This window comes from Eleginops maclovinus, chromosome 22 (genome assembly GCF_036324505.1).
Source record: "Eleginops maclovinus isolate JMC-PN-2008 ecotype Puerto Natales chromosome 22, JC_Emac_rtc_rv5, whole genome shotgun sequence".
NCBI classification, from domain to species: Eukaryota; Metazoa; Chordata; class Actinopteri; order Perciformes; family Eleginopidae; genus Eleginops; species Eleginops maclovinus.
The window spans coordinates 696,166-808,560 of record NC_086370.1 but is presented as its reverse complement, the minus strand read 5'-3'; the positions used below and the strand labels follow the sequence as shown (position 1 = coordinate 808,560).

The 112,395-nt window shown below is 43.0% G+C and overlaps 5 protein-coding genes across 7 annotated transcripts; 4 read left to right on the top strand and 1 right to left on the bottom strand.

Annotated features, from left to right (window-relative positions):
• The first annotated feature begins 6,323 nt into the window (after nucleotides 1-6,323).
• Nucleotides 6,324-32,590, top strand: si:dkey-191g9.5 (rap1 GTPase-GDP dissociation stimulator 1-B). 2 transcript variants are annotated; one of them, XM_063874510.1, is made up of 14 exons: nucleotides 6,324-6,487; nucleotides 8,484-8,588; nucleotides 10,357-10,479; nucleotides 16,760-16,885; nucleotides 17,458-17,586; nucleotides 18,272-18,397; nucleotides 21,068-21,211; nucleotides 21,447-21,578; nucleotides 22,542-22,676; nucleotides 22,747-22,872; nucleotides 26,671-26,810; nucleotides 26,912-27,038; nucleotides 27,696-27,824; nucleotides 29,666-32,590. In XM_063874510.1, the coding sequence occupies exons 1-14, from the start codon at nucleotides 6,475-6,477 to the stop codon at nucleotides 29,791-29,793; spliced, it is 1,683 nt and encodes a 560-aa protein (XP_063730580.1). In that variant the 5' UTR covers nucleotides 6,324-6,474; the 3' UTR covers nucleotides 29,794-32,590. The 2 variants fall into 2 exon arrangements, with proteins under 2 accessions (XP_063730580.1, XP_063730581.1); XM_063874511.1 differs by lacking the exons at nucleotides 26,671-26,810; nucleotides 26,912-27,038.
• Nucleotides 32,591-35,427: 2,837 nt separating this feature from the next.
• On the top strand, nucleotides 35,428-56,268 carry galm (galactose mutarotase). The gene is made up of 9 exons (XM_063874520.1): nucleotides 35,428-35,528; nucleotides 37,303-37,495; nucleotides 38,024-38,178; nucleotides 41,515-41,628; nucleotides 51,565-51,657; nucleotides 53,165-53,246; nucleotides 54,969-55,119; nucleotides 55,196-55,367; nucleotides 55,694-56,268. Exons 2-9 carry the CDS (start codon nucleotides 37,309-37,311, stop codon nucleotides 55,769-55,771), a joined length of 1,032 nt encoding a protein of 343 aa, XP_063730590.1. The 5' UTR covers nucleotides 35,428-35,528; nucleotides 37,303-37,308; the 3' UTR covers nucleotides 55,772-56,268.
• LOC134858554 (uncharacterized) lies at nucleotides 42,777-50,647 on the bottom strand. Its single transcript, XM_063874523.1, has 5 exons — nucleotides 50,101-50,647; nucleotides 49,862-50,011; nucleotides 45,815-45,931; nucleotides 44,396-44,623; nucleotides 42,777-43,244 (listed from the first exon to the last, which is right to left on the bottom strand). Exons 1-5 carry the CDS (start codon nucleotides 50,273-50,275, stop codon nucleotides 42,931-42,933), a joined length of 984 nt encoding a protein of 327 aa, XP_063730593.1. The 5' UTR covers nucleotides 50,276-50,647; the 3' UTR covers nucleotides 42,777-42,930.
• A 5,308-nt stretch (nucleotides 56,269-61,576) lies between the features above and the next one.
• Nucleotides 61,577-95,483, top strand: LOC134858543 (heterogeneous nuclear ribonucleoprotein L-like). The gene is made up of 14 exons (XM_063874509.1): nucleotides 61,577-62,013; nucleotides 71,127-71,245; nucleotides 72,834-72,943; nucleotides 73,040-73,167; nucleotides 73,652-73,737; nucleotides 73,839-73,935; nucleotides 75,415-75,487; nucleotides 87,966-88,037; nucleotides 89,728-89,945; nucleotides 90,137-90,258; nucleotides 90,519-90,720; nucleotides 91,452-91,509; nucleotides 91,655-91,753; nucleotides 92,399-95,483. The coding sequence occupies exons 1-14, from the start codon at nucleotides 61,759-61,761 to the stop codon at nucleotides 92,452-92,454; spliced, it is 1,695 nt and encodes a 564-aa protein (XP_063730579.1). The 5' UTR covers nucleotides 61,577-61,758; the 3' UTR covers nucleotides 92,455-95,483.
• Nucleotides 95,484-96,280: 797 nt separating this feature from the next.
• cdk1 (cyclin dependent kinase 1) lies at nucleotides 96,281-104,256 on the top strand. 2 transcript variants are annotated; one of them, XM_063874526.1, is made up of 8 exons: nucleotides 96,281-96,407; nucleotides 97,018-97,059; nucleotides 97,254-97,410; nucleotides 98,365-98,488; nucleotides 100,751-100,921; nucleotides 101,029-101,192; nucleotides 102,022-102,163; nucleotides 103,981-104,256. In XM_063874526.1, exons 2-8 carry the CDS (start codon nucleotides 97,023-97,025, stop codon nucleotides 104,095-104,097), a joined length of 912 nt encoding a protein of 303 aa, XP_063730596.1. In that variant the 5' UTR covers nucleotides 96,281-96,407; nucleotides 97,018-97,022; the 3' UTR covers nucleotides 104,098-104,256. The 2 variants fall into 2 exon arrangements, with proteins under 2 accessions (XP_063730596.1, XP_063730595.1); XM_063874525.1 differs by lacking the exon at nucleotides 96,281-96,407 and having other exon boundaries at nucleotides 96,978-97,059.
• The last annotated feature ends 8,139 nt before the right edge of the window (nucleotides 104,257-112,395 follow it).

The window sequence follows — 112,395 nt, the reverse complement described above, 5'->3', positions numbered from 1 at the left end:
AGAGAGAAAGGAGGTGAGAGATAACCAGAGTCAGGAGGCCAGGCTGCATCAGATGGAAACAGGGATGAATATAAATAACTCTTGTACAGAGCATTTAAATATTTATCATTCTCCATTGGCCCGGTTCATGCCCACCTCTCTGTTGCTTTCCAAAATCTAACCTAGATAGCAAATAACTGTGTTCTGATTCGTGTAGTTGGTCAGGAGCCCAGCTCTAACCTGTACTCACTCACTGACAGCTGTGTTTCAGTCCACACTTTTCTCCACTTTCCTATCTCCTGATAAGTGTCTTTGAGCGTCAACCCTAGGCCCAGTTCTCTCTCCCTCTGCCCTCTATTTTCTTTCTCATCATACACATTCTCCTTTACTAGCTTGTCTTCACTTGCTTCCAGTGCTATGTCAAATTGATTTCAAAATCTTACTGACTGTCCAAATGGTCCTTACATTGCAGAACTTAAAATCCCTAACGTCTACATCAGCTTGGTGTTACATTATTAATGCTTTGGGGACATTAGTCCAGACTGAACAATGGCATATATTGATAACTATCAAAAGCATCCCAGTACGAATATGTTTCAGTGCAAACATGAGTGAACACATCACCAGTCATACTGTGGGAAAAGCCTCCCTAACAGAATCCCAACCAACCACTCACTCTCTCTCATTAACATTTGTGGTTTTGAATTAAATATCTAAATAGTCATTATATGGATTGGCATTACATCTCTGATGCACATTCTTGTATGGCATAACCAGGTCAAAATGTCTCCAGTGTTTAGCTCTTTGACATACAGTAGGAACTAACCACAGATCCATGGGCCTCACTTTGACATGGTAACACCTTAATCTGAACGAGCATGCTAACTCTTCAGTGTGGTTTAACTTTGCATGGGTTAGAGTGGTAAATATTGAAAGCCACTTATTGGTGCCGCCTCATCAGTTGGGTCTGATTGCCTGGCTCCAGAGTTTGAATCAGCCCCCTGCACCTGCTCACAACCCCATGCTTTGTGCCTCTGTTGAAGGGTCAGCCCGCCAAGACAGTCAGGTAATGGTGGGAGGAGGCCTATGAGACATTTCAATGCTCTTTGGAAGTGACAGACTGGCATGCCCTCTGTGCCCCCCCTGCAGAGGACATTGGGAAACATTCACTCCAGTGTGGACCGCACCGGCCAACAAGAACTGTTCATTAGTGGATGCAGATTCTCATCTTCCACACCACAGCATGAGCTTAACATTCTGTCAGGCAGGTTGGTAGGCAACAAAAAGTGTAAACAACATATTACAAAACCATGGTTTACTGAATACATCATACAGTATAACCCAGGGGTGGCCAACCCGCGGCTCTCCAGCCACGTGCGGCTCTTTGCCCAGTCTCATGCGGCTCCTCAGTTCAATTTTAGTCGTGTAGTTTTTGTGTGTTGTTTTTTTTTGCACATATGTATCCAAGTTCACAAAGGGTTAACGACACACAAGTTCCAGGCCAATCGTTGCACAGAGTTTTCCACACAGAAGTGCCAATCAGAATGCAGATCCTGCAGTACAGGGGCCGGGTTCTACTGAACTCGCGATGTGACAGGGAAGGGAGGGATCTGCTTCTGAACGGAGAAAATAAAACTCAGATAAAACCGTAATTACTCAATACAAAGTTGTCAGATCAAAACGGTAACACTTTGCAGTTGTAGATGTGTGTGAGAGGGCCTGTTCACGGAAAGCTGGCCACCAACGAAGAAGGACTCCTGAGTTGCTGAATCGCGATAACGACATAAATGAGAGAAAGTGCATCTCTGTCAGCAGAGCTTCTGCCAGTCACAGGGTAAACGTTCAGATAGATATCATACGAGGATAATGAACTAAAATACACTTCATTTATTTTCATGAAGCAGTATTTGAACCAACCTTAGTCATGGGTTGTTTTAAATACAAACATTTAAATATCATTCAACATGCAGTACTATAAAAGTAGTTTTCACATGATGAAGTGAGAGTGTGTGTGAGTGCACACACTCTCAATGGCTGAAAATAACTGGCCTCTGGTCTTAATACTGATTTCTGTCAATATCATGGTGTGTGACATTTACAAGAAATCTGGCTGAGCAGAGGTATGTGTGTGTCAGGGTTTAGGGAAACAGGACCCAAGTGCAATAAACTGAACGGGAGGCAGGTATGGGTCCAAACAAACAGCGACCTTTATTTAAATTAAAGCTGTACTTTCAACCAAAAAGAACACTGGGGGGCGGAGACAGGGGCGAAGGCCGAGGCTAGGGAATTCTGGGGGGCAGAGACAGGGCCAGCGACGAAGACGGGGCCAAAGACGCGGCCAAAGACGACGAGACGCCTCTGGAGGACGGGCTGGAAGACGGCGAGACAGCTCCGGAGGACAGGCTGGAAGACGGCGAGACAGCTCCGGAGGACAGCCGGGAGGACGACCTGGAGGACAGTGGAATAGCTCCGGAGGGTGGCGAGACAGTTCCGGAGGACGGCCTGGAAGGTGGCGAGACAGCTCCGGAGGGTGGCCTGAAGGAGGAACAGGTGTTGGCGGGACCCCCATCTGAACAGGTGATGGCAGGTCCCCCAACGGAACCGGAACAGGTGATGGCGGGGCCCCCACGGAGCAGCTGTTGGTGGGACCCCCATCGGAACAGTCGACGAAAGGGCCCCCAACGGAGTAGGTGCAATTGTTGGCAGGACCCCCATCAGAACAGGTGAAGGCAGGATTCCCCAACAGAACAGATGCAGGTGTTGGCGGGACCCCCATCAGAACAGGTGTAGGTGTTGGCGGGACCCCTATCAGAACAGGTGACGGCGGGATCCCCAACGGGAACAGAGTAGGTGTGGCCGGAGACAACAGGACAGGCGGGGCTAGAGTCGACAGGTCAGGCGGGGCCAGAGTCGACTGGACAGGCCAGGCCGGAGTGGAGGCTGAGGTCACCTGGACAGGCGAGGCCAGAGTCGAGGCTGGAGTCGACTGGACAGGCGAGGCTGGAGTCGACTGGACAGGCCAGGCCGGAGTCGACTGGACAGGCCAGGCCGGAGTCGAGGCTGGAGTCGACTGGACAGGCCAGGCCGGAGTCGAGGCTGGAGTCGACTGGACAGGCGAGGCTGGAGTCGACTGGACAGGCCAGGCCGGAGACAACAGGACAGGCCGGGCCAGAGTCGACAGGACAGGCTGGGCCGGAGTCGACTGGAAAGGCCAGGCCAGAGTCGACTGGAAAGGCCAGGCCGGAGTCGACTGGACAGGCCAGGCCGGAGTCGAGGCTGGAGTCGACTGGACAGACGAGGCCAGAGTCGAGGCTGGAGTCGACTGGACAGGCCAGGCCAGAGTCGACTGGACAGGCCAGGCCAGAGACGACAGGACAGGAGAGGCTAGAGTCGGCTGGGCCACCGAAAGGACAGCAGGGGCTGGAGTCGGCCGGGCTGCTGACAGGACAGAAGTGGCTGGAGTGGGCCGGAATGCAACTGGAAACATGTCGGCTAGGGCCGAAACTCGAGCCAGAAGCTTGGCTGCAGGAGGCTTGGCTGCAGGAGGCTTGGCTGCAGGAGGCTTGGCTGCAGGAGGCTTGACTGCAAGAGGCTTGACTGCAAGAGGCTTGGCTGCAGGAGGCTTGGCTGCAGGATGCTTGGCTGCAGGAGGCTTGGCTGCAGGAGGCTTGGCTGCAGAAGGCTTGGCTACAGGAGGCTTGGCTGCAGGAGGCTTGGCTACAGGAGGCTTGACTGCAAGAGGCTTGGCTGCAGGAGGCTTGGCTGCAGGAGGCTTGACTGCAAGAGGCTTGGCTGCAGGAGGCTTGGCTGCAGGAGGCTTGGCTGCAGGAGGCTTGGCTGCAGGAGGCTTGGCTGCAGGAGGCTTGGCTGCAGCTTGAGCCGGAAGCGTCACTGCTGTGACCCGAGGTTTCAGGATAGGGTGCAGGCTTTCTTGGGGGAGTGACAAATGTCCTTAAATATTCCGGCAGTGAGCTCACGAACCATGGCTTTTCTGCCACTTCCCGGCATGCACGAAGGAGAGCTGCATCTTGAGCCTCTTTAGACACTGCTTTCCTCCATTCTCCCAAAATACACAAAATTTGGTATGAAAACTCCACCAGAACATTGTCCAAACAAACTGCTGGGTCCATATCTGGTTCGGTCATACTGTCAGGGTTTGGGGAAACAGGACCCAAGTGCAGTAAAATGAACGGGAGGCAGGTATGGGTCCAAACAAATGGCGAGCTTTATTTAAATTAAAGCTGTACTTTCAACCAAAAAATAACCACACCAACCCTAACCAGGGGATACAGGGACACTGGGAACAGGAGCAGACAGACGGACGGGCAGGAACAGGCAGGTAGCAGGTACAGGATCAGGTAGGGAACGACGACGACCGAACGAGAGACGAAAGGGGAACCAAGACTAAATAAGACAAGGCTAATCACCAAACAACACACAGCTGGAGAGGGGAGGAGAAACACAGGGGCAACAGGTGAACACAAGGACACAACCAGGGGAAGGAGGGAAACTAAAGACAGGGAGTGAAACTTAACATGAAACAAGAGGGGAAAACCTTTCAAAATAAAACACACAACACATGACAGACACGAAACCAGGATCATGACAGTGTGTGTGTCTGTGTGACAAAGTGTGTCTCTATTGGAGTGTGTGTCTTTGAGTGTGTGTGACTGTGTGTCAATTATTGGGCATTTTTAGATTTTCATTTTCTATGTGTGAGAGATAGAGAGGGGCACAGAGGAAGAGAGTGAGGGAGCACCCCAGTGGCGTAGCTATACCTATTTTAGGTGAACTTTAGCCCCTTTTTATGTCTCACATTAGTGTTGAGAGTTGTGCCCCCTCCCCTTACCAAGACCACACAGTTCTATTGTGTAGCCTCTTAATTTTGCTCTCGAAGTGCACCAGAAGCATGCAACTCACTTTAAAATGTTTTTAAAACTCTGCCCCCGGAGCCCGCTAGAGGATGTGAAGTCCACCCACCCAAACTTGAAAACCTATCTATGCCCCCTGGAGCACACAGAATGGGTGAGAGCAAAAGAGAGATTGTGAGAGAGAAGTGGGGGGGGGACAAACATCCAGCATGTGTGTATGATGTGGGTCTTTGCAGTATCAGAGTCAAAAATGTGCTCTTCATCTCTGACTGGTTGGCCACCCCTGGTATAACCAGTGTATGGGGTAGCGTGCTGCAAAGTAACGCGTTACAGTAATCAGATTGCAGTTGTCTGTAACAGTAATGTAACACGGTACTGCTGAAAACAGCAGTAATTACAGTACAGTTAATAAGCACAACATTACCTTGTTACTAGCGTTACTTTAAGCTCTTCAACAGGAGGACAGAAAAATAAATCAAACATCCGAGTCTCATAGCAGAGGTAATCCGGCTTGTCGCAGCGTACATCGTGGAGGAAATGCTGCCTGTTCTGACGGTGGAATCTTTCCTAATCATATCGAGCCTGATACAGGTAACGGGCCCCTGGACCAGAGTCATGATGGGAGCTGAGCTAAAGACATGGCTGATGTTCAAACAGAGAGCAGAACAGAGGTCTGTGTACAGGGTTAGATTAAGGCTGGGTGCTGATCTGGGCATACAAGAGGTTTAACGATCTATTATTTATGGTGCATCGCAGAGTCGTCCAGAAGTACTGTAACTAGTAATGTTACTAATTACTTTCAGCAGGGAGTCATTTAGTAAAGTGAGGCATTACTTAAAAAAAAGAAGCAACTAGTAATGTCTAATGCTGTACTTTTTTCACACACACACACACACACCTCACCTGCTCAGTGAAGGGGCACTATCAGTGTATGAATCAAAAACAAACCAACCGGTAAAAGCACTGGGTACCTGGTGGGTTTGAGTGATTACAATGAACCATTATTGTGTATTATTCTTATTACTTATTAGTGTTTTATTGTTATTAGTGTTTTATTCTTATTACTTATTATTCTTATTAGTGTTTTATTCTTATTAGTGTTTTATTCTTATTATTCTTATTAGTGTTTTATTCTTATTAGTGTTTTATTCTTATTAGTGTTTTATTCTTATTAGTGTTTTATTCTTATTAGTGTTTTATTCTTATTAGTTGATTGTCAATTATCATCACGTTGTATACAGCTGAGAGAGGAGAGAAACAGCTAGGTGGAAACAGAGAGCAAATGAGCAGAGAGAGAGAACGCAGGCGCAGTGTGTGCGGGGGGGGGGGGGGGGTAGTGTTGAGTGATAATGGGATTGAGGGAGCGAGAGCGAGGCAGAGAGAGAAACGACAGACAGAGTGGGAGACAGCATTGGGGGACACCTGACCTTAAGAAGGGAGTGTAGCTCCTCTGCTAGCCACACAATCTCTCTCACACACACACACACACACACACACACACACACACACACACACACACACACACACACACACACACACACACACACACACACACACACACACACACACACAGTGCTAACAGGCAGAGGCAGTGAGCCAGCAGAGAGCCTGTCGACCAGCAGCCATGACAGACATTGGTGAGTAGCTGCATATTGACATCCCCTAGTGTGTGTGTGTGTGTGTGTGTGTGTGTGTGTGTGTGTGTGTGTGTGTGTGTGTGTGTGTGTGTGTGTGTGTGTGTGTGTGTGTGTGTGTGTGTGTGTGTGGTGTTCCATATAGGAGATGACGTATGATACATCTGTGGTATGGCGTTGATGGCATCACAGTACCAGGCATGTGTGTGTGTGAATGTGTGTGTCAGGGTAAGGATGTACAAGGTAAAGATAGATAGATAGATAGATAGATAGATAGATAGATAGATAGATAGATAGATAGATAGATAGATAGATAGATAGATAGATAGATAGATAGATAGATAGATAGATAGATAGATAGATAGATAGATAGATAGATAGATAGATAGATAGATAGATAGATAGATGGATGGATGGATGGATGGATGGATGGATGGATGGATGGATGGATGGATGGATGGATGGATGGATGGATGGATGGATGGATGGATGGATGGATGGATGGATGGATGGATGGATGGATGGATGGATGGATGGATGGATGGATGGATGGATGGATGGATGGATGGATGGATGAATGGATGGATGATAATCAATGGCCAGACAGCTAGCCAGATTAGCTAGAAGCTATTCAGTCATGCATGCAGGCTGAGGACACAGCGTCGCACAGCACAGCCTCAGGTGATGCTATGCTGCTGTAGTGTGTCTCATAAAGTGCAGATCAGAGGCACTGCCCCCACAGGCAACGTCACAGACATACAGATATGACCTCACGGGGAATGTGGACCGTCAGATGACAGTCAGTGTCTAACCCTGTAAAGACACAACGTTGTATTTCTAACGTTGTGTCTGAGCCCTGCGAGTGTGTGTTAGTGTGAAGACACAGGCCTTTATGTTAGTACAGGAGGAAACATACAGAGTAATTGCAGCATTTGTAATAAGCACCCTAGGGACTCTCTCGCAGCTCTCTGTGGGACTGATTTGTAAATTGCCTAGTCTCTTGTCAAACCCACAAAGTAGCCCACACACACACACACACACACACACACACACACACACACACACACACACACACACACACACACACACACACTCACACAGAAGGAGATTGGGGTTGGATCTTGATGTACCAGGCTGCCTATCAGTCCCCTACACGCAGGCTATTTTCATTTGACTTAGTAGGGATTATCCTGGGTGATTACCATCTGTAGGTGCCTCCTCCTTTGGGTGTTTGTATGTGTGTGTGTGTGTGTGTGTTTGTTTGTTTGTTTTAATGTATTTAATGAATGTAAAGAATTGTATACTATGTGTATTGTTTAAGCTTTGTGCCTGAGCTTTATTCCATGCATTAGAGGAGATACTTTAGATATTGGATGGGGCTAAAGAAAATGGGATCAGTTTATTCAGGCCTTTCAACAGACAACAACAACAACAACAACAACAACAACAACCTTGTAAACAAGTACATACATTCTAAAAAACCCTGGATGGCCATCATTGAAAACATTAAACCATGTAAAGTCGAGCATTGTTGCCTGTCCAGCCGAAACATACAAACTGTTACAGCTGTGAAGATGTTCATTGAAATATACATTATCCATGGAGCGGATAGTCTCCAATGTGGATCTGTCAAGGAAAAATAGTTTGTACAGGATTTCGTATCCTTTCCTAATTTCCAGCGAAAACAAACATGAAGCACATCATGTTGACCGGTATACACAGACAGACTATAAAAGAATACATGTTTATGCTTTACATTTGAGCTTTAATACAGTCTTAGGATTCACAAATCATTTGAAATAAAGAAGTTGAACATAAAGCATGTCCGTCTGAGGGAGACATGCCTGTACAGTTCTCTTCCTACTGTCTTCAACGCTGTGATATTTCCAATCAAACTACTGTCTTATGTTCATGTGTTAGTTCAATAACGTGGCATAAAGAAGCATGACTGTGTGTGTGTGTGTGTGTGTGTGTGTGTGCATGTGTGTGTGTTTTGCAGACTCTCTGAGCGGGGCTCTACAGGCTCTCAGTGTGAGTACAGAGCTGATTGAGGAGGAGCTGAAGCCTCATCTGGACACATTGCTAACTGCTCTTTTGGAAAAGAGTAAGTCATGTAACACACCTGAACACACACACACGCACGCACGCACACACACACACACACACACACACACACACACACACACACACACACACACACACACACACACACACACACACACACACACACACACACACACTATCCATGAGTCTTGTGGGGATGTCCTGGTGCTAACTTGTGCTACATTAGAGCAGGTTGCGCACCATGTAGTTCCTACAGCTGTATTATTTGCGGGAGTAGGGGGGCTGTGCATACCTGAATGTGCCCAAATATAAAGATATATTAAATGGATAATATAATTTTCTTTGTCTTATTGCTCTATGCTGAGAAAACCTGCCAATAACGGCAGGGAAAGGATGCGTGTGTTCATTAAAATACAATTATTAATAGTTGTTATATGTGTTTGACTATTAGCCTATTATTGTTCTAAAGAGTCAAAATAACCGAGGGGGCAGGGGGCTAGTTAACCACTTGATATTCCTTAAGATTGAAGGTTGATTATACGGTCTGACTGAACTCATAGAGAGCTCAAAACGACAAACATGACTCTTGTCGTCGTCAACAATCCTGTCGTGCAGGTCTGTTAGTAGAGTCCAGAGTCTGTTAAACAAGATCAGGAGTCAGAGCGTTCAGCTACCAAGCGCCCTTGCTCTGGAATCAACAGAGAGTGTCCAAACTTTTAGAGTGCGTTGAAGACCTTCATTTCTAACAAAGCCTTCAGTTAGAGCTGGCATTTTATGGTGTTCATTTGATTTGATTTTGATGTTTTATGTATTTTTATTGTCTTTAACTTTTATCTTATTTTGTTTGTATTTCTAAGTGTATTACATACACTTTCTTGTCTTCTCATTTTGCTGTAATTCCATCATTTACAATGTTGTTCATTGTTTTTAATCTGTAAGCCCACTGAGACAAACCTGCTTTGTGATATTGGGCTATACAAATACATTTTGATTTGATTTGCTGTAAAGCGCTTCATTCTTGCGTGGATCTTATGAGCAAATCAGGGGTGTAGTGGGCGTTGGACGCGGGGGTACGCCGTCCACCCACTTCTCCCGACGTGATATATAAAAAAATAATAAATATAAAATAGCTTAGGCTACAACTAAAAAAAAAATAAAAAAAATAGCTTACAACTCAAATGTAAATCCGGAGATATTGGCAATGGTGAGAACAACCTACATAGGCTACATAAGACATCCCCAGTATCTGTCCGTGACCTATATTGGCTACGACATGAACATTCGATAATCGTCATCAACCTGACACTTAAAACAAGACAAAAAAAAAACAACGAGAACGTGGATGTGATGAAGCTGAATATATGTATGGCTTTTTGGGTGGGAGTGTGTGTGTGTGTGTGTGTGTGTGTGTGTGTGTGTGTGTGTGTGTGTGTGTGTGTGTGTGTGTGTGTGTGTGTGTGTGTGTGTGTGTGTGTGTGTGTGTGTGTGTGTGTGTTTGGGGGGTGACGTCACAAATAGCATACCCTCACTTAAAAAATCCCCACTACACCACTGGAGCAAATGTAATATTTGATGTAAGGGTGGTTGAATGTTCCTATCAGCCTGTCACCTAGAGTTCATAGTGAGAAAGTTAATAGTCAGAGAAACTCCGGGTGACCGTCACAAACCAGGAGTCCTCAGAGTCAGAGAGTCCTGTGGTCGAGGTCTGAACTGGGCTTAGCCAACACTGATTGCATGTGAACAGTAAATGCTGGGATGGGATATCCTGTCTTTGTTTTCACTCTAAACACATGACTGTGTGTCCACAGAGAAGGATGCTGCTGTGGAGATAGCCAGCAGTGGGGTCCTGCCCTCCCTGGCCCAGACCTTACGGAGCAGAAGCCCCCTGAGCTGCCAGGTGGCGCTGCTGGTGGCAGAGATGGCCAGAGAAGGTAGGACACTGCTACAGGTGTTAGCACGTCTTATTGTCTTGGATAAATAAAAGAGTATAACATTAGGGATGTTTCAGCTGCAACTCAAAGACAGGAAATCATTAGTTTATCATATTTGAGACGGCATTTATGGTACCACAGACCATTAGAGTGCACAATGTTGTAGACAAAAGGTTTATTCAGTATCTGTTCCAGAGACACATGATCTCCCTGAGCAGATTCAGTTTGCCCTGTTGTCATGTCATATGTGGCTCATTGAAACAGTGCGCTGGAAACAGGAAGCACAACTGGAGACAGACAGGTGGGGATCAAAGTTGGGCTGACTTGAATCAAAAGACCAAACAATCTGAACAAGTCAGCTGGTTTATACAGTGTAAGATTAATGAAGGAAATGGGGAGCAGGTGTGCAGTGGGGGAGTGCAGGGTCGGGGGTCAGGTGACTGCTCAGAGGGGATCTCTGAGGACAGGTACATAAATGGCCATAAAGGGGGCGGAGCCGAGGGGTGGGGAAATGCTAACATCCAGCATTGCACTAGCATGCAGGGTTGGGAGGGGTTACTTTAAAAATGTACTCCGTTTCAATTACTATCAGTTACCTGTAAATGATCCACCTAATGTTTGTATCAAAATATCAAAATATTGTAATATGATTACTTTCTGTTCCTTTTGGATAATCTCAATATCAAATGCAATGCCAGCCAATACAATGAAATTAATAAACGATAAGAAGTGTTTAATTATAATGCAAGACAACAGAAGAATGTGACCTTAAAAAAGAGAAAACAAGATGTTTCAGAGAAAAATAATTGTATTTACAGGAAAACTTGCCTTTCATATTCAGGCAGACGCATTTACACCAACAGTGAAAAACATGTGCACACACTACAGTAAGAAAAGGCAGGAATCAAATCTGAGCTGACACACAGTAATAGACACACTGTTTAATGGACACTAAGTACGTTATATGTTAGCTTACTCTGCTTTATTTCTACCTTTTCTTACCTGCTATGCCACTTTTGCTGTTACAAATGTAAATGTCCTCGCTGTGGGACTAATATAGGATTTCTGATTCTGATAGGTTCATCTGCCTCATTAAAAACAGAACAAATGAACCAAAGAAAGTGAAAATGTAAAATGTTATCATATATAATTGAATCGGTCTCTAGGAAAGAATCAATCATCGAATCAGGAGGTCAGCCTGGAAATTGTGGGTATTTCTTTTCCACAAAGTGCCTGATCTGAAAAAATCGGAACAAATGGGAACTTGGAAGATCAAATCTGCTGGCTAAATCCGCAAACGATGAGAAGAGACCACCAGCATAAAGATACTTAATAGACCGCAGGAGGCTTTTGTTTGACTAAGTCAGGAAGACTGGATCCGAGCATGACGGGAGGAAAAGGTGTTGCGATAGACTGGGGCTAGACCTGATGACGCATGTAAGCCACACTGCCTCCTAAACTGACCCCAAATCCTTAAGGTGCTAGTTACAATCGGGTTCTGGGCAACTCTTTTAATTGGGAAGGGTAATTGAGAACCTACCACCAACCAAAGTGAGAGACCCGAAGAGGATGCCTCTGTCTGGGCCCACCGAGGGCGTTCTCCCTGTGCCAAATTAATGTTCCAAAAATGAAGCCTATTAATATTACATGCCCAATAATATTGGTGGAGATTAGGCAGAGCCAGGCCCCCTTTAGACTTGGGGAGTTGAAGAACTACTCTTCTAATACGTGCCCTCTTGTTACACCATAAAAAGGAATTAATCTGCTGGTCAAGTGCCGAAAAAAAGGATTCATTTATAAATATTGGAATGTGTTGGAAGGAATATAAGAACCGAGGTAGCACCACCATTTTAATCAAATTGACGCGTCCCATTAAGGAGAGAGGCAAGGAGGACCATCTAGCTAAGTCTGCTTTAAGGCGATCTACTAATGGGCTTAAGGTCCTTCGCAAAAAGCTCCCTAAACGATTTAGTAATATTGATACCCAGGTATTTGAATCCCTCTGGGACCTGTTTAAAAGGAAAAGAGCCTGGGGAAGTTTTTCAGCGAGGGTGTTAACAGGGAAGTATTCGCTTTTCTGGAGGTTGAGTTTGTAGCCGGATAGCTTCTTAAATTGCTCTAAAATGCTTAGAATTATAGGAAGGGAGGACGGTGGGCCCGAAGTATACAGTAAAAGGTCATCTGCATACAAAGAGAGCTTATGCGAAAAACCAAAACCTGTGATGCCCCTAAATCCTTCCTCACTACGCAGCCATATAGCTAGAGGCTCGACGGCGAGCGCAAATAATGACGGAGATAGAGGGCAACCCTGTCTATTTCCGCGAGAGAGTGAGAACAAACCCGACCTAACACCGTTGATGTTGACTCAAGCTATGGGAGACATATGGAGGAGTTGAATCCATGAAACAAAGTCCTTGCTGAAACCAAATTTGTTAAGTATATAAAACAGATATCCTCACTCTACTCTGTCGAAAGCCTTTCCCGCATCCAGAGAGAGAACAACTTCAGGGGAATTAGTAGAGGGAGAATAAATAATGTTAAACAACCTCCTGGTATTAAAAAAATGACTGTCGTCCCAAGATAAAGCCTGTCTGGTTGGGATTGATCAGGCCTGGCATCACCCTCTGGAGAAGGCTAGATAGAACCTTAGACATGATCTTAAAGTCTACGTTTAAAAGGGATATCGGCCTGTAGCTGCCACACAAGAGTGGGTCCTTATCCTTCTTCAACAACAGAGTGATTGAGGCCTCCGACAAAGTAGGCGGTAACTGGCATTTCAGAAAGGCATTATTGAATACTCTCACCAGGATCGGGGCGTACAGAACAAAACGTTTTTAAAAACTCTGTGGTGTAGCCATCAGGACCAGGCGATGAACCACTCTGTAAAGATTTGATAGCCTCTGTAACTTCAGAGATGGTTAATGGAGATCCCAGATCACAGGAACCACTCCCATCGACTTGGGGATAAACTAGAATGTCTAAGGGGTTAGCGCTGTCCCAATCCTGTGAAGAACATCCTGAGGTGTATAATTCAGAATAGTAGTTTGAAAAGATATTACTGATTTCAGCAGGGTCTGTGGTAATATCACCTGCTGGTGATTTCACTCATGGGATCAACCTGGAGGCACCTGTCACTCACGATTGATATGCAAGCAGTTTGTCTGCCTTATCTCCCTGCTCAAAAAATCGTTGCCTGGTTTGCAGAAGTTGCCTCTCAATCTTTCCAGTTGACAACAGATCATATTGAGATTGAAGCTGAAGCCATTTTTTATACAAAATAGAGGTGGGATTAACCGAGTATTGGATGTCTAAATTGCGGACATCAGCTGAAATTTCTGTCAATTTGGATTGCTCTGATTTCCTGATCTGACTACAAAGATAAGCCTTAAAGGACTCCCAAAGTATATCACTGCCAATCTTCGGAGTATCGTTTATCTCGAAGAAAAATGTGTTTGTGTTGCAAGGAAAGCCTTAAATTTGGGTTCGGACAACAACTGAGGGCTAAATCTCCAGAATTTAGAGGGTGGTCTACCATGGGGAAATTTGATTACCACAGAAGTGGGCAGGCTTTTAGGTAGGTGGGCGTACTAAAATTGGACGCCCTACTTTTAGGCAAGACGCCCTAAAGACGCCCTCATTTTTTCCTCCGCTGTTTTCCCCGGTAACTTCGCTGAAAGTGATCAACATTGGCCGATTCAAGCCAAAATCGCGGCGAGTCGCGAGCCTCGCATTGCACTGGTCGATTTTCCGTGACGCGGCGTGGACGGGCGCTGTATTGGTGGAATATCTGATATCTCTTTAACCTTTTTCGCAGGAAGAAAGTGCAGTAAGCTTGAAACTTTTGACAATCTTTACAAACATGACAGAAAGCCTGATTACTGTAGGAGTGTTTCAGAGTTTTTCTGGCTTCTTTGGTGGCAATAACTGTCGATGAACCGGGAAAACAACAACAAAAACGTCAGGACGATGCGACCCGCGAGAGGGGGGCGCATGAGGAGATCAACATTTGTATGGTTCCTTTGAATAATAGGGAGCCTTTACTTTTAAAAGATCGATAAATGGATGTTGTTTGTGGAGAACAGTGTACTTAATTCCCACTATTGACATATTTACAGTTGATAATGTCCTTTATAATATTTGATGGTTTTGATTTGATATGAAGGCTAAATGAAAATTCTTTCTTCAAGTTACTGTGAAAGACGAGGAAAAGAGAAAGAACACAGACAACGATCTCCAGCTTCTTCCAGCAGAGTAGTCATGTAAGAATGGTTTTCTTGTGTGAATGTTCAAAGGTGTGAAAGGTCAGAAAACCATCACAAACACATAGCTAATACAACTGCATGCTAAGTGTCTTGCATAAATATATGATATAGATTAACAAAATTGAATAAGTAGACATACAAGATGTATGTGACAATTAAGCTGTACCTTTTAGTTTCAGTTACACTCACTGTTCTTTGTATTAGCTTATGAAACATATTATATTGTATATCAATCAGTGTAATTATAATTTTACCAAGCAATTATCTGGTCTTCCCCACCCCCCGACACACACACATACCTCCTCCCAGCCTCAGCACAAAAATAATGTTGTAACAAAGACAAAAACATGGCTGTATTCCACAAAATTTGCACCTCAAAATGCAGGAAATAGTGTTTCAGAGAGTTATGAATTTCAAAAAATGTCGGCCCCGTTACAATACTCGTGCGTTGCTAGACCACAGAATTTTTTTTTGACACCCTGTAAAAAAATCCTATCTAAAAGCCTGGAAGTGGGTGCATGGTCGGAGATAACTATGCTATGATACTCACAGGAGAGAGCGTTATGTAACAGTCTATTGTCAAGTAAAAAGAAGTCTATCTGTGAGTAAGTGTGGTGGTCCTCCACGGGTCCCTCAAGCCCAGCTGGTCGGCGTGAAACTTTAGGACTTTAGTCGATTTGGATAGAGTAGACTGCTTGGCGGATGACCTATCAAGTTCTATATCCTGGACCAGGTTAAAGTCACCTCCAATTATAATTTGATGGTCATTGAGATTAGGTATAGAAGTAAAGAATTTGGATATAAATTTGTCATCATCCCAAGTCGGTGCATATAGTGAGGCCAGGACCACAGGAGTATTTTGTAGTTTGCCAGATACTATAACGCATCGGCTGTTTGGATCAGATATAGTAGTGTTTAGTTCAAAGGCAATATCCCTGTGTATAATAATAGCAGCCCACTAGCCCTCTCGGAAAACCTCGAATGAAACAGGTGACCCATCCATGGCCTCTTGACGCAAGACATTTCCGCCGTACGGAGGTTTGTCTCCTGTAAAAAGCAGATGTCCCCTCTAAGGTGTTGCAAATGTGAAATGACCTTGTTGGCTTTAGTGATATTGTTCATCCCTTTAACGTTTCAAGAAATAAACCGGATATTTCTAACACTCATTGACCTAGTCCTTCAAGTTGTGCCTTTACCTGAGCAGAGACTAAAATAAAAGGGGAGGGGGAGAAAGAAAACAGGAAAAGGGGGGGGGGGACAAACAAACACACACACACACACTCAACCACAAACAACAAAACCCAGTCCCATTGGGGGCATCAAACATGTGTATCTCCTGGATACAAACCTTCCTGACATGAGCCACTCCTAACCTTCCAAGCTCGGACACGGTCGCATGTACCAGGTCAACTTCAGGCTCGAGTGCGGCGATAGCGGTGTTAAACTCTGCCGAAAGAGACACTTTATGGCTCTCCAACAAACTTGTTAGCGCCGCCATGCTGACGTCGCCCACAGCGAAGTCTTCCTTAGGCACAGAGTCTTTCTTGGAATGCTTTGTAGCTTTAGATGCCATGTCTTCTTAATGTATCAAGTTGCTCAGCTATTTTATATCGAGTTGCAAAGTTTCAAGTGAATAACAGGGTTTTTACATACCAAACAGTTGGAAACGAGGGAGCGGGAGGAAAACACGTCTACTCCTCACCCTTCATACCGGAAGTCCTCAACATCTGATCCTTTTACAACAACACTATATGTTCTCTTTAAATTTTAACATTTCAATCCTGCTAGTAATCCCCAATTTTTAGTAATGTATCAATAATTTGAGTGTTTTTATCTGAAAGGAATACAGCTACCTTTTTTCTGTATCCTGATAACATAATCCCGTTACATCTAATCTGTTACTCCCCAAGCCTGGTAGCATCCAATATCGCAGCTGGGAGATGTATCTCACTTACAGTCAGACGGATTCAGAGTGACAGAGGCGTGTCAGAGGTTAGCGTGTTCCTGGTGTGTTGCAGCTGCAGTCAGGGAGCCGTGCATCGAGGCCGACCTGGTGAAGGTGCTGCTGCCCCACCTCAGCAGCAACGACCAGGAGATGCTGCTGAACACCGGCAGGGCCATCGGACGCATCTGCTTCGACAACGGTGAGTCCTTTGTTTAGACAAAGTGATGTGTAAAGAAAGTTACTGATATTATGATTATTATTGTTATATCATCATGTTTTTATCAATGTAAGAGCATTTTATTGTAGTACTTTGTCAATGTGGACCAAATTTAGATACTAGAAATACTGTGTAGTACAGTACTGCATTTACCATATCAGCATATCCTGTGTTTTCATCTATGTTAGCAACTGTGAGTGTTAGCAGAAATGTAGTGAAGTAAAAAGTGTTTGCCTTGTATTAAGTGGCATCAAACGGAAATTACCTTAAAGATCCTTAAATAAAGTACAAATATGTCAAAAAAGTATAATACTTGAGCAAATGTACAAAGTTACTTTCCACCACTAGTGACTGTTAAGGTGAAGCTACTATTATACTTATGGCTTATGCTTTCAAAACGTGAAATGATCCTTAATTTGATATTTTATTCACAGTTATACTCAGTTATCATTTCCATATTAGTACGTTATTAAAATTACAGCCAGTCTTGAGACCATGAGATGAAATCAGAGCTTGGAGTTAAAGGGAAGTCTCCCTGCCTCTCTTTGGCCCAGCCTTCCAGCAGGACCAGCTGGTGCAGAGTGGGGTCATCCCCAGGCTGGTGTCCATCATCAGGCAGTATCCGGAGAACGACCCCCTGGTCAACGTCTGCCTGCTGGCCCTCTGTAACCTGGCAGACATGGGTGATTATTTAGTAACTATTTTTTGTCAGTCAGTTATTATTAGTTATAAATGATTTGTGATTTACCAACCAGTCAGAGCTGGTTGATGTGGCCAGGGAAAGGGAAGTTTCGGGCCCTCTACTGGAACTGCTCCCTAGGCAGTAGAAGATGGCTGGATTTTTATTCAGACATGTCCCTCACAGCTAAAGAGTCATTTCTGCGTTGAACTGAAAAATACACCAACAAGAGTACTTGTCAATATCACTTACATGACACAATAACAACACATAGCTAAACACAAGGACAGCACCATAAAAGATCAATGTCCTATAGGCTATATTGCATAAACAAACAACTACACAAATGTTGCGATAAATGGTCCCAACATTTTAAATATGAATGTGCAAACACAATATACGTCATTGCATCAGACTGAGATACAGTATGAATACTGAAAGTAAATGGCAACATGCATAGATGCTTGAACACGTGTAGGAAATTAATAATGGCACAGGGCGAACATCAGCTTCGCTGGAGCTCATTTCAGAATAACTCAAACTAACTTCCTGTCACACGGAACTAGAATTGAAGACGACGCCACAATAATAACCATTTGTAAAGCTGCAGATGTATGATGGCTATCAGTGGGAGTCCGGATGACCAGTCACCTGCACACTGTCATATCTGTAGAGCCGTGTGTTTGCAGACTCAGCGAGGGAGGCCCTGGCAGAGCAAGGTGTGGCAGATGTGCTGACCTTACAGTTGAAACGGGCGCCTGATGGTGAACGCCGACACGTCATCCTGGAAATACTGGGCGCTCTGGGCGAGAGTGGTAAGACCTCAAGATTGCGTCATGAAACATGCTAGGGAAAGATGGACCTGATATTTCTTTCTAGAACCTTTTCTAAACCTAAAGGTTTTAATAAAGTCAGGCCTGACCGTGAGCCATCAGAACTGAGGTGGGTGTGTCAGGCTGTTGTTGCAATAGGCATCATTCTTACTGGGATGCTGGGGACATGTCTCTACCACATTTAGAAATGGCAAATGTTGTCTCCCGCAAGTGAACATTTGTTTAAAATGTTCTGAAAATAGCACAAAGAATTGTACACTTTGAGAACTTTGAGTTTATTTGCCCAAGAGCACATGTAAACTCTGGAGGCCTGTTGTCTGTTCGGTATTTCTGGTGACCCAAGTGGTGCAGATTGGATCTGCAACACGTTTAATATAAGTAATAATTGAATAGAGAATGGTAGAGCAATTGTTGCTCCCACTTTGCAGCAGCGCAGCAGAGCCCAGTTCTCCAGTTTGTCCCGAACAGTGTTGCCACAGTTACCTCGAAAAAGTAATCTGATTACTGATTACTCCTTTAAAAAGTAACTTAGTTACTTTACTGATTACTCAATTTTAAAAGTAACTAAGTTAGATAACAAGTTACTTTATTAGTTACTTACACCCCCCTCAAAATAGTGACTGTATTTCCAGCTAGAAAAGGCGCATCTCTCTCCTCATGTTGTTTACGTTCGTGTCTCCGTGGTAATACACGTGAGGTGTCCTCATGCTGAAAAAGTGACTTAATTGTCGCATAGACGTCACTCCCCGAGACAAAAGAAGAAAGCAAACATCTCTTTTTACTAAGGAAAATGATAAAAATAGAAACGCACAGTGACTCGGATAAGTAACTTTAATCTGATTACTGGTTTGGAAATAGTAACGCGTTACATGACTCATTTCTGAAAAAAGTGGTCAGATTAGAGTAACCGACATCACTGGTCCCGAACACTTTTTCTAACAAAGTGACGCATGGCTATTGCAACCAATCAGTCAGACTGCTCCAACAGACTGCTCCAGCTCCGCTGTCACAAGGATAGATACAGGAGAACATTCCTGCAATAACACTGTACAATAATTCCCTCCTGGCTGGCAGACAACTCACTGCTCCATAGCCTCTGTTAACTGGACTTAACATGCACACTTTACGCTTACACAGTTTACACTATACACTTATATTCAGGGTGCGATTTGACAAAAAAACAGAGGGGGGGATGTTTTTTTTAATTTATTCATAGACAAGAACATTGGACTTTTAACTTGCATAACTAGGGAGAAAAAAACGCAAAAAGTAGACAGGCCCTTTTTTCGGGTCCGTGGATTAGTCCCCATCACAACATGGCAAAACTTTTAATAACCCATACATGGATTTCTATTCAACGTCACAAAAACATGCGTACGCACTAACAGGCAGAAAGCACCATAGAACAGCATCAATGCTCTCCATGAAAAGACCCTCCAATTAAATTAAATCAAACACTCAAAATAATTCACTAAATAGCACAACGTGCTGTCAACACTCAGGGACAGGTCTGGAAAACTAGACAAAGTAAACAGTCGGCTCTGGTGACAAATTTGTGGTGGCTTTTTCGTTTTTCCTATCGGGGCATTGTCTGCAGCATTTCGGCCCTCTTCTATCCACAATTCTGCAAATGGGTCCTGTAAAGTAAGATGATATGCTGCTCTGAACGCGTTTCATGTTTGGTTCAGCGCTGTTTTTCCTGCGAAGTTCCCGCACAAAAATGTTACAATGTTTTTGTGTTCGATGACGTTCAGAAATATGCACCGTCTGCCAGAAGGCTGCTGAATAGCCTACTCTGATGTAAAGACACTGAAGATCGTTAGATTTCAAGAGTTTAAGTAGGCTAGCAGTTAAGTTGCATTCATCGCTATCAAGGGGGGGAAATCCTTGTCCCCACTGGAGATAAAAATAATTTAGCAGAGGTAGGGATAGGAAAACCAGAGGGGGGGAAATCCTCACCATCCCCCCCTACAAATCGCACCCTGCTTATATTATATTTTCATTTAATATTCCATTTCATTGAACTATTCACTATCGGTATATTTCACATTTTTATTTCAAATGTTTTGCTATGTTTCATATTGTATTGTAGTATGCTGCGGTAACGAAAAATGTTCCCAATTTGGGATAAATACAGTATTTCTGATTCTGATTGCAGAGGTCACATTGTCAAAGTCAAAGTCCACTTTATTGTCAAAGTTTCCACCTGTGTTATACATACAGAAAATTGAAATACTGTTTCTGGCAGTCCCACAGTGCAAATATAAAAGAACATCTAACATAAAAAGACAAGAGCCTAGAAAAAAGGGGGGGGGGTAAAAAGGGGTATACAAAACAAAACCTAAGTAATATATACACATGTTCCACACAATCAACACAGTTTGACGGTAGTGCAAGTAGTGCTTTTAGTCCCCCTTTGAGGAGATTAGTTCCACAGAATCTACAATCAGATCTCAAATTCATCCTCCCCAGTGAGGCATTAGCATGGTTGCTAATTTAAGTCCAGGGTTGTGTGTTTAATAATGTCCAGGTTTCCATCAGAAGGTAATGCTGAGGACCATCTGCCACCTGCTGGTGTCTTCTGTAGTGATGCTGTAGATATTTTGGAGGAAAATGTAAGCTGTTAGTAATCATCAATATGCTGACCCCCAGATACACTGAAGCTGCAGTTTGCAGAGTCAGGAGTACCAGAGGCTTTATCAGAGATGATTCGGAGTCTGCAGGGAGGTTCGGACCCCCACGACCTCTGCAGCATCAAGATCGCCTCCAACCTCATCGTGTCTCTGCTGTTAGGAGGTGAGCGATGTGACACCTGAACGTGTGTGTAGCAACCACTGTCTCAGATTAGACACCAGTAGCGTCTCTCTGCTGATCTAGGTTTTGAGATGATGTAATATTGGCTAACTGTGTGTGTGTGTGTGTGTGTGTGTGTGTGTGTGTGTGTGTGTGTGTGTGTGTGTGTGTGTGTGTGTGTGTGTGTGTGTGTGTGTGTGTGTGTGTGTGTGTGTGTGTGTGTGTGTGTGTGTCTCAGATGAGTCCATGCAGAAGTGTTTTGGTGAGGGCTCTGGGGTGGTGTATCAGGATGTTCTGTCCTGGCTGCAGAGCTCCAACACACAGCTGCAGCTGTCGGGGGCCCTGGCCATTGCCAACTTTGCCAGAAACGGTGAGACATTTTTCTGGAATTACCCATGTGGTTTTGGGTTTTCACTGCAAAAGAACACCACCAGCTCAACAGCAGACGAAGGTTGTGGAGCTTTCAGTAGCTAAAGAGACAGAATGAACTCAGGATTACGCAGAGAGCAAAACGGCTCAGGAAGAGAGAGTGTGTGAACACAGACACAGACAGTCCCAGTGATTGATCTGAACCTGCTTGATGTAAAAAGTGCAGCAAAACAACGTTTGACGTATAACGCAGGGGTGTCCAAACTAAAAGTATAATGGAATGTGTCCGACACCTGAAACGTGTGCTTTATTACAATTGTACTTGTTAAATAAACATGTATTAATGTGTTAATAATGTCAACTCAATTCAGTCAATTAAAGTGGAAAATGTTTTCTTACAAATCTTAGTTGATAAAAAAAAGGCCAATAACTTATTTACATTGTAAGCTTGAAATATACCCTTCATATTTCCCCTTATAATAAGCTATTTGAGGCTTCTGTTTTAAGGGATGAGCTCCCAACACTATTTTTAACTAAATAAATGAAACCCTACGGAGAGCTGTGATGTAGGCTGTTTTTTTCTTAAAGCATATTCAATTATCAAGAATAATGAACCTACATTTGATGGATTTTGCTAACTTTTAACATAATTTAAGAGGCAATATACCTCACCTCTAGTGAGGGAGCAGCCCTTCGTATATTTTAGCATGTGGCCCTCAGTGAAAACACTTACACCCCTGGTATAACGGCTTATGTTGTTTCAGAGTTTTGTTTATTGCTAGTTTTTGCTGCAACAAAATAGTTGTTGTAGATGTAGGATCTAATAACTTCTTGGAAAAAATGTCTTAGTTATAGTTATTGTAATACGATAATAATACTGTGTGTGTGTGTGAGGGTTGTGGATTTGGAAATGGAAATGTGCTGTAATACAGAAAGTGTGTGTTGGCCTGCTGTGTTTTGTCAGATAGTAACTGTGTGAAGATGCTGGACCTCGGGGTGGTTCCTCACATCCTGACCTTGTTGGAGCAACACGTGGACGAAGGAGACGTCTCTGTTCAACACGCCGGACTGAGCGCGCTCAGAAACCTGGCCATTCCTGGTACTGATCAAAGGAAACAGTATGTATGCTGCTGTGACATTTCAACTGACAGCGTGCTCTGTGTCTGCAGCCACGAACAAAGTGCGGATGCTGGAGGACGGTGTGACGGAGAGGATAAAGAGTCTGCTGCGCTCCGACATGCCGCCGGTGCAGTTCAAACTGCTGGGGACACTGCGCATGATGGTGGACGGACACGGTGAGCACGGCACTGTTAGCTCTGCACTCTATAGTTAAAGGTCCCCTATTATGCAAAATGCACTTTTTGATGTCTTTTATAGATAAATGTGTCCCCGGTGTGTAAGGAGACTCACAAAATGTCCTGTCCTTGTGGTAAACCGAGAGAGAAACGTTTGAGCTCCAGACTGTTTCAGAGATAGGCTAATGCTGGATGTGGTTTGAACATAATATGGCGTTTAATCACTGCAGCGTTTAGCTGAGTTTCTCAATCCGTGTATCATTCGTTCATTTGTTTTTCCGATTTCAAAACCAAAACCAGAAATCGGATAACGGTTCGTTTTCTCGTTTTTCCGATTTCAATACCAAAACCAGAAATCGGATAACGGTTCGTTTTCTCGTTTTTCCGATTTCAAAACCAAAACCAGAAATCGGATTACGGTTCGTTTTCTCGTTTTTTCGATTATGCACCCCCAAACGGAAAATGGAAAATGAAACATTCGGATAACAAATCCTGGGAATGTTAGTTGTCAGGGAAACCGATCGCGAGCCAACAACTGACTCATGCCACAACTGATCTGTAAGGAAACATGGCTAATTTGGAGTCTCACTACGAGATGATAAATCAACTCTTTCTGTCGGGGAAAACTCACGCCGAAATGTCTGAGACATTGAAGAGTATGGGAATTAAGGGGTCCTCGGAGATGTCGGTGAGGAGATTCTGTGGCGACGTTGGGCTGAGACGGAAGGGGCACATCACAGACCAAGAGCTGGAAGAAGCTGTCCTGACATCTATTCAAAAGGTGAGTAAGCCTAGATCTAGAACTAGGCATTTGTTTGAATATTATTGCCATAGCCTTATGAATACCGAAAACGATTCAGGGCCAGATGAGCCCCAGATAGGAAATAGATCGGGCCAAACATATTTTGCCGTCTGGGCTAAACCGTAGCCGAAATAGCCTAGCCTCGGCCTAATAATTGAATGTAGGCTAGGCTACACACTTGTAATCCTTTATGACTTTATTATTAGGGTATTTGTTTGTTTGTTTAGTTGTGTGTTTATTTACTGTCCATAGACCGGTCCAACGTACGGACGTAAATTTATGACAGGGTACCTGTCATCTGTGGGGGTGAAAGTGGGTGAAATAATAAATTTGACTGTACACAACATAGGCATACTAGTATTCTGTTGTCCAACGGTGCAACAAAATGTCCTGTGGTGCGACAAATTGAATTGTGAGGGGAAAAGGTATTTTAATGAAAAATGTATGTAAAAAGTGTTGGATAGTATAACAATGATATCATCACTATGCAGCTTTAAGGATGAAATGAAGATTCCTTGAGTTTTATACAAATTATAATGAATGTAACCCAGACATTTGGGTTAAGTCTCTATGTGTACATCTTATAGTATATAAATAACATAATTCTGAATTTGTTGGGGGTATGTTTGATGTGGAAATATAATTGGGACAAACTAATATGCCTTGTGCTTATCTATCTTACCTGTCCAACATTCTCTGAATTAAATAATGGCATTCTTTATGTCGTTGCACCGGTGGACACATTTTAGGACTACCACACCAAAAAGTGAATAATATGCAAAATATATGAAGAATTAGAAATGGACACATTCAGTTTTGAATTATTCACATATAAGGGAATATAATTATATGTCATTGGACATATATTTTTGAATTATTATTTTTTTCACTTTGGATTTGAGTTCACGTCAACCACCCATATACTCATACCTGGTTTTTTTCTGTCTTCTTCCACAGCAATGTGATGTTCCTGATTTGGGATCTGCTTCTCTTGCGTCTGTTTCCGAAGAGTCTTACTTTGTTATCCCACCGGACAGTGTCCTTCAAGTTCCATTGGATAGGCCACAGTTCTCCAAGACTTCATCTTTATTCCTCAACATTATTCTCTGCAGTCTATGACATCACTCCTGCTTAAGCTTCTCTACGCTGACTACCATAAGAATTAAGATTTATGATAGAGGACCCTCTCATCCCCTTCATCAACTCCCACCAGACAGGAGATTCAATCTACTACCACCAACTACAAGAACTCCTCAGCAGAAAGCTTTCTTAACGGACAATAAAGTTTATTTATCTATCTTATCGTATTGTTGTATTTTGTTGATATCACCCACGTGATAAGCAGTGTTGGGAATAAAGCATTACAAAAGTATGTAATTACTGTAATGCATTATTTATTTATTTCCTGTAACTAATGTAAGGCATTGCAGAGGGGGGAACTGTAATATATACTAGTTACAATGCTAGTAACTTAAGTTACAATACGTTTTACTGTAACCTGGATTTTAATGGTGTTCAGTGTGGTGGGTCAGAAAGCTATTCCTGAACCTGCAATTTTTTTAGTCTGTTAAAGTTACTTAAGTAATGCAAAAGTAATGCCTTAGGCCTACATTTTAAATAGTAATAGGCCTATGGTAGTGTAAGGGTTGAAAAGACAGTAGGCCTATGCCTATTGGGTAGGCCTGATCAGTAGGCTGCTTTACAGTTTTTGAGTAACTTGCCCAACAGTGGTGATAAGGTGATTTCCTAGGTCTACTCTTGTATGCCTATATGGACTTTCATGGGTTTTTCATAGTAAGCTAGCCTGATATCAGCCAACAACAACAATGCACATAACAATGACAGACCTACGCGACGATGGAGATTGCTAAGGTAAGGATTAAACATATGACGTATTTATTTAGATCAAATGCTCAAAACCCCCATGTTACAAGCTGCTTCATACAGTAGGCACCGATGATCTTTTACCCTGTGGCTCGCGATTGTTTGGTTTCCCTGACAACCAAACGAGCCCTGCCAGCCCTGCGCAAGAATCCGTGTATCATTCGTTCATTTGTTATCCGATTGTTTCATTTTCCATTTTTGGGGGTGCATAATCGAAAAAACGAGAAAACGAAAAACGAGAAAACGAACCGTAATCCGATTTCTGGTTTTGGTATTGAAATCGGAAAAACAAATGAACGAATGATACACGGATTTTTCTCCCGGTAGAAAACTCTCTTCAGAGGAGAGATCGTAATGCTCCAAAGGGGCGTGGCCAGCAGCAGCTCCAAAGGGGCGTGGCCAGCAGCTCAAAGGGGCGTGGTCAGCAGCAGCTAGTTCATTTAAAGCTACAGTCACAGAATCAGCACTTCAGGAACAGGGCTGAGATAGAGGGGGATGAGGCATGCTACAATGGGGGATCTGTTTGGGATTTTGAGCAAAACACTTCAGAGACATGTTTTGTACAGATATTGCCCTATAGTATATTGTTCAAATATAGCGTAATAGGAGACCTTCAAATATTTCATTGTAACAGACGTAATGCATGACTGCCATGTTCCTCAGAATGAACCCTGATATATTCCTCAGGTGTCTAACAGACACATTTCTACAATAGACAAATAGTGAGACAATTACAGTCACACAACAACGAGTAGGGCTTGATCCGTCCCAGGAGAAAACTAGACTGAAAGGAAGAAGAATGTAAAAGATTATGATTTGTCCTTTATTCCCCATGTGAGCCATATGCCCCCCCCCCAGAACAGAATAACCTTTCCAGTTTTTACTATTTTAGCCAGTTTTCCCTGGATTTATTTACATTTTCCCTTATCCCTCTTTCCAGTCTTGACTGTTGATCACATTCATGTCTGTTGATCATTCAGTTCAATAAAATATGAATCCTCTAGCCCCCCTCTTAATAAAACTGGACATGTTTCCGCCCTGCTGTCTCTGATCTGACACATTCCCTCCCGAAGTCTTCAATCCTCATTTCTCTTTTCTGTGCTGCACTGCAGAGGAGGCAGCTCTGGTGCTGGGGAGGGACGCTGTGCTGCTGGCTCGGGTCATGGAGTGGTGTGAAGCCAAAGACCATGCAGGGGTCCGGGGGGAGTCCAGTCGCCTCCTGGCGGCCCTCATCAGACACAGCCGCAGCGCAGTGAGACATCTTTCTGACCACACACTGTCCAACTTGTCTTCCTGTCTGTCTGTTCCTCATGAACGTACAGCATTGAACATACCATGTCTTCTGTCTGAAAGGAAGTGGTCCATGCTGTTGCCAAAGCAGATGGGGTTCGGCACCTTATCTCCATGGCAACAAGTGAACATGTCATCATGCAGAATGAGGCCCTGGTTTCCCTGGCAATAGCATCTGCCATTGACATTGGTAAAGCATTTTGAGACACTTTAAGTCAACAAAAAACGTTCATTGCATACCTTTGCAGTATATAGTTGTGTGTATTGTTGCAAAAATAGGAACAAAATATCACAGCCATAAAGAACATTGTAAATACATAGATATTGTGAGTGTAATTAGGATGATGTGGTGTACACGGTTTGATGCAGGTGTAGTCACTCTGCTCCTCCACCTGGTCTGTGTTGGTGAAGCTGAACCCTAAACATGAAGTCAGTCAGATTCTTTCAGTTGTTTGATTCCAGCTCAGGGACATGGGGGGGAATAATGCTGCACCGCTGTGTGTGAGTCATGATCAGCAGCAGGCTGGACAGCTAACCTCTGGCTATCCAGGGTTTATTATCAGCCCAGAACTAAAGATAACACCATGAAATCATGTCTAAAGCTGCACAGCCTGTATATCCCACTACTGGAATGTATTATTCAGAAGCACAAGAGATACAAATGATTGAGCTACAAAATGAGAAAAGAAAAACCCTGAGAGCAGCTGTTGCTTATACTTTATAAAACACTGTGTGTGTGTGTGTGTGTGTGTGTGTGTGTGTGTGTGTGTGTGTGTGTGTGTGTGTGTGTGTGTGTGTGTGTGTGTGTGTGTGTGTGTGTGTGTGTGTGTGTGTGTGTGTGTCACAGAGTGTATGAAGGAAGTGTTCAGGGACTCGGAGCTGCTCACCATGCTTAAGGAGATGTTGGAGGATCCTGTCGGGGCGATCGAAGTCAAGTTCAGTGCTTTAGGTCTGATCTGCAGCCTGGCTAACTCCAGTAAGTGGTACACCTCACAGACCGCATGAGGATTTATCTTATAGCAATATCTCTGCAACATGCAGTATTTTGCATCAAGCTCTTGTACTGTTCCATTCCCACCTTTCGGTCACACATCATCAAAACACATCTGTAGTCACTCCGCAGGCAGGGGACATTCAGAACGATTTGTGGACACCAGCGGGGTGCAATGCAGATGTTTTATCTTGTTGAATACTTGGACTCGAAGACCCTTCTTGGGTCATCAGCATTTTTTTTGATAATCAATCCCTTTTTAACAGCATTTAGTTTTTAAATCAATGTGTTTTTTACACATTGTTGTTTTTTATATTTGTTATTCCACACCACAGTTATGTATTTGTTATGACAATAAACCTTTCAATCTTGAATCTAGCAACCGCCCGTAAAACTACCAAAACCATCTTCAGCATCTTCATGAATAACTGTAGAAAACAATTCTGCTTTAGCCAAGGTGGGGCGGATCAGAGGAGCAAGGGAGCACCGGCTGAATCCCACGATGACCCCCACTGCAGTCAGCATGTCGCTGAGTACTTGGAACAGTACTAAAACAATTACCATGGATTATTATTATTATTATCATAAGGTGTAAACCTAGCCTGTAAACCTTGAGAGGTGGTCCCCAAACACAATGCTTTAAAGCTGCAGTTTGTCCAGTGCCCACTGGGGCAGAGGTACCAAACAACTGTGTCGGTGATACAAGCTTAAGAAAAAGAAAAGTGCCTAAAACAAACAGGAGTCATATAATCATCCTTTTTTCATCCCTTAAGAATGAATATGTTACACAAGTTTCCAGTCAAAGCTAAGCTATGTTGAAAATCGCTGTGAAACCAGAGACCATGTTTAGATGGGATCACTCCAGGTACACTATATAGACAAAAGTATTGGGACACCTACACATTACACTTACAGGCGCTTTCATGATGTCCCATTCCAACTTCTTAGGCATTAATATGAAGTTGGTCCCCCTTTGCAGCTTTAACAGCTTCCACTCTTCTGGGAAGGCTTTCTACAAGATGTTGGAGTGTGTCTGTGGGAATTTTTGCCCATTCATCCAGAAGAGAATTGGTGAGGTCAGACCCTGATGTTGGACAAGAGGGCCTGGTTCTCCATTCTAGTTCATCCCAAAGGTGTTCACTGGGGTTGAGGCCAGGGCTCTGTGTGGGCCAGCCCAGTTCTTCCACACCAAACTCATCCAGCCATGCCTTTATGGACCTTGCTTTGTGCACTGGGGCACAGTAATGCTGGAACAGAAAAGGGCCTTCCTCAAACAGTTTCCACAAAGTTGGAAGCATAGGATTGTCCAGAATGACTTGGTAAGATGAAGCATTAAGAATCCCCTTCACTGGACCTAAGGGGCCTAGGCCAACCCCAGCAAAAACATCCCATAGCATTATCCCTCCTCCACCACATTTTACAATTGGCACAATGCAGTCAGGCAGGTAACGTCCTCCTGGCATTTGTCAAACCCAGACTCGTCCATCAGACTGTCAGATAGAGAAGCGTGATTGGTCCCTCCACAGAACACGTTTCCACTGCTCCAGAGTCCAGTGGCGATTGATTTTATACACCTGTGGTCATGGGACTGAATGAAACACCTGAATTCAGTGATGAAGAGGAGTTTCCCAATAATTGTGTCTATATAGTGTACTTCCTTTTATGGTTGTGTCTACAGGAGCACGTTTTGTCATGATGATGCTGAAATCCATGGAGAAAAAGTTGTCCTCACCCAGGTCCACCAAAGTGAGCGCCAGAGGACTTCTACAACAGTAATCCCTCTCACCATGATTTCTCTCCTCTCCCTCCCATCCTCTCTGCTGTAGGTGTGATGAAGGAGGATCTGCACTCTGTGAATATGAAGGAAAGCCTCAGTAAATTGACAGAGCACAGCAGCAGTAAACTCGCCTCGCAGGCCAGCTCCATCCTGGCCTCTCTGGGTGACAGCAGCTAAAGCAGCACACGATCTGTCCGGCTTATTCAAATGTATTCAAATGATCTTACTGCTACCTATTGAGATGGCTTGACAAAATGTATCCTGTTGTATGGCAATAATTACTTATTTCAGACAAGCAAGACTTAAAACTAAAGGGGTGCATCAACCAGGAGCATGAATGTGTGTCAATCTCGCAAATAGATTATCAGAAACATGTGCAAAGTTGACACCTTGGACTGAGGGTGGAGTTGGGGGAAGGTTGTCAGTGTCCACATGTGACCTGTCCATTGTTTTGACATTTCTTGTAGGCCTAGAAAGGACAGGGTGTCTGCAAAGTCAGATAGAAATGACTTCCCATGAGACAATGAAACTAAAAGGGAAGTTCAAGAAGGAAACCAAAACCTGGTCTTCACATTATTCTGTCTGTAATCTGACCTGTAGTTGTTGTGGTTTCCTGCTCTGGACCAAAGTGGTTGGTGGATAGATGAACTGAGCTCATCTTCTTTAGGATTCACTTGTATATTATTTAGGACAAAGTATGTAGTCGTGATGCAAGCCCATGTTGATATATACTGTATACAGAAATGTCATACTATCAAACGTTTAAGGTTGACTTTAATTAAATGTAATATGTCAGCAGATTTCACATAGCTGTAGTAGGTGAGTTGAAAGCAATAATAATATTAAGTTGAACCGAATATTTTTTATGTAACTTCGAACTAACGTAATACAGTTATGTGAAATCAGTCACATTTCAGTTTTTTCCGTGTAAATACTGGCCAAATATATTGCATGAAGAGCCCCACACATTTCTGAAATGGACCACAATGTATTGGTGTGTGGAAGTGTACCCAAATCACAAATAGAGACAACCAAAAGGTGACAAGAAAATGATTTTCATAGGCTCAATCAGTGGGCAGGGTTTGACATGAAACCTATGAACGTTTAAAATAATCTGTGCAGCAATATTGTTTGGAATGAATAAGAATTTGAATGACTTCAGATACAAATAAAATGAGTGGCTAATATTGTTGATATCAGATATCAACTGCAAGAAATTGACTGAGCTATTTTTTACAGGCTTAAACTTGGTCGAGATGACCACACACTTTGTAATTCACCACTGTCCTTCAGAATAACAGAGTAATTATTAATGTAGCCATACTAACAAACAACACATCTGCAGGTGCTCGAGTAATAAACACTGACTTTTTGTAATGGGGAAACATCATGACTTGAGTTTTACAAACACTTGGGTAAGCTTACAGAGCTGCTGTTGTCATCTGGTTAAAGTAAACAAGTAGTTATGAATCGTTGGTCATGGTTAAACAGATTTTGTTGCTGTTTGTGTTTCAAATGTACTAGAAGAATCTGTCTGTATGTATATACAGGATTATTGAGAAGAGGGCAGATGCACACCACACACAATAACAGAGACAGGAGTTTTTCAGGGATAATGGGAATAGATTTTGGTATGCTGTGTGAGTGGAGGGGGGTGGGGGAGTGGGTGGGTTGGGCTAAGAAACTGCAGCACATTAGAATAAAAATCCTCATTAGAACTATGACACATGACAGAACTGAAAGGTGCATGGACATCTTTGTTGCAACTGTGCAACTTCCATCAGTTGAAGGGTGGTCTAACCCAAAAGCATAACTTATTACACTGCCTGACAGTGTTGTAGTACTCGAGTCCGACTCGTGAGCTCAATTTAGAGACTCGTGACTTGACTTGGACTTGAGCACTAATGACTTGAACTCGGACTTGGACTCGTGCATTCGGACTCGCGATGACTCGAAAGGACTCGACTTTGTCATTAAAACCCTGAGGTCGACGAACACGCCGGCGCGTTTTCGCCACTCTTTTCATATGTTTCTATTAATATTTATGCCATAATACGGCTAGAAATGTTGCCGGAATCGGTACTCTCTTCTTTCCGATGCATTCTCTCGCGAGATCCTACGTGATCAGCCGGAGCTAGGGGGCCAATAATAGAGCTTGATGCATACATCTTTGTGAATGATGTGTGTGTCAAGCTCTCTTATTCGCCCTTTCAATGCATATGAAAGTTCATAGCACCCGCCATTAGGACACGCCTATGAGCTGCGGGAACACGGTTATGTTTTCTGGAAGTTTAACAACACATGGTTTCCCACACATAGACTTTACGTGGGCGGGTCACCCAGGTATATTAACGGCAGCCCAAGTGTATTTCGCGACCCATTTAAAAAAAAAACGCTTCCTGTACCTGTTCACTGTGCTATCGTGTGTGTCCCCCGGACTTGATCAATAGGGACTCGACTTGGACTTGACTTTGAAATTTCTTTAATGACTTGGACTTGAAGCTGAACTTGGACTCGAGGCATAGTGACTTGACTACAACCCTGCTGCATGATCACATGGCTGCAGTGTGACAGCAAAATCCACGGCTAACAAACACTCTAAACAAAGCTTCCTGTTGATGATATATCGCAAACATAACTTTTTCATTCCTTTCGGATCCTAGAAGCACAATGTGAAGGAGTCACATGCACAACATATCTGAGCTGCAGCCATTATCATAGAACATAACAGTGCTACAGTGCAATAAGCAATGCAGTGTTCGGTAGCCAGAGGAAATGATGAGTGTGTGTTCTATTCAATCACGCAGCGCACAAGAGTTTTACCGTAATGTTTTATGTTATATCTGTATCAAGAGTCTGTATAAATAACTGTTCCAAATTTGTGAAAAAAATCGGTATATTTAGTAAGTAATGGAATATTTGCCATTTTTTAAGCTTTGTTCTAGAAACAGCAGAATAAAGATATGCAATGTCTTCCCCCACATGATGTGTGTCCATCAGTTTTTCTCTTTCATTTGCCTCAATATATTGATATTGTCAGGGTTGTAGTAAAGGACCCAAAATGTAGCAAAACAGGGGGAATCAGGTATTGGGGTTTAACAAAAGGCAAGCTTTATTTCACAAAATCTGTAACAACAAAACTCAAAAAACGGCGCGAGCAGGCACGATCATCAAAAGTAAAAGTAGCAAACAAAAACTCAATCAAACCAGAAAGACAGGAGGGCAGCCGAGAGGAATCCAGACAGACAGGACTGGGAAACAAACAGAACTGGACCACGAGACCCAGGGACATACATGGGAATGACGACGACCGAACAAGAGACAAAAGGGGAACCAAGACTAAATACACAAGGCTAATCAGAAGACCACACACAGCTGGTGGAGGGGAGGAGAAACACAGGGGCAACAGGTGAACACAATCAGGGAAAGGAGGGAAACTAAAGACAGGGAGTGAAATTTAACATGACACAAGAGGGGAAACATTTCAAAATCAGTGGTGGGCCGTCAGGGCCAGCAAGGCCTTCTCTGCTGGCCTAAACATCATCAGAATATAAATTTAATTTTTATATATTTTTTCCACAAATATGTATTAAATTATTCCCCATAGTCTATTCTCTTGATTTCATAGCTTTCCTCTTGGCTGCGCCGCTCCCAGCCTCAGAACGAGATTTGGAGGGCTGGCCTTTATGTTAGAGCTTTTATCCAATCATATTTCAGCCATAATGTGTTGCTAGGGTCAAAGAAATCTGCCCTTAGGCCTTCAGAATCAACAGTGCGGGCAGCTGTAGCTTAAAGTGAACGCAAACAAAATTGTGGCGTTAACCAATCAGATTTCGAGGTGGCGACAACGGGCCAGCTAGCAGGCGTATGCTAACGTTAGCACGTGCACATATTCTGATTGGATACGCACTATTGAGAGGCAGAGCTAGGCAGTAGGCAGAGCCATACAGTCTATGGGCAGAGCTAGCAAACAGAACTAGAACTTGAGCGAGCTAATTTGTGTAGATTTCTACAAGCTATTTTTTTCAACCCACAATGGCTGAAGGAGGAGAAGAGATCAATTTGGTAGAAGATATAATTACAACGCCATTTTCAAAACGAACTTTTCAAGTAAAGCTACACATCTTGAAAAGGGAACGACCAACTCCAACGCTAGCGAGCCTAGCACAGCAGGGAAACTACGAGCGGTACCCCTGGCTCACAGCCTCCAAGAGGCACTGCAAATTGTACTCCTGGGAATGCCTGGTATTTGCAACTGATCGATTTGGTGTTTGGAGACACACTAAATTTGCAAACTTGAGTTGTCTAACCAAGGCAGCAACGAGACACCAAAGCACAGCTGGGCACTTGGAAGCACTGGTGCTTTTGAAAACCTTTGGGGACACCCGAGTGGATCTACAGCTCAACGAACAAGTGCGCAGGGAAACGGAGCTCCACAACGAAAGGGTGAACAAAAATAGGGAAATATTGAAAGACTGATTGATTGTGTCCTGTTTTTGGGTAAACAGGAACTTTCATTTAGGGGACACGATGAAAGCGCCGAGTCCAGAAACAGAGGAAACTACGTGGAGCTTCTTTCTGTTCTTGCTGAGAACAACACAGATTTGCATTACCACCTGTACACAAACAACATGTTTACTGGGACGTCAGGCAAAATACAAAACGACCTGATTTATGCTATTGCTGAAGTGATGGGAGGAGAGATCAAAATGAAGATTAAAAAAGCACCCTTTGTCGCTGTTATGGTGGACGAGACGTCAGATGTGGGTAATGTAGCACAGCTGGCACTTGTCCTGCGTTATGTGACAGACACAGGTGTCAAGGAGCGGTTTGTCAGATAATCTGATTAATGAAGTTAACTGTAAATGCTGATGTATTGATTATAAATGCTTCGGAAATATTAATATAACTCTGTTGTACTTGACTATGTTAAGGTGATGCAACGCCCGGTTATACTGCGTTTCTGTCTAAATGTATAGTTTCTAGAGCCGTGGCGTCATTATGATGGCATTAAGAGGTGGAATAATTCAGGTAGGACTGTGTAGGACATCACTGAAGGCCTAGGTGTGAAATGCACGGCCCGCCACTGTTCAAAATAAAACACACAACACAAAGACATGACAGACACGAAAACAGGGTCATGATAGGAGAATGGCTTTCTGCACAAACCCCATTTTACTACACCGCATATTAGACGTGATGAGTCTTTTGGTTTTCATCACAGGTAAAATTCAATCCATTCATTTAATTTCACTTGGAATGTGGCCAAAAATTACATTGATTTCCCCGTATCCTTCATTAGGGACCAGTGTCCGACATAAATCCAATTTTTCAACATTTAGTGAATGGTTTAACTTTGCTGCTTCAAGTTTATAGTTTAAGAAGTGTGTAGCGTGCAGTGATAAGTCAGAAATACACAGAGGCACTAATTAGTGTTTTATTATCAGTGCTGGTATCATTACCATGTCATCTGGGAACAGAGCAGACACTGAAATCTATGAATCATCATACATTTTCTAGAGGTAGGAGGCTGGTAAGGAAACAAAACACACTGCACTTGATGGAAAAGCATCCATCAGGATTATTAGTGTGCATCTTGTCACTGTCGGATGACAGGACACACACTTTAGAATATTAAGAATGTATTTAGTATTGAGGAAGGTAAATAACAAGGATAAGGCTCTAGCTGTGTTAGTGAAAGCTACTGGCAGATTGTTTTTCTGTTTACATAGAGTAAATATAGCAACAGAGGTCTCTGGTCCGCACTCCAGTTCAGTAGGCGGCGCTAATGCGCCTAAAACCATACGTGTACTGCCGCTAATAGAGCAGAAGAAGAAGAAGGAGAAGCCGGATGTAAACAAGTCCGGTCCGAAGTCTCTTCAAGAGCGAGGAGACTTTATAAAGAGAGACAGGTGAGCGAAACCTCAGAGAACTCTAACTTATTCTCTCCTCTTTGTAATGAAGGTTTTAAATGTATTTAAAGTTATTTAATAATGATCTCTGAATTATTCATGTTTTACTTTTTTTGTGAAGCTCTTTGATTTTAATTTGTGGAAAAGTGCTATATAAATAAAGCTGTATTATTATTATTATTATTATTATTATTATTATTATTATTATTATTATTATTATTATATAAGTATACAGTGGAGGAAATAAGTATTTGATCCCCTGCCAATTTAGTTCGTTTACCCACTTACAAACACATGAACACTCTGTCATTTTTATGGTAGGTTTAGTTTAACAGTGAGAGACAGAATATCAAAAACAAAATCCAGAAATGTAGATTAAAAAAAAGATATAAATAAATATGCATTTAATTGGGGGAAATAAGTATTTGATCCCCTTGCAAAACATGCTTTAGTTCTTGGTGGAGAAAGCCTTGTTGGACAGCACAGAGGTCAGGTGGTTCTTGTAGTTGGTCACCAGGTTTGCTCACATCTCAGGAGGGATTTTGGTCCTCTCCTCTCTGCAGATCCTCTAAAAATCCTTAAGGTTTGGAGGCTGATGCTGGGCAGCTTGCAGCTTCAGCTCCCTCCAGTTTTTTTTTTTTTGGGATGGAGGTCCGGAGAGTGACTCCTCCATTACCTTAATGGGCTTCTTCTTTAGCCACTCCATAGTTGCCTTGGCCGTATGTTTTGGGTCATTGTCCTGCTGGAAGACCTATCCATGTCCCATTTCCAAGGTCCTGGCTGAGGGAAGGAGGTTATCAGCCAATATTTTATGGTACATGTCCCCCTCCATCACCCCCTCGATGCGGTGAATCGCCCTGTCCCCTTAGCAGAGAAACTGCTTGACGCTGGGGATGGTGTTCTTGGGGTCATAGTCAGCATTTCTCTTCCTCCAAACACGACATGTGGAGTTGATGCCTAAGATCTTGATGTTGGTCTCATCTGACCACATCACCTTCTCATAAGCCTTCTCTGAATCCTTCAGAGGATCACTGGCAGACTTCAGACGGCCTGTACATGTGCCTTCTTGAACAGGGGGCCCTTGCGGCGCTGCAGGATTGTAATCCATTACGGCGCAGTGTGTTACCAACAGTTTTCTTGGTGACTGTGGTCCCAGCTGCCTTCAGATCCTTAAAGAGTCCCTCCTGTGTAGTTCTTGGCTGACCCCTCACCTTTCTCATGTTCACTGATGCCCCAAGAGGCCAGATCTTAGATGTTGGAGCCCCAGATTGATGGCGATTGATGGTCATTGTGTGCTTCTTCCATTTTATAATCATCAAACCAGTTGTCTCCTTCTCACCAAGCTGCTTGCTGGTGGTCTTGTCTTCTATTCCAGTCTTGTGCCGGTCTACAATCTTGTTCCACCATGATCACAGACCTGTCTCTGGTCTGGCCCTCGGTGGAGAGGTTGTAATCTGATTTATTGACTGTGGACAGGTGTCTTTTATCCAGGTAAAGAGTTGACATCAGGAGTACTTTCTTAAAGTGAGAGGACTTATTTAACCGGTCCGTGGGAGCCAGAAGTCTTGTTGGTTGCAAGAGGATCAAATACTTATTTCCCCCAATTAAACACAAATCACTTTATATCTTTTCTTAATCTACATTTCTGGATTTCTTTTTTATATTCTGTCTCTCACTGTTCAAATAAACCTACCATAACAATTACAGACTGTGTGTGTGTGTGTGTGTGTGTGTGTGTGTGTGTGTGTGTGTGTGTGTGTGTGTGTGTGTGAAGCCCATCATGACTGAGGTGAGTGTGCAGCAGTGGGGGGAGCCGGGGGGCCTGGGCCCCATAGACCTGTGGGTGCTGCAGTCGGCCCAGGTGCGTGTGGAGGTCCTCAGCCTGGGGGCCAGCATCAGGTCTGTGTGCAGCAAAGGGAGGGAGGGCCAAATGGAGGACGTGGTGCTCGGCTTTGATCACCTGGAAGGTGAGGAGAAACCTGTTCAGGTCAGGCTCTCTCAGGCAGGTCACTAGTCCACCCCACGAATTAAGAAATGACCTGCAGTGTGGAGATGTAGCTTTTGGAATATGAAATATCAATATTGGGGCTATAAGTGAGATCACAGTTTCAGAACGAGGCAGAGGCTTCAGGCTGAGGTTGTTTCTACAGTGTATTTATTTTTTGCCTATAATTTGTTTTGATGATCAAATTCAAATTACATTGATACGGTTTAGCTTATGGTGGGGGGTAGTGCATTTCTGGTCAATCATTTTGTAGTCTAAAAACAATGAATTTAAACACATTGATTGGATATCTTAGGTATACACATATGCAGATACACAAATACTCCACACTACACACTGGCAGACTGTGTACATTGTATTTTATGTTATCTGAACGTGCATGTGACAGAAGCAGTGGGTGATGTTTCTAGGTGGAGCTCAGAGGGAGTCAGGCAGGTGAGTGTCAGCATGTCTGTGGTGAGGTTGAAGCAAAATCTGTGTTGTGTCTCAGGTTATGTGTCGGATCAGCGCTACCTGGGAGCTACAGTGGGCCGCGTGGCCAACCGGATCGCACAGGGGCGTTTTGTGGTGGATGGGAAGGAGTACAGCCTAGATATCAATAACGGATCAAATGCACTGCATGGAGGGCTGCGGGGCTTCAATAAGGTAAGACAGGAAGGGAATGAGCATCTGTGTAGACAGGGAGCTTCTTGATCATCTGTTTTAGCTGTACTGTAATACCACATGTTATTACTGAGAAGGTTTCAAGGTTTTATTGGTCATATGCACAGCATATACAACGTATATGTTGGCAATGAAAATCTTATGTCCCATGCTCCTCCAACAACTCAACATACATGGTGCAAATAAGATAAATAAAATAGTGAAAAAGAGAGAAGAATATTTAGAATAACAACAATAAAGATTTGAGGATGTGAAATATATACATATGTGGAATACATTGAGAGTATTTAAACACTTTACACTGTGGAATGAGGAGGTATGGACAGATGCATATATTATGTATAGCAGATGTATATGGCAGATATGTATAATATATAGATATGTGTACTATAAACAGATGTGTATGGCAGATGTGTATAATATATATATATATATATGTGTGTGTGTACTATAAACAGATGTGAGTACACATTCACAGAGCTCAGGAGTTCAGCAGTCTTATAGCCTGTGGTATAAAACTGTCTCTGAGTCTGGTGGTCTTGGTCCGGATGCTGCGGTACCGTCTGCCAGACGGCAGCAGACAGAACAGATTGTTGCTGGGGTGATGGGGGTCCTTTAATATCCTACCGGCCTTCTTCCTACACCGCTGGGTGTAGAGGTCCTCCATGGATGGCAGCTCCATCCTGGTGATGTGCTGAGCAGTTTTCACCACCCTCTGTAGAGTCTTACGGTTGAGGGCGGTGCAACTGCCATACCAGGCGGTGATGCAGCCAGTCAGGATACTCTCGATGGTGCACCTGTAGAAGTTGCAGAGTATCCTGGAGTCCATGTTGAACTTCCGCAGCCTGCGGAGGAAGAAGAGCCGCTGTCGAGCCGTCTTGGATATGACCCTGGTGTGATGTGTCCATGTCAGGTCCTCACTGATGTTTACCCCGAGGAACCTGAAGCTGCTGACTCTCTCCACAGGAGTCCGGTCGATGGTGATGGGTGTGTGTGCCTCTCTCTGCCTCTTCCTGTAGTCCACAATCAGCTCCTTTGTTTTGCTGACGTTGAGATGGAGGTTGTTGTCCTGGCACCAAGATGTCAGGGCTCTGACCTCCTCTCTGTACGCCGTCTCATCCCCATCTGTGATCAGGCCGATGACGGTCGTGTCGTCAGCAAACTTGATGATGGTGTTGGAGCTGTGTGTGGCCACGCAGTCGTGCGTGAACAGGGAGTAGAGGAGAGGGCTGAGCACACAACCCTGAGGGGCTCCGGTGTTGAGGGTCAAGGTGGAAGATGTGATGTTCCCCATCCGCACTGCCTGGGATCTGCCCGTCAGGAAGCTCAGGATCCAGTCACAGAGGGCGCTGTTGAGCCCAAGGTCCCTGAGCTTAATGATGAGCTTGGAGGGCACAATGGTGTTGAATGCTGAACTGTAGTCAATGAACAGCATTCTCACATAAGTGTTCCTCTGGTCCAGGTGGAACACATCTGCTAGCTGAACTGCACACACCTTGAGAGCACGGCCAGGGATGCCATCAGGTCCAGGAGCCCTGTGTGTGTTGATCCTTTTCAGAGATCTACACACATCTGCACTGGTTAAAACCAGTGAGCAGGGATCCTGGGCCTTCTGTGCCTCCACAGCCGGGGGCCTCTCAAAGCGTGCATAAAATGTGTTCAGTTCATCTGGGAGAGATGCAGACACTTCCTCAGCACCACTCGTTGTCCTTTTGTAGTCTGTTATTGTTTTTAGTCCAGACCACATGTTTCTGGCGTTGGAGCCCTTGTAGTTCGACTCCACCTTGTCCCTGTATTGTGTTTTCGCACTGCTAATAGCTCTCCGGAGTGCATACCTGGAATACCTGTACTCATCCAAATCACCGCCGCTGTGCGCGATGGCCCGTGCTTTAAGTTTAGCTCGGACCTCGCCGTTTATCCAGGGCTTCTCATTTGGGAATGTCCGTACAGTAATCCGCGGCACGACGTCATCGATGCATTTGCCGATGTAGCAAATGACCGCGTCAGTGTGTGTGTTTATATCGTCCTCCTCAAACACACACCACTCCGTGATGCCAAAGCAGTGGCGGAGAGCAGAGTCAGACTGCTCCGACCAACGCTGCACTGTCCTCGTCACAGGTCGGTCCCTCTTCAGTCTCTGCCGGTAAACGGGGAGCAGAAGAAGAGATATGTGGTCTGACTTGCCGAAGGGGGGGGCGGGGGAGGGCTTCGTATCCATACCGGAAAGGAGTGTAAACATGGTCCAGTGTATTTCCACCGCGCGTGGGGCAGCTGACGTGCTGATAGTATTTCAGCAGGACTTTCTTCATGTTGGCTCTGTTAAAATCCCCGGCCACAATAAATGCGGCCTCTGGTCGAGAAGTCTCTGTCCTGTCGATAATCCCATACAGCTCCTCCAGCGCTGTGTTGTTGTCAGCGTGCGGCGGAACACACACTGCTGTTAGAACAACCGATGTGAACTCCCTCGGCAGATAAAAAGGCCGGCATCCGATCATGATGTGCTCTAGGCTGGGAGAACAGTCCGAAGAAATGATCTCCACATCTGAGCACCACTTGTTGTTAATCATGAAGCACACACCTCCTCCCTTGCTCTTCCCTGAGTTTATTGTCCGGTCCTGGCGATGAATGGAGAATCCGTGTGGAGCAATGGCGGCATCCGGTATCGTGGGGTCGAGCCAAGTCTCCGTGACCAAACATTACAGGTCTTAACGTCCCGTTGAAATGCCACCCTGCTACGGAGTTCGTCCAGCTTATTATCCAGGGATTGGACATTTGCCAGAAGTAAACTCGGTAGAGGAGGCCTGTTTTCACGTTTCCTCAGCCTGACCAGGACCCCGGCCCGGGAACCTCGTGGTCTCTTCCTCCTGCGCTCCACAGGTAGAGCTCCAGCAGGTAAACACGGAGACTCTCCATTGTTTGCAGGTCGTGGTGGATTATTGCTGTCCACCAGCGACCTGATGTGTAAAAGTTGTTCTCTATCATATTGGATGATAGGGCTCGCTTGGGCGGTTTGCATGTTGCAAAAAAAGTTAAAAACAACCAACAAAGTAAAACAATAAAAACACTAAGATGTGGAGTTGGTGAGGAGCTCGAGACACGGCAGCCATCCTCGGCGCCATCTTGCTTACGTTCAACACTACTTACACACTACTTACTTGATCCCAGTCACTGCAGTCAACATACCCAAGTGTGTTTGGGCAGGACACTGAACCCCAAATGGTTCCTGTAGGCATGTCTGCGGTATTGAGTGTATGTAAGATGCTTGTGTAATAATAATAACTTCACTTCATAACGCTGTGTGTGTCTGTATCTCTTCAGGCGATCTGGCTTGCTACAGCAATGGAAGGCGGAGTACAGCTGAGTCTGACCAGTCCAGATGGAGACCAGGGTTATCCTGGAGAGGTACAGGTCACTGTCTCTTACACACTGCAGGTGAGCACATCTGTTCCCCCCCCCCCCCCCCCCCACACACACAGACCATGCCCAACACTTCTCTACTTTTCAACCCAGTGTGCAAACAACTTTAGATTAACAGGATGTTGAGGAATGATAGTATTTGGGTAACACTCCATAATAAGGGTCCATAATAAATAGCATACTAGTCATTACTTAACCCTTTATTAACATTTAAAAATTGTTACTACAGTATCTATTTGCCATTACTTAACATTTTTTTCATCATTCATTAAATATTAGTTATTTGCATACAATCTGTCTGTTAATGTTTTAACAAATAGAAAACAATCTATTAACTAATATTGTATTAATAGTGAACTAAATGTCTTTTTGGCACTAATTAACAGTTATTTCTTACATTATTAAAATGTTAAATGTTTATATACAAACTATATGTTAATATAAAAGTTATTGACATATTATTATTTAACTAACTGTTATTAAACTGTTTCTGCCTATCCCAATATGAACCACTCCTTATAAGACCCTTATAATAAAGTTGGTTAAGCTTAATTAATATATCAGTAATATATAGCTATCAGCGTGGGGCCCCTTATAATAAAGTTGGTTAAGGGTTATTAATATATTAGTAATATATAACTATCAGTATTGGGGACCCTTATAATAAAGTTGGTTAAGGGTTATTAATATATTAGTAATATATAACTATCAGTATTGGGGACCCTTATAATAAAGTTGGTTAAGGGTTATTAATATATTAGTAATATATAACTATCAGTATTGGGGACCCTTATAATAAAGTTGGTTAAGGTTATTAATATATTAGTAATATATAACTATTAGTATTGGGGACCCTTATAATAAAGTTGGTTAAGCTTAATTAATATATTAGCAATATATAACTATCAGTATTGGGGACCCTTATAATAAAGTTGGTTAAGCTTAATTAATATATTAGTAATATATAACTATTAGTATTGGGGACCCTTATAATAAAGTTGGTTAAGCTTAATTAATATATTAGCAATATATAACTATCAGTATGGGGGACCCTTATAATAAAGTTGGAACAGTAATTATTAATTATTTACAAATATTTAAAGACAACAAATATTTTACACTGGGTCTCTCACACTGGAAATGATTGATCACAGCACACACAGTTGGGAAGGGGGATGAAAACACTTTATTTATAAAGTGGAAAACTGGAACACCGACCACTTAAACAGAATGAATGACACAGGCCATCTACATTCTGTATAACAGTACCACACCACACACAAAAAAAACCCACAAACTGGGGTAAAAAAAAAACAATTATGCTCTCTTTCCATATGGAATTAATTGGCATTGACTTTTTAAGTCTCCTACTTTGGTTTGAATCTGGACATCACCTTTTATGTAATTTTCGCAAACAACTGCCACATCTTTGAGCTTTGCTTGTTTGGCTTGCTCAAGGAGCTTCGTGAATTCGGCCGGGGACGCTGTTGCAAGCTCGGCAATGCTCGCCGTTGACCTGACTGTCAGTTCATTCACCCCGGCATATGCGCAAGCAGCTGACAGTTTCAAACCTCGGTTGTAAGCCTTTAGGACCTTCTTATATCTTCGAATGACTTCAAAAGGGCCACGGGCTGCAAGGAGCAAATCATAAAGAAAACCTACATTATGGACGGTACATAAAAATGTGTGTTCACAACAGAGTTGAAATGCTTATTGTATTATTATGTGGCAGCATACAAGACAATACAGAATTCCACCTAGCTCCTTTAAATAGTTTGTCCACTTTATGTTAGGGTAGAATTAAAGGGATACGTCACCATTTGGGGAATTACACCAATTTTCCACTTTCCCTCGAGTTAAGTAATTGAGATTTATCCTTCTCCTGTTCATCCAGCCATTCTGAGTCTGACGGTAGCATTTTTGGCTCCAGCCAAGCATAGATTTAAGCAATAAGCCCCGAAAGCCGTCGTTTGCACTGATTTTACAACGCGCAAGCGGAGTGCCTAAAACCCCCCTTATCTGTTCTGAAATCAGTGCAAACGACGGACTCGAGTGGTTTATTGCTTTTCTAAAACTGTAACTACGTCTATTCGGCAAGATTTCATGAAATGGCACAGCAACGAAAAATGTAACGATGTATTCATATCTAATCATTCTTCCGCCAAGAAATATATTTCCTGTATCAGAATGGCTGCCATGCAACATCAAAGCGCAGCTAAACTCACTTTGTGTTAGCACATTACTATTGAACCAAAAGCGGTCAAGGTGTATGTTTGTGATGGGTTTTACACCGGCATCGAACGCAATTCAGCCAATCATGATCAAGAACCGGACCTATCAGTTTTAGAACATTGAATCAGATTAGATGATCTATGCTAGGCTACAGCTAGTCAGACCAAAGTTACAGACCAAGGTAGAGCAACATAATACATTATAATGGGAGCAAACGTGAATAGTTCCAGTCTGCATAAGTGGGAGTGTCACATAATGTCACTTTTCAATGAACTTCTGTATCAGCGTGTGAGGGCTCAACTCTAGGATTTCCCACCCTCACCCTTCTGAAAACAGAACACAGAACTTAACGGACATGTGTGCTTCTCGTTTCGCTTTAACCTCTCAGGTCAAACTCAGAGAAAGGCTGAATGACCTGGAGAAAGCTAGATCTCTTGTTCAAGATAAGGGGAGGTGAGAAATTTGTGTATTTCCCCAAATGGTGGCGTATCCCTTTAAACATTTAATTTGCTTCATAAAGGATGGATTCAACATTTTACTAGATCTTTACCTCTTTTGCGGACATCGGCTTTGTGGTGCTTCTTCATCTTCTTTTTGTTCTTCGTAAGTCTGAGTTTGGCCTTGCCCTTGCCCTTTCGTCTCATCTTATCATCATCATCATCATCTGAGGAGGAGGAGGAGGAAGAGCAGGAGGAGGACTGGCTCATTGAAGAACTGTTGGATGAGCAGGAGGCTGTGTCTTCCTCTGAAGAGTCTTCTTTGGCAGCTTTAGACAGGTCTACACATTGCAAAACAACAATAACAAAAAGATTAAACTGATGTTGCTGACGCCTTACACAGAATACCATTCTTCCTTTTTGTTCCAACAAAGGTAATATTTTGTGGAAAGTCAAAACATAGATAACCATAGACCTGGGATGTGTTACTATTAGGTGGTTAAGTGTCAAACCAGGTAAATGAAGCTAGAGTGTCAGGGTTCGGCAGGTAAGGACCCAATTGCAGACCAGATACCGGGAAAAAACTTAAGACTTATTTTCAAAAACGTTTAAACAAAGAATCCAAAAGGGTTAACGCACAGAAGATAAACAGCCGAAACAAAACACAGAAGAAAGGCAGAGAAAGGAACCGAAAACAGAATCTCACCAATCCAAAGGCACCCTAACAAGACACGCTGACAAGACTACTGGGGAAAAACCACTGAAACAACATGACGACACGACAGGGAACAAAGGACAGACTGAACTTAAATAGTAACACAGGGAGACAGACAACAAGACACAGGTGGACTAAACAAGGGGAATTAACAAGACACAGGAGAAAGTAATCAGGGAAACGAACAGGGTGACTAACGAGGCAGGTGTGTTGGGTGAAGGAGAAAACCAGGAAGTGACAGATGACAGGTGGGGGCGGAGCTCAGAATGAAAACAAAGGAACACATGGAAAAAATAAACAAACACTAGGAAACATGTCAAAACACAAACACAGGAAGCACAAGTACAAAGACAAACACAAGGAGAACATGGAGGGAACAACAAAACATAAAGCAAAGACAGAACACAATCCTAACATAGAGGTAGTGGTAAATATGATGGTCTCCATTCTCTTAACTACAGAAAGCAAGCAGGTTACTATAAGGAGGTTTACCACTTCCTCTAACTTAACTAACCAGGGGGGTATTCCTCGTACGTGGTTTAGTGTTTAACCTGATAAAGTTAACTCAGAGTAAGTGGTAAACCTTCTAATAGAAGTGCCCTATAGCTTTATTCTCCTAGAAAAACACAGCCATCAGGTTTTTCTGTTAGGAGGTTTACCACTTACTCTGAGTTAACTTTATCCGGTTAAACACTAAACCACGTACAAGGAATACCCCCCAGGTGTACCACTTAACCTCCTACTTGGAATACCACGTTTGACTGACTGTATACATTTTTGTGTCATACACTGAAAATGTAGGCTTGATGAACCTTACATGCCAGTTGTTTGCGAAGAGCATCTCTCTCCTTTATCACTTTCTGGAGTTTCTTATTTTGAGACCGTTCTCTCATCTTGGCCTTTTGGAGGAGATTCTTCACCGTTGGTGACCTGTCTAAAAAGAAAAGGTCATTTCAGCATGGTTTTACAGCTAACACACAGCAATTGACTGTTTATATTATATAGCAAATCCGGTAACAAATACCACCAACATTGGCCGGGTTTCCCAGATGGGGGGCAAGCGCTATTCCGACATACCGCTATTACGACATACCACTGTAACGACATGCCGCTATTCCGACATAACGCTATTCCGACACCTTCATCCCTAGCGCATCATTGCTTCATGATCATTGCTTCATGATGACTAATTCACACTGATGGAAGAGCATGAACTATTTTTAATTGCAGCAGAGAATATGCATGAAAATAGAGTCTCCACACCAACAAGGCTCCCAACGGCAACTGCGCTGGAGGTAGCTTACACGCAGCAATTTATTTTTTAAATATAATTTGAGCGGATTTTCACGATGGTATGTGAGCTGGGTGCCATTTAGGCCCCAACTGTCTATTAGTGTAGCCTATTTAATGTGGAAGCCTATTTAATGTGGACTATGTCAACCACTTAAAAATGTATGAGAAAATAAGAACACCAAATAGCCTATTTGTCTTGTTTTTTTCCTCCTGCGCTGCTCCGATATCCCGCTGGCAAACTGCCAACGCAAGCTGGTAACAATGTTTCCGACAGGCTACAGCGCTGGTTTAATGCACACAGAACTAGACTTTTAGGTTAGGCCTACTTATTACACCTAATTTAATAATGATAAATAATAAATAATTTAATTGTCCCAGCACGTCAGACTGTGGCAGAAAGTCATCCATTCAACTTACAAAGCTCTGAAATGATCACACGCGCCCGTCAAGACTGTAAATGCGACATGAAGTTGGTGCTTTTTGTATGAGAAAGTCTCAGGATTTAAGTCTGTTTATTTAAAACCTGAGTGTTGAAATAAATCCACTGCACCTGCCTTCAGTCCTGAAGTGCCGCTGAGAGTCGGGTTCTCTCCGTGGAACCGGCGGTGGACGAACAAGCCATTTAAATGATGGATTGAATGTAAGAGGCCTGTGCAAAACGGGGAAGAGGCGGTACTACTTCAGATTAATAGGCCTATTGTAAATTTGTGTCTGGGTTTGTAAGACTTGCCTTTTGGAATTCCTCACAGTTTTTTTTTTTTTTTTTTGCCCCGAAACAACCAACCTTTTGGACTCGACAACAGCTCTTCTGTAAGAGGTGAAATTTAGACCATACAGGTTCTACTGGACACTTAGTGACACTATTCAGGAAAGACAGACCCAAGGAGTAAAGGTTATGGTAGTTTTATTTTTACAATTTCATATTAAAATACAATTCAGAAGAAAAATAAAATAAAACACAGTGCCCATGCAGCCAGCAGCGTAGTAGTGCTATGTGCGTCTTAATTCAACACTAACACGCGCAATACCCAAATGCAACTTACCCACAGTTCCCAAAGCGACCGTCCGCACGCAATGGATATACGTACAGCCCACGTCCCGGCACGACAGCTTGTGGCAGACTCAGCAGCCCTGCTCTGACCCTACTCTCTCGAACAATGAGCTAAACACCATTTAAAAACACACCTTGCTCATCCGCCGCCGACCACCACAGGTGCACCTGCCAATTGCAAACAGGTTCATGTGCGCCTGTGCCCCACCCCCAGCGCTTAGCGCACCAGCCTACACTTCGCTCTGGAACTAAAAAAACAAACAAAACAAAAAGACAAGGGTCGTGTGCTCCAACATGTCGCTGCATGTTTTGATAACATTATTGCGAGATAATTCTGTTGGGTGACTCGGCATGTAGGCTACAAAGTGTATCCCTTCAAAGCAGTAACGTGGGAAAGTGTCTTACGTCGCTGATTTCAGAACCACACGCATGGACAGCTCCTTTTTAGATTTAACAGATATGAAGGGATATGAAGAACAGAAATGGTATATATATATAGCCTATATATATTAAAAAAATGAAGGCAATGCAACAAAAGCATATTGCATCAATGTCGGAATAGCGACATGTCGGAATAGCGGCGGACGGTGAAAAAGGTGCCGGTATTACGACAATAGAGATCAACGTCGGAATAGCGGCATGTCGGAATAGCGCCATGTAACCTCCCAGATTCGTTAAGAAGCTCTTAACGCTAAGAGCGTCTTAGGAGCGCTCTACGAGAGCTGTGATTCGTTGAGAGCGCTCCTTAAGACGGTCTTAGCGCTAAGAGCGTCTTAACAAATCTGGGAAATGCGGCCATTGTCTATCAAGCCATCATTTCAGAGATTTTGAAAGTTTTTTGCATGAAAGATACTGTTTGGAGCAAAATATTGCTATTCTCATGAATAGCTTAGAGTATTTTGGAAATGTAAGTAGTAACTCAGTTGGAAAGTAGCCACTAAACTGTAATGTAATTCATGCAGAAAACTAAAACACATTTTTATACACTATGACAAGACCAGGTTATTTGCATAGGCCCAGGCTTTAATGGGCCTAGGGCCAGATTACACCCCCTGCCCACCTCTCAATGAAACCAAATCCTTGGCCATGCCAAATGTGAATTTGAATGTTAAAATTGAACATTTTGGGATAGACTACCTGTTTCACCCCACGGATGTGTGTCCCATAAAAATCATTGCGTTTTAAAGCCATTTAATACAACTGAAATACAGTAGAAAACTATGCACAATCTATGATGGATGGAGGAAGTTGTGACACGTCTAGAGATCACATCTAGAGATCATACACTTTCAGAAAATATGTAGTTTAACTTAAAGCTGCTGTCGGCAGGTCTTCAAAATTCCGAGGCTAAAGTCAGAAAATTCGAACTGATACAACTTTCAGGTCCCTCCCCCAACCTCTACCAAGCTCCAAACTCAACTGCCCCCTAAACCCCTCCCCCTCTGGAGACGAGCGTAGCAGCTTGTGCACAAGCTGTGATTGACAGGTAGCGATTCCTTCCCCCTAACGTGATTGGTTTAAAACAGCCGGGAGTGCTCGATTTTTGCAAGCACGATTACAGGCTTGTAGAGGGAGGTAGAGAATTCGGGATTTTTCCTAAACAGCCTATTTAATATTCTACTTCCAGAATCCCATGACAATTCTAGCTAATATGAATAAAAAAAATGCTGCCGACAGCACCTTTAAGTATTGTACTCTTGGTTCATTTGGGATTTACAAATCTTTCACATAGGCCCTATGTGGACAGATGAGATAACCAAATTAGCATTTCCCCCTTATACCCTTAATACAAGAGAACATGCTAAACAACCAAAACATGCCTTTTCTAAAAGATCCTGAAGATGTGACTTGCATTGATATGTAGCCTATTGGGATGCATTAAATGTTCGTTTTAAACTGTAAACAGCAATGGCGAACCAAAAAAATACTCTTAAATTGTGGTCGTCCACTGTAATTGCACCTTCAAGTCACATTTGCGCGCACATATTCTCTTGCAGTCCGACGACAGAACCAGCTGCTACAGTGCCTCCCCTGACCGTTCGCCTTCATTGCTAATGTTAGTCAAAAACCTCCAAGTAAATAAAAACTGTTACATTCGCCTGCATTAGCGAATTTGAACGCACACACGTTGTTCTGTTTCACTCATTTTAATTTCAATTAAGCATAAATAAAAAAAATAAGTTGTTTCTCCCCTTTGCAACTGCTTTTGAAAGTAGGACTGTGAAGATAAACATCACCTGGCAAATCAGCAATGCTACATGACTTTGGTAACGTTAGCTAACAAATTTCAGGACTGGTAGACTTAGCTAACATCCACAGTTAACTAAGCCATTTTAGAAAATGATATTTGAAAATCAACAAGGATGTGTAAAAGTCTTGTTTTAACTTTTAAGGACATATGTTATTACACTTAACATAAAATGACATTGGTAGGTTGCTAGTGTTAGTGCTAACCATAACCAGTTAGCATAGCCTATTTTCATGAACGTAATGCTAGGTCATATCCGTGCTCGAATTTACCTTTCTTCGGATTAGAGACATGGGGGGTATCTGTAGAGTCATCCCCACTGTCAAGGTTGATGTCAAATGTTTGAGTGGAGGTGGCTGGTACCGTTTTGTCCTTCTTCGCTGCTGTTTGGTTCTTTCTAGGAACTTTCCCTGATCTGTTGCCTGTCGACATTTTAAGCAGGTTGCCAGTGTTAATGCTAACCAGTTAGCTTATTTTTTATGAACTGATAAGTCATGGTATTCGAACTTACCGTCCTTAGAAGATTTAGAGACGTTGGGGATGTCTGTGGAGTCATCACCACCGCTTTCAAGGTTGATGACAGACGACAGATGGTTGATGACAGCGGAGGCGGAGGGGAGCATTTTGTTCTTCAATGCTGTTGTGTTCTTTCTTAAGCCTTTCCCAGATCTGGTGCCTGCCGACATATTTACCTACACTTTCAAATAAACTTTCCAGCCTGGCTTGCGCAATCAAGAGAGCATCAATGTGAACTTCAGCCAAGTGTCTTGTCTTGTGCTTGTTACTAACTTGAGCTCTGTGAAGTGAGTGACTGACTGACTGTGACTTCCAACAGGAGTAGTCAGATGTAGCCTATGCAGACCAAACTGTGATTGGCGCATTTGAAAAAAAATAATATATATAGACTCTATATATATTTATGCATATTTATTTGGTTGTTTATAAAAGTTTTAAGAATTACATAATGCCTGGTCAAAAATAACCACATATGTACTCCGACTGTGTAATAAATATGTATTGATAAAAAAAAATCTAGGTCTCGCTAACCTATAACCCCGAGGAAGAATTGGCGCTAATAGCGCTCTCAGTCAAGCCTACTGTAGCATACACAATGACAGGCTTAGCTAGAACATTTAGAATGCTTATTGAGGGTCGCCGATCAACTAAAACAAATTTAAAACTAATTAAGTGGCTACTTAACCAACTTTATTATAAGGGTCCCCAATACTGATAGTTATATATTACTAATATATTAATAACCCTTAACCAACTTTATTATAAGGGGCCCCACGCTGATAGCTATATATTACTCTAATTAAGCTTATCTCCCTCTGGAACGAAATGCTGTTCTCGGCGGCCGTTATCCCTTACTTAACCAACTTTATTATAAGGGTCCTATGAGGAGTGGTTCATATTGGGATAGGCAGAAACAGTTTAATAACAATTAGTTAAATAATAATATGTCAATAACTTTTATATTAACATATAGTTTGAATATACACATTTAACATTTTAATAATGTAAGAAATAACTGTTAATTAGTGCCAAAATACATTTAGTTAACTATTAACAAATATAAAATACAATATTAGTTAATAGATTGTTTTCTATTTGTTAAAACATTAACATACAGATTTTATGCAGATAACTAATATTTAATTAATGATGACAAAAACAGTAAGTAATGGCAAATAGATATTTTAGTAACAATTTGCAAATGTTAATTAAAGGGTTAAGTAATGACTAGTATGCTATTTATTATGGACCCTTATTATGGAGTGTTACCAGTATTTGTTATAAAATGAGGAGGAGGTCTTTAATTTCTTCAATACATTTATCTTAAACATGGCAGAAACCATCTCCTTTGTCAGACTCTATATTTAAAAAGATGTTTTAACCCAGACATGAAATCGGTTTTAAATGTTAGCCGTGTTTTGCAGAGGCCAGCTGAGTAACATGTGTGTTGTATGTTCAGGGGGAAACTCTAACCGCTGAATACCAAGCCCGCTCTACCAAGACCACACCCATCAACCTCACCAACCACTCCTACTTCAACCTGGCGGGACAGGTGAGACCCAGTATCAGCTGTATGCCATCCCTCATACATCACCAATCATCTTTTAGACTGAGGAAAGGGAAGCTAGAGGAAGGCAACAGTAAAGGAGGGAGGCTGGGAGAGATGAGTCAGCAGGTGGTTCAGATCCAGGTCTCCTGAGAGAGAGAAACCGGAGGAGAAACAACACACCAGATCATATGTAGACAACCCAAACACACAACTACAGCTACATTTGACTAACAAAGAGAAGTGAGCTAGACTTAAGGAATCCTCTATCCAAACTATTCTTAATATATTATAACATTCTATGTTTTTATAACTTCATCGATCCTGCAAAAGAGGATCAGCACTGAGTTCAAACCCAAACCAATGTATGGGTCATCAATCCACCAATCAAATACTTTATCAATCCCAGGCAGGAATTAGGGTTTGTGACACTGGCCCCATATTAGAATAAAACAAATTCAATATTTATATAAACATAAATTGAAGTAAATATCTGCAATAAAAATCCTTGTAGCCACAGGGACTCGAGCTCATGATGAAGACTCAGGCTCATGATGAAGACATGATGAAGCTGCCTATGCAATCCTTGTCATCTCGAACCATTCTGAAGCCATGGATGGAGAGGTTGCATCAGATATATATATGCTGCAGCCATGTTTCTGTAAAGCACATGAAGCTACACTCCAGATACTCCGACTCCTGGCTAACTGCATTAGCTCATCCATTATTAGCCAGTGATCTTAGGCTGCCCGTAATGAGAGGGGGAGACACAGCTTTTATCTCCTTTTCCCCATAAATCTGGACTCAACGTCCGTCATGCATCTGAGACTTTGTTTTCTGACCTGTTTGTCAGAAGTTCTCTCGGGCACACATGTGTCTACCTCTATGCATCAGACAATACTCAATAGCACTGTCATTATCTACAAATTCAAAAAAGTATTAATGCACCCTAGATAGACTTGACCATGACGGAGCGATAAAGCTGAATTACAGATGCCACATACTGACATCTGTAATTCTACTGAATCCTGCTGACCCGCAGAGGGTCCACAGGGCCTCTATCCAGAATAAATTGGTAGATTATATGAAGAAAGCTCACAGGTCAAATGTTAAACCCTGAATATTGATTTCAAACAATCCCTTATCATTTGAACAATTCACAATCAAAACACTTTAAAGGTTCAATTAATAACATTCGGCCACTAAGGGGCGCACTGTCGCTGCCCACAACCCTCAAAGTTCACCCCCCCTGCTCACGCTGTGTCTCCCAGGGTGGCTGAGTGAAGACGTTTTCAGTTCCCTCACTAACTAACCACAACTAACCCGGTTGATGGCTGACGACCAACAGTAACCATGTGACCCAAATCCTTTTACTATTGGGTATCGCTGGTGATTAGTGTGTGTGTGTGTGTGTGTGTGTGTGTGTGTGTGTGTGTGTGTGTGTGTGTGTGTGTGTGTGTGTGTGTGTGTGTGTGTGTGTGTGGTGTGCGGTGTGCGGTGTGTGCGTGCTTAGGCTGCAGCAGATATCTACGACCACCAGGTGTCCATCAGGGCTCAGTCCTACCTTCCTGTGGATGACTCATCGATTCCTACTGGTAAAAGACTTCACACTGAATGAACTCAGCGATGACTAAGGGATTTATTGAGATGAAGTGTGATTTATGTAATAACTACACAGCAGCACCTTTTAAAGGTACGTATAATACTTTATCTACAATGATCTTAACTTCCACAATTCGTTCATATTTTGCCAGAGTTAAATAAAGTTTTAGAACAACATGACTCCTCCTCACAAACTACTACAGCGAGGTGCAACTAGCCAATAAAACTGGCTGATAGTGATAGATCTGAGCTTTACAGTAGACCAAGATGTTATATCAAATAAATGATACATTTTGTACAGACTGTGTTGATGTAGATGAAGACACTTGGACACATGGTCTTTTTTTATTTTTTTAAAGTCCAGCAGTGGCTCAGTCAGTAGGGGCTTGGACTGGGAATCGTAGGGTCGCCGGTTCAAGTCCCCGAACAGACTTGAAATATGGAAAGTGGACTGCTGGCTGGAGAGGTCCCAGTTCACCTCCTAGGCCCTGCTGTGGTGTCCTTGAGCAAGGCACCGGACACCTCCAATCCCCCCTCCCCATTGCCCCCCGGGCGCTGCACAATAGCTGCCCACTGCTCCTAGTACTAGGATGGGTTAAATGCAGAGGACCAATTTCACTGTGTGCATGTATGTGACTAATAAAGAGGGTTTCATCCTCCCATTGTATTGGACGTGTGCTTGGTGGCTGGACTGTGGGCAGTTTCTCAGTGTTTATTAGAGTCTAAAGTAAACTCTTGCATCATGTGTATATAGTGGTTCCCTCAATGCTAGTTTTTTGAAGTATCCAGCACATGGATCGTTCAGGTCTTTTTGTTTCTGAAGAGCAGCGGCCAATGCGTGAACAGTAAACTCGACGGGTCACTTCCTTACTCCTGAGGCGGTGCGTGGGGCTGGCCGTGCTTTGCTGTGTTCCAACAACTGCAGCCACATCTATCAGTTTCCCCTTCTCCACCGAACACTAACTGCTTCCACTCCATATTTACTTTTCTCCATCCAACAACCAGCTCTCATCCTCCTTAACCCAGCCCTTATACCCTGCTCTGTACAAACTAATTACGGTGTTTGTGCCACTGTTGGTGCTGTACTGTGGAATCACTTGTTCTTTTGTGTGGGATGGTGTTCCTTCATGCTCTGTCAGACAAACATTCTCATTACCCTGCAATTAGTTCTGGTTTCCCTTGGAGACCGAGGAGCTAATGACTGTTTATCTTTGTCACAGAATCTGTGTAAGAATGGAGATCCACCTCCAGGGCTGAATAAGAACAGGATTTAAAGATATGAAAGCAATTGTGTGCAATGCAGAGGTAAAGTAGTGGCCTGCCTACTTCTCTGCGCTCTCTGTCTGATAAGCGGGAGGATGGTTTGAGGATGAGAGAGTTTCCTTTCTCTCACCCAAAAAGGGAACTTCTCTAAAGCAGTCAATCTAATAATGCTGGCCTGATGTCATTCAGTGTCTTATTTTGCAAATCAATGAGGTTGCCTCCCCACTGAAGCTCTGTGTGGCAGGGAAGGTACCTGTCAGTCAGGACCGTCAGGACCAGTACCCAGCAGAGCTCTCAAAGGGATCCTAATACCCTGAAGCTCCCGCTGCAGCAGCAGGGCGTGTGAATAACCAATGAACCCTGTGAGAGTTCTTCCCTTCAGAGAACAGAAGGGTCCTGTCGGCTTTTCTCCAGCGATACACACTCGCAAACCATATGTCCTTTCTCTGCAGGAGAGATCCGCCGGGTGAAAGGCACACCCTTTGACCTTACAACGCCTGTTCTGATTGGCCCTCGCCTAAAGGAAGTTCCAGGTCCTGGGTTTGACCATAACTTCTGCCTGTCGTTCCCTGGAGACAGCTGGACAGAGAGACATGCTGCCAGGTATGATACACACTGACACACACTACACACACACACCTTTGTCTTTAATAAAGGAATACTTCTTTCCTCTTCTCAGAGTGTGTCACCCTGCTAGTGGGCGGGTCCTGGAGGTTTCTACAAGCCAACCAGGAGTCCAGTTCTACACTGCCAACTTCCTGGATGGTCTGACAGGAAAGGGGGGGGTGAAGTACGGGAAGCACAGCTCCTTCTGTCTGGAGACGCAGAACTGGCCTGATGCCGTGAACCAGGTGAGAGCATGAGACCGAGAGGGTCCTGTTTATCTGTGACTTTACTCATTATTCTGTGTGAGAGATTTTAAAACTGTAATGACCGTTAATTAGAGAGATTGGTGGTTCAGGGATGTGTTCCAGTCATACAGGTGGAACAGGGTTGACCGAATAGATCTACCTTGGTTTCCACAGAATCATAATGTTGTGTCTGTGTCTGTGTGTGTGTGTGTGTGTGTGTGTGTGTGTGTGTGTGTGTGTGTGTGTGTGTGTGTGTGTGTGTGTGTGTGTGTGTGTGTGTGTGTGTGTGTGTGTGTGTGTGTGTGTGTGTCTCTCTCTCTCTTCAGGCTTCCTTTCCTTCCTGTCTCTTGCGTCCCGGTGAAGACTACCATCACGTGACTCGCTTCACCTTCACCACTGTGTGACCTCCAGCAGCAGCAGGACAGACAGGAAGAGGTCTATAGAAGGACCTCCAGTTGTTGATTGAACATATAATTGTTTGCAGTACGATCAGGTGCCTTCTCACTTCCCCTCTGTGGAACTGTGTCTGATGCAGATGTTTTGAATGTGGAGGATTTCCCTGCAGAGAGGCCTCTCAGCTTGGTCTCAGCTTGACTCGACTCTGTTAGTTATAATGATTTATCGTCCTGTAGCTGGAATGATTACTGTCATGGCTTACTTCCCTTGTTTTTCATCAAGCCACTAGATGCCTTAAACAGACATTGCTAACGCGTTTTCTTATATTTGTTTTACTCACATCATTGTTGACTTGCCTGGCCTCAGATGGTGTGATGGTATTGCGCAATGGTTTGCTCAAAATAAAATAACACTTTTTCACACAGGTCACAAAGAAAACAGGCCTTTACAATATTCAAAACAAATCGAACTAAAGAGGCAAAACTCAAATAAAATATGAAACAACTCAGCTGGTCCTTTCTTTCTTTCTATTTGTAGACCTATATAACTTAGAAACTCAAACGGTTAAAAAACTGCCTCTAAAGTGACAGCTTGCCCATCTGTCACTTTAGAGGCTGGCGCCGTGGGAATTGTAGTCCTCTATACTGTGTGCCTGAAGAAGTCCCAATTAGCTGCCCTTTTTTATAAAACGAAATACAGGCTGTAACAAAGAATACATAAAGAGCCCTCTAAACCCAGCTGCTAGTTGATGCTATTGGTTGTCATGTGTTCTTTGCAGCAACAGATTGGTCCATGTCTATGAATATATTGTTATCCAGTATTAAAAATTAGAGGGCTCTCATTTCTGTTACCTGTGTTCAACATCATCCACAGGTTGAGCTACTGCTATAACATCAAGTGAGGAGGCGTGTGAGAGGGTATCTTACACTGAGAGAGACATGCTGTGTTGCTATGGCAACATGTAATCTATCCAAAAGGCTTTTAAATAAAATGTATTGATAGATGTGAGCATCACTGCCACAGAGCTGATCCAACCAGGGAGCAGAGACCCTGCCGCTGACCCCGCTGCCACCTACTGCACTACTCCAAGGACACTGTTACTCCGTATTCAGCACAAAGTTTGGAATATAAACATTATCTCTCTTACCATGTCAGTTTTCATTGTGAGTAGTAAGATTTGACAATTGAAAAAAAATATCTCAAGCTTTTGCAGCTTTGATTTGACCCTTCTTTTTAAAAAAATCCTTACTTTACTTTCCTGACACTGCCAAAATCCCCCCATCTGCTCCTCAGTGTGTCACACTCTTAAATCATACAGGATTATTGATTGACAGTGCTTTAACACTGCTAGTTGCTTTAAAAGGATCTGTTTATCAACACTAATCAGTACCCAAAATGTGAGCACAAATCATACAGAATAACACGTGCAATACCAACGAATGTGGAGAAGATGGGAGGATGTGAGAGGAGAGAGTGCAGCAGGAGCAGCGCTGCTGAGGAGGGAGTGGGAGGGGAAACCTGCTTTTAGCCGGACAGCAGAGGAAGAGCCGTGCTGTGCATGAATCATGTAACACTGCAAGAGCTGTATGCACAATCCAGCATTTCTATTTTATTTCAAATTATGGTGGAGAGAAATACATGTTACTGGACTTTTCAGTTTCAAGATTCAAAGGTTTACTGTCATAACTTACACACACTTTTTATTGAGTTGAACCAACTTATATCTATAAGTTCATAATAATTGAGTCAAACTAACTTTTTAAGACATTAATAAAATGTAATATTTAATTTTGAAATCTTTTCTTGCATATTTGTGACGTACTTTAGCAGCTTATTTATCTGAAATTACATTTCAAAGATTGAAACTCTGGGATTCATTTATTCATATGAATAAACACTAAAAAATGTACTGCGATATTAAAAATATGAACTTTTGAAGTTGTTTCTTGCTCTTCTTGTGTAGCATAAAACTGACAAAGCCCCAACTGCATGTTACCTCCCTGTGTTGCAGAACATCAACAAATGATCTTTGAATCCTTTTACCTTGTGAGATTTGTTTTCCCAGTGACGGCTGCTCCGGAGGATGAGCCCCTGAAACAATGTGAAGCAAACGTCCTCCGTTTTCATTCTCTGCTGCAGCAGTCCCAAACGCTGGAACACATAACGGAGTGCGAGCTTCACCTGGTGGTTCAAAGAGCCTCGCTGAGTGATCCGACAAATCAGAATCAGAAATACTTTATTAGTCCCAAACTGGGACATTTGTTTCATTGCAGCAGCGAAATACAAAAAGAAGAAGCATAACAAATAGAACTAAAAATACAAATGAGAAATATACAACGTATGTCATTAACTTGAAACCAAACATTGTAATTTCCCTTTATATCATGTCATCAAAGAGCTCATGTTAGAATGATGTACCTTTGCGTTTGTGATTGTAACACTTTATGAGTTTAGTGATGTCTTTTCAGAGCCTGCAGTGGAGCTGCAGCGGCTTGCAACAAGCTGGGATTTACCATGATGCAGCCAAAAGAATAGGTCTTTAATTATTACACAACTCCTACTAACTATTTTCTGTAAGCGTTACAAAGGTCGTTAAGTTGCACAAACTGATTTTGTATTGATTTTGTAATAGTGATTTTATTTTTTATTCAGTGTGGTTTCTTGCATATTGTTGACATACTATACCACACCATGTAATTCTTTATGATATTTTCGAGCTACTATACTGTCTGTTTTTGGATTCTGTACAATGTCATTTTTATTTTTATAGTTCACAGAACACAAACCTAAAAAGTCGATATTTGCTATAAACATTGCCTGCTTACTCTTTTCAATTAGTTCACAGAATTTGATTGAGTTGTACTAACCTTTTTTCACTCATTTACATAGATCTTTAATTGTTACATCTTAACAACGCTCAACTGCAGCTCCGGAGAACAACCTTCGTTAGCTGATGCAGCATCTGGAATTGCAGTCAGTGCGAGTGCAGAGCGAGCTGCAAATGGTTACAGCAGCCTTGGGAAAGTAGTGTAACAAAGTACTCATGTACAAACGTGATGAAAGAAACACAAAGTTGTTATGCTACAGTTTGTCATTCTTCTTAAAACCATAGTTGACCAATATTACAATATGAATTAACATTTGCTCAGCCCTGCAAATCCTTGATCATCAGTCATATTTAAAAAGCACAATTTTCATCACTCTGTTTTTTTTATTTGGCGGGAGGAAAACGCTCTGATGCTGCATGGATACTTTGGTCATGCAGAAGTGGCTGTGGGTGAATCTAAATTGGAATTGATTAGTGTTGAACTGTTTTCCTATACAATCTGGGTTCATACTTTGGTTCTCGATAGTGGCTTAAAAACATCAACTTGCTGCCAGGTGACTCACAAACGAAAAATCAAACCTCTACTGTAAGTGCTGTATATATATGCTGATATAATTACTGACATTGTGATCCTCTCCTCTTCCCACCCACAATGTGTGTGTGTGTGTGTGTGTGTCACACTCTTTTGAATGTGCCTGAAAGCTGATCTGAATCCCGGCGTCAGTGTGAAAGCAGGCTGCGTGGGAAAGACAGGACACAGAGGAAGATTAAGTGTGTCTGCAGGCTTAGACAGGCAGGGAATATTACTTTATTCACTCTCAGGCCACACACACACACACACACACACACACACACACACACACACACACACACACACACACACACACACACACACACACACACACATGTATAAACATGCATGCATGGGGTTGGATCGAATGCTGCAACCCTGCAACAGACCAGTGAACATATGTTAAAGGAACCACAATTTGTGCAAGGGTTGCAGCTGAGCTCTGTTTGACCAGCATGAATCCAAAGTTTCCTTCTGTCCAAATGTTTAGGAAATTGTATATTTAAAAAGTATTCCAGGGTGTTTCCTCACGAGGATATAGGAGAAACGCTGTGTTTCTAACAAGCTGTGTTATAACAGCGACATGAGGGAGGAGGAGGTTACAGAGTTGAGGAGCAAACAGTACATGCAAACCTCTTTAGAAAGAGTTACACCTTCACCTACAGAGCTGTGCAGCAACGAGTCTTTGACCGGAAAATGAGTTTTCAGTTCCAAGGACTTCTAACTTTTCTTGTTGCTAATTGATCCTACTGTTAAATGTCTCTCTACTCACTCCCCAATGTCCCATTCATTCAAGAATAAGAAAAATAAAATAAAGTTCCATTCAGTCATTGAACACTTTTCTGATGACGAAATGGGATTAAATGGGGGGGGGGGGGGGACAGATTTCATAGAAATGTAAACATAAACAACAATAAAAAAAGAATCTGAGAAAAATGAATTTCATAGGAACCTACAAATCCTACAAAACATGTAAGAAATAATGTGAGACTGGTCGTGCATGAGTTTGATTTGGAAACCCCCTCAATAGCATACTTTTCGACCAACTCTCTTCCAAAGAAATAACCCAAATTAAAATAGTTGAGAGTCTAATCCAATAAGAGGTAAAGCAGAAAAAGACATTGCTTTCAACATGATGAGCAACACACGTGAAGTTATATTCACTTCCACTTTGTTGCAGTGGATTCTGAAACGAAAACCCAAACAAATAAAATGAATGAAGTGAGAATCCACTAGAGGGAAGTGAGAGCATCTGTGCTGCAGCTCAGGTGAACTGACACCCTAAAAGTGCATTGCTCAATTACAGAGATTTGACATGCATGATTTGTTGTGCTTGCAGTAACACACATATTCCTTAAAGTCTGTTTGATTGATACATGCTACCATGTGACTCACTGGCACTTTTGCACAAAGACTTTTACCCGTATCAATCAATATGAATATATTTCAATCTACAAAATGTATATGTGTTCACTGAAGTCCTTCCTTCCGTTTGATGTCTTAGCAGATACCTACCTGCACATCATTTGAATCTTTTATTGTTGTTTCATTACCCTGTGCGAACCACACTGTCCTGTTTTTCACTCGTATTCTGTTGCTGCTTTAACTACTGAATTTCCCCACGGGGATTAATAAAGGCACATCTGATCTTATCTGATACGTTGCAGAGGAAAAGTTAAACAGATGTATGTTTAACTTTTAGATGTCCTTTTTATTAAATGTTGTTTAAATATGACTTTACATTTAGTTTTGGCAGGTTAAAGTGGACCTTTTCTGAACACTAAAACCACTTCACTTTGTTTCCTGTGTTCTGTTTAAATGTGGCATGGATCATTCAAAACCCAATGAAAAGCAATTCATTCGCCCTTTAAAGAGAAAAAGCTATATAAATACATTTTCTTCACATGTGTTTTATTACAAATGCATATATGTAAATATGTATTGTAGTAGTGAATTGGTTTGATTGAACTGTATTTCAATTTTGCATTTGAAATCTGCCATGTCTCCCCCAAATGTATGTGTAAGTCTTAAGAGAGTGGGGTCTGTGATCAATACACCATGGTACCTTTGTCACTCACTTGGCTTGACCTTTGTTGGGGACGTTGTGGCCTACTTACTGTAGAAGAATGTTCAAAGAGCTTTTTTTAGCGGGATGATAATAGACTATATGTACAAAGGAAAGGTAATGATGCAGCAGATACTCTCTGCCACTGTCTCTCTCTCTCTTTTCCTAAGCTCTGCTGTTTGAGTGTGCCTCCTCGGTTTTTATCCAGCCCACCATTCCGCTCTCTGCTCCTCTCTGCGCACTCCTCTGCAGAGCATGGAGAGCTGTCTGTTGACGCATCGAAACTGGCCAATCAGGCGCCATATCTCCAAGGTGCAGGACAGAACGGACCAATACAAGAACAGCACGGGGAGGGATGTGTCCAGTCCACTCACACCTCCACACAGAAAATCAGTGGGGCTTTAGAGAGACAGACAGGGAGCCAGCGGAGCAGCGGCACGGGGACATACAAGGACACAGAGACAGAGACACAGCGGGATAACGGCTGCCATGCCCGGGTCCGTGTGAGCAGCTCTTACAGGTCCACCGCAGCATGGCGACGGTAGAAGGAGCCGATCCGCGCGAGGAAGGGGAGTACGGAAGGGCGGCAAAACGGCAGAAAACGGAGGAGAGGGAGGCGGAGGCGGAGGAGAGAGATGAGAGAGAGGAAAGAGAGCAGAGAGAGGAGGGGGAGGAGGAGCTGGAGGAGGGGGAGGATTCGGACTCCGGCTCGCTGGCCGGTAACGTAGAGTCAGCGGGGGAGAACCCGGCCCGCTGGAGCGGCAGCCAACACGGAGCAGGACGGAAGGTAAGGTCCCCGTTACCGCTCCCTGCAGCGATCACACGTGAGGGTGCGCGCGCGCCCATGTGTCATTGTGTCAGGAGAGCATCCGCACCTGTCAGTCACAGGTCTCCTCACACTGCTGCAGGCTGCACACATTCAAACTTGTGTATCCTTTATTCAAATATCATGCAAATCAATATCATATAAAATACACATTTGGTTTTGATTGCTTTATTTTTTTTTAATAGTGGTGCCATATTGTTATAATTCAAAGCAGAAATGTTCAAAATTCAGTTTGTGAATATGACATTTTCCCAAAAATAAAATGATTTGTGGAAAAAAAAACTATATTTTTGATCAAATCCAGCACCTTTAAAGTTCATAAAAATGTCCTCATCCTGAAGTCGTATCATTTGTCGCATTTTGTATTTTTGGAAAATACTCAACATCAGCCCAAACCTTGTAGTCCAAACACTGATAGAATAAATGGGTTCATTCTAACCTCTGATGTGAGACTGAGGTCTGATTGCAGTAGCTATTCTGTGGCTCTGCTCGATGTTATCCTTTCAAAATGTATTATTATTTTCTTCAAGTAAAATACACATATAACATCTACTAAGTCCAGTTGTGGCTCAGTTAGAGGACTCTCCCTGGTTCTGTCTCTCTGCAGTTACCTGTCTGGTTGTCACTGGGAGCCGGGACCTCTTACTGTAGCGCAGGGGTGCCCAACCTTTTTTGAACCAAGGTCTACTTTTAAAGTTAATAGTGTGTCGAGATCTACCAAGCCATAGCGTAGCCACAATTAATTGTGCACCTATATAATAACAACATTTTCGGACACAAAGAAGTTTGAACAATATTAATACATGTATTGAAGTAAAAGTACGTCGTGCAAAGAATAAGCACAAGTAGGCCTACGACTGGCCCGTAACAACACAACATACAACCCAATTAATACAATGCCTAATTCAAGTTGGAAAAGTGGTTCTCTACCTTAGTGGGACTTCTGGCACTGAGAGGAGGAAGCTAGTCTCTCATAGTCTGGACAGTAGGAGCTGAGTGCCAGCCGTAAGCAGGCCGCAAGGTGGTCATCAGTCCTGGTGGATCTGTATTTTGACTTAATGATTTTCATATGTGAAAAGGCAGACTCACACAAATATGTTGATCCAACTTCTTGGCAGTTTGTCTGAGGTTGGGGTACTTCTCTTTCTGCATTAGATTCCAGAATTGGACATTTGTGTCAGGTCTCTTGATTTGAGCTCAATGTCATTATTTAGTGTGAGGATCTCATTCTCAATAGCACCGCTATCCAGGTTGAAGAGTGATGCCACTTTGGACGTTATACAATCCACATCTAGATTCTCCCCAAATGGAAAACTGAGAAAACTGACAACAGGCTCAATGGATGCAAAGTCAGTAAAGCGTCTGTCAAATTCTGACAAGAGGCTTTGCACTTGATCATCATAACGTGCACTCTCAAGCTCCGCACAGTCTTTGCCCTGACGCTTAAGTTCTGTGTCCATGTGTGGAAAGTTCTGCAGATCTCACTGTTGCAGCCTGCTTGATAGCAGCTGTAACTTGCTTTTAAAGGTGTTCACGGAGCTGATCATGTTGATGATGTGTTTGTTCTTACCCTGCAACTCTAGATTCAAGTTATTGAGCTCGTCAGTCAGATCAGTAAGAAAGGCTAAATCCAAGAGCCACTGACTGTCTTCTGGCTGTGCATATTCAGCATGGTTTGAATGTTTCAGAAATTCTTTAATTTCGGGCAACAACTCAGAAAACTGTTCCAGAAATGTACCTCTGCTGAGCCACCTTACGTCTGTGAGCAGCAGCAGATCTGTGTGTTCTGCACCGGTCTCCTCCAGTTGCGCACGGAATAATCGCCTCTGCAGACTCCTGGCCCGAACAGAACAGGCAATCTTGTTAGCCACATCCATCACGTCTTTCATATTTAAAATCTTGCTGGTGAATTATACAATGGTAATTCAGGAAATCCAGGAAAGATTCTGACTGTTTGCACAATCCATCGAACCCAGCAGTACATCCAGTCATTGCTGGAGCCCCATCGGTTGTAATGGAGATGAGTTTGAAGAGGGGCAACTTGCTCTTACGAACGAATTCCATAAAAACCTGAAAAATATCTGTACCTCTTGTGTGCCCTTTCAGAGGCAAAATGGTCAGCAGCTCTTCTTTTACACTCATAATGTCGAAAACCATTCTAATGAACACACATAGCTGAGCCACATCCACAGCATCAGTGGATTCATCGAATTGCAGAGAAAAACACTCACATGTGTCAACATCATTCCTCAATTGCTGTTCAACATCCTCCACCATTCCCTCGCATCGCTGTGTAACAGAATTTCTTGATAGCTTGCACATCCTGAATAGCAGACACAATCTCCTTTCGATTTTTTAAATCGACAAAAAGCGCATCTGCGGCTTCCATGAACGCTTCTTTCACCATCTCACCATCCTTGAAAGATTTCTTTCCTTTTCAAGAACACGACAGACACGATAAGAAGCTATGGTTGCAGCCTTACTCATGGTATTGTGCCTGGTAAAAATGGACTGTTGTGCTGCTAGCTGACTTTTCAATTCCTTGACTTTTCGGGCGTGCAGTGGTGATTTCGCTGGGAAGTTTGTATCGTAGCTCTTGTGGACCGTTTTGAAATGCCGCTCCAAATTCCCTTTCTTTGGTAAAGCCACATTTGCATTGCAGATAAGACAGATGGACTTGGCATTCGAATACACGAAAAAAGAATCCTCCTCCCACTCTGAATGAAAATGATCAGTTTTAGATTTTTAGCTTCTGCCTCCATGGTAGTATCCACTCGCTCTAGTCAAGCTTCTCGCGCCCTTCCGAGTCCTTAGTTAGAACATAGCAACCATACCATGCGCGCGCAGATAGAAAGAAGCATGTGAGATTTTTTCTGTGATTGTGCCTGATCTACCTTACTACAGCTGTACACATCTACACACTGCTTCACGGGACCAGCAGTTCATTGTGCCTATTTAAGATGTTTGAAGTTGGAAGAAATTACGCTTTTTGGGAACCTCTCATGCCTGCACCTGACATAAGTAGACTCCAGAAATTATATCCACCTTACATTTTCTAAAATCACTTAACTGACAGCCGAAGGCAGCTGGTATCAATACTTTATTTCGGATGGTAACTCATGATGTGACATCATGTCAAATGTAAATTTACAAAATCTTTTTAGAAACAAAATACTTCTACTTCTAAAGACTACACTGTAGGGATCGCTATCAGCAGGATTTAATCGATACTAATGTTGCTTATTGATACCGGTATTTATGGAAACAGTTTCCCATACTTTAATCCATAGTTTTGTGGAAAAATGAAGACTTTACATGAAAATATGTGAAAAGATTCAATAAAAGACATTAATGGCTGTGTGTTGGGTTATTTTCAGGGCACAGCAAATGTACACTGTTATACAAGCTGACTACTTTACCTTGTATCAAAGTGTCATATCTTCAGTGGTGTCCCATGAAGAGATATAACATATTTACAAAACTGTGAGGTGGGTGCTCACTTTTGTGAGACACTGTATATAAAAACATATATATTGAGGTTTCCTGGTAGAAGCCACGATCTCTCCTCACTGACTCACTCTCACCGTGGACACACTCTTCCAGCAGGTGCTGAGCAGGCCGGTTTCTCTGACTGTAGTGACCTCTGACAGGATGCTCATACCATCGTATGATTCTGTGGTGACACCCACCGCAGCAACAAACCAACTACTTTCCATGCCATCATCATACCGGTATCACTGCTGATGTTTTTAATTTCGTAGAACAAAACGTGATCCGTCTCTTCAATTTGTGTCAGCCACAGACCTTACTTCCAGCTGTCGTGGAAATTCCACACTTAATCACCTTCTAGTAGGAAAAGAACAAATCTACAAACTTCAACTCAAAGTTTGGTTACTTAATAAAAGTAGAGCATTCAACAGAATCAAGTTCCAGCTGGAGGCCAGATAACCTGCACCACCAAAGTAGTACAGGATCTGACCCCGATCAAGCATTAGACCAGATTCTTAAAGGGAAAGAAGAAGGGGAACAGCCAATCAAATGATACATTACAGGGTTTTGGAAAATATGTGGTCAGAGGGACAAACTGCATACAACAAGGCAATTTACACTACAGTGGTGTAAATGTTGGCTTGTTGCATAATGGTAATTATAAGCTAAACATCAAAGTTAAGCGAGGTTAAAGAGAGACAGCCATTTGTCTTTCTCAGGAAGTCAATACTTTAACAGCTGGATGTGGATTGAAACTGTGGGAAAGTCGAACTGCAGAAGAAACTTACAGTGACATAGATATAATTAAATGGGACTATTGTACATTTATACGATACCAGCTACCAGCTTTGTCCAGCAGTGGCCCAGTCAGTAGGGACTTGGACTGGGAATCGTAGGGTTGCCGGTTCAAGTCCCCGAACAGACTTGAAATATGGAAAGTGGACTGCTACTTGGAGAGGTCCCAGTTCACCTCCTAGGCCCTGCTGTGGTGCCCTTGAGCAAGGCACCGGACACCTTCAATCCCCCCTCCCCATTGCTCCCTGGGCGCTGCACAATAGCTGCCCACTGCTCCTAGAACTAGGATGGGTTAAATGCAGAGGACCAATTTCACTGTGTGTGCTCTGCTGTCTGCATGTATGTGACTAATAAAGAGGGTTTCATCCTCCAATTCTATTTTCCGAAATCCCACTGACTCTGAGACGAGGGAACCGGAAGAGGTAAAATGCTAACTCTCTTCTGGGTTTTAGGACTCGTTCCTGCACTACTCTATTGAGCCAGGCTGAGCGATGTGGTGCAAGCCCCGCCCCTCTCTCACTGTCAAAATGAACGTGTGCTGTGAAAACTACACTTCGTATGCTCAGAGTATTTCTTTATTCAATGTGTGCGTCAATAAAGTAATCACAGGTGGGGCAAAGCGCTCGCAGCCCCACTGAATCGTCATCTCATAATTCAGAGCTGATTGACTGTAGGTGTGTGTGCTGCGAAAAAGTGTAGTTATGGAGAGGAGACGAGAGGGCTTAGAGTACATCACCAGCTGTGAATAACACAAGCAGAAAATGAAAGAAGTTGACCATCTACTGGAGCTTTGGTGAGTGAGAGTATAGTTTATGTTGATGTCTGTGTTTAGCCTTGAGGCTATCCATCTGCTGGATCGCTTGCTATTGTAACCACGGTGACGAGTGTCTGTGTTTTCCTACAGTCTGATGTGTTCATGCTGAGGCATCACGGTTGTTGTTATTGTTAAGTTTTGCTTTGTGATAGAGCTCTTTACTCCATGTATTCAGGTACATTACATTATCTCTTCCCCACGCTGTGTGCACTGACAGTGTTGCTCTGTGTGGTTAGTTCACTGCTCCTTCTCCCTCTCTCACACAATCACACACCCCTCTCTCTCTCTTTGTCTGTGATGATCAGCTAGCAGTTGCCTCAGAACCATGGATCACCTACAGCTATTTGATGACGTGTTAAAAAAGTACAAGAAGCCTATAAGTATCTGAATTGTTCGTGCCCCAGCAGCTCTGTATATAGAAACACGCCACAGGTTGCTTTTGACAACAGCAGGTCACGAGACCTCTGGCCAACCTGCCGCTGTGTGAACTTCATTCTATAGCTGCTCAGCTTCTGGGTCAGGGTTAACATGTGCTCTGAGTCTTGGGTAAAAAAGTAGATAGTGTATCAATGTAGAGGTCTCGAGTGTTTTGGGTTAAACTAGGGGTAGGCCTGTGAGGAAAGGTCTCAAAAGTCTCAAAGATGCATCAGTGTTTTGGAATGATTTGATTAATTGATTGATAATTGGATTTCGTTGTCATTTATCATCACTTTCGCTTTCCGCATTTCCATTTCAACTTAGACTGCAGTTCATCACAATTAGTAATGTTCACCTAGCTGAGCAGCTGCTTTCACTGGGTACACTTCAGCTGATGTTACAAATCCTCACAGTGCTGTTACTGACATTAAACTGTGCTTGAATTTTCTTGACTTGTGAAGACTTTTTGAAAAATTATCATTTTTGGGGGCTTTTTGCCTTTAATCGGATAGGACAGTGGAGAGTGACAGGAAAGTGGGAGAGAGAGTCGGGGTGGGATCCGGAAAGGACCACGGGTCGGGAATCGAACAAGGGTCGACGGCATACGGTGCACGTGCCCCAGCCAGTTGCGCCACGGTCGGGGCCAACTTGTGAAGACTTTAATACAGTTTCAACTAAGGATTCCACCTGCACAATGTAAACAGCACAGGTTCCAGCTGTTGTGTAACTACAGGTGGATTTAACACCTGACCCTGTCGACTCCTACAGGAGAGCAGATGGACAAACCAGAGCCTCGTGGCTATCCATATTTCCCCAAGGCAGTGCATACCAGTACAGACACTCTATGTATCAAACTCCAAAAGTGTTACACATCAGTTGTTCTTCATTGAATAACAAATGAAGTGTGGTTGTTGCTCCAGTGGAAGGATGTGCTGTAACATATACGTGCGGGTATCACTGTCAACCAAAGTGTCTTACTTCACTGTGTTTCCTTTCTCACTGTCTCACCATTACAGGATACAGAGGGACTAGATTGGCACACACACACACACACACACACACACACACACACACACACACACACACACACACACACACACACACACACACCACACACACACACACACACACACACACACACACACACACCACACACACACACACACACACACACACACACACACACACACCACACACACACACACACACACACACACACACACACACACACACACACACACACACACACAGTTCATTTATATTTTAGTCAGTTATATATAACAGTCAGTTTCATGAATACATCTTTGAATACATCAAGATGCAATATTTACCACCCGTTAGTTATCAAGAGACAGGGACAGCAGTGAATTCCTGCATTGGATGATGTTTCAGGTTGTCCGTCTGTCCGTTCCCTTCGTCCATCCGTAATTCTGTTTGTCAGTTATAGTCCCCGAAACGAGATGTCTCTATGCAACCTATATCATATATGTATATGCTAATAATTACAGTTTCACGTAAATGTCTCATATTATAAATTGTGTTGACATTTGGAGAAATATGCAAACTTAAAGTTGACTGGTAGTCAGCTGCAATATGTTTTGACCCCAAAACATTGCAACAAACGGTTTTTCAACGGTTTATTGTACTACCAGATGTTCTTAATAGTATATCCAAAGTCTACCAAAATCTGACCACAGGAAAGGTCTAATTTTGGCCGAGATGACAAGGTGGATGTTGCCAGTTCCCTATAATGACCTTACTCCTTCATTATTCATCCCAGAAGCAATTTCGGTGCCTAACCCCGTGCTTTTGTGATCTAGAAATCCAATTGGCACTTCTTCTGAAGTTTTTAAGTTAAGTTCACTCAAGTTTTCATTCAAGCCCTTACATAACGTGATTACTTTTAACAGTAGAATCAGCTTCTCCGGGCTTACAGTGTACTGCCCATATTCCCTGCAACCAGCTTCTTAATTTCTGAAAATGGTGAAAATAATTATGTTTGTGTTTAAACGTTTTCATGAAGCTTGCTACAGCAGAAAGAAACTAAACGGTGTTTATGAAATATTAAGAACTCAAGTGTACTTGAAACGGGAGCTCTTTCAGAGGTTTTAATAGAGTCACACATCCAAATGATTGGATTTCAGACTCATGTAATCATATTATTGCCATTTTGTCTTGATGCGCCAATGAGAAGCCCTCATAGGAATGAACGAGGTCCCGCCTCCAGCGCTGTATCCAGTTCTTGTTATACAGCCATGGTGTGAACGCAACCCGCACCTTCTGAAAAACGAAACAATGTAACAAACTTGCGTCCGGTGAGCACCAAAGAAGTTCGGTACCTTTCTCCATGTGTCTGTCCCAGTAAGTTCTTCTCTGTTTCGGTTCATGTGAGCACTGCAGCAGTCTCAGTGCCACCCCAAATGCTCTCATTGGTTGAGACGCGTGATGACGTCCATCCTAAGCCAATACTGACCAACATCCCGCCCCTCCTGTGACCCACGGTTTGTCTGTATGTGTATTCACAGCCAGGGAGAAACAGACTTTACAAATAATTTAAATATAGACACATATTCACATTAAGTCACTTTTCAGTTTGGCAACTTTCTACTCTTCACAGTACTCACCATGAACTGTTATTAATCTGGCCCCAGCCTCTGCCGTAAGCCTCTGCCATGCAGGCTCTTGGAAATAGGTGGAGTTATCCAAGGGTTTGATCGTTGAAGAAAAATAATAAGGATATATTAAGAAGAACTCAAATATTATCATGTTATATATATCACATCCACAAATTGTACCAGAGGATTTACATTAAAACGTTTGGGATAATAAAGAGAACACACTGATACACAAATGTGTATGCATGGACGTGCCGTGTGTGAACAGGAATATGTACCCTGTCTGAAGCAGAGCAGCTATCAGCCTGGACCATAGACACAAAAGTTAGTGTCATGCCACTTTCCTCTCCGAAAACTATAAATAGACTAAAAGGAATGCCAGCGTGAGTTAGAAAGGGAAAAAGAGGGAGGATGGGGGAGGGATGGATAGTGTAAGAATGAGACAACAGTTTAGGAGACTCAATATACAGTCTGTCTCTCTACCTTGTCCAGATTCTGATCCTCAGCAGTCCTTCATAACTGACGGTCCAAAAACGTCTTGTCGTGTTGCAACGTGAGCTTTTTCCACCACTGATTCCCTGCCGGTGACAATGTCTGATATTTAGGAGAGCTGTTACTTTGGGAGATTTGGAAACACTTCAGCTGGTTCGTTTTCTGACAGACAGAAGTCTTTTGTTCTGCTCAGTGCTCAGCGTTCTCAGCTGACTGGCAAAACCAATTTCACGATATGCTCTCCACCCGCTGCAGTGTCCAGGAAAGGTGTGGTCCGGCCTGGTGGTCCACTGCAGCTGTATCCACACTTCATATATACTAGAGGCCCCTCTATCAGGAACTCCTTTCCAATACTGGGTTGCCCCCCCATTGCCCCCCTAATAAACCCTGACAGGTTGCAGTTTCTGATCGCCTACAGTGTGTGTAACCGTGTTTGAATGTGTGTGTTGCAGGATAATGGTGAGGAGTCCCATCGCATCTCTCCCAGCCCCGTGGTCCACGTGAGGGGGCTTTGTGAGGCCGTGGTGGAAGCAGACCTGATAGATGCCCTGGAGAAGTTTGGATCCATATGGTGTGTGCGTGCGTGCGTATATTGGGTTGGGGGGGGGGGGCGTCAGAGGGCTCAAGACGCACAAACATGCAAGCGTGTGATTCTTAAAGCAGTTCCCCGTGTGGGCTGTCGTCATTAAGCTGTCCTCCCCTTTTTCATTTCTTTCTGCACCATCATCCTGGCACCAGCACCTGCCTCTAGTAGCATAATGCACATGTTTACGTAACATTTGTTTTAAGTCAGGTTTGTTTTTCTAGGAGATTTGAGATATATCGGTATATCATTGGAAGTTCGGCCAAACTCAAAATAGGAATCAAAGGTTCTCTATGAACTTAATATAATCTCATGCCAAAACTTCAGAAAAGATAGAAACATATCAACAACAGGATGGATCATAACTGTGAGGCTGAGCGTGTGCTCCACGTTAAGATTCAACATTTGACACATGCGCTGGCAGCTTAGTCTTTAGTAAATACTGACACTCGTGTAAGGGGGCCTTGTCTTTTGTGACCCTTTTGATCCCCATTTATGTATGTCTATGAGTGTGTTATAATAACTATTTCATTGTGTCTTTCTTTTCCCGTTAGATGTGCAGTCTTTGCTTTTAGTTTAGTTCATTGATCAATTATTCAAGCCCTGAACGACGCCACTCACGTTTTTCTCCCACCTTTCCACACAAGGGGGGTTCGAATTCTTGTCATCCCATCGAATTCCAAAGTTTATCTTTTACGCATGTCACATGAATAATAACTTAAGTTCATCCACTCAATTATTCCACAAATATATCAAGGATGACACAATCAATTCAAATGGTTACCATTCCGCTGCACGATAGCTGCCCACTGCTCCTAGTACTTGGATGGGTTAGGACTAATTTCACTGTGTGCGCTCTGCTGTGTGCATGTATGTGACTAATAAAGAGGGTTTCATCCTCCGATTCTATCTATCTATCTTGCTTTCCGTCTTGGTTCAGCAGGTGTATACATCAACAACATCAAGGTAAACGTCCCAAACTACATAAAAAACTACATATACTTGGACAATTAAATTCTAGTTTTCCACGAGCATTAGTTTATCCTTGTATTTATAGCTTTCCTCATGTTTTCTGAACTACAAGCTTTTTTTAAAGAGCAAATAGTACAACATGTGCATTCAATCATGAACCATATTCATTGGGGCCACATGAAGTGAAAAAAGTGTGCTTCAGGAACTTCAGTGTGAAGATAGTTAAACATTGGGAATAATTAAAGGAAACATTGTGTGATAGTGCAGTTCCCACTCCAAACCACTACGTCTTCATTATTTACACTCCCTGCATGTTGCAGTATTCATTAACTGCTCAATCACCTGAACAGGGCTGCAGTAAAGCTCATACTGTGAAAGACACACATCATTACACAGATAGGACATTATTGCTTCATTCATTCATTAAAAAAGCTGCACCGTCTGTACTGTTAACAGACCTCCACCTGTGAGGACAGACACACAGAGATGTTGCCGAAGAGTGGAGGACATGAATACTGGCTAGCGGAGGGGTGGAGGTAGTCAGTGAAACTAAAGCACTAATGTGTGTGTGTGTGTGTGTGTGTGTGTGTGTGTGTGTTTTCAGTTATGTGATGATGATGCCGTTCAAGCGCCAGGCCCTGGTGGAGTTCTCTGCCGTGGAGAGCGCGGACCGCTGTGTGTCCTGTGGAGCCAAGGAGCCAGTGTACATCGCAGGTGGGACTGCTCAGACGTCCTGATGTCTCTGGTCGGCTGCACATGCTTGTCTGTATCACGTTCTTTGTACAATACTTCCCTCCATGTGTTCCTCAGGTCAGCAGGCGTACTTTAATTACTCCACATCCAAGAGAATCACCAGGCCCACCAACGCTGACAACCCCAACAGTGGCAACAAGGTCCTGCTGCTGTCCATCCAGAACCCCCTGTACCCCATCACCACGGTAACCACACACACACATACACACAGAGTCACAAACATACACATACTCACAGACAGCGAACACACACACTGTCACAAACATGCACACAGCCAGATATGAACACACTGTCACAAACATGCACACACACTGATATTTCTACCGTGCTTCTGAAATTCTTCACAAGTAAACTGATATAACAAATGATGCTGCATGTTTACAGATACTGTTTGATATTACAGATACTTTCTGACCGAAGAACGGTCACTATATGATGACACTTACACCAACAAAATAGACTTTGAGATTTAGAGGTACCACTAGATTCTAAGTGACCTGGAGACGTGTTATATGGAGTTCTATTTCTGTCTCACTCGGCACAGTACCGTTATGGCATTCAGGAAACGAGGCCTGAGGCACTTCCTGCAGGCTCAGACACACTGCAGCAGTGGGAATGTGTAGATTGTGTGAAATGTTGAATTTATTTTCTTTTTTCCATTTGGTCCAGGATGTTCTGTACACGGTGTGTAACCCCATCGGCAGTGTGCTGAGGATCGTCATCTTCAAACGAAATGGAATCCAGGCCATGGTGGAGTATCCTTGCTGCTGCATGTGTGGACGAGTGTGTGTCTACATGCTGTGCGTATCTGTGTGTTAAAATGCACCATGTTCTCTCCTTAACACCACTCCTTCAGGTTTGAGTCTGTTCAGTGTGCTCAGAAGGCCAAAGCTGCTCTGAACGGAGCTGACATCTATGCTGGCTGCTGTACACTCAAGATCGAATATGCAAGGGTAAGAGACACATCAGGTCGTCCTGCGTGGTCCAGGCACTGTTTGCTGCTCTTCAAAGCCACTCAGGAATACATGAAATGAGATTCTTAAGAAAATGATTGGAGTCAGCAACCTGAGGCTCAGGATGGATTTCAAGTAGAACCAACATTAGCTGCATTACAACTGTTTGGGAAAGGGTGGGTACTCCCGGAAGAAACCTTTGTAGATGATTGGTTGAATCATCTGTTAATCATACTCTGACTGAAGACAAAACATCTTATTATGTAGAACGCCTTTTATTTAATAGCAGACAGAAGTGAGTCTGTTATCCAGCCACATGCTGCACACAGATAGATTTCACATATTTATGTTTGATACTGTGAAACACTTTATGTTGTTTCCAAAGGATGTTAAAGGTCCCCTATTATGCAAAATGCACTTTTTGATGTCTTTTATACATAAATATGTGTCCCGGTGTTTAAGGAGAATCACAAAGTGTCAGAGAATACAACCCTCCCTCGTTACCTCCTTCTCCATATCTCTAAAAACGGGGGTACAAACGAGCTGATCCAGATTTGCTGCCAATATGACGTCATAACCGAAATGTGGGCTGGCTTTACGTTGAACTCCTGGCAACGTCCCACCCACATGACACGTCTCCACCTATCGTCCCCCATATACAGTCGTGAGCTGAATCCCCCTCCGCAGCTCCTCTGTGTGTTCAGCAGGATGTCTGCAGGAGGGACTTAGAGTTGTTGTGTATATAATACATATAATGTCTCTGTTCTGGTGGTAACCTCTGAGAAGGGTTTCAGAGATAATGCTGGATGTGGTTTGAACATAATATGGCGTTTAATCACGGCAGCGTTTAGCTGAGTTTCCGCGTTAGAAACTTCTCTCTTCAGAGGAGAGATCATGACGCTCCAAAGGGGCGGGGCCAGCAGCAGCTCCAAAGGGGCGTGGCCAGCAGCAGCTCCAAAGGGGCGTGGCCAGCAGCAGCTCCAAAGGGGCGTGGTCAGCAGCAGCTCCAAAGGGGCGTGGCCAGCAGCAGCTCCAAAGGGGCGTGGCCAGCAGCAGCTCCAAAGGGGCGTGGTCAGCAGCAGCTCCAAAGGGGCGTGGCCAGCAGCAGCTAGTTCATTTAAAGCTACAGTCACAGAATCAGCACTTCAGGAACAGGGCTGAGATAGAGGGGGATGAGGCATGCTACAATGGGGGATCTGTTTGGGATTTTGAGCAAAACACTTCAGAGACATGTTTTGTACAGATTTGGCCCTATAGTATATTGTCAAAGATAGCATAATAGGAGACCTTTAAAGCAAGTATCAGTTGATAAGATTGGTCTGAAATACAAACAGCAGCAACATTAAGTGTCATCGCATCAAATACTAACATGGAGAGAGGACATCATTTATGTGGAAGAAGTGGACCAAGAATGCATCTCTGTAAATGTGTGATCCTTTAAAGTGGATCCTGAAGAATCTTTCCTCTTTGTGTCGACAGCCAACACGTCTGAACGTGATTAAGAATGACAACGAGAGCTGGGACTACACCAAACCATACCTGGTCAGACGAGGTAAGACAAACATTGTCTCTCTCTTTTCCTTTTCTCTATTTCATACTTACACTTAGGTCAGCCTGTGACCACGTTTGGGATCACTCTACTTTCACAACATGGCAGATCCTGAGACGTAGTGGCACTGCAGCCTTCCTCCATTCCTGTTACACCAGTAGATAAGAGGGGTCAGTCATTTGTGAAACCATGTCAAGATCTTCAGTCATTCTGGGTTAAGAAGGTAGTCATAAACAATTTTGACCGTAGACCTCCATCACACCAAGACTCCTCCGCCTCTCGTCTCTTCATCTCCAATCTAATCACTCTCACACCAGCCAATCACAAGCCTGCACCTCCGCTTACAATGAAGACAGAGAGCAAAAGAAACATTGAGGGAGAGAGAGAACAGAGAAAGAGGGATGGACGTCAGGCTGACCATGCACTGCAGCTTTCTTCCATCTTCACCTCTGCAACCCCGCAAAAAGAGAGGGAACTGGATCTCACTCCTGCTGACCGCCATGCAGCTGCTGCTTCAACATGCCCAGGACCCTGAGCCTCCCCTCTGTCTCCAGGACCTCCACCTGTCTGCTCCACACACTGTGTTCTAACACTGCTGTGTCTGGGGAGGTAGCCTCGCATGGCCTGCTGTCTGATCCATTCAGTGAGAATCTAAATTTGACTTTTGTTAGTGACCATCATGCACCTCTTCTAGCTAACAGAGGAACATTTAATGTCTCCTTGAAAGTCCCTTTTGGAAATGTTTTCACTGTGAAATGTGATTGAAAGATCTTTCTGAAAGCTCTCCGATGTGGGCCAGACATGTTGATATTCCAAAGTGTGGCCATGCCAGGCTCCAGTGTGAAGGGCTGATCTCTGCGCTCTTTACCTCCTCTGGTCATCAGGGATGTCACCATATCAAGTTTCCTACAGAGCCTTATTGTAGCACAAATAACAACCATGATAACATATCCAGACTATTAATACATTAAGGGGCATCATTAGATGTTATTTAAACTGAACTTTGAAACAAGGACAACCTACTTGTTTGATGTAGTATTCATATGTACTGCCCAGCCCAGCTGTGTGTGTGCCATTTAATAACACTTCAACTGTAACTGGCTGCTCAATAAAATATAATATAGTTTTGTAAGTTCATTTTGATTGATTGATGCATTTACAAACCACCATTCCAACCATCCTTTCCAACACAGCCATTAACCCTGTAAGGCCCAAATATAGAAAAACAGTAGCAAGGTTCTTTTTGACCTTTCAGATGTTGTTGGTAGGAAACCTCTGGTGCAGAATTGAAAGAGTTTTCACAAGTTTTTTGAGAAACGTTGCAATGAAAAATCAAATAAATCTAAATGAAATGTGATGAATGTATTCCATAATAACTAAATACTTACATGTTCTAGACATGGTAATATCAAAAAGATATATATATATTTGGCCAGACGGCGGGACCTATAAACACATTTACCACTTAATAGCACTGTGAAGCTGAACAAAAGGACCTCTGACTGTGTACATCTATTCTTTTAAAAACCCAAACATTTACTGACTTTTTTAGAATAACTTAAAGTGATGTTGTAAAATTACAACCGGGGGTCTTACAGGGTTAACACCTATCCTTGAATGAATCGATACCATTTTAAAAGCAAAACTTCCTCAGTGCCTCCCAAGCTAAATGTAATTCATTTGTACTCTTGTAAGATCTGAAAACAATGAAGAGTATTAATATCTTGCTCAGGTCTTTGTGTGCGAGCTGGGTGGAGGGATTTAGCTTGAACACTTTGAAAACTTTTGAATACACCCTGTACTGTGTCCTGTTTGACTTTAAAACATGGTCTTCATATTTCAGAAATAATGTGAGGAAATTAAAAACCAGTATATGGTGACACTCCTGACTCCTATGATCACAGTAGCTGCACATTCAGACGTGTGCATGGATAAGCCTTTCACATGATGTAGCTCTTATGTTTTTGGATCAACGTTGATTGGAATGCATCAGGCCTTTCAAAACATCAGGACTGTAAAATGGAAATAAAGTTATCACTGCACGTTCCTCTGTACAGCAGCAGGCTCTGCACTCAGCTGTGAGATGAGATTAATGTCACAGATCAAATGTTCCCTGAATAAATGCATATATACTCTGTCTGTGTTTTCATTGGAGGCACATTGCAAGGACACAGACGGGGGAGTCGTCAATGAACATTGTCTCTGAAGGGGAATCACTGGTCACACAGAGAGTGTTACCCAGGTACTTTATGGTATGTTCCCCTTAGTGGATTATTGACTGGAATCAGATTCATTATTCAGACAAGGGGTCTCACCGTGATACCTTTCTGTAAACCGCCTCAAGCTCACCTTTAGATCAAAGATGCAGCGGTTCAATCCCACCTTGACACCCACTGCAGTCAGCATGTATCTGTTTCCCTTGGAAAGACACTTCACTCCAAACTGCTCCTGTGGGGATTGCCCACAATAATGAGTGTATTTAAATCCCTTTGGATAAAAGTGTCTAACAAGTGACATGTAATGCATCACACAGTGTTGTGCTTTAGTGGAGAATTCCTCTGATTCAGGAAGGTGTACTGCATGTGTACAAAGTGGTTCAGAGCCTTAGTGTCCCCAGAGTCTGTTAACGTGCTCATGATGTCACGTGAGTCAGCACTCGGGACTGATCAACTCCACGCGTAGGCTACACAGCTCCACCCCCCTCTTAAAGTTCATTATAAATAATTCAGGTGTTACTACACATCACTGTCAGGACACAGAGTGGTGTCAGTTGAATGGGCTTAGAAACTACCTTCAATGATCCCAGAGTGAGGGCCTGGTCCCCCTTAGTGAGGGCCTGGTCCCTCTTAGTGAGGGCCTGGTACCCCTTAGTTAGAGCCTGTTCCTGCTTAGTGAGGGCCTGGTCCCCCTTAGTGAGGGCCTGGTCCTCTTAGTTAGAGCCTGTTCCCGCTTAGTGAGGGCCTGGTCCCCCTTAGTGAGGGCTTGGTCCCCATAGTGAAGGCCTGGTCCTCTTAGTTAGAGCCTGTTCCCGCTTAGTGAGGGCCTGGTCCCCCTTAGTGAGGGCTTGGTCTCCATAGTTTAGGCCTGGTTCACTTAGTTAGGGCCTGGTCCCCTAATGCTGCTTTTCCACCAACCTGGAGCTGGAGCCGATAAAGATCTGGTTTTTCGTGTTTCAAACTCAGCGGCGCCGGCTTTGGGCCCTGATAAACCGGATCTTTCTGGCCTCACTCGGTTGCCCGGCAACATCCAAGATCCAATACGAACCAACACGTCACGCTTACTTCGGAGGGGGGGGATTAACCTGAGCAATAACAGTTCCTGGCGACTACAAGTTGTAACAAGCAGTAGCGCTGTGCAAAGTGACTACAACGCGACCACACTGATGAGCCTTTCTAGATGTTGAGGGGAGGGTGGACTGGGTTCTGTTTAAATGTCTCACCACGTGAGCCCCCTGAACACCAAGAGACCCTACTGGAGGGCCTCTCACACACCACCAGGCAGAGAGAGGGTTACAGTTCTGCAGCTTCTTTGTACATTGTTCTGCTCCTTCAATAACCATGCACAATGTTCACATCGCTGAACTACCTAGTTCATAATCAAATAGAAACTGCACCCCTTACTCTCTTAATGTGTTAGTGTGCTCATCCTCTGTTACGACGTAGTTGTAGTAGTTTGGCATGTTAAAGTGATTATTTTTATTAGATCAAATATCTTTCTGTAGTGTTGGTATGTACAGGATATATTCACAGTGTGGTTTTGACTCCTGTAATGACCTGATGACCTGCTGCTGCTGTCATCCCTTCTCTGTCTGAGGCTGCTTGTGTTGGGGCCAGAAGGGCTCATTAGAATTGTTTAATGCATTGCTGGTACCACAGATGAACCAAAGCAGAGCCACATCCCTTATGCCAGCATATTTTTTCAGATGTGAATGTTGTTAATTATCAGAGTGGAGTCAAATTTGAAGAGAAAATAGCAACAGTTGGTAAAATATCCGGACTAACCAGAAAGATTGCTTTAAAGAGCAGGAGTGAATCTAGAATGGCAAGGGCCGGTTGAGCCTTCCAGGGTCCGCCCAGACCTCACTGAAGGCTTCATGGTCGACAGGAGTCCCCATAAAGCCTTGTGCAGTCTGAATCTGCACTGTTCTCTCTGGGAGGGATTCAGCTGGTCCCAGGGTCCATGCTTTGCACTCTGTCCATGGATCAGCTGTGAGAGGAGGCCTTGCTCCTTTGACTGCACAATAAGTAGAGAAGATAAACACTGTTGTTTCTGCTCGGCCTTCCTACCTATCTTTTTCCTTTTTTGTTACTTTATTCAACCAACGTGAAGAGGAACACAATTTGTTTCTTTATTTCTCACAGGAGCATCTTAAATATTGTGCAAGAGCCGAAAACACTGACTCCAGGCAGAGTCTTGCAGGTTTCACTGTACTAAGAAACGTACAGTAAGAGGAAGTAAAAGCTGAACACTCCCTCAACAAGCCATTTATTCTCTCTTTATGGATCATTTCTCCTTCTCTTATTCGGGGTTAGTGCCGTTTTTTTCCTCGGGGCATCTTCTTTTTAAACCGATTCATGTAACTCCTCCGTTTGGCTTCCTCAGCGTCCTTGTCTTTATTCTTGAATCAAATCCTTCTCTAGCTTTTGCTGTTATTTCCTTTCTTTCCTTTGTGTACTCCTCTCCTCTCTCATTGACTTTCTCTTCCTCTTTTCCCTCCCTCCCTGTCCCTCGCCTGTCCTTCACTCTTCTTTTCTGTTGGGTTCAGTATGACAGTTTGGACAGTCACTCACATTAAGCCTGTGTGATCCACAATGTGAGCTGCTGAATGGCTGATATTGCTTCACATCAGCCCCCCCCCCCCCCCCCCCCCCCCCCCCCGCCTATTTCATGATCGGCAAAAGCATTCACATATTTTCAATGCACACACAAATGTGTTCCGTTTCACATACATGTAAATAAAATCCAAATACAGAAAATAGTTGTACGTGTGTATTTTTGATCCACACATATTTGTTTTCCGTTTCAAACGTGTGAGGGCGATCAAGAAAAGAGATCGAGCGGCGCGTGCGAGTTTACCGAGCAGATGAATAGAAACAGAACGGCAGAAGTAAATATATATTTATTTGTCCTTTTGCTTTGTAAGTTAACGACAGTTTCAAGAAAAAGTAAGGCCCCTTAGAATTGGGGGAAGTAATCATTTATAGTTATTTAAAAATGGTGACATATTTTGTACTTTTTGATGGATTTGAATAATTTGAGCAGGAAACTTTGGATTCATTCTTTCTAAGCTGTCCCTAAAAAAGAAAGTAAGAGAATGAAAGAAGTTAAAGACGTTTATGGCTAATGTTAGCTATTTAAGGCAATAATCCTAGGTAGTCTATTAGCACTGTATAGCTAATTTGCCAGCAAAAGCTAGCATTACATGCCACCCATACTACTTCCATGCTAACAGTAACACATCACTAACGTGTCAAGCATTCATAGCTAAGGCATATTGAATCATTCACGCAGAGACACTTATCACTTACACTTGTGCTAGCCGCTATGTTGCAGTTGACCTGTCAGCTCCGGACAGCGCAAAATGTGTATATGAGGCGCCACGTCACGTACGCAAGAAATCATACCCCTCGTGGGGGCGCGCCCATGTGATTGACTTAGAATGGAGGAGACATCTGATTGGCTAAAGATGGAAAAAATTACAAGTACGAATTGGGTGAGCATCAGGGGAGTCTCAAAAAACCCACACAAGAATGCACAGCGATCCGTGCTCAGAAAGCGGTGTGTGTATGCAGGTTCAGCGGTTTGACACGGAAAACAAAATGTGTGGATCAAAAATACACGTGTAAAACTTTTTTCTGTATTTGGATTTTATTTACATGTATGTGAAACGGAACACACTTGTGTGTGCATTGAAAATATGTGAATGCTTTTGCGGATCATTAAATACAAGTGTGAATCCTTCTGTGTGCATTTGTGTATTATGAGACTGATCTGACCCCATACCGCCCCACTGACTCTTACACGTGTAACCAGGCCTTGCTGGAGTTGCCTGGAGACTGCAGGCTGCTTCTTGTCTGATGCGCTGCTGGTAATCACCTTAGTGGAGCGTCTGGTTGCTAATAAAACTTCCAGCAGATTGAAGATTTGCTTTTGTTTGTTTTCTGGTTCTTTGAGAACCCTTTGTGAGAGGTCTCAATATTTTTGAATATACTAAATCCAAGAGTATAAAAGCATATAACCTTGTATGAGTTTGAAGTGTTTCTGCAAACAAAGTGCTTACAGTGCACTGTGAAAAGCTGTTGTCCTCACTGCGCGGTGGCTGACTCCCTGTCTCTCCACTGACACCGTGTAACCTCTTACAGTGGGGAGAAACAGAAAAGGAAATGATACAGGATGTGTGTCAACACACTGCTTAATATGTTGTTAGGGTAGGCTGATTCATAGAGACTCTCACAGGGTTGACCTATAATCTTTGAGCAGATTTTCAACTGGTGGAGCAGCTTTGACTTCACACTGGAGGACAAACACTTGTACCGATGGTATTGCAGAACTGTAGAACACTCTGAGTTGGTCTACTTGCCCTGAAAGAACTAAGGTGCTGGAGAAAGTAAACTCTTTGTTTTGTCCTTTTGCAGACTATATTATGGTCTTTCCAGGATAGCAGATGGTCTTTCACTACACCTTTATTTATAAGAAAGTATCTGCAATATTTTTCAGTATGGATGGTATTGTTAGTTTTGTCTGCATCACCTTTGTCCAGTGTGAGCGCATTGCAATCTCCAGACATGGCTAGAATTAGTATAGAGCAGGGGTAACCAACAGGTTGATCGCGATGGACTGGTCGATCTTCAAAGCCTTCACTGTCGATCCCGAGCATTTTCACATTTTCTAAAAATAAATAAATGTTCATGCTCTGGTTGGTTGGTTGTTTTAACAAGCTTTTTAGACCTAGCTCTGGCTTGTTGATTTGAATCACGCATAGGTCATTTTACAAACTCCAATTGATTATTTGATATGCTGAGGTCTATGCTGAGGCTGCATGCAATTGTGGGCGGGGTTAAAAAAAATCGTATCCTGACGGACATCTTGAGAAAGTAGTAACTTTAAACTGTGCCAAGTTCTGCCACCCTTAACTAACAGTTAACATCGATATGGCTGAGGGTCCGGCAAAAAAGAAATCAAACACGTATTATTTCCACTTGGAATGGGAGCATGAATATCTTTTCACATCAGCAAAAGAGAAGACTATATGCCTCATATGCCAACAGGCGGTAGCCTTGCCAAAACTTGGCAACCTGGAGCGCCATCATGCTAGCACCCGTGCTAAATTCAAAGACTGTACAACTGTACAAAATCGGTTAGACACAACATGTGAATTAAACAATTGATGAACTGAAAAGAGGACTAAAAGCACAGCAGTCACTTTTACAAACTACACTACAGCAAAGAGCAAGGCAGCTACAGAAACGTCCTTCCGAGTTCGCCATATTTTGGCTAAGCACAAAAAACCATTTACGATGGTGAGTTGATCAAAGAAGCAATGAGCGTAACAGCTGACGTCTTGTTTGCTGATTTTAAAAACAAAGAAGACATAAAAGCAAGGATAAGAAGTGTACCACTTGGTGCACCAACTGTAGCCAGACGAGTCGAGTCATTGTCCGAAGATGTATCCCAGCAAGCATTAAAAGACTGATCTTTCTCGGAATACTTTTCAATTCAATTTGACGAGTCTACCGACGCCACAGACACAGCCCAGCTAAGTGTGTTTGTCCGAATGGTTTCACGGATTTTACTGTCAAGGAGGACTTTCTGGCCCTTATCCCATTGAAAGAAAGAACCAGGGGTGAGGACGTGTACAGGGCATTCAAGGACTTTGTGCGTGAGTACAAGATTCCCATTCATAAAATAGTGTGTTTCACAACCGATGGGGCACAGGCAATGATCGGTGTTCGTTCAGGATTCGTCACGTTGTGCAGAAAAGACCCAGACTTTCCACCATTTGTAAACTATCGCTGTGTGATACATCAACAGGCATTGGCAGCTAAAGCAATTGACATGTCACATGTTATGAAGGTTGTTGTTAAAATAGTCAATTGAATTCGCGCAAAAGCGCTTCAGCACCGTCTATTTAAGTCTTCATTGGATGAACTCGACTCTGCATATGGAGATTTGATCTTTCACGCAGATGTAAGGTGGCTCAGTCGGGGCAAGCTGCTCCAGCGTTTTCTGGATTTGCTGCCAGAGATCATCAGTTTTCTGAAGTCGAGGAACAGGAGTATGAGCAGCTGTCCGACGATACTTGGTTATTGGACTTGGGGTTCCTTACTGATCTGACCGCAAAACTCAATGACCTTCAATGAGAATTGCAAGGGAAAGACCGAGAGCTTGGTCACATGATGAGCGCAGTGGAGGCATTCAAAGTGAAGCTCAGTTTGTGGACCACTCAGTTAAGACATGAGAGGCTGACACACTTCCCAAATCTTGAAAAGGTGTCACAAAACCTCACAGACAAAACCGCTTTTCATCCTGAACAATTCTGCGCCCATTTGAACAAACTGACATCAGAATTTGGCGCTCGATTTGTGGAGGTACAAGACATGGGGCAAGCAGTTGGTTTTGTATCAAACCCTTTCCTCAGCATTGACATTGAACAGCTGTCAGTTAAAATGCAGGAGGTGTTTACATTACCTATGGGCGTGGACATGGAGATTATTGAAATGCAAAGCGACATAGAATTGAAGGCCAGAGCAAGAGACCAGGACTTTTGGTCTCTCGTGAGTAGAGAGCGGTATCCACTGATTGTGTCATGCACGCTTAAACTGAGGGCCTACTTTGGCTCCACATACTTATGTGAAATGGCCTTTTCACAAATGAAAATAATAAAAGCCAAGTATAGAACTCGTATGACTGACCGCACATCTTACTGACTGCCTCAGACTGGCAATCACTTACTTTCAACCAGATTTCAAAACACTTACAGATAATGTGCAGTCAGGCTGATAGAGCAACTTGAGCATTGACAGATATTGTGCATTGAACAGAGAAACTTAATATGGATTGTGTTCACTGAACTGTAGGCTAGTATCTGTAAGTGTGAATATTATTAACTGAACTGAGAAACTAAATATTGTGCATTGAACAGATAACTGTGAACAGTTTGTACTGAACAGATATGCCTTCTGTAAATATGGATATTGCGCATTGAACAGATAACTGTGCATAGCTGTGTTTTTCTTTGTGTGTATGTATGCACGTACATTCAGCCTGTTGTAACAGAAATTGATTGCAAAAATAAATATGAGAGGAACAGTCTTACTCCTAAGTGGGTTTTTTGGAAGATATTGGATTGGTAGATCTCAGTTTACAATTTGGAATAAAAAGCGATCTTGGGCTTGAAAAGGTTGGTTACCACTGGTATAGAGTAACTACTTTATTAACCGGGACAGACTTATGATGACAGTAACTTGTAGGCAGAGTTTGGCTAACAAAGCAACAGCAACTATCAAGGATGAGGTGGAGCAAGTTGTATGATTGTATTCGTGTAGCTAGCGCTGATGAGGCCAAGTGATGAAGATTACACTGGTGGTTAGCCAGCTGAGGTGGTGTGTGAGGGCAGATCTGTGATGGAGGGTTCATACTGAGGACACCAGATAAAATCCAGATGGTTTGATGGCGTAATTGTGGAATCAGTGTGGAGGAGCTCACCAGGGTGAAGCAGACTGTTAGTGCTAGGCTTTACTAACTCCTAAACACATCCACGCTGTTTCTTCTAGCTGAGGGTAAATGACAGACTGCATGTGCATTGCTAATGCTGCTGAAGAGAATGTACCCAAGTTATCAGAGTGAAAGAGGAAGATGTCAAAGTGTGTGAAATGCTCTTCCTCTGTCAACAAGCCACATATGGAACTGTGTGTGTGTGTGTGTGTGTGTGTGTGTGTGTGTGTGTGTGTGTGTGTGTGTGTGTGTGTGTGTGTGTGTGTGTGTGTGTGTGTGTGTGTGTGTGTGTGTGTGTGTGTGTGTGCGTTCCATCAGTGAATCTACATGGGGGGTTCTTCTCTTTTCCTGTAAATGAATAGTCAGTGTGTTTTCAGTGTGCCTCCAATGCAGTGTAAAGCTACTGTGTGATGCTTGCCACGGTGATGATGTTCTGTTGTCATGGTGATGATGTAATGCAGGTTCTTTGGTGCTGCAGGAGAAAAAGACAGATCTTGATGCCTGACAGGTACTGTCTCTTTCACACTCTGTTCACATGACCTTCTCTGTATCATGACTGCCTCTCTCAATAAAGCCACCTTAAAGCTGTTTATTTCTTTTGTACCCACTTCCGTCAGTACCATAAAGCGTATGAGAGTTTACACTTTCTAGGGTGTTAGGGTTTTTAGAAATTAACATATTTTGAAATCATCCAACAAACAAAAACAAAAACTCAAAAATGAAACACCACTGAAAAACAGAAACGTTGACTTTAATGAAATGTATTATATCAACAGACTTCACATGACTGCATTAGGTTAGTTGAAAGCAATCATATTAAGTTAACCCAAATATTTTTTATTTCAACTTAATATGATTTATTTCCACTGACTTCAGTTATTAGGTTGGTTTATTTAAGAAATCTGTTGGCATAATACTTTTACTTAAAGTCAACGCTTCAGTTTCTTCAGTGAACATGCTCTGCATTATGTCATGTTCTCTATGTCAGGTGTTAGCACAGTGGCAGAAATGAAAACATTTGAAGAGTATCTTTTCTTTGCCTATCATGTAAGTTATTAAATATGCCCTCTCAGCAATCAACTTCATTGTGTGTGTATCATTCCTTCCACCAAAATATTCAAAGGAAATGCATGACCCTAGAAACGTGTCTGAAATTGTCATTTTCTCCACCGCAGAGAATGCTGGCTGGGATCAGGAGTTATAATTATTGTATTGAAACAAGTTTTCCAATGACCAAAGCACCTGTAGAAAATGCCTGAAGCCGCAGTAGGGTCTCCCTCTGTGGCCCCACCCTTGCCCCCACATCATTGTGATGCTGTTTGTTCCTGTCTGTTAGTCAGTGTGTCTCAGATCTCAGCTCTTAGCCAGGTGAACTCTCAACTCAGCGAAGGATTGTTTTCTGTTTCATGGACAGAATCTCGGGGGGCCGGGGGGCTTCTCTGTTCTGCAGAAGATGTTGGCTTCATTAACCTTGACCTGTGAAGGTTTGAACAGGTCTTGCATATATGTTTCAGAGGTGAACAAGAAATAAATCTGCTTCTGAAGAATGGATCATATTAAGTTAAGATAACAAAGCACTTCTCTATTGTTGCAAGTTCCGTTTGGGACTGATTATTATGGAATACATACGGTACGTGGATAGTTAGTTGAATGATTAAATAATCACAAAAGTGTGTGCCTGCCAGTGTTGGTTGAGAGAAAGAGAGGGGGGGTGCCTCACAGCTAACAGCTGCTGGTCAGGTGGAGCAAAGGTAAAAACTTGCTGCCCATGACGCAGCCAGACCATAGACTTTAGGTGACAAAAAGCAGATATGAAATTAAAACTCCTAACAATTTCTTTGAAGACATTTTGAAACGGATTGTAATATAGAATCGATTCACTAAACCCAACGCATGTTGGTGCTTTGGAGACAGGACTTTCGGTAGGGACAACAGGACATTAAGGCTATAAGACACTTGTATCAGAACCTTCAAAGAGTTCTGCTCCTTCGCTCTAAAGAAGAGTGTTGAGTTGATTTTTGAATGTGATTAGGACCCCAACCTTTCTCTCACTGGGAGGAGAACAGGGCTGAAGGGATCTGACCTGGGAAGGTCTCAGGATCTCAGGAGCAGCTGGAGTACATGGCTTGGGAGAAGGATGTATGAACTTATCCTGAAAATGGATGGCTGGAGGGGTAGAAATGTCAATCAGTCCAAAGAAAAGTGAAGCAATAGTGTCCTTTTATTAAGTGTTTCTGTGTGAGGCAAAAGAGCCAGGGACCGTCCGGCTGTTTCTTTACCTCACAGCCTGCTCTGCATGCTGTTGCAGTGGTGTCACCTTAAGACTGTCTACACTCAAGGATATTTACAACTTGGGTCTTGTTGTTGTTGTATGATGTGTCATTTCTATAAGTGAATATTGTAATAACCAAGTTAACTGCTGAGATCTGGGAACACATGCACAGCATTGCAAAAACAAACAGTCAGACCATCAATCACACAGGGTAAACTAAAGCCAGGATTAGTCAAACCTAGATGCACAGTACCCGGGAGGTTACTGCTGCCCTGTCAGGGTGGTGGCCTGGTGTGGACTAAATACCTTTTCATTCAATTCATTTTACTGTGCAGTCTGCCCTCAGTCAAAGAAGCCCACTGTGTGAGTAAACTATAAATTACTGTATCTGCTGCCCATAATCTAATAGAGTGAGTGTGTGTGTGTGTGTGTGTGTGTGTGTGTGTGTGTGTGTGTGTGTGTGTGTGTGTGTGTGTGTATGTATGTGTGTTTCAGACCGTGGAAAGGGAAGGCAGAGACAGGCCATTTTAGGAGAGCACCCCTCGTCCTACAGTGATAACGGCTATGGTAAGATGGTAACTGAGACTGCTGCTTCACACAAGGCTACAGTCCCTATACCTCTGAGGTGAAACTTGACACACACACACACACACACACACTAGGGCTGCGTACCTAAACGTAACATCAGGTACAGGTACAGGTACAGAGGTTTAGGTACAGGTCCGGACCTGTACCTAAACCTCTGTACCTGTCTAGCGTGACGAATGGCCCGCTAATAGCGGCTCCCCCCCCCAGCGGGGGCAGTTATAGCCCTAGAGTGGGAGACAAGCCGCTGGCAAACTCCCTTGCTGCCAAACTCCCTTGCTGCCAAACTCCCTTGCTGCCAAACTCCCTTGCTGCCAAAACTCCCCGCCTGAAAGATCTGTTGCGTATTAGTTACGCTGTCCCTAGGTGTCACTTTGGTCACGTTTGGTGTCGCATGAGGCCATGAGATTAGGAGATGAAAACTAAGACATTTTCATTTGGCCCATGTTTGATCTCAGAATTCTACTACATTCTTAGCTTAACAAAACAAAAACTTACCCTTAATGTTGAACATGGACGCAATGATTGTTCCATACTCATGTGGAGTTGTCTCAATCTTGTGATGACGGCGTAAATGTTTTGCTATGTTAGACGTTCCACCGCTGCACTGAATGGTGGCATTACAGAGGTTGCACCTTGCGTTCTGGCCCCCTGAAAGCTTTGTTACGTGATCCCAGACTTTACTGGTCTTCCCACGTGGCATAACAAACAAATTCACTCCGCGCAGTCCGCGGCCTTTAACTAACGCAGCAAAATTACTAAAAAGCAACAAAGGCCGCCAATGCCAGCAGGACTGACCTGCTTTTGAGTCTTTTTGACCAATCAGAACGCTGGATCAGCCAAGCTCTCGCAATGTCTCGTGAGACTGTGGCGAGAGGATCTCAAATCAAAGATGGCTCTGATTTCAAGTTTCAGCGTGGCATTTTAAGTCTTTTCCAGTGCTAAATGTTCGTCTTTCTGGTAGGATTTACGCATCTTCAGTCACAAAATAACCTTATACTTGGTGTAAATTTATATCGGTACAGTACCGGTACGCAGCCCTAACACACTCACACACACACACACACACACACACACACACACACACACACACACACACACACACACACACACACACACACACACACACACAGCATAGATGAGAACTATCATGTGTAATGGTCAGGTGCAGCAGCAGGTAGGTGTATACAGCATGTCTTTACTCTATTTATCCGTTGGTGTGAGCACACTGTCAGGGATCCAGTCCTCAGTGTGAGTCTAATTAGCTCATTCAAGTGATGATCTGTTTAGTACAGATCCCCTCTTTGTTTCTCTCCTTTCTGCTGCACCTCAGCAAGGACCAACATTATATGACAGTTTAAACTAACCCAGACAACAGAACTTTGGACTTGAAAAATGTAGCGTCGCTAGAGGGCAGTGTTAACATCCTTACTCGTTGTATGTGTGAACCATTGATAACTGGATAACAGTTTGTGGTGGCATTTCTATTGATCAAATGTGAGTGAGTAAAATACTTTCCTGCTATGATGGTCAAAAGAGAGTTTCACTGAGTTGGGGTTATAAGGGGATCCCTGGTCGAACAGCGGGACCCCTCTAGCACAGAAGGCTCCGCTCTCCTCACTGTTCCAGGGAACTGGTTGGGAAGAATATGAGCTGCAGTGTGTCTCCTCAGGCCCCCCCTGCCCCCTGTTGCCTCTGCCCGGCAGCAGCAGGTACAAGCTGGGCTCGGTGGATGTCCCAGACATGGTGTCCTACCCTCTGCCACAGTCCTCCTCCTCCTACTCTGGACACGCCCCCAGCTCTGTTGCCATGGTGAGCGGCCTCCATTCGTCCAAGATGAACTGCACCCGCATCTTCAACCTCTTCTGCCTCTACGGAAACATCGAGAAGGTGGGTGTGCTTATATTCTCAAAGTCAAGTTTTGTTTTAATAATGATGCTTTTTAACAGTTTCAGTTAAGAGTGTGTGTGTGTGTGTGTCACGTGTGTGTGTGTGTGTGTGTGTGTGTGTGTGTGTGTGTGTGTGTGTGTGTGTGTGTGTGTGTGTGTGTGTGTGTGTGTGTGTCACGTGTGTGCTTGTAGGTGAAGTTCATGAAGAGTGTTCCGGGCACAGCGTTGGTGGAGATGGGAGATGAGTATGCTGTGGACCGAGCCATCACACACCTCAACTCCATCAAGGTGTTTGGCAAGAGACTCAATGTCTGGTAGGAAGGTTGTTCACACACACACACACACACACACACACACACACACACACACACACACACATATGCAGTACATATACACGTACACAATATGTTTCATATCTGTAAATCAGAGTTACACCACCTAGCCTAATGAAACAGGACATGTATCTGTGTGTGTCTGTGTGTGTGTGTGTGTGTGTGTGTGTGTGTGTGTGTGTGTGTGTGTGTGTGTGTGTGTGTGTGTGTGTGTGTGTGTGTGTGTGTGTGTGTGTGTGCAGTGTGTCTAAGCAGCATGCAGTGATCCCCAGCCAGGTGTTTGAGTTGGAGGACGGCAGCAGCAGCTACAAGGACTTTGCCATGACCCGGAATAACCGCTTCAGCAGCGCAGGGCAGGCGTCCAAAAACATCATCCAGCCTCCGTCTGCAGTGCTGCACTACTACAACGTCCCCCCATGCATATCGCAGGACCACCTGCTGAGGGTATGCTGCTCCACACTCACACAGGTCCAAGCGTCTGCTATCCAGTGAAAGTAGTTAACCTCTGACCTGCCTGTCCGTCTCTGTGTCTCTGTCCCTCTACTACACCTGAACAGCTCTTACCTCACCAGTTTCTGATTTTCATATTCTGGTCCAGGCCTGGAGTCCTCACATCTCAACTAAACTATGCCTTTCGTTCAAATGTATTGAAGAGTCCCCAACTAGAATAACACAATTATGCTTTAGTTTTACCATAAAGCTGATGTACAGAAAGGCCATATGTATATTTAAATTACAAATGCAACATTTAATGTTAATGTGTGACCAATAAATAACATATAAGAACATATAAATGAGATACATGTACACAGAGAGTACATGTATTTGTAGATGTTTCCATATACATATGTACATATATATATTATATTTGTTTATATTTTATTAGATATTCACTTGTATTTTAAAAACAACTAATTATTGTTCATGTGGCCAAATGAGTAATATTTTATGCTGACACAGTGTCATCATGCAGAAAGAAGAGTTTCAGAGCTGCTGCGGACAAGTGTACGTGTGTGTGTGTGTGTGTGTGTGTGTGTGTGTGTGTGTGTGTGTGTGTGTGTGTGTGTGTGTGTGTGTGTGTGTGGGTGCGCTTGCTTGCGTGTCACACAATCAGTCAAGTTGTGCATTAGGTGCCTAAGTGTTGCCTCATATTTTCTGTGTGTGTGTTCGGGCAGCTGTGTACGGAGCATGATGTGCCAGGCTTTGTCAAATTCAAGATGTTTGATGCCAAACGTGAGTAGAACTTTCTTAAGGTTAAGGTTCTTGTTTAAGATAGAAAGTCTTTGAACTGATTCATTACTTTACTTCTCTTTGTGAACTGATGTTTCACTTTTAATTCACTATTGTTGTAATCTCTCCTCTCGTGTGTGTTCCTCAGCCTCCTCTAAGACCATCTCTGGCCTGCTGGAGTTTGACAGTAAGACGGAGGCGGTGGAGGTTCTGACTGTCCTCAACCACTATCAGATCCGGATCCCCAGTGAGTCTTCAACCCTCCTTTCTCTCAGCCTGATTGTAATTGCACCGGAAAGTCAAATCTATATTCAGTATGTTCCTCTCCATACTGCTGACAGACACATATTACATGACTGCTTCTTTTGGACCCGGGTCATTGGAGTCAACATGGTAAAATATGTTTAAGGACAAAGACAATATTTGAGATTTGACATCTTTAAAATATGCTATTTTTATACATTTTGATATTCATTCTGACATAAACACTATTGTATTCCTTAAGTGTGACTATTAGAGAAGTGTGACCAAAGTATGTTCTAAAGAGACTTTGCACAGATGAACATAGATGTCACAGTGTTTGCATATTACTATAAATCTCCCTGTGTGTCAAATAAAATATGACTTTGTAATTATATGACATCATTTATTGTTATTATAATACAAACATTCCCCTCAGAGTCAGCTTCACTGCACCGGAACTAAATAACAATTAAAAACAACAACAAAGCAGTGCAATGAAGACACAAGAACACCATTCATCTGTGATATTGCCTGGCAAATGGTGTCCAATACTGTGTGTGTGTGTGTGTGTGTGTGTGTGTGTGTGTGTGTGTGTGTGTGTGTGTGTGTGTGTGTGTGTGTGTGTGTGTGTGTGTGTGCGTGGTTTCAGATGGATCCAACCCATACACCCTGAAACTGTGCTTCTCCACTTCATCTCATCTATAAAAGAAGAAGAGGCGGGAGGGGGGAGCCTGAGACACAGACACCCAGAGGTGGAGGATCAAACGATGGACAGACTGAGAGAGATGTGGCCTTTAGGTGATAAGATGAGTGGTGGACACTGTCACACCAAACACACACACACTCAGCCCCCCAGACCAATCACAGCTCAGCATGCTACTCTACAGAGTGGTGCTGTGGTGACATGTTTCTGTAGGCCAGCCCAGAAGTTAGCATCGCAAGGGCTCCCTCAACAAAAAGACAATGGGATTCCTCCAAATAATTGCAGAAAATAATCTCTGTGGCAAACACACTCTCATGATAAATGGACGTTTAGTTCAGCAGGATAATCTGCACATATTAACGCCACTTTATGATTTTTAACGCGTAAATGCAGTTGACAGAAGTAAAACGCTTTAGGATATAAAGAAACTACATCACGGTCACATGACTGCCTGTCACCACAGCTAAGCTGAAGGCAGACTCGGCATGGCGGTGTTTAGTCGTTTATTTACTCCCTTGTTAGCTACTGCTGTTTTTATGACACATAGCAGCTTCCAACATTCACAAGTATCGTAATTACAGTCTTGTTTTATATCTTTGAATAAAACAAGAACCTCTGGAAAGCTTGTTTAACCTCAGACCTTATTTCTGCCTTCTAACCAAAAACATGTTCAATAAACCTTGGACTTCGAGACGAGGGAACCGGAAGTGCTAAATCAAGGTTTAGGACTCCTTCCTGCACCACTCTATAACGACTGACAGACACTCTCTTTTTTCCAATCCTAAGTCCAGTTTGGACATCTTTAAAATGATGATTTTATAAAGGTGGTGACTGAAACAATATTGTATTATTTTAAACCAGGTACATATGGTGTGTTGTTTTAAATTGTCATTGAACACATATAGTAGATGTGACTTTGACTTTAACAAAAGTTCTCATGTAGACATCATTAGTGCCATTTAAGGATGGAAGTGTCACTCCACTGTCTGTGGGAGCCCGGAGTGGTATGTGCTGTTAACAAATGACCTTTAATGTACGTAGGAGAGTTGTTGTGATTAATTTTAGCTCTACAGGGATTAATTAAGGTCCGTCTTATCTTATCAGTCCCACCATCGCCATATAAGTGCAAGAAAACTTAAGAAGTATCAAATTCAAATGAGCAGATGAGATTTACTGAGCACATTCATCCTTGTCATCCGGTAACTTCGTAACATTTTGGGCACTCTGTGATCTTCCCTTTAGTGCCACCTCAGGCCAAGATACCATGGAAGAATCATTTTCGTTATAAAGCTTTTAGGAACTTTTTTCTAGCACCCTCCTCTAGATGCTACTGGCGAAGCTCTAGGAATTGCAAAGTTATTCATGCGTTTTTGTCCTGTCATTCAAACTATGGGCTGTAATGAAAGCAGGATTTCAGACTTTGATGCTTCTAGTTTGACAGCACTACATGTTATAAATGGAATGACCACAGTTATTGCACATGGAAGAGCTAGTGAGAAACAATGAGCTTCAAAGGTAGTCCATATGGAAAATAACTCAGTTAACACAGTGCTGTTTCAAGTCTGCTATTGTCACATTAAGGTTACTGGTACTTGAATTATTACCAGTCATTACTGTTAAGATACTGTTGATGACATGTGTTTAGTATAAAACCTGAACACGACTTAATGTATTCAGGCATCAGAATCTGAGCTGGATTTCCTATCTGAGTATTGATCAAATGATCATGTGTTGAGCCTTAAACCAGCTCGGGCATGGACATGGAGAGCACAGTTGTTGCTAGATGCTTTGGCTAGTGAAATAGGACCTGACACATCCATTCAGTCTGATCGTTGCAGAAAGGTCCCGCCTTTTATCATTATTTCTTTAATGTGTATTTTCTCTAGCAACATCGTGAGAGGTCATGCTGTCAGAGGAAACTCATGGAATACATTTGTTAAGATAATGAGAAGCAAATTATTGAGTTTGTTAGGACTTCATCGGCTGAATTTTACACACCCACTTTTGCGGCATGAGGTCACCTCTGAACACACCGCTCTCCAACAAATGGCAGTTCAGTCAGGGGCCATTTCCTGCAGGTCGACTGTGCTCAGCACCACAGTGGAGTCAGGCTGCAACCAAACACACCAGGTTTTAAAGAAGGACATCTATTAAACAGATGCACTACTTCTTAAACTGGAGAAAACAACTACTGTAAGAGCAGTTTGTCAAAGTATAACTAGGAAGTCGCTTTTCCATCTTTCCCATAAACACACAACTTGTTTTAGAACCGGCTGATCTTTAATATGCGTACATTCAACCTTTTAGCACCTTAAAGTGTCCCCTCTGTGCTCGTGCTCATTTCTGAAACAAATACTGTATGTACCTATTTTCACTGCACATGGAAATCTACTGGAATGACATCATATTAATGGCTGTTGTATTATTTTTCAAATCTAATGTTGATGCAAGATTTGTTGGTGTGTTTTGCATCAAACATGTGAATTAATAAGCTACCTTAAATCTGAGAGGATGATCGGACACGCTCAGCAGTTTGTTCCATCCTGTATCGCAGATTTCACTGCTCGGAGCTTTTCTTTAAGAATGTGGGCATCCATAACACTTGTTAATTAAGGCATGCTTTCTGTATATAACGTGTAAATAAGTAAGCATTGTGAAAGGTTGTCGTCAGAGGAATCCCGCTTTGTTTGCAGTTAGAGTAAAGTTCATTTTGATGTCGTTTGTACGTCTCTTACAGTACTTGAATCTTACTGTATTTCTAAGGTTTTGTTTGAAGTATTTTTAAGCCTTTAATGCAGTTTGATAACACTGATGTGAGGACTGACAGTATGAGACAGATCAGCAGGTTTCTCATGGTTCTGACTCTGTAAAGATTAAATGTTGTTAACTGTCTGTAATCACTAACAGAACACTCAGAACTATAGTGCTCAATTAATCTAAACATCTCTGTGGTTGTAACTTATATGTACATGTTGAAATGGAATAAATTCAGGTTTGGAGCTGTCAGGTCAGCTTCACACAGCTCATCCCAGAGGCTGGTCTTCATTCACACTCACACATCTTGTGTTCACATAAAGGGGGTCTTTATTGTTTTGTTTTTACACATTCAAAGTAATTGAGATTTACCGTCTTCCCCAACAGAAAGAACAACTATAATGTCCAAAGGGTATATAACATAGATTTCAGTTTTTAAAAAAGGGCTACACACATCAGAAGTTTTCTTGGAGTCTGGAGTGTGCCACTGTTTGAATGACATATTTCAAGCCAATGTAATACATACGTAACAAAGGCTATTGTAAATGGTTAAGTATCTTTAATATATGCATTGTTCAGCTCAAAGTGAAATTTGAATTACAATATTATGTACAACAAATTACTTAATCTAAACTAACACCTTTTAGGATGATGGTATTCATCCGTATTGTTTTAATTCATGTACAGACCATACAAACACAAATATACACGTTTCTTCGAACATATGGTGAGAAACCCCAGGTCTGTACCAGGAAGGCCATGGGACAATAGGAGCAGCAGCTGAACACGAGTTAACCAGTCGCATTATTTCACCAACGAGCCTCGCAAGATTATGATGTTAAATATATACTTTCACATCACGTCAGTTGTTAAACCACTAAAGCTTAAAATCTTTTCTTACAATAGAATATAGACTTTTTATACACCGTCTGTAGATACCGGATACAGTAGATAGGGGGCGGTGCCTGGTTGTCTGCCTGGGATAGAACTGCCTTACGTTACGTCACGTCGGCGCGTCGTCTCCCGCTCAATCCCCGTGAGTGAACTCCGTTCCCTGATTGGCCGATTTCAAAACCATCGAGTGTAGCTCATTGGTCTGTTTTGAACCGCTGTTTTCCTGCAAGCAATTCAAAAGAGTCTGTCAGCATCCAGCAACAGTCTGTGTGAAGAGTACATACCTCACCAAACGACGCGAAGTCAGGTAACTGTTATTTTATTTTATACAGCCTGAAATATGAACTATGCTATTTCTCAGGTCAGTCGAAAACTCAGATAATTTACATCTGGCCTAAAAAACGGTCAGCTGCCACCTGAAAACGAATAGAAGGTAACGTTTTAGCATTAGCTAAGCTAACGTTGGGGACCTTACGCTGCTTGATCAGCATGAAGAAAACGGCAGTTTATTGTCTTTCATCTATCAAGTTAACCTCTCACTGTCGCTATTGTAAGAGAAACAACAGCTTTGGTAAACAGCGAACAACTGGTGCAGTGTAAACCGTGTTCTGAGCCATATTAATCTAAAGTAACGTTAACTACACGATTATTCTACCAACGTCAGTTTATTTTGGCTTTAACTAGTAACTAATATCTCCAAGTTAAAATGTATATGATGCATACATGTGTCCTTGGCTGAACTAACAGTTAGTTACAAGGTGTTAAGCCTTCACATTCTGGTTAGTTTTTAGGCCACATTGTAGAGATGAGTCACTTTGACTTTAATATGTCAGTTAATGTATGTGAATAAGAAAACGTGCTGAGAATAACTGATGATGTCTGGAGAAATGGCATGACAGCGTTTTTTCTGTCTTTAGGCATAATGGAAGACTACTTGAAGATAGAGAAAATCGGAGAAGGTTTGTCTATTTTTATTCCCTTCAACAATTTTGCTTCTGCTGTCTGTCTGGAGAAGTACATGTACATATTAGCTCCCTTCCCATCCCACTGTAGACACTATAATCCACAAGTCCAAGACCAAAGCAGTTGTTTTCCAATGTCTCTCTGGCTGTGCTTGAGGTGATTATATAACTGTTAACATACTCTTGTGCAGGTACCTATGGGGTGGTGTATAAGGGCAGACACAAAGCCACCGGGCAGGTTGTGGCGATGAAGAAGATCCGCCTGGAGAGTGAGGAGGAGGGGGTTCCAAGCACCGCTGTCAGAGAGGTCTCTCTGCTGCAGGAGCTCAAGCATCCCAACGTAGTACGGTAAGCTGGCTCAGTGTGAAGCGTTACACAACAACAGAGGTAGAAGTACTCAGGTCTTGTTCTTGAGTAAAGTAGAAGTACTCAGATCCTGTACTTGAGTAAAAGTAGAAGTACTCAGGTCTTGTACTTGAGTAAAGTAGAAGTACTCAGGTCTTGTACTTGAGTAAAGTAGAAGTACCAGAGTGTAGGAATACTCTGTCACAGTAAAAGTATTCTAAATGTTCCTCCAGTGAAAGTAGAAAGTACTCTCCTCTAAATGTACTTAAAGTAGCGACAGTAAAAGTAGTCATTGTCTGATTGGTCCATTTCAGAATAATATCTCTGATATGTTTTATAATGATTGATCAGTAAAGTGTTCTCAGAGCTGGTAAAGGTGCAGCTAGTTTGAATGGCTTTGTATACTGCAGGGTAGCTGCTGGATTTACTGCAGGTGAACTACAGTCTGATTTAAGGGAGATTATATTTACCATCATTCATCCAGATCTGTAAAGTAACTAAAGGGATTAAATACATGTAGTTCAGTAAAAGTACACCATCTACCTCTGATCTGTAGTGGAGTAGAAGTACTCAGTAGGAAAAAAAGGAAAAACTCAAGTAAAGTAAGAAGTCCCTCCAAAGTACAGTACCCGAGTAAATCTACTTGGTCACTTTACACGGCTGCTCAACAGGCCCCAACATGTGCAATGAACAGCTACAGTTATCTTGTGAATCCTCTAATGAAATGTTTTTGTTGAAATTGTGTCAGCAAGTGGTTAACTCCCCCCTTTTCAAGTACATTTGATGTGTTTGAAAGATAATATATACAATAGATGTTTTCAGCTCCATGCTTTCAGTATAAATGTCTACCATTGCATTCATTATACAAGCAAGTGGGGATCATGTGAGTCACAGCCTGTGAGAAAAAGCACACGCGTGTATGAATTAGTACTAAACCATTAATTGTATTTATCCCAGACTCCTGGATGTTCTGATGCAGGAGTCTCGTCTCTACCTCATCTTTGAGTTCCTGTCCATGGACCTGAAGAAATACCTGGACTCTATCCCCTTGGGCCAGTACATGGAGCCTATGCTGGTCAAGGTACCTGTGTTTGTGATTTAAAGTCGCAGCAGTTCTTCTTCGTCTTTCAGCTGCATTATTGCAGCTTTACATTTTGGTTTTGAATTGGATTAAGAAATGAAAAAAAGAAACATGGTGAACTACAATGCATGAAGTGTACCTCTATCTCCCAAAGAAATGGTTTTTGCAATGCTTGAAGGTCTGTCAAATGATCCTTTAAATGCGTTACATATCTGATGCACATCATTTAAAAACACCCACGGTTATAATGATATCAGCTCCTTAGCGCTATTTCTGCTTCATAAACTCAGAATGCAGACAGGTTACTCATAAAAGGTTCTTATGGTAATGTATTGCATCTTTCATCACAATAATACAAGAAATAAGCAACGACAAAACCTGTTCATTTCAGTGACACAGTGTATTTGTAGACCAACCTTGAAGTTCCATTGCAAGGGACAAGAACCAATGTATGATTACATAAAGTAATCTCTGTGGCAAACGCATGTTTATAATACTTACACGTTTAGTTTAGGGCAGGGGTGTCCAAACTTTTTTCACCGAGGGCCACATACAGAGAGCTGGGCCCCTGATAGAGGTGGATATCGCCTCATAAGTTCAGTCATAAGTTAGCAAAATAAATCAAATGTAGGAGAATAATGCGCGATACTTAAAGAACAGCCTACATCCCGTCTCTGTTTAGGGGTTCATTTATTCTGTTGGCTGCTCATTCCTTAAAACAGAAGCCTCAGGTTGCTGATAATGAGAGTAAACGTGAAGGCTACATCTCCAGCTCGTTATAGAAATAAGTTTCCTTTTTTTATCAACTAAAATTAGTTAGAATGTTTTAAATTCTAAATGACAAAATGTATTTTAAATTGGGCTCAATAATATATCTGAACATATATATTTGAGAAGTACAAAATAAGACAAGCAGAAGTTTAATTTGTGGGCCATATTCCATGATACTTTTAGAATTTGCAGAGGGCCGATTCAAATTGGCCTGCGGGCCGCGTTTGGCCCCCGGCCGTAGTTTGGACACCCCTGGTTTAGTGGGCTGATCTCCACATATTAACATAACACCATATATTTCTTTTAAAGGAACAACGAGAAGCTAATATTAGGCTATAAAGGAACTACTGCACAGTCACATGACTTCTGGTCACCACCGCTAAGCTAAAGGCAACAAATGTATGCTGTAGTAGTCTCATTTAGAAACGTGTTAGCAACAACCATTTTTATGACACATGGAAGGTTCAGACAGCCACCGGTGGGGAATTTACTCTGGTGTTTTATGTGATAAAACAAATAGTGGAAATCTCTTCAGCTTGTGTTTACCACAGACCATCATTTGGTAATCTAACCACAAACACGTTAAAAAATATGTAGGTGTCTAGATGAGAGTACCTGGAAGTTTTAAATGCTAACCCGCTTCCTGGTTTAAGACTCATTCCTGCACCACTCTATTTGCAGATATGCTGCAGCCAAAATTGGTGATATTATAGTTGATGCATGCTGGTTATTAGGGATGCTCCGATCACGGTTTTTGGGGCCAATCACCAGAATCAGAATCGGCCAATACCGGTCATGGGGTGGGTGGGGACTATGGGGATCTTCCATAGCTTGCTTTACTGACTTGGTGCTGGCTTGCCTTTCATACTCGCCGTATTCTTTGACATGACAAACTCTCGAAAGGTATTCAATTGTCGTTGTTGCGTTCCGACCCAAGGGATTTTTGCTTTACATGTGTTGCATAACGCTTGTGTGTGTGTGTGTGTGTGTGTGTGTGTGTGTGTGTGTGTGTGTGTGTGTGTGTGTGTGTGTGTGTGTGTGTGTGTGTGTGTGTGTGTGTGTGTGTGTGTGTGTGTGTGTGTGTGTGTGTGTGTGTGTGTGTGTGTGTGTGTGTGTGTGTGTGTGTGTGTGTGTGTGTGTGTGTGTGTGTGTGTGTGTGTGTGTGTGTGTGTGTGTGTGTGTGTGTGTGTGTGTGTGTGTGTGTGTGTGTGTGTGTGTGTGTGTGTGTGTGTGTGTGTGATCATATTAACTTTACTTGTTTTTTGGGATGCTAGCTGTCAAAAATGGCTACTCGGTAAGCATAAGGTTCAGGACCTAGGGAACTCAGCAAGCTCTTAAAAAAAGTTCTTAAACAATCCTAAATTGGTGATGCAAAGATTCAATGATGAACTTGATTAAAATACTGAACTGAAGACTTGGTTTTTGAAACTGAAAACGTTCTCATCAGTCTCACAATGGTAACATGTGTCTCCTCCCTTGTCCGCCCTATAGAGCTACCTTTACCAGATCTTGGAGGGCATTTACTTCTGTCACTGTCGCCGTGTCCTCCACCGGGACCTGAAACCCCAGAACCTTCTGATAGACAACAAGGGCGTTATCAAGCTGGCCGACTTTGGCCTGGCTCGGGCCTTTGGTGTTCCTGTCCGGGTCTACACCCATGAGGTGAGAATCCATTCACACAGCGCGGGACTCAATGTGGAAGTGACGAGCAAAAAGCATTCTGCCTCACAGTGAGCGCTGTGCCCATTGAGCTCTCGTTTGTCTTCCAGGTCGTAACTCTTTGGTACCGGGCTCCCGAGGTCCTCCTGGGTTCCCCCCGATATTCAACCCCTGTGGATGTTTGGAGCACTGGGACCATCTTTTCTGAGCTGGCCACTAAGAAGCCTCTGTTCCATGGAGATTCTGAGATAGACCAGCTCTTTAAGATCTTCAGGTAGAGCACCAAACATCTCCTTCATGCATGTCTCTACCTTAGTGTCTCACCTTCCAACATGAAGCAAAATGCGAAACATCTGAGAGTCCATAAGAATAGTAGGTATGTGCTGTTTAAATCTAGCACTTACAGTGGAGACAGGCTCTGACGTCATGTATGCATAAACCATCCACACACTAACAGTAAATCCTTTCTCTAGCTCAGAGAATAAATTGTAGCCATTGGTGACTCCTTATGAGTCCATTATGTCACCCATCAGCTATTAATCAAAGAGGTCCACTATTTAAACCACAGTGCTGTTATTTTTGTGATGCGACTGCAGCCATCAGTTGGTGGGGATTACAGGTGTGAATCTTTAGGTATTTCACAGTTCCTTCTCAACTGAGACTGGATCCAGTGCATGGCTGTAGTGGTTCCAGATGTTCACGCCTCTGCTGTGCAGTAAATGAGGCAGTGTGGCAAATGACAGCATGTTCTATCACTGTCAACACACAAATGCAAACTTGAGTATTTTTCAATTCTTGTTCATAACAATAACCAATTCTAGTTTTCCAACAAAGAATAAGCCCCCTGTTGCACAAATAAAATGAGAGATCTTAACAGTAACAGCTGTGTGCAATAGTATGTCTGTATTGTGTGGACGAGGCCGCACACATGTGCTGTAACACTGACCCTGGGATACCCCTCCCTCAAAGTTCTGAACTCTCCACAGCCTTGTCCCTGGGATTGAAACTGCTTTAATGGTTCCTCCAAGCTGTCACTGCTGAGGGTCCTGGTCCCCGGAGGCCCACACTGTGCCCCCTCTGAATGCTCTTTCTGTTCTCTCCAGGGCTCTGGGAACCCCCAACAACGATGTTTGGCCAGATGTAGAGAGCCTACCTGACTTCAAAAACACCTTCCCTAAATGGAAGTCTGGCAACCTGCCATCACTGGTGAAGAACCTGGATAAGAATGGCATGGACCTTCTGGCGGTAAGGACCACAGTTACAAATATAACATCTGTGGACAACTACTGAATACCAGTTGGGAACTAGTTAGAAATGAAAACGACTGAAACCAGCCTCTCTCTGGCAACACCGTTAAAATGAGGGCTGCCCCCGGTCAGTCGGCGAAAAACATATTCGTCGACTAATTTTTCATGAGCCGATTAGTCGTTAAAAAAAAGGGTCAATCTGCGCGCTGCATGTGCTATGACGCATCAGCAGGAAACCTCCTCAGACTTCCTTCAGAGCTGTGCCTGGTCCTTAAGTTATTTTGTTGGGCAGGATATCCAAAGTGTGCGATCCTTCTGAGCATGGAAGGGATGAGCCCCAAAAGGTGACATGCAAACTCCGCTGGAAAAAGGTGCCTCCGTATCCACACCGTCATAACAACACACGGAGATTTATGATCCCCGACAACGTGTGTTCCTTCCTCAGACTCGGAGGACAACAGCAGCAGTGAGTCAGGCAGGAGCCTCGCTTTGTATCAACATATCTATCTAATCATTCTGAGCTCAGAAAACGATCAATCCAAGCTTTCATTTCATGATCAGGGCGTAATGTGCGGAGGGATTTTTGCCGACGAGCATATTTGTTGCTGTATCCACTTCCTGTGCTTCCAGTATTTATTGGGTAGTTATATTCAGATATGAATTATAGAAACTATACGTAAATGCTCTGTGTGTGCTCGCTGCTTGTTCACACACATTAAGAATCCTTACCGGAGCTTCTGCTATTTGTACCGCTGCCGGGCGGACCGCTGCGTCCGTGCAGTGCGCTGTGACTCATTCACTTTCTACATCTACAATTTCATTTATATTTCAACGGTTAATTATTCCATCAGTATTTTATATTTCATAACGTACCATCCTGTTATAATCAGGCTTTGAAACTGAAACCGTTTTGGGAGAAGAAAAACATAGAACAATATTGTTTCATAAATCATAAAACTCGATTCAGGCATCAGTCGACTAATGGCCTGAATCGATGACTTTAGTCAAGGGCAGCCCGAGTTCAAATCCTGGAGGCATTAAGTGAGCACATCTGCCGTCCCACAAACTTTACATATTTAACATCATCGATGGAAGAACCATGTTTGATTTCAGTAAATACGGGGTTATTGATATCATCAATTATGTATTGTGCAGCGTAATTACCAAGTCCCACATTGTAACTCACTTCAGGTGTTGGTGCTGCGGTGAGTCTGCATCAGCAGGAAGCTAACAGTGCACGGAGTCTGTTATCACTAGACACTGCACCAAGGCCGTTTTATGTATTGGGGATTAGTTCTCTCAAATGCAATGTGTCCATCAGCTGTACTTGAAAGTAACGTGTAGGATAAAGAGGTGTTGTATTTCTATATTCTGAAATATTTGCAGACTTCCTGAGTTTTTGTTCCAACTTGAGGGGGCGTCCATGTGAATATTCTGGATTGAATCCGCTCTCATATGAACTGATTCAGAATTGAATTGTCTTTTTACTTGGACCATGTGTCGCCCTCCCACCAAGTTAGAATAACTTGTGTCCACGCCCTTTTGCTTAATTTAGTTTTAATGGCAAAACCTCTCCATAATCTCTTTGGCCTCGTCTCTGTCTTTTTTCTGTGTCCGTGCAGCCTTTGCCTGAGCGATCTGTAATATGTAGATTACATTCATTCTTTGAATAGATTTTTTGTTGGTGGGGCTTCGCACCCTACATGCCAGCGAACGACCAGGCGTACCAATCGGCTTCACAAGTTTAATCAAAAATCTGTTTAAGAGCTCATGTTGCTGCACCTTTAACACCCTGCTCTTGACTCTTTGCTGCAGAAAATGTTGACCTACAACCCTCCCAAGAGGATTTCGGCCCGTGAGGCCATGACTCACCCATACTTTGACGACTTGGACAAATCCACCCTGCCGGCTGCCAGCATCAACAAAATCTGAAATGGACTGACCTACTGCAGACACATTCATACCCATTGTGAATTCCCATTCTGTAAATACTTATGTGTGTTAAACTCGTTGTAGACCTTTTTAGTTAAGTTTTGTCTTTCAACAATGTCTTTTCAATAAAACTGCACTTTCTGTGACTCCAAACTTTTACCCTTAGTGTGTGTCGTTAACCTGAAGCGTTTAAAATGACACATTTGCAAATGCTATGATTAGGATCCTAGGACCAGTTCAACAGACCCTGGATATGTTTGAGTGGTCTGGCTTAACTAACGATCTCGCTCAGCGTTCCTACGACGCAGGTCAACCCAGGGTTTCTTTGTCCGGCTGAGCGTACTGACAGCGCAGCGTCATATCGTGCTAGACAAATAAGAAGTTAAACTTTGAACATCCATGAATGAAACCCTTCATCCAGGATGAAAGCAACATTCAGCTGCAAGGTGCAGGAAGAACAGCTGGTAAACAAAACCACAGAGTATTTGATGCGTAAGTGATCAGGTTGAGATATCACTGCCCCCCCTACCTAAGAAATGAGTGGATCTGACTTTAATTACACTTAAGTGTTTCGTCACCTCAGTGTGGTTTTAAAAAACACTTGTGCTTACAGTATGCAGCTCCGTAGGTGTTACACAGCCAGATACCACTGGAGGAGCTCCCACAAGGAGAGATGTATGATGTGATTGATGGTGTGGTGTGATTGATATATGTGATTGATGGTGTGGTGTGATTGATATATGTGATTGATGGTGTGGTGTGATTGATGGTGTGGTGTGATTGATGATATATGTGATTGGTGGTGTGATTGATGGTATGATGTCATTGATATATGTGATTGATGATATATGTGATTGATGGTGTGGTGTGATTGATATATGTGATTGATGGTGTGGTGTGATTGATATATGTGATTGATGTGTGGTGTGATGTGATGTGATGATGATATGATGGTATGATGTGATTGATGGTGTGGTGTGATGTGATTGATGGTGTGATATGATTGATGGTGTGATGTGATTGATGGTGTGATATGATGATGGTGTATGGATGTGATTGATGGTGTGATATGATGTGATTGATGTGTGATATGATTGATGGTGTGATGTATGATGTGTGATGTGATTGATGGTGTGATATGATTGATGGTGTATGGGATGTGATTGATGGTGTGATATGATTGATTGATGGTGTGATATGATGTGATTGATGGTGTGATATGATTGATGGTGTGATGTGATTGATGGTGTATGGGATGTGATTGATGGTGTGATATGATGTGATTGATGGTGTGATATGATTGATGGTGTGATGTGATTGATGGTGTGATGTGATTGATGGTGTGATATGATTGATGGTGTGATGTGATTGATGATATGATGTGATTGATGGTGTATGGGATGTGATTGATGGTGTGATGTGATGTGATTGATGATATGATGTGATGATATGATGGGATGTGATTGATGGTGTGATATGATGTGATTGACGATGGTATAGTGATAACCCCAGAGGGCAGCAGGTCAAACAGGAAACCGGGGTGCGAACTGTCCTCTACAATGTTTGTGGTTTTACAGAGACAGCGGGAGTCATGTCTGTCAGGGAGGGGAGGGGGCAGCCGATGGTTTTCTGTTCCCTCCTGAAGTCCACAGTGATATATTTGGTTTTCGTGCTGTTCAGTGGCAGGTTGTTCACTGAACAGCATGCTGAGAGCCTCAAGACCTCGCTCCTGTAGACCGACTTTCCTCCTGAGATAAGCCCCACCACTGCAGTGTCGTTAGCAAACTTGACAATGGTGTTTCTCGGTGGGCTAGACTGCAGTCGTGGGTGTAAAGCGAGTACAGGAGTGGGCTCAGCCCTGAGGACCCCCAGTGCTGAGAGTGCAGGTGGAGGAGTGATGTGGGGCCAAGTCTCACAGACTGGGAGCGATTAGTGAGGAAATCTTTGATCCTGGAACAGGTAGTTAGGGGGAAGCCTTGGTTTGATGGTTTGCAAACTAGAATGTCTGGGATGATTGAACTTTGAGCTGTACTCCATGAAGAGCATTCTGCTCAAAGTGGAGAGTTATGGCTATGGCGTCTTCAGTGGAGCAGACAGAAGGGGAAATGCAGAAAGGAAAGAAGGAGTGTTGGGAGAAACAAATAGGGAAGTTAGAGAAGACTGGAGAAGGAGGCAAAGAAAAAGGAGAGGTTGGCCAACAAGGAGAAAAAAAGACCGGAGAAGAAGGACAGAGAATGAGGAAAGAGAGGAGAAGGAAGAACTGAAGAGGAAGAAAATAGAGAGACACAGGCAGGAGGGGAGAGAATATATGAGAGAATATTTTAAGAACAAGAAGGAGAGTGGAGAGAGACAGAGGATGGAGGGGAGGGAAAGAGAAAGCGAGAAGAGGGAGTAGTCACAAAGATGGAAGGATCAAAAGACCGAAAGAGGTTTGAGGCTGAATATGCAGGAGGACAGAAAGAAGGAGAAGAGAGACAGACAGACAGGACAAGGAGAGGGAAGAAAAGTATAAAAGAGAGACAGAAGAGGAGGAAAGAAAGAAAGCGAGAGACGGGAAAAGGTTGAATGTGACAATGCACATTTAATTCACACTGTTCAGATGATCAGAACCAAGACGCTTTGAGACGGAGCGCCTCCTCAACTGTGGTGAGGGATCAACTTATCCAGTCTCCTCTAAGGTCTCAAAGGATTGACTGCTACAGACCCCCTTTCCCCCAGAGTACAGGAAGTATTTAGATTCTTTTCGCCATTACAAGTGAAATAACTTAAATTATTACCAACTGAATTTCAGAAAAGTGAAAGTATGTTTTGCAGAATTTCAGCTCCTGTGCCTGATTTATTGCATTTTATTAAATAACATTATTAGCACATCAATGTTAGGCAGTATTTAACTGTTCCATTGAATAAATGCGTAAAGTTAAAAATGATGGTGGTTCAAAACCAAATGAAAGGTGCAATGTGTTTATTATTGATATTTAGACATGTCCTATTTTTCAAATGATATAAATAAAGCGAACAAGCGCATTAATCAAAATGTCTAAACCTTCCTTTGAATCTGTTTTTTTTGGTTTCAACGTGTTTAGTAAACATATGAGTTTCAAATTGGTGAATTTATCAATACATGTCTAAATGTATTGAGCTTATATGAACATGTTTGTCTAATATAAGCAAAAGTGAAATATATTTCAATTATAAATAATCATAAACTGATAAATATGCATCTAAACTCAACAATAATCAGCGTGTTAATGTGGGTCCAGTAAGACTTTATCCTCTCTTTATAAAAAATGAAGAAAGAGAGACACAAAGGGAGAGGGCAAACTTGATATGTGACAAAGTAATAACAAATAAATGAATACACTCCACATCACAATGAGTGCTGTAATGTGCATTTTGTCTGCGTGTCAAATGTTACCAAAATAATATAATTACATTACAATGAAATCTATCCATTAAATACTTATGTTGCAATGTTTATTTAATTTATTATCTATTGTAAAGTGTCCTTGGGATTCTTGGAAGGTGCTATATAAATCCAAGTTATTATTATTATTAATAATCAGAATCAGGTTTATTGCCAAGTAGGTTAACATATGAGGAATTTGTCCTGGTGTTTTTGGTGCATACATAAACATACAAAACAAAAATGAAGACATTGATAAAAACTGTTCACCTCTTAAAAGTTACAATTTGGCTGAGGGTCAGGGTCAGTGGGGGTCCCGGGCCTTGTTGATTAGGACGGTAGCAGAGGGGAAGAAACTGTTCAGGTGGAGAGACGTTTTGGTCGCGATGTAGCGCAGCCTCCTGCCAGAGGGGAGCGGGGTCAACAGTTTGTGTCCAGCCTGTTGACCCTGCACTAGGTCACCAGACGGTCGATCTCCCACCTGTAGGCTGACCCCACCAGAGATGGGATCGATGAGGGTGGTGTCGTTAGCAGACTTCAGGAGCTTGACAGACTGGTGACAGGAGGTGCATCTGTTGGTGTACAGGGAGAAGAGCAGAGGGGAGAGAACGCAGCCTTGAGGGGAACCAGTGCTGATGGTCCGGGGGTCGGAGAGGTGTCTCCCCAGCCTCACTGCTGCTTCCTGTAAGACAGGAAGTCTGTGATCCACCTGCAGGTGGAGTCAGGCACGTGCCGCTGCGAGAGCTTGTCCTGCAGCAGAGTCGGGATGACGGTATTAAAGGCAGAGCTGAGGATAGGTTCCTGCTTTGTCTAGGTGCTGGAGGAGGAAGTGAAGAGCCATGTTGACGGCGTCATACAGACCTGTTTGCTCTGTAGGCGAACTGCAGGGGGTCCAGCAGTAAATAAACCCTGGATTACAAGTAACCTGAAACAGTTTTTAAACAAGAAGAAGGAAACTTTCAAGTCCGGGGACAAATCATTGTTGAGGAGCATCCAGCACGACCTGAGGGATCAAGCTGAGGGAGCGCAAAGATTCCTAAAGGAAGAAGCTGGAGGCCAAGCTCCAGCAGAACAATAGCAAGGATGTTTGGACTGGAATGAAGGCCATCACAGGGTTCAAGGGGAGAGACAGGCTAACTGTGGGCACCCCGGAGAGGGCTAACAAGCTGAACACCTTCAATAGGTTCAGCTCCCGCCCCCTGCTGCTGTCTCCTCCACTTCACACCTCAGCTCCACCACTCATCCGGGCTTCAACATCCCCCCACTGCCCTCCTTGCCTCTGACACCCCCGCCCCACTAGCCCCCCGGTTGAGCACTCTAAAGTCTACTTCCTCATCTTTGATGTTAATCTCTGCTACCGAGACATCAAACCCCCTCCCCGCCTCACTGTAACCACAGGCCAGGTGAAGAGACAGCTGGAGAAACTACACCAAGGCAAATCTGCAGGCCCTGACGACATCAGCCCCAGGGTTCTGAAGACCTGCGGCAGCAAACTGTCTCCTGTTCTTCAACATCTGTTCAACCTGAGCCTGTTCCTGGAGACCACCCCGGTGCTGTGGAAGACGTCCTGCGTTGTTCCTGTCCCTGAAAAGACGACTCCTTCTGGGCTCAATGACTATCGGCCAGTAGCTCTCACATCTCATGTGATGAAGGTGCTGGAGAGACTGGTCTTGTCCCATCTCAGACCGCAGGTGAGATCATTTCTAGACCCTCTGCAATTTGCCTACCAGCCTCCTCTGGGGGTGGACGATGCCATTATTAACCAGCTGCAGCGTGCTCACTCATACTTGGATGGATCGGGGTGCACTGTGAGAATCACCTTCTTGATTTCTCCAGTGCATTCAACACCATCCAGCCACGGCTACTGAGTGATAAGCTGCAGACTATGAGGGTAGACGCCTCCACCATCTCTTGGATTACCAACTACCTCACAGACAGACCACAGTATGTCCGGCTGGGCAGTGTTCTGTCTGATGTGGTGGTTGGTAGTAAAGGAGCCCCACAGGGGACTGTGCCGTCTCCTTTCCTGTTCACCTTATACACAGCTGACTTTCAATACAACTCTGAGTCATGCCACCTGCAGAAATTTTGGATGACTCTGCAGTGCTATGGTGTATAAGGGATGGACAGGAGGAGGAGTACAGAGCGCTGGTGGAGGATTTTGTAGAGTGGACGGGGGAAATCATCTGCTTCTGAATGTGGACAAGAGCAGAGAGATGGTCATTGACTTCAGGAGGAAGAGAACATCTCCACAGCCCCTTTGCAATCTGGGAGAGGATGTGGCTGTGGTGGAGGACTACAAGTACTTGGGAGTACACCTTGACAACGGACTTAACTGGAGGGCCAACACTGACGCTGTTTACAAGAAGGGGATGAGCCGACTCTCTTTCCTGAGGAGGCTGAGATCCTTCAACGTGTGCAGCAAGTTGTTGGAGATCTTCTACCAGTCCGTTGTTGCTAGTGCTCTCTTCTTTAAAGTGGTTTGCTTGGGGGGCAGCATCAGAGCCGGTAACACCAGCAGACTTAACAAACAAATTAAGAAAGCTGGCTCTGTCATCGGCATCAAACTGGACCCTTTTGAGGCTGTGGTGGAGAGGAGGACTCTGAACAAACTGTTGTCCATAATGGCTAACCCGACCCACCCTCTCCACCTGCAGCTGGAAGGAACAACAGACTGCTCCAGCTCCGCTGTCACAAGGATAGATACAGGAGAACATTCCTGCAATAACACTGTACAATAATTCCCTCCTGGCTGGCAGACAACTCACTGCTCCATAGCCTCTGTTAACTGGACTTAACATGCACACTTTACGCTTACACAGTTTACACTGTACACTTATATTATATTTTCATTTAATATTCCATTTCATTGCACTATTCACCATCTGTATATTTCTTATTTTTATTTCAAATGTTTTGCTATGTTTCATATTGTATTGTATTTTGCTGCGGTAACAAAATGTTTTTCCAATTTGGGATAAATACAGTATTTCTGATTCTGATTAAGAATCCCCTCCACTGGACCTAAGGGGCCTAGGCCAACCCCAGAAAAACATCCCATGGCATTATCCCTCCTCCACCACACTTTACAGTTGGCACAATGCAGTCAGGCAGGTAACGTCCTCCTGGCATTCTCCAGTCATACAGGTGCCCAAAACCTCCTTCAAAATAAAAGCATAATGAATACTGCAACTAAAATAACAAAAATAATGATTCATTAAATACAAACAATAACATTTAGAAAAACATATACATACGTATATTTATTTAGTAAATAACATAAACCCTTCCAACTTTTATATATATATATATATTGTTCTGAAAGGGTCCAATCTGCACAATGACTGCTTTTACTGTCGCTACTTTAAGTACATTTAGATGAAAGTACTTTCTACTTTTACTCAAGCACAGGATCTGAGTACTTCTACTTTTACTTAAGTACAGGATCTGAGTACTTTCTACTTTTTTTTTATCAAGGACAAGATCTGAGTACTTCTACTTTTACTTAAGTACAGGACCTGAGTACTTCTACTTTACTCAAGTACAAGACCTGAGTACTTCTACTTTACTCAAGTACAAGACCTGAGTACTTTCTACTTTTTTTTTATCAAGGACAAGATCTGAGTACTTCTACTTTTACTTAAGTACAGGACCTGAGTACTTCTACTTTACTCAAGTACAAGACCTGAGTACTTCTACTTTACTCAAGTACAGGATCTGAGTACTTCTACTTTTACTTAAGTACAGGATCTGAGTACTTCTACTTTACTCAAGTACAAGACCTGAGTACTTCTACTTTACTCAAGTACAGGATCTGAGTACTTCTACTTTTACTTAAGTACAGGATCTGAGTACTTTCTACTTTTTTTTTTATCAAGGACAAGATCTGAGTACTTCTACTTTTACTTAAGTACAGGACCTGAGTACTTCTACTTTACTCAAGTACAAGACCTGAGTACTTCTACTTTACTCAAGTACAGGATCTGAGTACTTCTACTTTTACTTAAGTACAGGATCTGAGTACTTCTACTTTACTCAAGTACAAGACCTGAGTACTTCTACTTTACTCAAGTACAGGATCTGAGTACTTCTACTTTTACTTAAGTACAGGACCTCAGTACTTCTACTTTTACTTAGGTACAGGATCTGAGTACTTCTACTTTTACTTAAGTACAGGATCTCAGTACTTCTACTTTTACTTAGGTACAGGATCTGAGTACTTGTACTTTTACTTAAGTACAGGACCTCAGTACTTCTACTTTTACTTAAGTACAGGACCTCAGTACTTCTACTTTTACTTAGGTACAGGATCTGAGTACTTGTACTTTTACTTAAGTACAGGACCTCAGTACTTCTACTTTTACTTAGGTACAGGATCTGAGTACTTGTACTTTTACTTAAGTACAGGACCTCAGTACTTGTACTTTTACTTAAGTACAGGACCTAAGTACTTCTACTTTTACTTAAGTACAGGATCTGAGTACTTCTACTTTTACTTAGGTACAGGATCTGAGTACTTGCACTTTGACTTAAGTACAGGATCTGAGATTGTCTACAGGTGGTGGGGTTGATGAGTATATGTAAAGAGTGTGTTGTCATTCAAGAAAAACAGGTGACGGAGAAGTGGGCAGACACAACCACATTGGTGACCTTTTTAGTGGTGGTGTTAAAAGCAGAAGTGAATTCAAAAACAGAAAGAGCCCAAATAATTTTCAAAGCAGCTGGACATCATCTGGATATGAAAGAGGCGAGAGACAACCTCAGTATGCAGGCAAGCCAAGAGACACCATGTACTGGATATGATTAATTACAATGCTTATACTCCAGTGGAAGGCTAGGAGTTAGAAAGTGTGAGGAGTGATGGACAGGTGTTCCAGAAATGTGTAGACGGTCAA

Coding starts and splice junctions, on each gene's coding strand:
- si:dkey-191g9.5 (XM_063874510.1), top strand. Junction 22,677..22,746: donor CAGAAACCTGGCCATTCCTG/GTACTGATCAAA, acceptor CTGTGTCTGCAG/CCACGAACAAAGTGCGGATG. Junction 26,811..26,911: donor TCAGACACAGCCGCAGCGCA/GTGAGACATCTT, acceptor TCTGTCTGAAAG/GAAGTGGTCCATGCTGTTGC.
- galm (XM_063874520.1), top strand. CDS start 37,309: ATGACTGAGGTGAGTGTGCAGCAGTGGGGGGAGCCGGGGGGCCTGGGC. Junction 37,496..38,023: donor CGGCTTTGATCACCTGGAAG/GTGAGGAGAAAC, acceptor GTTGTGTCTCAG/GTTATGTGTCGGATCAGCGC. Junction 38,179..41,514: donor GGCTGCGGGGCTTCAATAAG/GTAAGACAGGAA, acceptor GTATCTCTTCAG/GCGATCTGGCTTGCTACAGC.
- LOC134858554 (XM_063874523.1), bottom strand. CDS start 50,275: ATGTCGGCAGGCACCAGATCTGGGAAAGGCTTAAGAAAGAACACAACA. Junction 44,624..45,814: donor TCTTCGCAAACAACTGGCAT/GTAAGGTTCATC, acceptor TGCAATGTGTAG/ACCTGTCTAAAGCTGCCAAA. Junction 43,245..44,395: donor AGCCGATGTCCGCAAAAGAG/GTAAAGATCTAG, acceptor TGCTCCTTGCAG/CCCGTGGCCCTTTTGAAGTC.
- LOC134858543 (XM_063874509.1), top strand. CDS start 61,759: ATGGCGACGGTAGAAGGAGCCGATCCGCGCGAGGAAGGGGAGTACGGA. Junction 62,014..71,126: donor AACACGGAGCAGGACGGAAG/GTAAGGTCCCCG, acceptor TGTGTGTTGCAG/GATAATGGTGAGGAGTCCCA. Junction 72,944..73,039: donor GGAGCCAGTGTACATCGCAG/GTGGGACTGCTC, acceptor TGTGTTCCTCAG/GTCAGCAGGCGTACTTTAAT.
- cdk1 (XM_063874525.1), top strand. CDS start 96,993: ATGACAGCGTTTTTTCTGTCTTTAGGCATAATGGAAGACTACTTGAAG. Junction 100,922..101,028: donor TCCGGGTCTACACCCATGAG/GTGAGAATCCAT, acceptor TTTGTCTTCCAG/GTCGTAACTCTTTGGTACCG. Junction 101,193..102,021: donor CAGCTCTTTAAGATCTTCAG/GTAGAGCACCAA, acceptor TGTTCTCTCCAG/GGCTCTGGGAACCCCCAACA.